This window comes from Lonchura striata, chromosome Z (genome assembly GCF_050655825.1).
Source record: "Lonchura striata isolate lonStrDom1 chromosome Z, ASM5065582v1, whole genome shotgun sequence".
Classification (NCBI taxonomy): domain Eukaryota; kingdom Metazoa; phylum Chordata; class Aves; order Passeriformes; family Estrildidae; genus Lonchura; species Lonchura striata.
In genome coordinates, this window is record NC_140740.1 from 34,148,359 (window position 1) to 34,292,537 (window position 144,179).

Sequence of the window (144,179 nt, forward strand, 5' to 3'; positions counted from 1 at the left end):
ACCAGTGCTTAGGGATGCTTTGTGCCCAGCCAGCTCAGCGCAGGACTGGGAATCAAAATGAGCCTAAATCTTGCACTGCATGGGAGAATTCCCTTCCAGGTCAGCCTGCGCTTAAGCTGTGCTTTGCCCGGGCGCTATCCATTGTCCTGGCGCTGTATGTTGCAGACGGACACTCCCGTTCGTGGCTTCGCGCTTATGCGCAGCTGCCCGAAGCTCTATCCCGTCACAGAGGGGCCCCGCCCCTTCCCATGGTGCTCCCTGATGGCTGACCCGCCCCTCCCGCCCCGTGCAGGGGCGCTCCGTTCCCATGGCACCGCCCAGCAGCAGCTGCACCTGCCTGCAGGCGCAGAGCCAGGATCGGGCCCTCCTGCTCGTCTTGTCCCTCGAGTCCCTTTCCGAGAGCGAACATGGCTTGAAAGGAAGCGTTTTCCAACTGTGTCCCTTTGCTTTACTTTGTGGGGGCCAAAAATCTCCCCTGAAGGTGGCCCTAGTGCGTCCATAAGTGCTGGCGTAGGAAAAGGCCCATTTGTTTTGCCACCAGCTGTCATTACTGGCTCAAAAGCACCGCCCAGCTCTGGAAGAAGAAACAGACTGCAGCACAGTGGTGCCATCCCTGCCCAGCCAGGGCTCTCTGGTAGAGCAGCAGCAGCAGTAGCAGGGCTTGCCTTGGCTTCACCTTGGAAGCCAGAAGCCTCTGTAAATCAGCAGGTTCCCAGACTCAATCAGCTCTTGATGCTGGGTGAATCCTGCTATCTCTGACTGCTTCCAAAAGGTTATAAAGGCACCAGTATAGAAATATATGCAGAGCAACCAGCATCCAATAAATCTGCAAAACTATCGGGGTTTGTGTGTATTAGGGCTGTCATGCTGATAGTGCCACCTCCACAGCTTGTGCGCAATGCCATTCCTGGGCCAGTTTCCTCCCCAAGCAATCACCCCCAGCCTCATTCTCTGTCTGCTGTTGCATCTCAAAGCTCAGTTGCCCAAGCTCCTGTGTTCCAGCTGTCAGGCTGGAGCACCAACCCAAGCTGTTGCACATGAACAAATGGTCTGTCTCGAGTTCACTGTGCTGGCACAAACCACTTTTGCTAAGACATAGGACATAGAAAGTAGAGGAAAAAATTGGTTGGAACCTCTTGGGGTGGGGGCAGGCTGCTAGAGTTTTCGGTTGCTTTCCTTTGAGGAAACAGCAGTGTTTTGTAAATGGTGGGCAGAAAAATGGTATGCATAGCTCTAGGGACTCTTTTGTAAGCAATGCATGTTTGAAACTGCTCCCTGATCTCTAGCCCTGAGGAAATTAGGGTCACCCACCAACTTTTTAAAGCTTTGAGATTAAGACACTAGTCCCACTAAGCACAAATGTGGTGTCTGTAGATCCAAATTAGCACCCTAGGATGCAAAACCTCAATATTTAAAAGGAAAAATATGCAGATCAATGTTAAAAATTTTAGTGGATAGCTTATTGATCATTGTAAACAACTTTGTGGACTGTTCTTCTCCTCCAAAAATTGTTCCAGAAGGAAGAAATAATTCTTCAAGGAAAGTCATTATCTGCATTTCAATTGCAATCTAAAATGTGATAATTTTCATCTGACTGTCCCAAAACATTAAGGGAATAAAACCTGTTGAGAACAGAACTGAAGATTATTAGATATTTTTGAGTTTAAAAAACCTCCATTTTACTAGCTAGGAACAGGAAGGACAGTGTGTGAGACATCATCTAGCAGATATTCTCTGCTTAGAAGTGTTTGGATTGGGACACACTGACAGATTCTACCAACTAGGATTCTGGTTAGGGAACCCACAGCATTTCAGTAAGTCAATCAGCAACAGCACTCAGGGGAATTTTGTACATTTGTGCTACTGAGAATGTAGGAAAAGGCTTTTTTTTCCCCCTGCCATAAAGTTATTTCTTCAGAGAAACAGACCCACTAAAATTTGTATTGTATTTATTATAACATTCATCAACATCCAAGTTTAAACTGCTGTATTTATATTTCATTAACTTCTCATGAACATTCTTATTGAATACCCTCATTCCAGCTGACTTAACTCTCTTGAAGTGAAATCTTCTTTGAGGATACATAAATCACATCAACACTTCCAACAACTGGGAGAACCTGGACTGCTGAAGACCAAACTTTATAGAGGATACATCCTTCTACAAATCAAAAGGAAACTCCAGTGGAAATGGGGTATTTCTAAATACATCTGTCTTCTAGTTTAGTGACATTTACAAGGCAAATTTTCTGGAAAATTCTGATGAAAGTCAATAAATTTTATGCTTGTTTTCCCAAAGGACACAAATCAAAAAATGTGTAGAAAGAATCTCTTTTAGGTAAGAGAGCCTTCAAATCAAATGCACTTACATGCTGAAGTTCATTTAATTGCTCTTGCAGTCTGTGGGCTTTTTCAGCATCTTTTTGCATCTCATTGAAAGCCCATCTGCATTCTGCAAGCTGCAGATGCAGTGAGCAGGACTCTACCTCTGCTGCATGAAGCCTTCATGAAAATTCAAGTATTTCTTGGTGTAAGATTGCTATGTGCAGCTTTCTCTGTCAACAAACAAAAACAACTTGATGGGCTATAAAATCTGCTATTTTGTCACTAAAATAAATAATATTTAAGACCCAAGAAAATTAAGACAAAACAATCATTTTTTTCTCCACTGCTAAAAGGTATACACAAAAGTTTGAACTTGTCACCTACCAAGGGTTACTGCAAATTCTGTTTACAAAGAAGTACTATTTTCACCTAAAGTGTACTATAAAAGATTATGAGAGTGCTTATCCTTTCATTTTGGTTAAAGGGAAGAATGTTATCTTTACTGAAAGAAAGGATGGTGTAAGAGACGATCCAAAGTTCCCCTCATTTTTGCCTCACAATCATCGCAATGGCAGAGGCTAAGATACTGAAGACTGATTGGAGTTCTGGCTTGGTTGAGGTGGATGCTCGCCAAGTGATTGCAGGTGTGTTTGCTCTGTCACCACACTACACTGCTTCTAGCAGGGCCTGGCAAGGAGCAGCTTTCTCTATACACCTACACCTGTTTCACGATACCTGCTTATCACAATAACCCATGAATTTTCCCACCTCTTGGCCAAATGAACTTTTTGGGATAACATTGGTAATTTCCCATAGAAGATCTCTCAACTTCCTCACAATCATGACAGATGGAGATTGAAGCTCTCTCTCAAGGACTGAGACTGAGTGTTGCAACATTTCTGAAAGAGAGGGTATAATTTATGTCTGGAATGAGATTTGAGCTACTCAAGCCTAGGCCTCCGATACGGGCCTTGCATGGCCTTCTATGCCTTTGATGCAGTTAGAAATTAAGAGCTTGTGGCACAGTTAGAAATTGTATTAAGGTGTGATGTGAAGCACTGAGCTTTCTGGGTGTGAAGTAGTATAGGTTTATAGTGTGAAGTTTAGTCCACCTTAAGACAAAGACAAATAACGTTAGTTTGCCAATAAGAGTGCCTTTGTGAACTGGAAACTATATTGAAGTGTATATAAACTGCCACCTTCTAACTAATAAAGGGAGAAGGTTTGATTGACCATATTGGCCTGATTTGCGTTTGTCTAGTCCAGCTTTCCTGTCTAGTGAGGTCCCTGGCTTTGAGTGGCATCCAAACCAGGGACCCAGAACACTCCAAAAAGCTCCCAAAATTACCTATACAGGAACGGGGATCTGGTTTTTAGCTGCAACGAAAATCAGGTCCGCATCACCTTTATGGTGACGGAGACCAGGATCCTGAATTTGCTCTATTGCGAACAAGGATCAAATTAACGGAGCAGTCAAGACTCCAGATTCCAAATTGTGCCATTCATGACAGGAGTGTTATGTGTAGTAGATGTAATTCACACCATTTCTAATATGATATATGTGAGATTGAATATTTGTTAGAGTATACATGTTAGGATTCCCCCCACTCTTGCAGGCGAGAACAGGTGTATATTGGAAACTAATTTACAAGTAAGAAGGTACACCTCGCCAGGAGATGGGCCATGTCTGGAGAGAACCCCAGGTGCTGATCATTCACATGAAAGACCCAAGATAGATATCATGGAAATCCTCAGACAAATATATTTGAATGCAGTGTTCCCGAATTCCCATTTCATCAGGGGATTCAACAAACTCCGGACACCAAATTGTTCTCCCCCATCACCAAAAAAGAAAATCTTATTAACATATGGACTCTGAATAGAAGAAAAGATTGATTGCTGAAATCTTGGCCTCAGGCGGAATTTTCTCTATAAAAAAACGGCTTGTGCCAGGATGGAGGTGTGTGGGCATAGAGGAAAACCTCTGCTGAGACTGACCTCTTTGTTGCACACCCAGGGCCAACCCCGGGCTCGGCTCTGTTCTTTCCTTGTGGTTGGCTAGATAGAATTTGATTGCAAAATAAATATTTTATTTTTTCATATTAATTTGGATGGACAAGTTTTCATTTATAACAGGAGGAAGAAGGATTTCCACGTCGCTGTTTGGCGGCGGGAACCCACTGGAGCACGGAGAAAAAAGCAGACTCCGGTGCTCACAAGCGGCCTGAATGGCGGGTGTGGACGTGACTGGAGCTGGGAACTGGAAGCGGATGTGCTGCTGCGCTGAATAAAAGGTACCGGAACGCCCCACGGAGGTGGTTGAGGTAAGCTGCAAATAAAGAGGGTGAACAGTCACAATGGACAGGCTCCATTGTGGCTCCTTTTGCATATTCTCTCAGAGAGCTGAAAAAGTGAAAGAGGCTGATTTAGAGCAGCTGGTTTTGTGGGCAAGGAACAAAGGCAAGTTACAAAAACCTTCGCTGATTTTTAGTGAAACCGAATGGCAAGAACTAGAGCAGTTGCTTTGGGACACCGTGGTGGAGACCAGAAAGGATAAGGAAATGGTACTGGAGTTCGGAGGTGTTATGTGTAGTAAATATAATTTGCACCATTCCTTGTATGAAATATGTAATATTGGATACTTGTTAGATTATGCCCGTTGTATTAGTTCCCCCCCCCACCTTGCAGTCGAGACTGGGTGTATATTGGAAACTGAATTACAAGTAAAAGGATGTGGCTCGGCCAGGAGATGGGCTATGTCTGGACTCCCATCGGGACTCCAGGTGTTGATCATCGGGTGCTGATCATCGCGTAAACAGCCCAAGATGGATATCGTGGAAATCCTCAGACAGATACATGTGAATGCAACCTTCCCGTAAAATCTCATCGGAATTCACCTACTCCGGACACTGAATTATTTCTCCTCATCACCAAAAAAGAAAATCTTATTAACCTATGGACTCTGAATAGAAGAAAAGACTGATTGCTGAAATCTTGGCCTCAGGTGGAATTTTCTCTATAAAAAAACGGCTTGTGCCAGGATGGAGGTGTGTGGGCATAGGGGAAGACCTCTGCTGAGGCTGACTCCTTGTTGCACACCCAGGGCCGACCCCGGGCTCGGCTCTGTTCTTTCCTTGTGGTTGGCTTGATAGAATTTGATTGAAAAATAAATATTTTATATTTTCGTATTAATTTGGATGGACAAGTTTTCATTTATAACAGAGGCATTTGGAAAAAAGTTTTACATATCTTGCAGAGCATGGCTGCGGAGAAGAAAGCCACTGAAGCCGCCATTCAGGCATTTGAATGGTCCACACCAGAACAGATAGAGGTGCAGAAGCCATCTCGGGTTGAAAATTGCTTTAGTGTATATAATATGAGGCCACTGCGAGGGCAGAAGGCTCCAGTCTGTCCCTCTGTTAAGGAATTTGTCGCTCCTATAGACGCGGGCGCAGAGCCAGGCAGCGCGGAGCCGCCCGCACCGGGACGCGTGGGTGCAAACAGCAGTGCGTCTGCAGCAGAAGCTCGTCCGCAGACACTGATGTTAAGAGATCGCCAGTCCTGTAGAATGAGGCGAATTAGAAAGTAGCCAAGCCGCCTCTTTCAGGAGGTAGGGTGACACCTGAGGAGGCAGGCGGAGTTGGTGACGAAACGGGGTTGAATCAGGAGGCAGAACACAGGGGTGGAGACAAAGGCGGAGACCAGGACGGAGACGGGAGAGAAGCGGCACCGGCCCCTCACCGCCCCACAACAGACGCGGACAGGCTGGCAGCGGCGGCGCGCATGCGCAGAGGTGCAGCTTGGTGGTACCCAGCAGCGGCGAACACCCCGGCGCAGGGTGGGGAGGCTGAAAGCAGCCGTGCTTCCAAGATGGCAGAAGTACCTACCCAGACAACAGCAGTGCAGACCCCCACCGCAGTCAGCCACCACTCCACGACGGTGGCCCTGCGCTGCCCACTCCCACCAGGCTCCGATTCCGATGACTCAAGGTCAGACTGCCCTGATGTCAATTGTCACAGGAAGAAGCGATCACAAAATAAAATACAAAGACCAAATATATTGCAGCAAAAATAGCCCAACTTGCCACCCTTTTAAATCATCAGGTTCAATCAGTGGAACCTTCCACTGAGCAGCAATTAGCATTGCCAGCTGTTTTAAAAAATCCATTGCAGTCACAATGGGCTTCAGTAGTAAAAGACGCTATTTTAGATGGAGGTTTGGGAAGCTGTCAGCTCTCTGGCCTGTCCTGTCATAGTATCTAATGGGAATGCCATGTGGGAGCCCCATGAGTGGAAAATCCTCTAATCAGCTAAGCAGACAGTCATCACTTATGGGATCAGGTCAGAAGCAGCAAGGAACATAATTCAATATGTATTTACAGCAGATGTGCTTTGTCCCACTGATTCATCTAATCTTGCCTCCCTGCTCCTGACAACCTCGCAGTTCCTCATGTTTGAAAGGGAATGGAGACGTTTGGCAATTGAGGCCAACAGACATACAGTGGTGGGAGATCCTTTTTATGGAATTCAGCCAGATATGCTGACTGGGCATGGATCATATGCAACCAATAGAGTGCAACTTACCTACCCCGTTGAAATGCATCAGTTGTCACAGCAGCTGGCCCATTAAGCTTTGCTTTTAGTACCAGATAAGAAGAAATCAGCATCTTATGCAACCATAAAGCAAGGAGCCACCAAACCATAAATTTATTGATAGGCTGTCAGCTGCCTTGAAAGATGTTCCTGATGTATTACCAGATGTTCAAGATCATTTATTCCGCTCACTTGCTTTTGAAAATGCTAACTCACATAAAAGAACCATCTTTGCAACCCTTCCTCAAGGCTGTCCAGTCAATGAGATGCTTGTTAGAGCCACATGCTTAGAACAAAGCAACTAAGCTGCGGCATTTACAGCAGCTATCCAGGATGCTATGCAACAACAGGGACACATGATTGCAGCTGCCTTGTCAAGCAGCAACCCTCTCCAACGCAGCAAAGTCAACCTAACGTCAGATCGTCTAAAACTAACTGCTTTTGATGCAGTGGAACAGGTCATCTCCGGCAAGATGCTGGAGAGAAGATTGTGTGGTGCCACAGGTGCAACACTGACAGCCATGCTACAGAAGCTTGTTGCAAGGCAGGAAATGGCCAGCACAGCAAGTCAAGGCACTGCGTGAAGAAATAAATCCATGCCCCGACCCCACAGACTCCAAGAACAGCTTCCTGTTGAACAATTCACCTGCCACCTGGGGAAGTCTTGGAGTCGATGTGGCCACAGCAACAGAAGTCACTCTGAATGATACAAAGGTAACCTTAATTCCTACCAATGTATATGGTCCAATGTAAAGCACAACTTCTCTAGTTGGAGGTTTGTTGCTCGCAAGATCTTCCACAAGTAAACAAGTTGTGATTGTGATTCCAGGCATCATTGATGCAGACTTTACCAGTCAAGTGAAAATAATGGTTCATGCCTTGCAACCACCTGTGACAATTCCAAAAGGAAACAAGATTGCCCAAATTGTAGCAATTGAAAATTTCCTGCCACATCGCCAGCGCCCAAAAGAACCAACTGAATCTGAAAGCGAAGACAATGGCTTTGGATCAGGTGGCCACGATATCTTCTTTACAATTGCAATAAAAGATCATCCATACAAGAAAGTACAACTACAACGTGGTTCCTACTGAGTTCGATTGGAACCAATGCCTGATACAGGAGCAGATGTCTCAATTATCAATCAGATGTACTGGCCATCCAACCGGCCTTTCCGAGCTCCAAGTTCCCACATAGTAGGAGTGGGTAGAACAAAGATTCCTTCAGTAAGCAGAGACCCCATTGTTGGAACTCAAAATGTCCCTCAGACATTTTTGGAGGTTCCAGGCCCTGGTCAGAAGCATTTGATACCCTGGCAGGCAGCTGGAAACACCTGTGATTTTGAGTTTGAGCCATGGAATGATTTACCAACTTTGCAGGTAGAACAAGAAGTCACAAAAGTTTAGATATTATAGTAGAAGTAGTTACAAAGTAGAGGGAAGAATTTTTTAATATTGTACAAGGGGATTTTAACACCTTTACAGGGGGGTTTTTACTTTGTACATGGGGGTCAGAAGTTTTAAGTGGAGGAATGTACGCCAGTCCTGTTTCTCCTCTTTCTTCTTCCTTACCTCCATGTTCTTGATGATGTTGGTGCTTATGGATTCCTTTAGAGTAGAATAGGTAGTAGGTATTGGGGAGAAACTGTAAACATGTATCACGTAATGTATCATATAAAAGATAGCAGCAGCCCTCGGCGGGGAGAGAGAAGAAGAAGACAGCTGACAGAGAGGGTGTCAGGGTGTGTGTGTGCCTCTGCCTGAGCCGCTGACCAAACCGCAGTAGCCAGAGAAGACAATCTTTTAGATAGCTTACAATAAACTGCCTTGAGACCAAACAACAAGAGACTGCTGAGCCTTTCTTTGGAAGCATGGGTTGGAGGAGAGACTTTACCACCACACGGAACCCCTGAACCAGGCTGGGGTTCCGACACCCCATCAGCATCATTTTTGAAGACAATCAAGTTATCGTGACTCAACTATATGTACCCAAACTCCTTCCAGGACTGATAGGCAGAGATGTGCTTTCCCAGCTTGGAATGGTTTTGACCACAGATCAGGATTTTCCATGATGGCCACTGCAGAGCAGCCACCCATCCTCAAAATTACCGGGTTGACTGAAACACCCATGTGGATTGGCAGTGGCCAATGTCAGAAGAATGGCTGCAAATTGCTGACCAATTAGTACAGGAGCAACTTGAAGCTGGACACATTCAGCCCTCTGTCAGTCCATGCAACACCCCGATTTTCATCATCCCCAAGAAATCAGGAAAATGGAGACCGGTGCATGATTTACGAAAGGTGAATGAACAGAGGCAAGCAATGGGTGCTTTGCAACCTGGGTTGCCAGCACCAACCATGATTCCACAAGGGTGGAGCATTGTTGTCATCGATCTAAAGGACTGTTTCTTTACCATTCTACTTCATCCACAAGATACCCAGCAATTCACCTTCACCGTGCCATCTCTCAACAGAACAGCACCAGCAAAATGGTATGAGTGGGCTTCTCTCCCTCAAGGAATGCGCAATTCTCCAGCCGTGTGTCAGCTGTTTGTTGACTGGGCCCTGCAACCAATTCAACATTTTTTTAGTGATGATTTATCACTACATGGATGACATTCTCATTACCACCAAACAGCCATTAGCAGATGCAGACTTGAATTGGCTCTTTTCACAGCTGAAGTAACATGGATTAACAGTGTCCCCAGAAAAAATACAGCAATCATCCCCCTGGAAATACTTAGGCTGGCTGATCACAGATGCACAAATTCGACCCCAGAAACTTACCTTACACGTTAACATTTCTATTTTACATGATGCCCTGATACTCTTTGGAGACCTGCAGTGGGTTTGTACCATTGTAGGAATCACCAACAATGATCTGCAACCATTTTTGCCATGGCTCCATGGCAGTGATGCCAACAGCCCTCGAGTCTGCACCCCTGAACAACAAAAAGCTTTGATTCAGGTTTCAGAAAAATTACGTCACCGGAGTGCTCGTTGAATTGAACATTTGCTGTTCTCACTGTTCCTCTCCAGCGCCAATGCTTCCCCGTTTGCCGTTGTTTTTCAATGGCAAAAGAAAAAGAGGAAGTCCCAACATGGATCAACAGCAATCCTGCTTGAGTGGACGTTTTTACCCATTCAACCGAAAAGTCGTGTGATGGGCAGGACAGATGCTCTTGCTGCATTGACACAAAAAGGCCGTGAAATACGAGATCTCCCAGAGATCACTTGAGCTAACAAAATGAATGTATCAAAAATGAATGTATCAAAAATGAATGTATCAAAATGAATGTATCATGTTTGTAGAATCATGTGTTGAATTTTAAGAAACCTCTGCCATGGTGCAAAAGACATAGGAAAAAAAATTCTTTAAAGCTTCTTGCAAAAAGACAAATACCAGAGAAGACCAGGAATGCAAAGAACTCAGATAAGGAGGCCCCTCTGTCAAGGATGATGGACTTATCCAGATAACAGAGCAGAAGGCCAAAAGCGCATGCGCAGAAGAGAAGAGTTCAAAAGTTCAATGCAGAGGAAGGCTATGGTTTCAGCCTCAGAAGACCACCAGAAATCCCCATAAAGACCACCAGAGAAAACCACGCATGCCCAGAAGGGCGTGGACCTATTTAGCATGAGAGGCGAAGACAGGCGGGGCCAGGGGTTGAATATGCATAGAAAAGTTGTGTAATGTATTGCATATAGAACACCTTTGTGAATAAAATTGTGGGACAAACTCCAGCTCGGGGCACAAGATTTTGGAGAGCTATCTCACTTGTGCCGGGCGCTGTCATACATACCGACTTCATAACTACATCGAGTTGTGGAGTCTATTTATTTATTCCACGTATCACTTCATTTGATGACCACGAAGGGACTTCTCTGCTCATCTGTGGGTCCAGTTGAGGGCAGACACCCTCAGGTGCCACGGGGCACTTTCCCGGAGGGACTCTGTGCCTCGGCTGTATACTACGGAGAGCAGACTACGGCCCGTCGATAAGCAGACCAAAAGCAGTATGTATTCTTTTCTTTTGTTAAGGAAAGACACTGATAAGTCGCATTAAGACGTTTTTGCGTGCAGGTTTGCCAAAGGGGCTTGCAAGCAGATCGGCGGAGGAGAGGTTCCCCCCGGACGCTGATTGTGCAGCTCGGGGAGGGAGAGAGGTTGCACCCCCACCAAAAAACTGATTGCGCAGCTGGAGGTGGGGGACAGGTTTCCCCGTGGTCGATAGAGCAGCTTGGGGAAAGGGAGAAATCCCAGTTTCAGTGTGGTGTGTTTGTTACGTCCGGACGTGCGTGCTTGCATACATGTGGGTGTCTGTGTGAGTTTAAGAGTGTGAGACGTGGCGGTGCTAAGATACCTGAATGCGGCGCAGCGTTGTGATATTGAAAGCATGGGGGTGAGGCGTGGCAGTGCTAGGATACCTGAACACGGCACGGCGTTGCGATATTGCTAAAAAGTGTGGGGGTGAGGCAGCTCTCAGTCAGCACTATCTGATAGAACAGATGGGCACATCTGCTTGAGGAGCAGCGTGCATACAAGGCAAGAGCTGTCTCTAGTGAGTGAGAGCGCAGCTCACAGCTAACGAGAGTGCTCTAAGCCCGGTTTGGCCAGTAGCGCAGTGGGCGTGCACAAGCCACGGTTTGTAAGATTGCTTTAAACACGGCTAGCTACTAGCGCAGCTAGTACAAGTTAGGACTTACAATCACCACTTACAAGCATCACTGGTTCCTAAGAGTTTGTTATGCGGTGATACTGCTGTTCAAGATCGAGAGCATCTGCTGCTGAGTTCTAACTAACAAAAAAAAAAAAAAAAAGAAAAAAATTTTTTTCTTTTTTTCCCAGTAGTCTGGATTAAACTCGTAGGAATTTGTAATTTGTGCGGGAAGGGGCAAACAACAAGTTACATACGTGATTAAAATAAGTTAAGGAGACATAATGGGAGAAAAACAAAGTACAGAAGTATCCAAGGCCAGTCCATTAGGATGCATCTTAGCTCACTGGAAAGAAATAGCAGGCAAAGGGGGTGTGGAAAATAAAAAGAGTTTAATCAAATATTGCTCCCATTGGTGGCCACTCTATCACCTAGAGGAGGGGGCCAGATGGCCTCCTACAGGTACATTAGAATATAATACCTTGTTACAGCTAATGCTATTTTTACAAAGGGAAGGGAAATGGGAGGGAGTTTCTTATTGTGATATGTTTTTCTCCCTCTGAAATAGCCCTGATTGGCAAAGGGACTGTGGCATCAAAGCCCCCTCTGATCCCCTCGTTCTAGCTCTTGAAAAAGAAAACAGAGGCAAAATGAGGAAACTTAAACGGTGCTGCTCAGCCTGTAGTATAGGACAGAGGTGCACCAGGATAGATAAAGTTTATCACACAGCACTAGAAGAACAAGAACAAGATCCAAGCGATCTATTTAGTCCTCACTTAGGAAGGCAAGAAGGAAGGGGTGAGAACTTAGGAGAGGCATCAGCACCACCTGCACCACCTGCAACACCTACACTACACACACCACCTGCATCACCTGCATCACCTGCACCACCTATACCACCTACACCACTTGTTCCACCTACCCCTTCTCTTCCTTCAGAAAGAACACACGCTCCGACCCCCATAAGCAGCCCAGTTGCATCTCGAACCAGAGGACAAATATTGCAAGCTCCTTTACGAGAAACAGTAACATCAGAGGGAGAAAAAGTACTAGTTAAGGTACTATTCTCCACCCTTGATTTGGAAGCATGGGAAAGGGTCGCGGGAGATTCCCGAAATGACCCAGTCAACACTGCCAAACGTTTACGATACATTATGAAGCAACACAACCCAGACTGGGTGACATTCAGTTGTTATTAGATGCATTCACTGAAACAGAAATGCAGTTAATTCTAAAAACAGCAGGAGATCTGGTAGCAGATCACTTTAGGTAACAACAAGTAGATCTAAGAGAACATTTTCCACTTCAAGACCCGGGCTGGAACCCAAACCAACCAGAAGAGAGACAAAAGCTAAAGAAATATCAAGACTGGGTGGTATTGGGAGTGGAAAGAGCAATGCCTAAAACCATAAATTGGTCAGCTCTATATGCTATTAAACAGGGACCCTCGGAATCCCCCACAGAGTTCCTAGACTGTTTGAGAAATGCAATGTGGTACTATACACCACTAGACCCTGCATCTGAGGTGGGGATACAACAACTAGTTAATCTATTTTTGGGGCAGTCCACAGGGGATATTAGGCGGAAACTCCAAAAGATTCGAGAAGAAAACGCCCGGAATTTAGAAACTCTACTGGGAGAAGCTTAGAGTGTCTTTAGCAACAGGGAAGAAGGATATAAGCGAGAGATGAAAAATTTAGTAGCAATAGTACAGGAGGAGCAGAGAGGAAAACATGGAAGCAGGCAGGGGCCATCCAGGCAAGGCCCCCCCCCCCCGTTTGGGCAGAAATCAATGTGCAAAGGATCGGAAACAGGGCCATTGGAAGAGGGACTGTCCAGAATGGAAACAAAATGGACAAGGGAATCAAAGTAGTGGCCTATGTGCAGGAAAAATAGGGGGGACCGGAGGAGACTACCCCAGCAGGCCCTCTGGTTATAAATCTGAAGCTGGGGGAAATGGAGAAGGAAGTAAAATTCCTAATTGACACTGGGGCAACATACTCAGTTCTAAATACAGCTCTGATGCCCATAGGAGATAATTATGCTATAGTTACAGGTGCAACTGGCCAAACTGAAAAGGCATTTTTCTTCAAGCCACTCAAATACAAACTGGGAAAGCAGTGGGGAATCCACAAATTCCTATATATGCCCAACTCCCCTGAGTCACTTTTGGGCAGAGATTTGCTAGCACAATTACAAGCGACCATTACATTTAAAAATGGGGAGATGACCCTGGAGGTGAACGATCAAAAATATGTAGAAATATTAAGTTTAATATTAACCACTAATGAAGTCACGAGAGAAACTGAAATTGATAAAGAGGTAATGGATCAGGTATTCCCTGGGGTGTGGGCCTCTGATGTACCAGGGAGAGCAAAAAATGCTTCCCCTATACAGATCCGGCTAAAAGAAGGAAAGCAACCGGTCAGAGTTAAACAGTATCCCTTGAAGAGGGAGGATAGGGAAGGGATTAGCCCAGTAATTGAGAACTTTTTGCGTCTAGGATTATTAAAAGAATGTCAGTCTGATTTTAATACCCCTATCCTACCAGTTCGCAAACCTGATGGGTCATACCGGTTAGTACAAGATCTGCGAACTGTGAACAAGGTAACTGAAGATCTGTATCCTGTGGTGGCCAATCCCTACACGTTATTAACTTGCTTAACACCCGAATTAACTTGGTTTACCGTTTTAGATTTAAAAGATGCCTTCTTTTGCCTTCCTATCCATGAAGCCAGTCAGAAAATTCTTGTATTTGAATGGGAAAGCCCCAAAAGTGGGCAAAGGACCCAACTTACGTGGATGAGACTCCCACAAGGATACAAAAACTCACCCACTCTGTTTGGAGAGCAACTTGCAAAGGAATTAGAGATCTGGAAAGCCCCTCCCGAGGAACGGAAGCTGCTACAGTACATAGATGACATCCTGATAGCCACACAAATGAAGGAAGCATGCGTGGCCTGGACGGTAAGCCTCTTGAACTTTCTGGGGCTCCAAGGGTACCAGGTATCAAAGAAAAAGGCCCAAGTAGTCAAACAGAAAGTAATTTATCTGGGTTACGAAGTCAGTGCTGGACAACGTAGCCTGGGCCAAAGCCGGAAGGAAGCAATATGTCAAACCCCAAAACCTCAAACTGTAAAGGAATTACGAACTTTCCTGGGGATGATGGGGTGGTGCAGATTATGGATCTATAATTATGGACTGTTTGTGAAGCCCTTATATGAATTAATTGCAACCGAAAGCAGGGACATCCAATGGACAAAGGAAGCTACGCAGGCTTTCAACCAACTGAAAAAAGCCCTCATGTCAGCTCCAGCTCTGGGATTGCCAGACGTGAGTAAGCCTTTCCTTTTGTTCTCCCATGAGAAGCAAGGAATTGCCTTGGGAATATTAGCACAGGACCTCGGCCCATACCGGAGAGCAGTTGCTTATTTCTCTAAGCAATTAGACACAGCCGCTAAAGGGTGGCCTAAGTGCCTCAGGGCTGTGGCAGCAGTCATAATGAACATCCAAGAAGCACATAAATTCACCCTGGGCCAGAAAATGACTGTGCTAGTGTCCCACACGGTGTCTGTAGTACTGGAGGTGAAAGGCGGGCACTGGCTTTCCCCACAACGATTCCTGAAATACCAAACTATTATGGTAGAACAAGATGATGTAGAGATAGTGGTGACTAACATTGTCAATCCAGCCTCCTTCCTCAGTGGAAACCAAGGAGAACCAGTGGAACACGACTGCCTAGAGACTATCGAGGCCACCTATTCCAGCCGCCCTGACCTGAAGAACACCCCTCTTGAGAATGCAGAAATCTGGTTTACTGATGGAAGCAGTTACGTCGTCAGTGGAAAACGGCACGCCGGGTACGCAGTAACTACCTGCAAAGAGGTTATAAAATCTGGACCCCTGCCAACGAATACCTCTGCACAAAAGGCCAAGATAGTGGCTCTAACTCGGGCCTTAGAGTTGGCAAAAGGGAAAGAGATAAATATATATACAGACTCAAAGTATGCATTTGGAGTAGTGCACGCTCATGGAGCCATCTGGAAAGAGAGAGGACTGCTGAACTCTCAAGGGAAAAACATTAAACATGCATCTGAAATACTGCAACTTCTAGAAGCAGTTCAGTTGCCAGAGAAAGTAGCGATTATGCACATTAAAGCACATCAGAGGATAAACTCAGAATTAGAAGAAGGAAATGAGCTGGCGGATAGGAAAGCAAAAGAAGCAGCAAAAATTGAAATAATAAATGAGGCAGCCCTGATTCCAGATGGGCAAATTTCCCTTGAAGGTAAGCGAAAATACAATAAATTTGACACAAAATTGATTCAAGAGCAAAAAGGGAATTACAACCCAGAGGGATGGGCCACCATAGAAGGAAAGTTAGTCATACCCTCCTATTTATTATGGTCCCTAGTAAGGGAGGAGCACCAGAAAACACATTGGGGAATTGATGCTCTGTATAAATATCTGAATGAAAGAATCATAGCCAGACATTTACGAGCCACTATCACTCAAGTGACTCGACAATGTGACCTTTGCCTCCAGACAAACCCCAAGAATATTCCCAAACCAAAACTTGGCCAGATTGGGAAGGGCAGGGGCCGGGGCAACAGTGGCAGATTGATTTCACGGAATTGCCAAGAAAAGGGGGGTATAAGTTTCTACTGGTCTTAACAGATACCTTTTCAGGATGGCCAGAAGCATTCCCCACCAGGACTTCTAAAGCTTGGGAGGTAACTAAGGTATTGGTACAAGAAATCATACCACGATTCAGGGTCCCGGCCACAATCTCCTCAGATAGAGGATCACATTTTATTGCAAAATTAGTACAACAGGTGAGCCAATACTTGGGCATAGACTGGGAACTTCACACCCCATATAACCAACAATCAACTGGTCAAGTAGAGAAAATGAATAATTTGATCAAACAACAAATTGTACGATTATGACAGGAGGCTAATTTGCCGTGGCCTCAATCCCTCCCATTAGCACTACTGTGGATTCGAACCAAACCCAGGACCAAAGAAAAACTGAGTCCCTTTGAATTGCTTTGTGGGAGACCATATGGGGTGCAGAAGGGAACGTCTGCCCAGGACGTATCACTAACCTCCTATATGATCACTCTAAATAAACAACTTAGAGCAATTGAGAAATATGTGGCCGGAACTCGGGGTGTTGCTTCTCTTTCGACCGCCGCTTTGCTCTCGGGGGTTTCTCGCCGCTGTCCCCCGCCCCTCCCCGGCCCCCCGGGACCCTCCGGCTAGCTGTCCCCTCTGGGGCCGGGGTTTGCCGCGGTCCTGCTGCCCTGGGCTTACCAGGCAGCGTCTGGGTTAGCACGGTCCGAGCTGCGGCGCTGCCTCAGTCGCCGCTAGGGTTCGAGATAAAGAGACCAAGAGAGACCAATGGTATGCTTGTCCAGAGAGATTGTATTGCCTGAAGCATTGCAGTGACCAAAGGCCCTGGGCTATTGCCCAGATACAGTTTTATACAGCAAAATTAAGAGATAAGGTCTTAAACAATAGAGACAGTGTTCAGCTAAGGCACATCAGAACCACCCCAGGGGCCAGGTCCAATGGGAACTGCTCAGGGGTGGGGAGAAGGGGGTCTACAGAGGAATGCTGAAGTGGGACTTTCCCGAAACAGTGGAGCATACATAAATGTATCTTTTACCTCGGTTTACCATTCCCAAGGCCTTTCTAATACAATGAGGCATACATGAATGTATCCTTTTCCTCAGTTTACCATTCCCAAGGCCTTTCTAAAACCTTCCTCCACGCTACCATGCCAGCATGACTGCAACATCGGGGTGCGGGGCTGGACGCACCAGTACATGACGTACAACCTGGAGACTATGTATATGTTAAGTCTCTTACAGAGAAAGCCCTGGAACCACAGTGGGAGGGACCATACCAAGTACTCCTTACTACTTTTACTGCAATCAAGATTAAAGAACAAAACACCTGGATTCACCACAGCCGGGTTAAGAAAGCTCCGGAAGACACTTGGAAGATAATACCGGGTGATGGTGAACTGAAACTAAAATTTACTCGGACAAAATGAATGTATCATGGTGGGTGGGACTCTTGCTGAAATGTTGTTTACAGTCATAGCTGTATTCCAACAATTAGAAGGTAAACCTAGTCAGAACAACGCTAAACGGCTTTGGTCCCAAGCCTTTACTCAATACACAGGATCCATGGGGAAGTCTTCCGATTTAAAAGGTTTAAATCTAACAACTCTTGTCATGCACAGTAACCAAATATATACACAATAAGAGTGGCAAAAACAGAAGTTGTGGTCACTTCAAGGGACCATAGGAGAGGTAATTGAAATAGGGTGTCGGATGATTAATGGGACTACCCACAATAAAGTAACCCAAATCAGTGTGAATAAGCGCCAGAAGATCTGCAATCATCCAAGTGAATTAGACTGTTGGTACAAATTCAAATTAAGACAAACTGTTGATGTGGTTTGCCTCTGGGCCCGTGACACTATTGGGCTGTCTTTCAAATTTACAATAAGTTCTATAGCCAAACCTACTACAACCCGCTCCAGCACTCAAGCGCAAACCTAAAATATACCATTCAATCTTGAACCCAGAGTTTATGAAATCGGGCCATATGTTATAAGGAATACGGGTCAACAGAATGGTCCCTTAAACATGTTGAACTGTTAATGCAAGCTAATATCTTGACAGTTCAGCCAGCCTGCTCCCCTTTCCTAAGGTCATCCTTCGAAGGATGGACAAAGTGGCTACAAAAACAAGTACACCTCTGAGATAGAATGCGAAGGGATTTAACTGGGATATTAGGGACCGGGTTGGGAGTTTTGAATGGGATTGACTCCGAAATATTAATGAATAAATTAGCTATAGCAACTAGCGATGTAACAAAATTAAAACAGCCTTTACAGTCATATCTATTAGCACTAGGAAATAGTCAGTGGGAAGTCTCAAAAGTGCTGCCAAAATGGAGAGACTTTGAAGATCAAGACCATAGCTTACTGGTAGATGCATTAGAAGGAGCACAAGAGAACATATCTTTAGCCCTTAGCTGTATGCAAGTGCAATTATGGATACAGTCAACAGCTGCTTTAATCATAAGGGAAGGGAGTGAAGGGGTGTTTCCAGCTGAAATACGAAAAGTTGTCTGGGACAGTGCTACCGACTTTAAGAGAGACCTCCAGTCTTGGTGGACCATGATAAATTTTACATATGATCCCACCACTAACACTGCTACTGCCTTTGTGCTCGCTATTCGTAATGCCACGGTTCATACTATTCACCCCATTGTTGCTCTAGGGTTGAGTCATGAAAAGTCAGTACTATACCCCTCAGAACACAGGGCATGGGCCTGGAAAAACCAAGGGAAATGGCAAACCATTAACCTAGAGCCTTGCATTGCTCGAGAACAGCAGGGATTCATCTGTGAGAGTAATCTGATTAGTGCTCAAGATGTATGCCTTGACACTGATCAAGGCATTTGCCACTTTGAAATTCACCCAGGCACCAACCAACAAACTATACTAGTATATATAGGCAATGGCTGTGTGTGTTTGAGAACTGTGTGTAACGTTATAGAAACTGATAAAAACAAAGTCCCCTTATCTAGTAAAAATCATTCCAATTTCTGTATTTGCAACTTCATCAAGATTACTGGGTGTGACTTTATATACTCAGCACCAGTCGTATCCCACCAGTTAATAAAATCAAACTACACAACCTACAATGAATTACCACCCACACATATTGGAATGAATTTAACCCTGGTAAAACAATTAATGAAACATCAAGATCTAATGAAAATTATAGAAGAGATTCACAAGAATGGGCAGAGAACTCTAGTTACAGTCCATCATGATGTAACTGAAATAAACAGAGTCCTGCAAAGAATAAAACAAGACGGAAGTCATAACTGGTGGGATGCACTATTTGGATGGTCACCGACTGCAACAGGGATCATGAACACTCTGTGTCACCCCATTATTGTTTTATTAATATTAGTTACTATAAGTCTAATAATGTCTATTTTAACACTCTTGTGGAATTGGAATATGTCGCAACATGTGGCCATTCTAACTTCACTCTCTAGAACTCATGGAATCCTGCTAAAAGAAAACTGTCATAACAGTAAAATCTAGTAAAAGAATTTACTATGTTTTAAGAAAAGGGGGTACTGAAATAAGAGATCTTCCAGAGATCACTTGAGCTAACAAAATGAATGTATCAAAAATGAATGTATCAAAATGAATATATCATGTTTGTAGAATCATGTGTTGAATTTTAAGAAACCTCTGCCATGGCGCAAAAGACATAGGAAAAAAAATTCTTTAAAGCTTCTTGCAAAAAGACAAATACCAGAGAAGACCAGGAATGCAAAGAACTCAGATAAGGAGGCCCCTCTGTCAAGGATGATGAACTTATCCAGATAACAGAGCAGAAGGCCAAAAGCGCATGCGCAGAAGAGAAGAGTTCAAAAGTTCAATGCAGAGGAAGGCTATGGTTTCAGCCTCAGAAGACCACCAGAAATCCCCATAAAGACCACCAGAGAAAACCACGCATGCCCAGAAGGGCGTGGACCTATTTAGCATGAGAGGCGAAGACAGGCGGGGCCAGGGGTTGAATATGCATAGAAAAGTTGTGTAATGTATTGCATATGGAACACCTTTGTGAATAAAATTGTGGGACAAACTCCAGCTCGGGGCACAAGATTTTGGAGAGCTATCTCACTTGTGCCGGGCGCTGTCACACATACCCACTTCATAACTACATTGAGTTTTGGAGTCTGTTTATTTATTCCATGTATCGCTTCAGCAGAGACAGAATTTTAGAAATGGATGGAAAGGAACCAGGAGACATCAGTGTTCCTGTGAAGAATGAAGATTTAGAATGGCTGCTCACACACTCTGCTGCACTGCAGGAAGCATTGTTAGGTTTCACAGGAGTGGTGCACAACAAACAACCAAAAGGTCCGATGTGGTATTTCATCAGTTGTTATCAGCGGTTGGAAAGACCCTTGTGTTCATTGAAACCAGTTGAAGGAAAAACAGTTTTTACTGATGCTGGACATAAAACAAAAAGAGCTGTGTGCGTTTGGCAACAACAAGGGAAATGGTTGAAACATCTAATCAGAGGTGATGTGAAAGATAGCCTACAAACCCTTCAATTGAAGGCTGTGTGTTGGGCTCTCCACACCTGGGACAAAGAACCACTCAACGATGTTTCAGACTCATTATATGTGGTTGGAGTTATGTAAGGAATTGAGGATGCACTCCACAGAAGAACCCAGAAGCAATGTCTTGGAGAACTGTTTCTGCAGCTGCAGAGTGTGTTGAAACAACACCAGCATGTCTTTTGTATCATGCACATTCGAAGTCAGCAATGTAACAGCGGTTTAGGAGAAGGCAACACATTGGTGGATGCTGCGGTCAGTTATGCTGTACGTGTTCCCCCACAGAACAGCTTTGAGAGAGCTTTCAACAGTCATGAGAGAGTCCACCAAAATGCAAGAGCCGTGCACCAACAATTTCAGATCCCCATGAATGATGTGCAAGGGATTGTCTGAGCCTGCCCTCAATGTAGTCATTATGGGCCTGGCCTTGGACTTGGTACAAATCCAAGCAGTCTGAAAGCTTTAGAGTTGTGGCAGATAGGTGTAACTCATGTTCCAGAGTTTGGTAGGCTGAAATATGACCATGTCATTGTAGATACTTATTAGAGATTTATTTGGGTCACAGCAGAAACAGGGGAAAAGGCACTGCACATGAAAAGGCACTTATTTGCCTGCTTTGCAGTAATGGGTGTACCTGTAGAAATCAAAACTGATAATGCTCCATCTTATGTTAGTCAACAAATTGCTACATTTATGCAGAGGTGGGGGGTGAAATATACTACAGGTATCACTCACTCATCTACAGGTCAAGCCATTGTAGAGAGAGTCAACCACACCCTGAAAGAATACCTAGCAAAACAAAAGCAAAGTGATGAAACCGATGTGTTTAATAGGTTGTCAAAAGTATTGTTTACTCTAAACTATTTGTGTTTAGCAGAAGGCAGAGAAGAACCTGCAGTTAGAATACACCACCAAGCAGTGAAAGAAGGAAGACTGCAAGCAATTCCAGGACTTTACATTTATCACAAGGACATGCAGATGGGCGAATGGCAAGGGCCAAGTCCTGTGTTGTTTAATGGTAGAGGTTATATGTGTGTTTCAACAGGTACTTGTCCAGTTTGGGTGCCAGGCAGATTCACCCATGCGTGTCCACAGGCAAAGATACCAACTCGCAGTGATAATAATGTTGATGATGACATTTTGCCTGGACCATCCCGTGATAAATCCAGTTCTGATGAAAATTAACTTTGTAGAGTACAGAGAAATAAGTTAGATTATCATAAGTGTGAAGTAAGATTTATCAGAAGTTAGTTTATTATACGTTATAGTTTATGTTTAGAATTAAATTTGTTCCTTTTATGTTAAACAAGGCATTCAAGAACATGAGAAGTATGTGGTGGGTCACAATCTTTCTATTAAGTAATGTTTTAGTAATTGAAGTGTTTGGAATCTTTGACATTGACAAGAGAGAAAACATGTGGCTCACTTGGACCAAACAAACTAGGCAAGATTCATTCTGCTGTCGTTAGCTACACCATCTAATACTTTTCGTACTTGTTTAATTTGAGTTCTATTGGGTTCCCTGGCAGAGTTTAAAACTTGGACCTGAGCTCAAATAAATCCAAAAAGCACACTGGGAGTGCAAGCTGTTGCATTTGTGCAAAATCTTAAATTTATTGATGTCAGTCTTCAAGAATTTGATCTTTTGGGTTCTTTCTCAGGAAATTACTTTTTGATATTTGGACCTTAAGCTATAAAACCAACTCAAGAAAAAAGACAGTTAACAGATGACAACATTGGTTGACATTGGTTGTCTCCCAGAGCACTATTGAATTATAATTACTCAGAATATTGTAACAATTGGACTCAATCTGTGGTACCATCAAGAGGTGGTGCGGGAAAACTACCCCCAGGAACCTTCCTCATTTGTGGGAACTGAGCCTGATCTGCAGTACCTCAAAATGCTAGGTGAGGCCCATGTTACATTGGTAAATAAATGCTTTTTGCTCCCACCATTCATCAGGTTCTTGGATTGCCTCAGAAGACTAATGAGCCAAATGCAATGTTCTCCAACTAGACCCCAATTGTAAAGATCAAGTGTCATTATGGGGGCACAGTTCTGTAGTACTAGCCTCATTTTTCACTCCAGGAGTTGCTTCAGCACAAGCTCTCACACAATTGAGAACCCTAGCCTGCTGGACAGGAAAGCAAATTAATATCACATCTAAACTGTTAAGTGAGCTTGCTGCAGATGTAGATAGTACCCATCATGCAGTTCTACAAAACAGAGCTTCCATTGATTTCCTTCTAGCACAAAGACATGGGTGTGAAGAATTTGAAGGCATGTGTTGCATGAGTTTGTCTGACCATTCTCAATTGATTTACAAACAGTTAACACAATTGAGGGACAACATGAAGAAACTTGTCATAATAGACATTCCGTTTGATAACTGGCTCAATTCTCTATGTTTTGCTGGTTGAATCAAAGATTAAATTTGTTTTGGAATTGTGTTTTTTCTTATCTTTATAATTATTTTAGTTTTTATACCATGTTTTTTACAGTGTATGCAGAAGATAGTGCACCGTGCCTTCATGTCAGCCTTGGCTGTTTTCCACATTAGTAGGGAAAGCATAAAAGAGGCTGGTGATCTTCGAGGTCAATAATTTGTGGTGGTTTGCCTGTTCCTGGAGAATGTCTCTTTGTTAAGACACAGCACACAGTCTGCCATAGAGAGGACACAGGGCCCCTGACAGCAGTGCACAGGCTGCCAGCAGGGATGGGCGTGCCTTGTGATCATTTGATAATGTACTTTTCATGAAATTGTTTTCGTAGGCCAGTTTCTCACAGACTTGTTCAAGGCCATACAGTTTTTGCGTGTTTTTCTGCGCTATTTCTTCACATTCCTGCAACATAAATAAACCAAATAAAAAATGGAAGAAATATTAACTAGTTGGTTTTACCTACACAAGAGCAGAAAGAAAATTCTTAGTTTTGCCATTCAAATGATGCATTAAAGGAGTCAAAAATTCTTAGCAATGATGGTGATGAAAGTATCTTTTCTAGTAAACTATTACAGAATCAGATATATGAAACCAAAGCAATGATAGGAGGGAAATTTACAGGATCATCAACTGCAAATTGGACTCCTCATTTCTAACAATAATCCACCAATATCATGATAGCTCACAGAAGGTCCAACACCACTTGTCTGCTTACAATACAGTTTTGTGAGTCGACATAACAATTGTAGTAACATCCTCCAGTTTCAGAGAGAGCACTGCTCTCCCAAGCAGAAAGCCAGTGTGAGAGGAAAAAGGTAAGGAAGGCTGGAACAGGAAACTAGACAGATTAAATTTTTCAGCATGCAAAGACTTCCAGTCCTGAAAGCTGCATCAAATACAGCATTATTCTGTGAAGTAAGTTGCAGTAACTCACAAATAACAAGGGACATCTATTTCCTTTATTCACAATGCTTTTAATTGAAACAGATGTGAAGGAATGTGATGGTAAAGACAGTAAATGGTAGCTGTGGAATAATGGGTAACATTTTGGATTGCAAATAAATCATCTAACAAACAGTGGCAGTTTCACACTTATTCTTTCCCCCAGCTCCACAAACTGATTTTTACCCATTCTTGAAATATCTATTTCTTTCTCTAATTGCTGTTCAAGTTTTGTATACAGATCAAGTGAGACAGGCACAGGTTTAGGTGGTGGTGCTGGCTTAGCCTTTTTGTTTATCAATTGCTCTTTTACCAAATCTGGTGCTTTATTCCCAATATTGTATGTGAAACAAATCTGTCTCTCCCCTTTTGGGCATTCACTTCCCATACTGTTACCACTTATTCCTAAATTCTCTGCTGTCCAGTACTTTTATCCATTGTGCATGCAATTGCCTAATTTGGATGGATTACAACAGTGACTGTTGACATGAGTGTGAGAAATAAAAAAGGAGCCTCAGTGTCTTTCCATATACAGCTTTCAGTGACACCTGTAGCATGGCTTTGTTGATATCTCAAAAGGGAAAAGACAAAAAAATGAGTGACGGGAACAGGAATGACAGAGGTCCAGTATGGCTTATACTCCCACCTGCCATGCCTATGGGGTTGCAACCCACAGCAGGTGTATTTGATCTTCTTGGTGGCAGATACGAAGGCCAACCTGGTCTTGGCCTCTATCCCTTTGTTATTTTTGCTTAGCTAATTTCCAGGCAAATAGTTTTTCGACACTCCTTAACTGTGGTTTCCCACCGTTCCTCAGGTATCTCCCATTCAACAGGCACTAATAATTCCCATCCACAAAACAAAGTTATTGTTTCAGTTGCTTCAAGTTCTACCTGGATCAGAGATCTATCTGGCATTCAACACTTCCTGCAACAAGGGCATCAATTGTGTGAACTACAATGCCAATTTTTTCCACAATTTAAACATTTATATTTAACGCAACTAGCATGTCCAGTATTTGGGTGAATCAAACAGGGTATATTATGTGGCACTGACTGAGGTTGTAACTCACCCTCCTCTTGTATAAATCACAGGCTAAGGCCAAAATATCAGAGTTTTATGTCCAAAACAGTCCTGATCCTCCTGTTTCTAGTGGCTGTATTCCTTCCCAAGGAAGGTATCAGAGGCATCTCAAAATTTGTCCAGGCTCTATTTGAAACCACTGATATAAGCTTGGTCTTACTTCCCAGTTAGGTGTGATCCTGTGTATGTTTCTTGGATCATTTGGGTCCTCCCACTTCATTACCACCCATTCCCTGTTTAAGAGTTAGTTTTGTATCACCCAGCTCAGATGTTGTCGTCCACTCCTTAGGTTCTTCCCCAGGTCCTTTGATTCTGCTGGCGTTGATCCACCTTTGTTCCCTGGCCCAGATCGCAGCCTCAGTTGTCAGCTGTTCTGGTTTGAAAGCAAAACCAGTGAGAGACTCCAAGTCAGAAATACAATTTTTTGGGAAAAGGGAAAGAAACAATTTACATGCAACAATACAAAAGGAAAACCACAGACAAAGTCAGAATACAACCTGACACCCTTTTGGCTACCTTTGTTGGTAGCAGTCCAAATTGGAGTGGCTGCCATACTCCTGGAGTGGCAGATGTGGCGCCGTTGGGCAGTGGTCCTGTAGAAAAGGTGCAGTCGGTCCAGTGGAAAAACCCCAGGTGTGTCCTCTTGGGAACCTGTGGAAAGGCTGCTTCTCTGTCTAAAAATCCCAGAATATATCTAGGTGGGAACACTTAGCTCCTTCCCCCTGGGCAGAGAATCTCACAATGGTCATTCTGATGTCATTCTGAGTCATGTGGTGGGACCTTGATCACCTGTTAAACAGAAAATGGCTCCTGGAGGGAGTTATCTCTGAGTCATGTGGCTCAGTTGGCATGGGCCCATTAACAGGAGATAAGGAAAACTACTCAGAGGACAACTGCTACACAGATGGCAATAGAAAACGTCCTGCTTCTCAATCTCAGACATCAGCAATACCTGAAAACGACCTTCCCATTGTGGAGTTAAAGATTGTTCTTTCCAGGTGTTTACCAACACCCATTCCCCTGGGTGAATATTATTATGGACTTCAAAGTCTAAAGGTGTGGTTTTCTTTTAACTGCAAATTTTCAAGAGTTTTTGCAACAGTGTTAGTATATCCTTTAACACTCCTTTCCCCTACCTCATATGTAGCATTTTCATGTTAAGTGGTCAAAAAAGGTAACCCAAACATCATTTCATAAGGTGACACTCCCAAGTCTGACCTGGGTTGTGTTTGGATTCTCAATAAGGCACTGAACCCAGGACATTCGGGTTTCAATTATTAATTTAGTCAAAGTTCTCTTTAAAGTCTGGTTCTTCCTCTCTACACAACCAGAACTCTGTGGATGCCATTGGGTGTGTAACTCCCGTCTTATCCCCAAAGCTTGAACTATTTGTTGTATCACTCTTGATGTAAAATTATTCCTGTGTCTGAATCTATGCTATTAACCATTCCATATCTGGGAATAATCTGTTCCAAAAGGGTTTTACTTATGATGTTGGTTGTGGCCTTAGCAGTGGGAACTGCTTCCACCCAATGAGTTAGATGGTCTATTATTACTAATAAATACTTCCATTTTTGAACTTGAGGAAGTTCAGTAAAATCTACTTGTATACTTTGAAATGGTCAAAGAACTAGCTCACAACCTCCCAATGTGGTTTTCCTCAATACCTTTTTATTTATCCTTTGGCAAGTTATACATCTTTCAGTTACTTGCTTTACTACTCAAAAAATCCCAATACACCCATAATTCCTTAAAAAATGATCACACAAAGCCTGAGTACCCCAGTGGGTGTTCTGAAGTATGTCTTCTAATATTGTCCTAGTAAGCAGTTTATTAAGTAATTGTCTTCCATCAGGAAGTTTCCATTTCCTTGTTTCGTCTTGTTCACCTCCTATCTGGTTTATTTCTCTCTTCTCTGCTTCACTAAACTTTGGAATCTCCAAATTTTCCTCATCTGGAGTTAATATTAACATAACTCTTTCAGCTCCATTTTCTGCTGCATCCTTAGCTTCCTGATCTGCCAAATTATTTCCTCTTATTTTTGGAGTCACTCCCTTTTGCTGAGCCTTAATATGTACTATAGTTATCTCTTCAGGCAATTTTAGTGCCTCTAAAACCTCTAAAATGAGCCTCTCATGTATTAATCCTTTTTCTCTGTAAATAAATAATCCTTTTTCTTCCCAATTTTTTCCAAATGTATGTACCACTCCAAAGACATACCTTGAGTCCGTATATATAGTTCCTTTCTTGTGTGCTAAATATTCCAGTGCCCCTTTTAAAGCATATAATTCACAGGTTTGAGCTGACCAGTTTGAAGGTAATTTTCCATTTTCAATAGTTTGCATGTTTTTTCTGTCAACTACTGCATACCCTGACATTCTTTTTCCTTGTAGACATCTGGAGGAACAATCCACAAAGATTATTTCCCCTTCTGAGAGGGCTTGTTCTTCAAGACCTTCTTGAATTTTTGTTTGGTATTGAATAATTTCTAGACAATCATGCTGGTTCTCCATATAAGAATTGATCTGGATTTAAATATCTATTTACTTCCAATGTCAGGTCATCACTATCTATCAAGATTGCTTCATATTTTAACATTCTAGAGTCTGTCAACCATTTTTCAGCTTTTTGATTTAACACATTTCCTATTGCATGAGATGTGCACACAATTAGTTTACCTCCAAAAGTCAGTTCATGGCTTTCTTTTACCAGGATTGCAGTAGCTGCTATATCTTGAATACACAATGGCCAGCCTTGAATTACTGGATCCAACATCTTTGATAAATAAGCCACTGGTCTCTTTACTCCTACCCACTCCTGAACCAGAACTCCATGAGCTTTTCTACATTTACATACAGATGAAAAGGTTTTGCTAGTGAAGGTAAGCTGAAAGCCAGTATTGAGGCCAGTTTTAACTTCAGTTTTCCTAGTTTATCATCATCTTCTTTGGTCCATTTTGTATCATCTCCCTCTGTCAATTTTTCATACAAAAATTTTACTGTCTGTGTGTATCCCTCAATCCATAATCTACAATATCCCAATAATCTGAGTAGTTTTCTAATTTTCCTCTTTGAAGAGGGAGGGGGATGGGATAAAATTCCTGTGATTTGGTCTGGGTTGAGTTTCCGACTACCCTTACTAATCAAGTGTCCAAGATATTTTACCTCTGATTCTACAAATTGCAGCTTTCCTTTTGATACCATTAATCCTTTTTCCCCAAGAAAACTCAAAAGTTTTATAGTAGCCTCTCTAACTTCAGTTTCCCCAGATAGTAAAAGATCATCCACATATTGTATAATTTGTATTCCAGGAGGAGTGGGGAAAGTTTGTAGTATTGTTTCTAAATCTTGTCCAAATAAGTTTGGAGATTCAGTAAACCCCTGTGGTAATTTTGTCCATATTAATTGCTGTTTTCTCCCAGTTTGTGGATCCTCCCATTCAAAGGCAAAGATATTTCAGCTCTCCTGGGCTAATGGGCAAGCCCAAAAGGCATCTTTAAGGTCCACTATACTAAACCATTGATGCTGGGGAGGGACTTTACTTAAAAGAGTATAAGGATTTGGTACCACTGGGTAGCGAGTCCAAGTTCTCTTGTTAACTTCCCTTAAATCTTGTACAAGTCCATAACGCCCATCAGACTTCTTTACTGGGAGTATAGGGGTATTATGGGGAGATGTACAAGGTTCCAATGTCCCATCTTTTATTAGCCCTTCTATTATTGGCTTTAAACCTTCCCATCCTTCTAAGGATATAGGATACTGACATACATGTATGGGATGATTTTCTCTCTCAATTGTAACCCTTATGAGGTCAATATTTAATCCTCCCCTATTTCCTTCCCCAGCCCAAACTTCCTTCTTAATTTTTTCTTCATCCTCTCAGCCTAATTTTAAAACTCTAACTGTCATCTTCCCATATTTTGGGATAACCCCTATTCCTAATTTCACTCGTAAATCTCATCCCAATAAGTTGCTACCTGCCCCTGGGACCAATAAAACATCCCCCATCCAAAATCTAGTTTCTTCCTCTATTACCACATTTTTAATGACAGGAACTGTGAAACTCTCTCCTTTTGCTCCTGTTACTTTTACAGTATCTTTGCTCACACTATAACCTTTTGGAATATTTAACAGACAGGTTCTTTCTGCCCCTGTATCTACCACAAATTGGGTCCCACAGGCTCCAGATGGTATTTGTTGCCTAAAAAATAGAGTCTCTAACATCCTTATTCTTCCTCTGTGCTCATCTCTTTAAAAATTTTCAGATCTTTTACCCTCTTAGGACAAACTTTCTTATAATATCCTTTGCCCTTACAGTAGAAGCAGACATTCCTGGAATGCTCCTGAGACTTAGTTTGCATTGGGGTTTTATTCTTTCCTGTTCCTGTCTCTACAACCGTCATATTTAGGAGTACTGCCTGTGTGCTTTTGAATTTTCTTGTAATTGTTTTCTCGCATGGTGACTGCCACAACTTTTGCTATTAGTTTAGCTTTTTCTTCATCTCTCTGGACATAAACTTTCTGAGCTTCCTTTAATAAATCATCTAATGATTTATCATGCCAATTTCAATTTCTTCTAATTTTTTCCTAATATCTGGTCAGGCATTAGTAACAAACGTAATCTTTAACAAAGCTTTTCCTACATCAGCTTATGGCAATATTCCAGATCTATTCTGGAATATTGTTTTATATTTCTCCTAAGACTATCTAACCATTCAGTTGGAGTTTCTTCTTTCCCCTGCTGTGCCTCAAAAGCCTTTTTAGCATTTTGCCCTCGAGGTGCTGCCCCTTTTACTCTCTTGATTATTCAATTATGATACTCATTAATATGTTTTCTACCCTCCTCATCATTTTGACCCCTCTCAGGAGGTGCAGTTGACATTTTGTTCTCTCTGGGGGGGCCCTGTGGATTTTCTTTATTTCAGGCTTTTATGCCTGCAATTCTGATCATTTCCCTTTCTTCCTGAGGAAACAGTATATTTATTATAGCCTGCATTTCTTTCCAAGTATAAATGTTTGGACCTAAAAATTGGTCTAAGTTTTCAGCAGTGCCTATGGAATCCTCCAAAATCCTTTTGATTTCCTTTTTAAAATTCCTGGCCTCAGTAAAAGTCAAAGGCGCATTCACTAACCCAGTTCCACCCCCTCCCATCGGGACCTCTCTTAGTGGAAATAGACCAATTTCTTTATCGCGGTCTTTTTTTATAGCCTTTTTCCCGTGTTGTGAGAGAGTCCAGAGAATGTTGCCGTCTGAGCTTCTTGTGTTCCTGTTGTTATAAATTGAGGCGAATAATTTGATTCAGCATGTTAAGATCAATTAATAATTTTATTAATTACAGCAAGCAATAGCAAGCAAAACAGCGCTGGGTTCAGCTGGGAGCCTGGCTCCGCCAAAAGCTGACAACCTTTCCTTCTCTTCAGTCCCTTTTTATCTTGCATGAGTGGGGGTGATGAGTCTCGTTCCACCGTGGTTATCAGTCCCAAAAACAATGGATTTCACAAGTGGGGTGGTGTGTCTTCTTCCACTGAGGTTTATCAGTTTTCAGCAACAATGGGTTTCCACTGCGGTTATCAGTTCCAGCCAGTCCTGCAAAATCTTTCACAATCTTTGTTTGTGGTTACCAGTCTAGCCTGCAAATTCCATGTCCCGACTTCCCCCCCTTTTATCCTAATTTCATACTTTTGATGAACAAACAAGTCAATGCAGTTTCTCACACTGTAAGGGGCGTTCTCTAGAGAGAGAGAGAGTTTCTTTGAAGTGGGGCTGAGGTTACCAGGGGAACAGAGCTCCGGGCAGGAAGGGGGGTGAGGGGAGGGCACACCGACGAGACTCGGTCCTCTAAAGACGGAGCATGGGCAGGGTGTGCTGCCAGAACAGCCAAACGAGGGGGCATTTCCGGGGGGTACCAGCCGGGAGCGATGTGAACATGGACCTAGTTAATGGCGGTTGGGTCAGTGGTTTACGGCAGAGGCAAAAGCGGTAGCTGCAGTGCCAGTGCAGCTGGAACAGGCAAAGTCGCTGGGGATGGGGCAGAGACAACAGACGCGGGAGAAGTGGTCAAGGATGGAACAGACGGGACCAGACGGGAGCCCGCCAGGCCCGACCGGCGGAGCGGCCACGGACCAGCCGGGCGAGATGGGGGCGGGGGCCAGTTGGGTAGCCGCGAGCAGCGAGACAGGGACTGGTACAGAAGCTGCAGGCGGCGAAACAGGGACCGGGAGGGCTGCAGCGGGCGGCGGGGCGGGGACCGGCAGAGCGGCCGCTGCAGGCAGCGAGCTCACATCCGGGATGGGAACCAGGGCAGGAGCAGCCGCTGTGGGCAGAGAGCCCGCACCTGGGACGGGAACCGCGGCAGAAGCGGGTGGCGAGTCGGGACCTGGGACAATGGGACAGGCGGAGCTGAAGCGGGCGGCGCCCCAGGACAAGCGGCTCAGCCGCGAGTGGTGCGAACTGGAACGGAGGGGACAAAACCTGTAAAGGATCCCACTCCTTTTCTTTTTCTCTTTTCCCCTCTTGTTTCCCCCCACTTTCCTTTCCCTTTTTTTATTTCTTGGGGTTTGGTTTTTTGGGGGTTTTTTTGTTTGTTTTTTTTTTTTTTCCTGAGGTTTCTGATACTTTTAAGATTTGTAATTTCCTAAAATCTCCTGTCCAACATGTGGCATATTCTCTTTCTTCTAAATTAAACGGTTCCTTTTAATTTACAAATACACTTAGAGCCTGACAAATCCAACTTTCAAAAGAGCCATATCTAGGCCAATAAGCATGATCAGATCTTATTTCCTTTGTTAGCCATTCGAGCATACAAAATTGCATCATCTTTACCTTGTCCTTTTTTCTGGTACAAGGGCTTTTTTCCCAGTTGGGTAACTAGAGGACTGTCATGGGATATTTCCGTTGGTAATTTTTTACTCCTTTTTTTCTTTCCTGTATTCTCCTTACTGGATCCTTTTTTTTTTTTCTTTTCAGGATCTTACCTAATCATCCTCTGTCCCCGTTTCCCACTTTCTCTAACAACTTGAATACTCCTTTCAACTACACAAAAAGTCCTTTCCCTCACATACTATTCAACACAATACACCTCCCTCCAAGGAAATAAAGCTCAAAATAAACAATCTACATTACATATACCTCTGTTCATCTACATTCACTTACCTTTATTTCTCACTCTCACACACATTCACACCCTCAAGCCTGTTCATTCATACTTCTTGACTTCACAATACTGTTACATATACTTTCATTTGCCCACACTCACTTTTATTTTTCACTCCCACATACAACAACAACATACCTTTTACTTTCAAACAATCTACATTACATATCTATATATCTACATTTACCCTGGGTAGTCTTGGATGTTATCTGTCAACCCAGTAGGTTTAATCCTGCATGCTCTCAGGCACTTTTGTCCCTCAATCCAGCAGAATTTTAACACACCTATTATAGTTTTAGGTGCTACTGACCAGTCCTTGTGTTCTTGGATATCCCTCAATCCAACTGTTTTTCAACCCTAGATCCCCTTTGACATTTTTATTCCTCAGTCCAGCTGTGTTGTCCAACCCCAGATTATCTTGGGCATATCCTCAATCCGGAAACCCTGAGTGCTCTTAAGAATATTAATCCCTCAAACCAGCAGATTTAATCCTGAATGCTCTTGGGCACTCTTATCCCTCAATCCATCAATCCAGCAGAATTTTTAGGCGCCCCTACCACACATTTAACCTTTTTTTTTTTTTATTCCACCAATGGATTATGCCAGGAAAACCCTCTTTTTATATTTTATTTTTTTCCCTGTGAATTAACCCTCTTTTTACCTTTTATTTTTTTCCCAATGAATTATGCCAAGAAAACCCTCTTTTTACCTTTTTTTTTTTTTTCCAGTTTCCCCAGGGGGATTCTCTCACTCTTTTTATTACTCACTTCATCTCTTTACTGGCTGCTTTTCTCACAAAATGACGGAAATGCAGCATGGGACACTACTGCCCTCGCTTAGCTGGTCTGGGGTAACCAGCCTGCCTCTCATTCACACACCTTTATTCCCCCCCCACCCTTATCTGCCCCGTCCAAACAATTCCTTTCCCTTTTGTTTGTTTTGTCCTTGGATCATAACCTGCATCTGTTGGTAACACCAGGGGAACAGAGGGAAGCTGCCTAAATTGGGCAGGACACATCTTCCTCACCCTGACTCTCCTAAGGCACTGGCAGAGAGATGTTAGAAACCATCCTCTGCTGCCATAATTGTGAAAAATGCTAGTCACTTGGTTTTTAAAACTTTAAAAGTTTAATAATAATAAAATGGTCATAAAAATAGTAATACAATTAGAGTAATAAAAATTTTGTGTTAGGACAATTACAAGACAATAAAAAGCAAAGACTTACGGATGTCTGGATGCTCTTGGGCACTTAAAACATGACAAGCATGGCTTGTGAACAAAGGAATAACCTTTAAAACAATACACTGTTGCATATATATATACTTCATGGTTATGCATACATTCTATTTTAAAACAAGAAATTCTCTCTGTTACATGTTAACTGTTTCCTTTAATCCCCACGTCATCTCCGAGTCTGAGCAAGGCCTGAAGAAATTAGCTTCTTCTGATAAAAAATCCATAAATTCCTCTTCTCCAGAAGATTTAGGTGTTCTGTGGTGGTTACCTCGAAGCGAGTATCTCATTCCTTAAAAAAAAAAAAAACACTAAAGCTTCATTTTAACTACAAAACTATATTTACCATACTATTAAAATGTTAATACAGCACAACTAATCAATATAACATAATACATATAGTAACTATCTGTGTAAAGCCATATAATAGACATTTTTCACAATCCATTAAACGTTACAATAAAAAAAATTAGACATACCCAGCACCATACCAGTGCTCTTACATGAACTTCTGCAAGGATATTTGAGTACTGCTGTTCAAGATACTTCTTTTCTTTCTGCCAGCAATGTTCCTGTGCTTTTAACTGTTCAGACATTTTCTCAAAAACGTCCTGCTTCTGCTGAAGGTCCTTCATAGTGTCAGTCTTGTGCTTGCAAATATATTCTAGGTGAGATATCTCTGTGACAAGCATTTAAAAATAAATTATTATTTACCTTTAACTTTGAATCAAGCACAGACTATTCCAGCATAAAATCTAAACTCTAATTTCTTCAAAATTTCATTTAAACTAAGTAAAACCCTTTCATAGCAGATTAATTACTTGGTTCTTAAAACAAAACTGAAATATATTTTGAAACAAAGTATTTTATTTGGTTTTGGTTCTGCCATCCTTTTACCACCTTGCAGATATTTGACACCTTCTTTGTAGGAAACCTGAGACACTTCAGACACTTCAAATCTTTTTTTGAACAATTGTATTAAATTTTAGCATATTAGTAAATTAGTAATCCAAATATATCCTTTGGAAATTTGTGACAATTGCAAACAATCATTAAAAAGCAGCATTTAATTTTTTGTTTTGTTTGGATTTTGGGTTTTGTTAAGGGAGGTTTTGGTGGTTTTTTTGGTTGGTTGATTGTGGGGTTTTTTGTTTGTTTGGATTTTTATTTGGTTTTTTGTTTTGTTTTGGTTTTTTTGGTGGTGATTTTTTTGCTTTTTTTTTTTTTTTTTTTTTTTTTGAAAAGCCAAGACATCCCAGATTATTATTAAGTTTTAAAACAATTTCAGGGAATTCTAGCATAGACAATGTTTTCCTCACAAATAGCTCATAAGTTTATGATGTGTTTTCAACAAGCATTAATGGATTCACTCTTGTGGTTTAACATTGCACCTTCCATGCAAACGTAATGGAGGAAATGAACCAAGGCAACAATGATCTCCAAATTCACACATCTGCACTTTGTTACTAGAAAATACCAGCAAGACATTTCCAGATAGATCACACTGAACTGTAGGAAAATAAGTTTTGTATAACACAGTCTAAAATCCCAGAAAAGCTGCTAAGAACATGAGAAGAGCCCTAGAGACCTCACAACCAGTCTCAGTAACAAGACTTAATTAACAGCAAACACAATAAGACAAGCCCCACAAACACTGCCAACAATTTCCATCTCCTTCCCTTCTTGTATCTTTCCTTCTCCCTTTCCTCTTATACTTCAAAAGAGAAACAAACCAGAAAACAAAGTTAAACCCTGAAGAGTGGCTTAACCACTCTTAGCTTAGTCTCTGGAGCCAGCTGACCTATTTCAAAAGGGTTTTTTTTTAGCTGGCCAAAATAGGCCTATAGCTCCATCAGTCAAATCACAAGCCATGCCTCATTTATTTACAGTGATTTTAATCAATGGTATAATAAATTGATTCACATTAAAAATAAATTTTAGCAACAACTGCATGCAGTAGAAATTCAATTCTTCATACTTTCAGTATATACAAATGACTTAGAATCTTTGATGAAGCTAATAGAAAGCTGTTTCTCAAATGCCATGAGGACAAAGTATGTAAACCACGCTAACAGTACAGTCAGAGATCAAGATAAGATTCTCAGACTAGAGTGGAAAGAATATATTCAGGGAGCATAAAAGTGGTGTAAAATATGAAAAAAATGCTGTATAGGTCAGAAAAACAGGAAGGGAAAATGAAGGGAAGAGAACACACTGATATTTTCCCACAATTTTGGCATGGGTATAGCAAAGACCAACAGCAATATATTAGATGTTATCTATACTTAGTTTTTACTACAGTCTTCCACTTTTTCATTTTGGGAAGCAAAATCAAAGTTGTCTCAGTGGAGTAAACAGGATCACATACAGGCAATCCTGCTTCCCAAACACCTTTGGGAAAAATATAAAGCCATCTGAAGCAATAAATACCTGATTTCATAAGGGAACCATTAAAAATGTGGGAGATGGATGGTGGGCGCTGCTGCCTATGATCTGTTCCCAACAAGCCTCTCCTGTAGAAGAGCAGGTTGAGTTAACCTTTAGATAACACAGTCAGACCCCTGCCCAACACTCGCCACAGCTGGCTCAGCAAAAGAGGCAAGAAAGGCTCTTTTGCAAGGTTTTATTCCAGTGAGGTATATCACATGCCTGTAGGGGAACGCAGCAAGAAAGTGAGGCAACATCTTGCAGGCAGCTTAAGAAGGTGAAGGGGTGGGTGGCAGGGCTAAGGGCAGGGCAGGGGGGATTGGACTCCAGGGGAGAGAGCGCAGCCACCAGGGGTATCCAACCAGTGAAGGAACAGGGAAAGGAGAAACCAGGGGTCAGTGAGCCAGAAGGCCATGGAGGAGTCTGTCTTTTTTCCCCCAGGAGGACTACTCTATGGTAGTTAGCCAGGGCAGTGGACTTGGGAATCGATTGAGAGAGTTCAAGGGGTACTTGTTGCCTTCAGGGGAAGGCAAGGCGACCTGGTTTCAAGGAACAGCACGGCAGCCCAGTCTCCCCTGGGCCACTCGGGCTAACAACACGCGCTGGACACCAATGTGGTGGACGGTCAAAAGCCTTTATTATCTTATCTCATGGGTTTAAATAGTCCTGGGGGACTCTGCTACGTCAGGAGGGGTTGGTAGGGTCTCTAGGGTTAGTCAGGAGTGGAAAACTACTGGATTAGGTGTGGTTACATTCTTTGGGGTAATGGATAACATGTTGCAGGGTGAGAGGGGGATGGGGGTCTTTCTTTCCGTCACATCCCGAAATCTTCCGTTCGCCTGTCCCTATCTACTACATCTCCCCCCTCCTTTTCATAAGTAAAATGAGGTAGTCGTAGATATAGGCACTGGAGTGAGGTACAAACTTGTAACTTGGTAAGGAAAAAAGGGTTTTTGGTAAATCTGAGTAAATCTCGCAAGGTGAGTTTTGAAGGCTTTTGCAACTGACTGTGTTCGCAGTTTTTGGTTTACAGCATTTGTTGCTGGCCTACAAACAGAATGTTTGCCCGTTCTAGACGGGCTTGAATAAATGAGACTAGCTTGTTCAGCAGGCATGGTCCTATGGTAACAGCTAAAAGCAGTATTGCCAGTGGACCTACCAGGGGAGAAATTAAAGTGGTGAGCCAAGGTGATTGATTGAACCAGGATTCGAACCAGCTCTGCTGGGTTTCCTTGTCTCTCTTTCTCTGAGCCAGTCTATCTCGGAGTTCTGCCATGGAGTCTTTAACGACTCCCGTATGATCTGCATAAAAGCAGCATTCCTCTTTCAAAGCTGCACACAGTCCTCCTTGTTGCATGAACAAGAGGTCCAGTCCTCGCCTATTCTGTAAAACTACTTCTGAAAGCGAAGAGACTGATCTTTCTAGATAGGAGATGGATTTCTCGATCCTCTGCAGGTCATCATCGATGGTCATTTGCAGCTGAGAGAGTCCGTACTGTTGGGTTGTGATGGCTGAGACACCTGTGGCTGTACCAGCTGCTCCCAGGCCGAGCAGCATTGCGATAGTTATACCTGTGATTATTTCTCTTTTGTGGAGTCTGTCAGGTTCTTCGAAAAGGTGGTACACTTCTTCATCTGAGTGGTACAGGACCCTAGGAACAATCAGAACTTGGACACAGAAGTCAATAGAGTCATTAAATTTGGCAAGGAACACACAAGGACTCACTCCGGATCGCTGGCAAACCCACATCCCAGATGCGGATGGGACCACCCACTTATTGGTCTTTCTGTTGGGCTTGACAACTTTAGTGCAGAAGTTGCCTTTCTGCTTTGCTAAAGTTGCATTGCCAAAACATTTGCCTTGTCCTGTGATTTGACTCAGGGTGATTCCTCTGCGGGGAGTGTCCCATCTGCACTGGTGGGGGGCACTGGCTGTGGAGTAACTGAAGGGGGTGTCTAAAGCAATGCCTTCGTAGAAAGGGGGTTTAACATCATAACAAAGCCAACAGGAGTTAGTCAGGTTCGGTTTCGTTTCGTTTAGGGTTAGAAAGGTAGCTTCTAGTATATAAACACAGGGGTGTTCCACGGGCTGGTGGAGGGTTCTATGTGACCCTTTTGCAGCTCGCGGTTGACTAGTTCTAGCAAGGCTGCCATTCGAGGCTTTGACAGGGGCCACTGCTCGACCCATATGGGGTCTGGTGATTTCCAAGTCAGTTTGATTGGCAGCAGTGGGTGTACGGCAGTGGCCCTTATTATAAATTTGTAATCCTGACTCCTAACATAGCAAGGACGTCCCTTCCTATCAGGGGTGGAGAGTTTTGCAAAATGTAGGGGTGGATCGCTACTGTTTGTTCTGGTCCCTTTTTTGTATGAAGCGTTATGGCTACTAATTGGGTGCTTTTCCAAGCTCGGGACGGCCCTCCCACTCCGTTCACTGGGGGGACTTCTTTGCATTGCCAGTGTCGGGGCCACAGCGCTTGGGGAAAAATCGAGCAGTCTGCTCCTGTGTCGCCCAAAACTGAAGCCCTATGACATGGGGGTCCTGACTGCCATAAAGGCAGCGCGTCCCCCATAGCACCAGGGGCTCCTTCCCTATTTTCATGGCCAGGGCCACCCAGGGGTCCCATTCTGGGGCGTCCCCTGCTGACCCTGCGGCACGGGCGCTGCTTGCGGCGGTAGTGGGTACGAAGGTACCGCAGTCTGTGTTGCGAAATTCGCTGGTGAGGGTACGAAGCTGGCTGTCTCCTGTGGGGGTATGGGGTATAAGGGCGCCCCGCCCCACTGGGGGTTGGCATAGATGGGCTGCCTTGCATTCGCGGTGGGAGGAGGCTGAGTGCAGCCCGCACGCCCCCTCCCTCTCCCGTTTCCCTGGGGCCGGGACCTGCATTCCTTAGCAAGGTGCCCCTTCCTCCCGCAGCTCCAACAGGCTCCTCTCGGGTGTGTTTGGGGTGGAGGCGCTGCGGCGGGCTGCCGTGCCGGCTGGGGACAGCTCACCGCGATGTGACCTGCCTCACCACACTTGAAACGCCATGGCACTGGTCAGGGTGTGGACGGCTGCCTGAATGGGTATCAGGTGTTCTTCCCTCACTACATGTCTGATCATGTCAGCCAGGCTGGCTCCGGATGGCAGGGAACGTAAGATATCTTTGGTGACAGAGTTGCACTGCTGGCGCAAGCAGTCAGTTACCACGGGGCCCTTTGCCTCTGCCAGCAGGGTAGAGGAGTCTATCGCTGCCTGCAGGCGATCTACGAACTGCGTGAAGCTTTCGCTCTCTGCCTGCCTCACGGTGGACTACGGCGACGGCTTGGCTACGACCCGGGAGGCTGCACGAATAGCCTCTCTAGCAGCCCGAGTGGTCGCCCTGACCTCCTCAGCCCGCATCTGCATGGCTTGTTGCTGAGGCGTGATCATATAATCGTGCTTTCCCATAAGCCTGGATAAAGTCGATCTGTGTAGTGGCTGCCTTGCGCCAGATGCTTGGGCTAATACCTTTGTACAATTATCCTCCCATTCTTGTCTAAACACAATCATTCCGGCACCATCAAGTATCATGCGACCTATTCGCTCGATATCAAAGGGAAGAAGGTCGTCATTACTAAAAAGACCATCGATTAATGTGGAGACCATGGCCGAATTGATTCCTTTTTCTGCAATGGCTTTGACAATTGACTGTACATCTTTTGGGTTTACCGGGGCATATACCCTCTGCTGGTTCCCTTCTGGGCCGGTGATCCTCACTGGGAAGGCTTGTACGGTAGCTGCTGGGGACCATTCGGCACAGGCTATTTTTATTTCTCCCCAGTCGGTAAACTGGGCTGGTTTGTATTGTGGCTGCTTTTCGGTGCGGCTTAAAGCTTTACTTGGTTTTGTTTTAAATTGCATTGGCTCTATTCTCTTTGTCTCAGAGTCCCAGCCGGCTCCCGACAGCTCTTCCGAGCTGCCGGAGCTGCTGCTGGACTCAGAGTCGGAAGTCGAATGCCAGAGCACTTCCGGGGCTCGGTGCCGTTTTGTGCGGCTCCGAGCCCGCTCCTCCCCCCGGGGGTGGCGCCGCTGCCGCCCCCCGGGCTCGCCCTGCCTCCTGCAGGGGGAGGTTTCTCCCTTACATGGTAGTGGCATCAGGCGCGGCTGCCGATTGGCTCCGAGCCCTCTGCCGCTCTCCTCCTCTTTCTCCCGCACACGCGTATTAGCAAAACTCCGCGCCTCTGGGCTCTTCGCGCCGAGACTGCCCGCGCCCCGCCCCTCCCCTTGGCTGCCAGCGCCATTTTCAAAGGGATAGGGTGGCGGCATGGGTAGCATCTCCTCCCGAGCCGCGGCTCCCGCGCCTCTGGCTTCCCCCGCCAGTCCCCGCCGATAGAACTCTGCGCGCCGCTGCACCTCCGGTACCGGGTCATTGACCGGCCGTGGTGGGGCGGATGGGGAAGCCGCGGATCTTTGGGAAGGCTCCGCGGGGGGTCCCGGGCCCCGCCTGGGGAGGGGGGCGACGCGCCGGGCCCCCCCCGGATCCCCGCTCCCGGGCGGATTGTCCTCAGGGGTAGTTTGCGTTGCCGCTCCTACCCCTAGCTTGGGTGTAACCAATAAACACGTACGCGCTGCGCTCCATGTCTCCTGCTCTTCTATTGCTCTGCGCAGGGCTTTCTCGACTTTGCCCCATGCCTTAAGGCTTCTGCCACTGCCTGAGGATTTCGTGTCCTCGGCCAGCATGGCTGTGCATTTTTCCCATATCTCTGGATGCAAAACATCCACAGGGCGTTCAATTGCCCCAAGCTCAAGCAGCCTTGCTATAGCAAGATAAAAGTCTTTGAGCTTACACTCAATTCCCCATTGCTTATGAACCTCACTTACGACCCTGGCGATGGCGTCCATGACGATCGCGGGTTCCTGGGACGTCTCCCTCACCGAGAACACAGTCTCACCGGTCTGGCCGCTGCCCTTGTCCAGGCGACACCCACTACCCGAGCTAATCTTTCCCGGGCTTCAGCACCAGTTATGTTGCCTTCAGGGGAAGGCAAGGCGACCTGGTTTCAAGGAACAGCACGGCAGCCCAGTCTCCCCTGGGCCACTCGGGCTAACAACACGCGCTGGACACCAATGTGGTGGACGGTCAAAAGCCTTTATTATCTTATCTCATGGGTTTAAATAGTCTTGGGGGACTCTGCTACGTCAGGGGGGGTTGGTAGGGTCTCTAGGGTTAGTCAGGAGTGGAAAACTACTGGGTTAGGTGTGGTTACATTCTTTGGGGTAATGGATAACATGTTGCAGGGTGAGAGGGGGATGGGGGTCTTTCTTTCCTTCACATCCCGAAATCTTCCGTTCGCCTGTCCCTATCTACTACAGGTACTACAGCTTTGTCCCAGACAAATGCCTCAGGCATTTGCAGGCTGCAGCAGTTTCTGGCGGGCCCTTTTTATAATTTTCTGATCTCACTGCTATCCTGCAAACCCTAGAGACATCTGTGGAGGCATGGTCATTCATGACTTCTAGTCATTACTGAACCTTGACACAGCTGGGACCTCTCTAGTGACATATTGTTTTCTCAGTTTCAGCTCGGAATGGGAGGAATTCACATGAAAAGAAAATTTATCCTGAACTTATACTATTGAAAAATACTGTGTTTCTTTGACCCCTGTTTTCAATGTGTTGTATCACCTGACTCTTTTATATAGCTTCGGCATTATCAGTCAACTAAGTGCTGTGAAGGGGATTCTATCTCCCCCTCAGGAGAGGGGGAAAATAAAAGGCTTCTCACTGGGTTTGCAGCATTAAAAATAAACAACCTCAATTAGAGCAGAGGGAATAGGAAAGGGTATGCTAGAATTAAACTCCTACCTGTTATCACTAAATTCTTCTCTACTTTTCCAGAGTAAACTTAAAAAAATCAAACTTCCATATCATTTTCAGATAGGGCCTCATATCCTCTCCAGCAGGTCTGAGCCCTGCTAATTGCTCTGTGGCTTTTTCATCCTTCCCAAGAGGGTCATAAATTGGGCTACTGTAGCTCTCAGTATATTTTGGGATCTGGTAGCAAGGCAAATCTCCCTGTTCACCTTCCACAGCTTCAAGCATTCTGGTTTTAGACATAGTTTTATAGGATTTGTGCCTCCCAGTATGTTTCAGCACTCTTGAACAAGCTCTGATTCAGGATTACTTTTTTCCATTGCTGCAGGCTTGCAACATCAAGTGTGAGTTATTTTACCCTTTTTTCAGAGTTCTAGGATTGTTCTAGGTTGGACCAGCAAAACACTGGTGTTTAAAAGTCCAAAGTCTGTATAGCACTTCTTTTCACCATGGTCTGTGACAAGCAACACTGGTGAATTCGTGACATTTAAGTATATATCTTGCATGAAAGATGTTCAAATAAGCCAGAAATACATACTCCTTTAGTCTCCTTGTGACACCAAGTTTGACACACATTAGATTGTTTTCATTTCAGGGAGAGAAAGATTCGGGGGAGGAGCCAAGCATTCCTACCTGGATATAATCTGAGATATAGAACAGCACAGCCAGCCTTTTCTGCCTGGATTACCAGAGGAGTAACTTTCTTTTCCACTGAATTCCCAGAGGAAGACCAGGCCCATCTACACCACCACTGAACCTTCAGAGGAAAACTACATCTTTCTACAGGATCACTACTTCAACGGAACCACATTTCTGACTCAAGAAGGACTGCAGCCAACATTAATCAGACTGCTACCAACACCCTGACCAACAGGGTGTCAGGTCGTATTCTGACTATGTCAGTGGTTTTTGGGGTTTTTTTTGTACTATTGTATTCGTATTTTAATTTTCCTACTAAAGGACTGTTATTCCTATTCCCACATCTTCACTTGAAAGCCACTTAATTTCAAAATTATAATAATACAGAGGGAGGAGGGGCACATTTTCCATCTCAAGGGAGGCTCCTACCTTTCTTAGCAGACACATCTTTTCAAAACAAGATACTTGTGCATTACTGGATAGTGGAGAGTGGTGTCAAAGAGGGGAAGACTGTGAAACTCCAAAGCCTGGCACCCCAACAATACTGAACTGCCCAGTGTTCTCTTCTGCTGGCCCACCTCAGAAATTATATCTGTGAGGGCAAAGCCTCTTGTACTCTGCCCAGCCCCCAGCACACATAGGAATTCTGTGAACTTCTCATTCCTCAGCTTCTCAACTTCAAGAGAATAAGAGCTTCTCTAAACATCCAGACCAATAACACATAAAGAGTTACTCCTATTACTTGGTAAAAAAGTACAGTTTTGAAAATACGGTCAATGAGTTTTTATAATCCTTACTCATTTTTTGGATACAAAGGCATCACACAGCATCTTATGTATTGGACACCCCCTAGTCTGAGACTAAGACAGATAATCAACAAACACACAAAAAAGAACTCTCATTCATCAGCAAACAAGACACATAGCTGCAAAAATTAGGATGCAAATTATTTTCCTCCCTCTGAATCTCATGCAGCCATTGTGTGCCCTGGTCTGTATTAAATTAAGGATGCTCAGCAAGACAAGCAATGTGATTCTCCCCAGCTACATCAGCAAACAGTACATTTCTCCCTAAGGCACTGAGCAGAAATGGTGCAAGGCATTTCCACGGCTTTCCATTGCTTGCTTGAGGAATGCTTGGTCAGTCTTTCCCTTTTGACTCCTCTCTAAGCATCCACCCCAGTGTTTTCTCTCAAGATCTTCCATCATTGTGGCTGCAGCTGTGGGAAGACCACGCTCCAGCACGGTGCGGGTGGAGGGAGGCATAGATCTCTGAAGGTTGCTCTTGGGGAAAAAGGTTTATTGGGGGTGCAGGAAGGTCCGAGCCTCGTGCTCTTAGGCGTAGCACGTGGCCGGGCTTAAGAGGGTGGGGGAGGGGAGAGACAAAAGGAGGGTTTAGGAGAGGGGAAGCTTCAGGAGGGGAGGAGGTTCCAAGGGAGGGGGAGAGGTCTAAGAGGGGGAAAAAGTTCCAAGAGACCGCATGGCCTCTCGGAGCCTCCTTATCAGGGGCTCCTAGGTGGGCTGGGATAAGGTATGGGCCAATGGGGTTACAGACACTGATGTTTTAGGGGAAGGTACAGAGGTGTGGGATGAGCCATACCTCTTTTGGGGGGTGGGATGGAACAGTCAATTTCACTCCAGGACTCATCCAGGGGCAGGAGTGACATCCGGCTAGCTGGGAGAACTGTTCTCATCCTAGCTGTATTATTTATGAACAATCATATCTATCTATCATCTGCAACATGCAGCAGCATTTCCTGGGGGAGGCAGCTCTGCCAACGTGGCCCTAAGGCTCCAGAAGCCTTTGGCTGACACTGGTGTGTAAGGTTAAAGGAAAACTGCTTCAGGAGAAGAGGAAGGAAAATGCAACCTGAGACTGCATGCATTAAGGAAATAGCTTTTTTTTTTTTTTTTTTTCTTGAGTAAAGGCTTGCTGCGGCCTTTCTAGAGCTGATCATGGTGCTGCCTCTTGCTGGAATGGGAGGCATCTGCGGACCTAGGGGTCCTCCTCTTTCGGCGGATATCACAGGTGAGGGCTCAGTGCCCTGGCCAGGAGCAGAGGAACCTGCAGCCACTCTTGTCTCCCCCAGCACTTCCTGGGGCTGCTTCTGCTCTGCAGGGATGGACACAAATGAGGAGCAGCTGGGACGTCCATGAAGGGCACTCTCCAATGTGCTGGCTTCCTCCTCCGTGTTGAAATTTGCAATGCCACTGGATGGGGCCTGGCTGAGGGTGGGAGCACCCTCCTGAGAGTCAGGGGGATCAGAGCTGGCAGCAGGGATCTCATCTGCTGCGTCTCCCCCTCAAATCCACGGGGATAGTGTAGTAGATAGCGACAGGCGAACGGAAGATTTAGGGATGTGACGGAAAGGAAGACCCCCATCCCCCTCTCACCCTGCAACATGTTATCCATTACCCCAAAGAATGTAACCACACCTAACCCAGTAGTCTTCCACTCCTGACTAACCCTAGAGACCCTGCCAACCCCCCCTGACATAGCAGAGTCCCCCAAGACTATTTAAACCCATGAGATAAGATAATAAACGCTTTTCGACCGTCCACCACACTGGTGCCTGCGTGTGTCGTTAGCCCAAGTGGCCCAGGGGAGACTGGGCTGCCGTGCTGTTCCTTGCAACCAGGTCGCCATTGTCTTCCATGAAGGCAACAGATAGAACCCCTGTGGAGCCCGGCCAGCTGGGCAGTGGGGCGAAGCGGGCAGAGGGAAGGAATTTCTCCTTGGATCCCAGGGGGTTTGGAGAAGCTCCCACATGAGTCCAAAGACGAACTGGTTCCACAAGCAAAGGAAAGAGGCGCTCTCCCTCAGGATTAGTTCCAAAGTTTAATGAGGGCCTGGAGAGATCCCAGGCCACATCTGGCTTCAAAGGACCTCCAGAGCAAGAGCGAGGGTCTCCCAGCCCAGAGCTGCCAGATATAGGGGGGGGGCGGGGAAACCCAAGCAGGCAATGGGGGAAGGACATGGGAGTGGCTCTTGGGGGGCAAGGCCTCAGAGTGACCACTGAGGAGGGGGTGGGGGAGGAGTCCCAGCCAGGGTCCAGTTACCTGGTGACCCTGGGGGAAGGATCTGGACAAAGGGGAAGGGTCACCAGGTGATGGACACATCACCTGGGAGGAGACAGGGGGATGGGTTGGGGTTTGATGGACATACAGGTACTGATGGGAAAGCTGGGATGAACCAAACAGGTACAAAGAGGGGATATGGAGGGACAAACCATTATAAGGGGATATGCAGTGCAAACACAACTCTACACTCATCCTCCTCCCTGGCAGTCTGAGAGTGCAGCAGCCTCCAAACCTCCTCACTGCACTGGGTCTCGATATTGAGGATGCCATGGACAGTGATGCAGTGTATTGCTGGAGATGGGGCTGCAATCTCTGGACCAAGACTTCTCTGTCTGGACCATAGACACAGAGTGTGAGCACAATGCCGCTCTCTGCATTCTTCACCTCATACTACTTGCCCCCATATATAATCCCCAGCCCCTGGTGCAGCCATGGCCTCACAGGGTCCAGGAGGTTCCATTGTCTTCAGCAAAGTTCTGCCCAAAGCTCTGGCAGGATGCCACCCATGGCTTCTGGTCCTGCAGCCTGCTGCTGAGCAGGGGCTGTTATTCCTTGTGGACAGGCAACAAGGGAATCTGCAGGGCCAGGGGATCTGTTTTCAGCCAGGCCTCTAGGAGCTTCTGCTGCCTGGTGCTGGTGTCTGGCAACTCTCTGGGAGGTGTGATAACATAGTGTAGGTTGTCATCTCCACCATGATCAGAAAAATTCACTATCAAGATGGATCTTCTGCAGAGTGAGCAGGCAGGATTTCTTTCTGCCCAACGCAAGACGCAGCCAAGGCAGAATTGGTGGCCGCAGGGCATTGCGTAAGCAATGTCATCTGGTGCATTGCAGCAGATGGGGCAGCTCCACTCCTTCCCTGTGGCCATGTGTACTTGTTCCCACAGGTTGGCCCAGGCTCTGACAGCACCTGATTTTACAGAGCAATGGATGTGAGGTCACAGTCATAATCTACCACCAGGATTATGTGTGGGTCCTCTGCTTGTTTTTTCTACCTCTGTCGAGGTTGGGATTGAAGGCACTTGAGACGGTGTTTCATGTCGGACTCACGTGTTTATTATTTCTTATCAGTGAAACAACCTCACAGCTGTGAGTTCTGCAGTCTTTCATTAGCAAAGCATAAAATGGCTAACTATCTCTTGTTACAAGGTCTTTTAAAACTAAACTATCCAATTAGGAAATGACACCTGGACTATTTTCCCTTCTAACCCAATAACTGATACCTCAAATCCTGCAATGCAGACTTTTCTGTCTAATTACAAAACATCACCCAAACCCATGAAGAAGAAGGAAGAAGAAGGCGAAGAACAACCCTTCTCCTCCCTACAACCTGTATCTTGCTTTATATTTATTTCTGTATTCTAAAACCCCAAACTCTAAGTTTTCCATCCTGTGATATTACACACTTCTAACCAACTAAGAATTCCAGTGCTATTAATCAATTTTGGAAGTCTTCTCCACAGCTTCAAGTCAAATGCAGTGCTCTCTTGCAAGTCTCTGCCTTTCAGCACAGAAAGTTGAAAATTCTCAGCATCAAGGATTCCAACAATTATGATTATTCCTAGGAGTATTATTGGAATTACTATCACCTCCACAACCCAATAATGTTACAATATGATGTCTACCCCTGTGGTTCTTGGAAATATACTGCTAGTTGGAGGCTGCCCTCTGCCCTCTTGTGCACCCCAGAAAGGAGGGCATCACCAAACAATGAGATCTGAGTTAATGGATACATGGCTGTGGAGAAACAGCAAGGTTAAAGTTTGGTCCATCACAGATCATCACAAATTCAGCACAGGGGGTTCAGGAAATCAGGGAAAAATTTCAGATGACACTATGAGGAATGGCTGGATTTCACAATCCATGAAGGAGTGTTTCCCGAGAGATGGCCAAAATGCACAGATAACCTGCACAGGAGAACTAGACATGTTGGGAAGGGGAGCCTTTTAGGAGAAAAGTGTCAGTGCAGCTGTATCTGCAACATCATCTAAGTTTGACATTGCCTAAATAACGCTGTCCCAAATCCCAAGTCTGGGACCAGATCAATTCATGTTGGAAGCAATGGGGAAAAGGGTCATTGGGGTGGAGTTTTTTATGTCAGTAGAGGCAGGACTGGAGAAAGTGAAGTGCAAGGGCATCTGAGGAGGGGAAGAAAAGACAGAGCCTTTGATGACTGGCATGAAATACCTATGGTGAGCTGAAGACATGGGTGAGAAGAAGAGAAGTAGAAAGCGGAGTTGCAATAGCCCAAGACATATGCAGAGGGGCAATGGAATATTGGGACAGACATCCCTTGTCCATCACTGAACTGTGGAGGCTGGCATCAGAGTGGCGGACCGTGACAATTCAAAGCCTGGCTCTCCAACAATGCTGAACTGTCCAGTGTTCCCTTCTGCTGGCCCACCTCAGAAATGATATCTGTGAGAGCAAAGCCTCTTGTACTCCGCCCAGCCTCCAGCACAGATAGGAATTCTGTGAACTTCTCATTCCTCAGCTTCTCAACTTCAAGAGAATAAGAGCTTCTCTAAACGTCCAGACCAAATAACACATAAAGTTAGTCCTATTACTGAGTTGAGCAACTGATTAATAACTTACATAGCTTCACTTTCCAAAAAACCTTTCAGTTCTTGTAATTATCTTTCTGAATGTCGTAAAAATTTTTATACTCACTCTGCACTTTATTAGTGTATTCTATACCATTCTTTGTAGACCTTATTACTTGCACAAAAATCACATTGCACTATTTCTTCTTTTTACTAACCTATTTGGCTACAAGATAATATACCAAAATTGTGTTGTGGGTAAAGAGAACTATTGTGAGAAAAACAACAGAGAACCAGAAACAGTAAATTTTAGGTTCTGTTCATAGCTTGGTCTCAGACCAAGAACACAAAGGTATTTTATAATTACTTTTCCAGATATGTTATCTAAATCTGCCTTTTTCCACTTTCAGACTGAATTTTAGAATCACTAATAATTCACCATACCAGTTAAAGTTACAGAAGAACTACAATCAGTGAAGTCCGTAGTTGTTTGGTATCCTTAAACCGACATACCTTTGAAGTAAAGATTCTGAAAAGTGAAAGGCATAAAAGAAATGGAGTCTTTAAAAAATAAAAAAAAATCTGCTTTACCCTCTGTACTGCTCTCTTTAGAAATTTTCATTCCTATTCTTACGTTTTACTCTTAGAGTGATGATGTAAAATAATGTATTAACAATAATACTCAGCAAACTGAGTATTAGAATAACATGCACTATTTATGAGTCTCTAATTTGTGAAACTGTCACAATCAGATGCACAACAGCACCCTTTTGGTATTTTTTGTATATATGGCTCTTGGAACTCAGATTTGGTCAGATTTCAAACTGTTTATATGCTGGATGTGCTGATTACTATAATTTAAGGCAAAGTATTGATGGATTCAGACTATGCAGATAATACAGTTATTTCTTGTGTAGTTTAGGGAAAGGACCTTCGTCATGTCAGCTCACAAAGAACCCCTTTGTCACTAAAAAACAGGAAACAAACTCTCTAACCAGTTTTTTGTTAGAAAGCTGATATTTTTCAATATGTTTGGTACATGGGGATAGCTTCACCTAACACATATATCCACTTCCAAAACTTTTCACTATTTATGCACTGTAACAAATAAAGAAATGAATGTTCATTGACTGTAAGTTCCATAATTCTCTTCATTAGTAAGTATTCTATCTCCTATTTGTTTTCTCACGTCTCATGCTAATTAGCCCAGCTCTCCAGTGTTTTTATCTTTTTCCCAAACAGCACATCCAGTACAATTGCTGAACTGAAAGTGATACAAGTCTGTCATGCATTGACTTGGTTAGTTTTTTCTTTATCTTGAGTTTCTGCAAAATGTCCTCGTTGTTCATGAATTTTCCATTACCTGCATCTAGTTTCAACAATAGATGTCTCTGCAAGGCTTTGTTAACATCCTTCCTGGTCTGAGATTATTGAAACATATCAAAGTGTTGATTCACTTGTTTCAGTGAAACTTAAAGTTTCAGTAATTTCCCCAAACCATGTTCCCACAATACCAGCTTATGACAACATTGCTAAATGCCAGCTACAGTGGCATATGACAGAGCGTAAAATTACATTGCTTCAAAATAATTAAAATGATTAATTACAAGAGATAATTAAAATAATCTATTAGAAAAATTATGAGTAAAGTTATATAATTTCCCACACTAGTTGTGGCACGAGGCTTATTAGTCACAGATGTAGAGACTTAAACCCACATTTATCCTTAGTGTTTGTAGTAAGCACTGTATGATACAAAACAAAGCATTAATCGTAGATAGGATTAATGCACAAACACCTGTCCTAAGGTTAAAAGAATTTTTCTCCCACTGCTGCATAAACTCCTTTTAAAAGAATTTATGTTACTTGCTGGGTAACATTTTTAACTACAAGTCCTGTGACTGTCCACACAATTATGTTTTACATACTTTCCTCACATATGTCAAATACAAATATTAGATACTACACTGTAATATCTAAAATTTCTAGCTTAAACATGAAATGCTGCTTCCTTAATAGTATAACTGGATTTTATATATAGTGGTTATTGGGGGAGAGCAGGAGACTACTGAAGGAACTTTACTGAGCAGAATCACAGAATATTCTAACTTGGCAGAGACCCACCACAATCATAAAGTCCAGCTCCTGGGCCTGCACTGTACATCCCAAGAATCACATCACGTGCCTGACAGCTTTGTCCAAACACTTACTGAATCCATCAGACTTGGTGATTAGACCACTTCCCTTGGGAGTTTGTTCCAGTGCCCAATTCCCCTGTCGGTCAAAAACTTTCCTGATATCCAACCTAAACCTCCACTGACTTAACGCTTAACGTCATGCTATTTTCTCGAGTCCTGTCACTGTCACCACAAAGAGATCAGTGTCTGCCCTTCCTCTTCCCTCACAAGGAAGTTGTAAGCTGCAATGAGGTCTCCCTTCAGTCTCCTCTTCTCCAGGCTGAACATTCCAAGTGACCTCAGCTACTCCTCATATAGCTTCCTCTCTAGACCCTTCATCATCCTTGATACTCTATAGTAGCTTAACGTCTGATTTACATTGCGGTGCCCAAAACTGTCCCCAGCACTCGACGTGAGGCTGCACAAGTGCAATGTAAATTTGCAAGTATACATTAATAAAACCGAAAAGGAAACACAAGCATGCAAAAGTTTACAACATACTGTTTTGCCACGGCCCTTCATTAAAAATTAAAAGTTTGTAAAAGGAAACGGAAACATCCCTCTTCCACGAGGAAGTGTTCTACGCCCGCCCCGCCGCGCCCCACACGCTACGACGGATCCCGGCGTGCCGCGCGCGGGTTCGGCCATGTTGTGGGGCCATGTTCCACAGCAGCACGCAGCGCCGGCACTGGCTCTTTCATAGCGAGGAGGAACTGGCGCGGCGCCGCGCTGAGGGGAACCGCCGGGCCCGAGCCAGGGCGGTGGCCAGCGGAAAGGTGCGCAGGGGCTCGGAGGTTGCGGGCGCGGGGCGGAGCGGAGCGGGGAGGCAGGGGCGGCGAACTCAGGCGCGGCTTTGCTTCTCCCAAGGTGCCGGAGGGTGACCCAGTGCTGCTGGAGCCACACGAGGAGCTGGCGCTATGCAAGTACTACGAAAAGAGGCTGCTGGACTTCTGTGCCGCATTCAAGCCCTCGATGCCGCGGTCCGTTGTGGTAAGCGAGGCGAGGAGGAGCCGTAGCCTCGGCCTTCCTTATTCCTTCGCTTGCTGCCTTCTTGGCTTGTTCTTGAGAGCGCGGATATCTTTAAATCTCTTCATCTCTCTTCTCTCCTTCTAGCATTACAGTCTGTGGCAGCTTGTTGTCTTGTTTTCTGACACGTAGAGCCATTTCAAAACCTGATACTTTTCAACGTGATCTTTTGCTTGTGGCTCTTAAACTTGCTTGGGTGACTGAATTGTTTTGCTTCCCCTTAGCAAAGAGTAGAAACAAAATAGTTGTAGATGATTGGTGCTAATGTTTGATGATACAATGAAACAATCTCCCAGTCGCTGAAGGAGACGGTCCCAAATTTGGGCTGTCATTCAGATGTTTCTCTAGCATTAGTGCTTCTCTGACCACAAAATAAGCTGGATCGTGTACTGGGAAAACATTACCCTACAAAGGAAAAACATTACCTTGAACTTAGATGTCTTGAATGCAGAAGACCGTATTTCAGAAGGGAGAAGTGGGGACATAGAGCTGAACAGAGTGAAATTGTGCCTCACTCATTAAGACATTAAGATGTATGATTTACATTGTCCTACATTAGTCCTCACTTTTCCAAGCATGTGTGTTGAGTACTGTGCTTGAGGGTGTCTTTGAAAGGTAACAGTCACTGTCATGGCATGTGAAGCCAGATTGATGTTTGAGAACTAGCTCCTGCAGAGTCTAATTTTGGAAAGCATCGACTTTCATGCTGATAAACATGCTGCAAAATTTACTGATGTAAAAAATCAAATTGTTTCAATTGCTTGCAACTTTGAGGATGATTTTTTTCAGCCTTTGATTTTTAAATTTCATTTTAATACCAGGTTATTTTCATAAAGGGACTCTTGGCTTTTTAGGCATTGTCTTCTAAAACATGTCTAAAAACAAGGAAAATTGTTTTGTATTACAGTTGTAGTATAAGGTTCTTGCAGGCAAAAAAGACTTTGAAGTACTTCATTCCTGTGTGTGTGAAATACTTAATTTCTGGCTGTATGTGTCTTAGTGCCTCAGTGTATCCTGTGTGCCTGTAGCATATATCCAAACTTGCCCGTTTTGGGAGGGGAGTTTCTTTTTATTTTATTTTTTTTTTCTTCATCCATTTTTTTTTACCTCCCTATTTTTTTCTATTTAGGGTACAGCTTGCATGTATTTTAAACGTTTTTACCTCAATAACTCAGTGATGGAGCATCATCCTCGGATAATAATGTGAGTTATCAATACTTCTTTATATTTGTAAAGACGTAAAAAAAAAAAAACTAAGAAAGAAAATCTGAGAACTTAAATAGGAGTAAAGACAAAATATGGTCAGTTTCACTATCTTTTTGCTGTATTCAGAACATATTTAAAAATACACATTTTCTGATCAGAACTTTCAGTAGGAGAATGGATGCTGCATATGTCAATTATTTGCTTTTTTGGGTTTTTTTTTCCCTCCTCAAGGCTAACATGCACATTTTTGGCCTGTAAAGTAGATGAATTTAATGTATCTAGTGCACAGTTTGTTGGTAACCTTCGAGAAAGTCCTCCTGGACAGGAAAAGGCTCTTGAACAAATACTAGAATATGAACTGCTACTTATTCAGCAACTGAACTTCCATCTGATCATCCACAACCCATACAGACCATTTGAGGGATTTCTAATTGATATTAAGGTAATACTCTCCGATATGCTATATGCTTTGTATAGTAAAGTGATACAAGTCTGTCATGCATTGACTTAAAAAACTTAATTTCCTTTTGTGCCTGTGATTTAAAAAATCTAATTTTCATAGTGATAGACAAATACCTGAAAGACAGTTGTCTTACTTGTGGTCTTTAAGTTATTTGGGATATTTTTGGAATAAAAACTTCTACTTTTTAGCTAAAAACTTGCTACTTTTTAGCTATATAAAATACTGTTGAATTGTGTATTCTGAACTCATGAAGAAGAATGACAAACAGCTGCCTTTTTTTCTAAATCATTACTTTTTAGACTCGCTATCCAGTGCTGGAAAATCCTGAAGTTTTAAGGAAAACAGCTGATGACTTCCTTAATCGAGTGGCTCTGACAGATGCGTATCTGCTCTTTACTCCCTCACAGATTGCTCTCACTGCCATATTATCTAGTGGCTCAAGAGCAGGAATTAATATGGAAAGGTAGTATTATTTTCTTATATGTGTGGTTTAAACAATCTGTTTGCTTCTTGTATAAAACTGTTTTGCTTAGACATTCTTAATTACTAGAATTTTGTATTTGTTGATTGCTAGCACTCATCTGTTCTTTATGGTTTAGAATGGAAGTGTTACTGTTCATTTTCACAAATAGGTGATGAAAGCAGTTAGTTGCTGTCTGGTTTTTATATTCCTTTAAAAGAAGTTAAAACCCTGACAGCTTTCCCTTAATTAGAACAGCTTAGGGTTTTCAGACTCAGTTTGAGGGTTAGACAGGGAAGAAAGTGGAAATATGGTAGAAATTGAGAGTCAACTGAAATTACACTGAACTGACAGCTAATGGGCATGCTGTAACATGCTGTGTTTGATTGCTGCAACTGTTCAGTTGCCATGGGTATGCACAAGGGCTAAGGTGTTGCTTTAAATCACTCTTTTCTTTCCCTTCTGTGAAACCCATAAGTACATCTTGCATGTCCTTGCCACTGGTGTTTGCAGAGGTACTGTCAAACACTTTGATATCTTTGTTGAAATGTGTAGTTGGTTTAATTCTCTTTTGGACAAAATGTATGCTTTTGTTCAGATGAACAGCTGAGGTGGTTGCTGCAAGAAACTGTACCTGGCATGTTTTAATAACATGCCTGTGAGCATTTTGCATCTGGAGTCTAACACCTGCTCTAAACCCAAAAAGTTCTTCTGATCTTCCATCTGTTCTAAATGTATGTCAAATCTCTGTAGTTCTAAGATAAGGAGCGTTGGGAGTATTCTTTACAGGATTCACTGTCTTCTAAGAATTGTATAAAAACATTCAGGTGCTTACTTCTACTTGAAATTTGATCTCATTTTTAGATCTGTATTCTGTACTGCTTGTGCCAAAATTCAGAAAACCATGCTTGCAAAAAGAATGAAAATAATTTATAGCTAATGTGGAATTCAAGGTGTCTGAACTTTGTTGTCATGTTCAGGAAGAATTCAAGTCTTTGCTACCTGTCTGCACCATACAATTGTATGTACCTTGCCATTTACTGTTTGTGAGTTTTTGCTGCAGACATGAGAGAAGCTGATGATGCAGCTGACGGTCTGTGTATCTGTGATCAGGTGGAGCTGCAAAGGTGGTACAGAACACGTGAAAATTGGAAAACCCATTGCTCTCATGGGGGAAGGGATGGAACTCTTTGGTTGTTGTGGGTGTGAGTGAGGAGGATTGTTCGTGTCTGTTTTATCCAGGCAATGTGCATTTGTGTTCTTAGTAAAGAGAAGTTTCATCTGGTTGGGAAGAGGAAGGAACCCGTAGGCTCAGGCAAGACAGTGTTTAGTAATAGCTTTCAGCTGCCAAAAGAAGCAGGCCTGTCTTGCAAGCTCTGCTGTTGGTTAGTCTGAAAACCACTGTAGTGCTTGCTTGTCTTGTAGGCATACTGTACAATAGTATGATGTGTCATAAAGTCATAAATGTAATTTGACTTAGCTCCATGAGGATTAGAAATACCTAATTTGGCAGTGGCATTTCTACATGACTGGAGGAATATTTTTGTCACCTTCTTACAGTGACAGATTAGCTTTTTTATTACTTTATAGCACTTAAGTAAACAAAGTGTTCTTACTTATCTAATTATAAAGCTCTAGGAGATGTTCATTATAAATAATACACTCTTACTAATCACAGATGATTACCATAAATTATTATGACACTTTAAAAATTTATTTTTCAATGTCTCTTTTTAGCTATTTATCAGAAAGTCTTAAGCTGAAAAAAGACAGATCAACCTTATCCCGATTACTGGATGACATGAAATGTAAGTAAACACTGGAAAAGTATATTAAAGAATATATCAAAACAAGGAAGAACCATCTTTTTCCATATTACAAAAGCTTTAGATAGTTTTGCTTCAGATAGCTCTCTTCACCTTAAGACAGGCATAAGTAAACTGCAGACAGAATGAACTACCCAGCATGTAGATGGAGGAGGAAAAAAGACTGAAACAAAACGAACAAATAAATTAAACAAATGAACATGAACAAAAATAAATAAATGACCAGGCAGAGGAGCTGCGTGATGCTTTCAGAATGTAAGTGCTAGCTAGAGTCAAGGTGCTAGCAGCTGATTCAAAAGTGAGAAAACTATTATATAACAGTATCAGTAGGACAGAACTAAATTGCTTATTATGTCACCATATCTTAAACATTACAGCTTCAGGCAAAGTCTGCATGTAATTACTACCACCAGAAGGTACGTTTTGTAAGCTAAATGACTAATGTGATATGCCAGTTTTACACTGCACATTTGTTTTGCGTCTATGTTTCAGAAGATGCTTAGCTTCACTAGTGTGAGAAATATCTGTGTATATATTTTTCAAATATTAAGAATACTACCATGGTTTAGCTAAGCTAAAAGGGAGTATAGTACACTGATTATTACCTGCTTGTATTTAAATGAAAAGGTTGTGATATGAAATTCCCAGTAAGTAATCAGGTACTGAATGCATTAAGTTAATGCATGCACTTAAAATGGGAGTGATGGCAGTAAAACTAGGCTGGCTGACATGAGCAGTGAATGCACCATACAAGTATCCATGGTCTACCAATTCAATTTACCTTTAATTTATAATATTTAAGATGTCCTTTACTTTCTGGTCTCCTAACAAATCAAGTCTTCAGACTTCCATTGCTGAGGTAGAAGGGAATGCTGGGATCACTTACTCTTCACTTCAGTTGTTGTGGATGCTAGCTTTAGCCCAGAGGCAACTCTTCCATAAACATAAGACGGTTGGAAGGAAATTTTTCAAACAATTTGTAAATTACTTCTACAGAGTACTGGTGATAGAGAAAAAGACTCATAAATTTAATTTGCACTATTAGAAAGACTGGAACTGGATTTTTTTTAGGACAGCAAGTACAAGGTTGATTGCAAAAAATACCTGTGTATTTTGAAGCTTGTTAGCAGAGTAATGTAAACCCTGCCTTAAGGAAATCCAAAGTCAGTGATCCTGGAGACTTGTTTCAGTGTAGTTATAATAAGGAAAGGAAGGATGAACTGTTGGTTGAAGCCTGATTATGACATAAGCAATAATCAGCCACACGGGAGACTGGATAAGCTTATGTGAGTATCAAGTGTGGTGGTTGACCCCAGCTTGATGCCAAGTGACCACCAAAGTTGCCAAGTGACCACCAAAGTCACCCTGTCACTGATCTCTTGTCATGGTTTGACACTGGTATGTTAGTGCTTTTATGAAAATGCAACCCCCCAAATGATTGCTGTGAGATACGATTAGGAACATAGTAGAGTAGGCTCAAGCTTAATAACAAAGGAAAAACTTCATTAAATTACTACTACTGTAAAAGGAAAAAAAAAGAAGAAAAAAAACCACACATTAAATTTAAAATGAAAACTTTCTAAAACATTCTTCTTCCTCCCCCCACAATTCTAACAAACTACAGTGAGACACAACTTGGACTTCTAATCAGGTCTTTCCTTTTCAGATAATCAGTATTCAGTTTATCGAGGGAGAGAGAAGTCTTTCTTGTGTCACAGACTCTCTAAGATACACAGCTGTTACTCCTTGTGTTTCTGTGTTAAATATGGCACTGCCCGGAGAAAATTTGTTATGGTGACACTCTCCTTTCCATGCACAATGTTCTCACTATAGTGCATGGACAGGGTGCTTTTAGGATTTTTTTTCAAGGATGCTTTCCTAAGAGGAAAAAAAGAAAACAACAGTTCAGTTTTTCATTTTTGGGACCGCAGTCCCCCCCACTTCCCCCTGGGACCGAGGGTCTAAGAACAGAGATCTTCTTCTTTTTCTTATTTTTTGAAGATGGGAGTATTACCACAAGTCTCTTTTAACTTTTTTCTGTTCACTCTACTCTTGTCTTATCTGTTAAGGCAGATCTCATGGCTCACTGTGTATCTTCTTAAAATACAGTTTTTCTTTTAGAGGAGAAACTGTTTCAGTCTATGTTTAACAAGAAATAGTTCAGCTGAAAGCTACGTTATAATTTTTTCTCCTAACTTTCTTTTCTCAACATTTCAGGTTTTAGGCTGTCTTTTTTTTTCCTCTTTCAAACTGAGGAGGAGTTATATTTCATAAAGCTTTCATTTTTCAAGAGACTTAAAAGTCTCAAATTCTCTAGACACCAGACTCTACCTAAACCTCCAACTCCCACACTAAAGACCTTACCCCCCTTTCCTCCTCTATGAGAGTACTACCAGCACTGTCACTATCTTTTTCTCTCTCTCTCCAGAGAGACTCTAAAGAGAAAACACAAACATCCCAAATTTTCTCCACCCTTGCATCTGCAGGGAGCCGGAGCTAGTCCTAGTCTACTTACTCTTCAGCCTACTTTAACTTCCCCTCCCCCACCCAGCCACGGGCTGGGCAGGGGAGAATCTATACTCTCTAATAAATAAAACTAAAAAGAACTAGTTCTCGTGAAAGAGAACTTCTATGTTCTCAGAAATGTATGTAGCCTTTAATTAACCAGCCTAAGTGCCAATGTCTAACTACTGATTAGTTTAACGCTCTTCCTTCTGAAAAAAAAAAATTCTGTGTCAAACCACAACACCTCCCTAGCTGGGCAAGGGAGAGAAAAGAAAATCACAAGTTCATGGGCTAAGGTGAGAGCAGGGAGACGTCACTCACCAGTCACTGTCATGGGCAAAACAGACAAAACTGGGGGCAATTAAATGATCACCAAGCAAATCAGAGTAGGGTAATGAGAAGTGAAAACCAAATCTTAAAAAGTCCTTTGCCCCATCCCTCCCTTCTTCCTGGATTCAGTTTCACTCTTGAATTCTCTCCCTCCAGTGCAGGGGGTCTGTAGTCAGCTTACCGTATGTTTCTGTTGCTCCTTCCTCCTCACATTCTTCCCTTGCTGCAGTGTACAGTCCCTCCCACAGAGACAATCTACAAATTTTTACAACATGAGTCCTCATGCTACAGTTCTTCATTAACTGCTCTAATGTGGGTCCATTACATGGGATGCAGCCCTTCAGGAATAGGCTGCTTCAGTGCCGGTCTCTGATGGGGTCACAAATCTTGTTAGCGTAGGTTTCTCTTCTGTACATGATATGGTACATAGCATGGTATTCCCAAGGGGTCACAGCCTCCTTTGGGCACACCTATCTGCTCCAAAGTCACCTCCTGTACAGGCTGCAGGTGCATCTGCATACTTCATACTCCTGTTGTCTTCCATGTAGGGGCACAGCTGCTTCCCCATGGTGTGCACCAGGAGCTGCAGGGGAATCTGTTCAAGTGCCTGGAGCACTTCCTTCTTAATGTTTCTCCCTGACCCTGGTAGATTCAGGGTGTAGATGTCCTCATATATTCTCATCCTTCTTTCCAGCAGCCATTAGTGTTGCACCGGCATTGGGATTTTGTCCTTTAAATTTGTTATCACAGATGTACATCGACTGTCACTTAATACATTTGGCCTTGTGACGTTCCCCCCCTCACACAGCCCCCTGATTTATCAGGCTAGCCCAGAGATCCAAGGCTTTGAGGGGAGGAATACCAGGAGATGGCAAAGATTCCCAAAAGAGGCTCTTACCCTGAGATATGTTGGTGCAGCTCTCTTTATTCTGTGATGTCCCAGGGGAGAGCGGGGCAAAAGAGAACGAACAGGAAATGTCAGGGGTCTATATAGACTTTGGACAGGGTGGGCTTCTCTGGCTCTCCACCAACCCCGTTGGGGCAGGAAGGAGGGGTCCAGGGTTATCTTGATCAGAGTCACAGGGTCCTGGGGAACGGGGTACAGAGTGCCCATGAGCTCACTGTAACAGCCTTGGCCAGTGGAGGATACATCTTGAAGCCATCTGGCATTGCCTCTGTTGTGCATGGGGGAAGCCCCCAGCAGCATCTCACAGAAGCCACCCCTATAGGCCCCCCAGTACCCCCACTACCAACATCTTGCCATGCAGACCCAACACAAGGACAGAGCAGAAATTATCTGTGTGCTTACAGCTGTGTTGTTCCTATTTTAGGCATGAAAAATCTCATAAAAAAATATGAACTGCCAAGGCCTGAAGAGGTTGCTGCTCTAAAACAGAAGTTAGAGAAGTGTCACAGCTTGGACCTGTCATTTAATACAAACCTGTAGGTATATCTTGCATGTGGTAAACTTTGGCCTTTTTATTGGCATAGGAACATTAATATTTTTTTACCTGTGTGAGTGATGGAAAATGAAAAGCCTTAAATGTTCACACAGTGTTTGCCTGCTTGCTATATGTACAGGAAGCTGAGATCAAAGACTCAAAGTAGTGCTCTCACTAATATATAAACAGGTTCTTTTGTGCTGATCTGCAAGGCAAGTTGATTAGTTTGTAAAACTGGAATAGGTGGATTCTAAGGTGTGACCACTTGATGTTGTATGTGATGAGAACTTGAAAATCAGGTGATTAAAACAAGAATGTTGTAAAGGCTTAATGTTTTCTTAAGAACTATGTGGATGGCATAGGGAACTTCCAGCAAGCTGCATGCTGAGGCTTTGATAGTTTTTTTATGGAATAGGTATGTCCATAATGTAATCTTGGGGTCAAATAAAGAGAGTCTTAAGTTATAAAAATACCTAAGCATTTCATTTTTCTTCTGGATTAGGAAGAAGAGGAAAGGCTATGAAGATGATGAATATGTCACAAAGAAATGTAAAATGGATGAGGTTAGTAAACCCATTGTACAAATTTTTCCTGTTTTTTTTCACTCTTAATGCCAAGACAAAAGTGACACAGCTACCAAGATAAATTTATGCATCTGTAATATAAGTTTACTTGTTGCTCACAAGTAAAACTGACTGAACCTTTTTCAACTTTTTTTTTTTTCACTTTAAATGAGCCAGATTTTATACCTGACTGCACTTGGAAATGCGGTCAAGGGTGTTCTTGAACACTCCTGTATTTGTGGAAAGGGGAATGAACACGCAGACCATGCTCCTGTTGTTTCTTGTGCTTTGAAAGTTTTTATTTACTTTATTTGGTTTCTTGCTCAAAGTGGTGTAGAGTGTTGAACTAAATTTATGTCAGACAATTTGATAACAAGGCTGCGTGAATTACAGATGGGTTGCTAATACTTTGCGTTTTAAGACCAAGTATAAATAAGGTGGAGATAATACTGTTTGTATTTGTTGAGTCACCCTCATCAGTTTAAGGCTGTCCTTCACATCTGAGATGAACACCTTCCAGAGCTTTTGTCTGGACAATAGAAAGGAAATTGGAGATCCAGAGTCCATGCTGGCAGAGGTGTAGAACCTTTTAACTGGACTAATTTTGATACTAAATAGTCTAAGACACACTAAGTGTGGCATTTAGAAGAATATGCTAACATCTAAAGAGGGTCACCTATCAAAATCTGAAGATAAAAGACAAGATTTGTGTCTTGTTGTTAGAGATTATCATAGCAGGTTGATGCTATATTAGATTATAAAACATTATTTCAACAAGATTATAAAATAGGTATTGGAAGTATAGTTAACAAAATGGGACCTTGAACTTTTTATAATTTTATTGCTGAAAAAACTTTTAATAAAGTTTTCATTCCAAATGCGTCTTCAAAAGTATACTAAAACTGGCAACTCCATAAAACAGGCACTTGGAAAACTTTTCACTTTATGACAGAATGTCTTAGAACTAACACGTCCACGTGAGCTTTGGAGGTTTCACTTGTTCCCTGTCCCAGTTTAATTTGTACTAGTTATTCTGCAATGGTCTGAGGCAGCTTTGATTTTGGAGCTTCTTTTTAATTAATATCTGTAATTATTTTCCAAAGTAGTAACCTGATAGGATATTCACATAGCCTTCAGCACTTCATGACTGACTTTTGTGCAGTTCCAAAGGTCATGAAACTCATGATTTTTCATTGCTAATATATCTGAATTGGGTTTCTACTTGTGTAATTTCACTTCTGAGTAATATCCACATGATAGAGCAGATCTTAGCCAGGACATTCAGGAGAAAGTGTGCTTAAGTTTTGAAAGCTTACAGAGTGTGCAAACTGCTCATACCCTATTAATGGTTTTATTAATCCTGTAGTTAGCTGTAGTCTACAAAGCCATGAAAAGCATAAGACATTAGTAGAAGGTGTAGTATGAGCTATTTTGGAAATCTCTACATAGTTATCCAACATAAAGCTCATACTTCTTTATCTCAGGTGCTGAAAGGGGCTACTAACATGACTCTGTGTCCATGACTGTAAGCATAGGTATGGATAACTAGCTTTATAGTTAAAGGCCTGACTTGCCCCAATTTAAAATATTTTTTTAGTCTTCTATTCATGGAATTTCTCTGTAAGTTCTTAAAGCCAGACCATAAGGAGCACATCACCACACAATGTCGCTGTGTTTTTTCCTTCTGTTAGGAAGAGTGGACTGATGATGATCTTGTGGATTCAACATTACATTGAAGGAAGATGAACTCCTACCACTGCAGGAACAACTCTCTGATGTCAGGTGTGACTGTCTGTCACAGGTTCCTTATTCTGTGTCTTAAGGTCTTTGTGCTTTTAGTTCTTACCTTGGCAGTAAAGCTTTCTACTTTCCTAAAATAATAAGTTGTGGTTTCATTAAACCCTCATCCATTAGAAGTCCAACACTAGCAAGATTTGTTTCAAGAAATCTGGCCCTTGTTTTTGGTTCAGAAACAGTTTGATGTGGCTGCAGTGTAGTGCTATGAGCACCAGCTGATTTATTCCCTTTTCATACATGCAGTTAGAGCTTTACAAGTACACACACACCTACATGCACCTTTGGGTATTGCCTAGTTTCAGTATCTTTGCTGAATTTTGTGTGCAACAGCTAAATTAGGTAGGCAGCTCTGTCTTCCAGTTTGTATTTTTACCATGTATTGCCTGTACCAAAACAACCAAATCCACAAAATAATTCCTTTTACATGCTCTTAAGGATCTAAGTAGGAGACACTGAAAGGTTAATTACTTAATCTCTGAGATGCAGTTTAATATAGACTTGACATGGTTATGGGACAATCTAAGAAAAGACTTCTCTTGTAACAAGGTGTTGCAAACACATATATTGTCACTATGAAGGAGCATGACGTGTCTGCCCAGTGCCATACATGTGAGCTTTCACCTTCAAAAAGCTGTTCCAGCTGGAGACCAGGGCAACACAGCAAGAGCCACTTAATATTACAGCAAAGGTGCAAAAGCAAAGTCTCTGATTTTATGTGACACTGATTTGGCAGTTCTGATAGACAGGAAAAACTCTCTAGGTGTTGTAAAGGTTTACAACAGTGTTTGTATGATAAAATTATTTAAGTGGTTATCTCATTAATCCTGTCAGTGTATCCTTTTATTCCCTATTATATCACTGCCTAGAACATAACACACAGTGATGATTAAATACCCTTCAAATCAACAGCACATTTTACTTCTCATTTTTTTTAACAGTTTATGGCAGTGCAGTGGGCATGAACACTGTCTACTAGACAGGGTTGGTCCAGGCCTCATCCAATGTCACCTTCAAAACTTCCTGGGATTGGGGCATCTCTGGTTCTCTGCCAGTGCCCCACCCCACTCATAGGGAAGAATTTCTTTTTATTAAATCTCAACCTGTGTAAGGAACTTTAACATCTGTTTTCTCACACAGAGATGTACAAATTAAGGTATAGGGACAAGGTAATGCTGTCTGGGGACTCATGCTCAAGAAGACACATTGTAAACACTGCAAAGTATGCCACCAGTTCAGACACTAAAAAATTTCCAGAGCAGCCACTCAGCCAGTTTCCACAGAGTTATAAATATGCAGCTTGATTTATTTTAAAAACTTTTCATTTATAAAAATATTTATGCTATACTTCCAGTACAAAAAAGACCAAACAATACCTATTTTATAAAATGGTTTAATGAATGCATGCATGTCTGATATAATGATCAATAAATTTACTGATTTTAAATTATTTACTGTTGTAAACATTTTACAAAAGCATTGTGATTTATCTGGATATACAGTTCTTGATGGAAGAACTATTCAGACTGAATCAGTGGCACATCAAAAAAATAAAGCTGACAAGACCCATTCTCCATATTCTCTTTCAACATTATTCCAGCATGGTATAAAACGTGTACAGTAAAGGTTGTTCCTACTATAACATCAAATTCTGGAAACTGTAAATATAAAAGTGGTTGAAACAGTCAAAAGTCATAATTATTGTAACTAGTCAGAAATTACAGTAAGAAATGTTATCCAGTTAGTTAGAGGTGGCTGTCAGAACAACACTTTTCATCTCATGACAGTTGATAATTCTTTTGCAATCAGACAGCAAAAACTTTGGCAATCAGAGATGCTGAAAATTTCCAAGTCCTAGACACAGTCACAGCATTTTCTCTTCCGAAGGTGAACTGTACACCAAGGCTCAGAGGTTGTGAAATTTCATTGTTTCCAAGTGGAAAAAAAAAAGTGCAAATGTCCTGCACAGATAGCTTAACAAAAGCTGCTGGTGCAATCATTCACCAACAGGATCTTTGTTTTCTTTTTGCATAGTTCACACATCACTGGGAATGTGACAGGGTGTGCTATTTTTGGCAAGAGCAAGAAAGAAGTGATACTGGTGAGAGTTGCCATGTTGGGCATGCTGGATTCATGCAGAATTCAGGTAGAGAGCTGCTACCTGATGTTGTTAGATACCGAATACTGATTTTGTTTTTGTTGTAGCAGTTCAGTAATGGCCAAAAGCTTCTTAAGAACGTGCTGTAAAAGAGAGTGAATCAGTAAAAATACATATTAGCTACTGGAGACAGAAAAGGCTTTCTTGAGCAGCATTTTCAGCATCAGCCTATCAGACCTGCAACTTGAAGTTTAAATATATTACTAAAAAGAGAAAATTTCTGATTTCCTAGCCAATAAGGGTAATCTTAAAACGATGGTATGGACTTTGCCTATCCTCCCATGGATCTTCTTGGTTCTTTGTGATAACAGGAAGGCAGAGGAAGTGTTCACCTAACACACTGTTAAAATTTGCTAGCAGAGTTTTCCAAGCATACAAGTGTACTGGCAAACCAGTAAGCAGAAACGAGATACTAATAAAAAGCTAAAGAAAGTGAATTTTGTTCTCAACTGAATAAAAATCCAGACCTGAAAACTAAGGCTCAGAGAGTCTGTCAGGAGACAGTAATTTACTGGGTTTAAGGCTTCCTCTAGAAACTTAAAAAGCACCCAAATCTAGTTGGTTTTGTTGCATGGGGGAACAAAACTATGGATTAAGTATTTCCTTCACAGCTAATAACCCCCTAGTGAAATACAGTGTCAGTCATACTGCTACAGAAATACCACAAAAGAATCCCAGTATTGAGGAGTAATTCAGGACACAGCACCCTCTACCTGTGATTTCTGTTAACTCACCTGCATCACTCCTCGCTCGTTGCTGAGTGTCCGGAGCTCATCCGAGTGTGCCACACAGATCTCATGCAAAGCTGCCAGGTCACGGGAGAGGTCAGTTCGAGAGTGCTCTGCCGTCTCTGGAAGCTCAGGAACATTCTCCAATAAAGAAGAAGACAGCAGATTTAGGGTGCCAAGACCAACTTCAATCTTACTAAACTTCCAGTCCACCTTTCTATTATTAATGATCTAATTTTCTCCTCTTCACAGGCAAGTGTTTTGTGAGTATACTGCAATTTGTAGTGCTAGAAGGATTCTTACTACAAGATCTAGTACCTTTCAGCTGACCAGAAACCTATAGCATTTCAAGACTCAAACCCTCTAAATGAAGGGGAAATCCATCCATTAGGAGTTTTTCTTATCTAAATGAAAGAAAATCAACAAATTCAGCAAAATCTGCTGTTACCTATCAAGTAACTCATTAAACTGATGATAAACCAGTAATGCTGCAATTAAAACAGCAGAATAATCCAACAGGTGTTTTCAAACCAACAGTTACCAGAGACCTCATGTAAAATCTATAATTTAAAGAAAACTGATGTAACATAATACGCAGAAGTTGCAATTTAATCAGAAAAGGATGACATCTGGAACCTACTCCAATGCCACACTTTCCAAGTATTCTGAGATGGTTTTTAGGACACTTCTAAAGGATTAATCCAGGATGCCTAGCATGTTTTTTTTGTCTCACTTTTTAAAATGAATTATAGCATTTTAAATGGATATATATAAAACATGATGACCTAACTCCTGGTACAGCAGTCACACATACACAAAATAGTCAAGCTTTATAAGGCCACAGTGACAGCATTTCACTTTCAAACTACAGTATGTAGAATGCACACAGTGAAGCTTTTGCCAGTGCTAACTGAAATTCAACCTAGTATCGCTGAAAGAAAAATTACTTTAAATCTCTGGTCAAAACCATGTGACAAGTTATACATAAAAACTTCTGATTTAAAAACATATTTGTGAAAGGTTTGTATTTTTGCCTTATATTTGTAATCTTATAGCTATAGAACCTATTTCAGCTTCTCACATTTACAGAGGTACTAATTTAATAAAGTCTTAAGAAGATACTTGATGGTTTTAATTCCATATGAGAGACCAGCAATTTTTAAATAAGTATTAAAAAAAAGTACTCAGATAAAAGCATTCAAAATTATGTGGCAGCTGATGCCCTGCTGAGCTACTTAATAAGAAGTGTAAAACATTTTAATTTACAATTTTGCTATGTAACTTCAGCAAATACTTTTTTAACCACTTACCCCAAGCTCATCCAAGAACATGATCATGCGATGTTTGTTGCTCTTGATGAATGGATTTACCCCTTCCATATATGGCTCCTAGTAATTTTTAAAAGTATTCATTAACAAATCAGTGCCAAGATAATTGTCATATCTGAGGTGAACACAGTGCAGTCAGGCAAATGACACTGCAAAATGAATATGTAAATGGGAGTAATATTATCTTTTTTACAAGTGTATTTCTAATGTCTGGTCTGCAGCCAGTCAAAAGACTAAGGAATCTGGTTTTCCTGTATTCAGGAGACAGACAGCCTGTGATTCAGAATTTTTCTTACACATGCATACAAATGCATCAAGGTGAGTGTTTCTAAATATCTGCTTGCAGAGAACAGATACTCTCTGTTCAGAGGTATCATCAGGAACAAATTCCTTCTTTCCTGTTTTGTCATTAACTCTTACATTCCAAGTTCTGTGCTTCAGAGAAACAATCTTCTTACACCAGCCTGAAGTCATGTTAATTATGCTTAAGTCAACAGATGTATTTTTAGCCTGGAAATTGAGACCAGTCACTGCTGGCATTCTCGTAGTGTTTTAATAGAAACTTTTATTGAAAGCTTGGGCTTATTAGTGCAATAAGTACACTTGACTTACCGCTTTCATTATGTCTAGCATTATGATAATATAAACAGGAGAGCTTTGAATGCTCTACCACAGAAAACATCAATCTAACAAGTGATAAATGCAGGGTAAAAGAAAGTCATAGGTTCTGCATGAGAAAATAGCAACAAATTTTTTGCATGCATTGAACAGGACCATATGAAAGGTGTACTGGAAGCACAATTCTCTGTAGGTTGTTCTCTATGTAAAATTATATTCACCTTAGCTCCAAATTCAACCAGATTTGCTAAATTCTGCACAGATTTAGCGACCAGTGTCAGTGTTCTTGCAGCAGTGGGGGAAGGAGAATCTGGCAGGAATGCAAAGTAGAGAGTCAGTGGCCATTACATTTAAATTAACAGCAGTCACATTAAAATAAAGTTTTTTCCCATTAATACTTTATTAATTTTTTAAATATAAAACAACTGCATGTGAAAGAAGTCACTTGGTAAAGTTAAATATATTGCTTTTCTTAATCTGATCATCTTATTTTCTGTAAAAGTAGCACACAGAACAATAAGGCAAAATAAATGTTACTAAGAGTTAGTGAAATGATAACAATTTGCTCAAAACTTGAGGAGTTTTCTTGATAAGAAGATTACTTGTTAAAACCTTTGAAATTAAAAAAAAGAAATGTACATTTTCCTTATCTGCTTATACTCACATAAGTGGGCACTGACAAGTTATTTAAGTTACTGGCAGCAGGAAAACAAAGTGAATGTTACATGCAGTCATAGCCTGCATTTCCATGAAACTTCAGTCTGTAATGACTGTGACTATAAACACATCACATTAACCACTGAAGTCAGTTAGAACTTCCTTTTCCAACAAGTGATGTTGGAAAAGGAAAATTACTTTTCTCTCCAGTTAAGGTAAATGGCCTGGTTGTAAACATTCCACTGACAGGGTTTGAGGGTTATATGGTCTGTAAGTTGCCCTTAGCAGTAGTCAAGAATGGTACCCTACTAGAGGGAGGTAACTCAGCAGGATTGTAATGGTTAAGCTCAAAAGGTATTACTCAAATTTTTAAGTAGTTCTTCACAGCTGAGGTCACTGAGTCACAGTGCAACCCAAGTTAGGAGGTACCTAACTTGCAAACTGCCCAAAGATAATAAAATGCCAAAGAAATAATCACTTGTTCCAGGCCATGTTTCTCAAATGCTTTCTCCAAAGCATGTACAGAAATGATTACTGTGTGAGAGAAAGGAACTTCGTTTGACACAGTTCTTCTCATTTAGTAGTTTAAAGACTGATGATAGAAAAACAAGCCACATTGTCTTAAAAACTGTCTTTGAATAAAGAAAAAAGCTCTTTTGAACCAGATTTTTTTTATTTTTTCCAGTATTTCCTATTTTTCAGCCTTTCTGAAGACCATCCCTCTCTCATCTTTAAGATAGTATATCTAAGATCAACTGCATTTAATGAGTCACAACACCATTCTAATGGCTGGAAGCCATCTAAGCAGGACATTCAAACAAATTGTTCAAAAAAAAATTTCTAGGTGCACAAATGCATTCCAAGCTCTGTAGACACATACCAACTTTATATATCTTGTACATTTCAGAGATACCACTGAATTCAGCTATTAACTCTGGCATTGCACTGTATTGAAAGTGACATCTGAAATTCCTGTAATTACATTTCTCACAGTGCTGAAATATATTAAACAATGCTAGACTTGACTAAAAATTTTATTACTAAATATCACAATGGATGTTTTTTGGACTTTAAAATTATATTGGGGATATCCACAATCAAGCCTTTGAGGGTGAAAAGCATATGACCTAAGAAGAAGTTAGCCGAATGACATAGATAAGTTGACTTGAAATATAGCACTCAAAAAAAACTTCCTATTTTGCTACATTAGATACTACAGTGATTTCATGTCTCCTGCTGCATAAAGTATAGATTTGATCTGAAGCAGATAGTCACCTGAGATGATATTAAACATCCTTGGGTTCAGGATAGCAGGACAAATCAGTCGAAGAAAAACAAAGCCACTGAAATGAAATAAAATTGTATTTTGTTCAAAACCATTAGAAAGTGAAAGTTAAATTGTGTAGTCTTTCAGGAATAAAGTTAGTGTGGGATCTTGTTGGGACAAACACCAAGAAACTAGCCTGTGCTGTGTAAAAATATAAATCAAGATCATCATGCTATGATTCTATCAACTGCAATGAAATCTGAAAGAAGAGGCACATTGATTTCCCAATAAAGGTGAATGGACTGTTGAAAACACATAGGAAGAAATAAATTGCCAAGTAATAACGAAGCCAATCCCAGACCATGCTTGCCTCAAAAAGGAGCCACCCTTGGTCTCTGACCTCCCAAAAATTCTCCACTGTCTGCTACTGCAAGATACCCATCTCACAGCCAGCCGCTTCCCCAAGCCACTATAAGCCGGAGCAAAGATCTGTCTTAGCAGAACACACCCTTAGGTCAGCTTCAGCTGATCCATTATCCTGATGATAGTACACTTCAGTAGAAAAATGAGGGACCATGAAAGAATTGCTGCCATTTTAAAAGCTGGGGAAAGAGAGTGCTCTGTTCTAACTGCATAACTAGGAATTCATTCAACAGGAACCCAGAATAGGCTTCAGCGGCATGAGAAAAATCTATTTTCCTGTTAATAAAGTCATCACTCACATTAACCTCAGCTCCAGCTAACTGCTGTATAATGAACTGACATACCAACTAATTAAATCAATCTAAAACATCTGTAATTTTGTCTTTGGACACCACCAGCAGGCTGGATTTCACCACAGCAATACCAAAGCCTAACTCGTAATGAAAGGAGGAAGGTAATGTTGCCTGTTGTAAAGGACACAGTTAGGGAAATGTCCGTATTTCTTTAAAGTGAAAAATAGTAGTGAGGTTGATGCAACTTCTGTTAAGTCTAAGACATCTAATATGTTCTGTTATAGATGTATCTTATCTCTAAATTCTCACTGGTGAAACTTGTGTTTCACAAGTTATGGGCTGGTAAGAAAACAGTTCTTGGCCAGAGGTTAAGCTAAAATATGTGGTGAGAATTCAAAGCTACAAGTCAGTAATTAATTTTGAAGTCTTGGCACATACATCAGTCACTCTTTTAAAAGTGCCCAAATTTGAAGGCCAACAAGGTACACATCTTGCAGAGACCCTGCTGATAAGGAAGAGCTGATATTCCTTACCTTTGTCAAACTGCCTAAATTAGGAATGAGCAAATATCTATATGGGAGTTTTAAACCAGAGAGAAATGGTAGCACATTATGACTGATACTATATAGAACATACCCAGATACCAAAAACTGTCCATCTGGCTCTGAATATTGAATTATTCTAAAACCAAAAATATTGCAATGGAAGGTAATAAACATCACTGAAGGCTGTGAAACTGCACTCCAAAGAGAAATCTCTAGTATCCACTTGTGAAAATGGAACGCCACAAAAGCAAGTGATAAAATATTTTTAGCATCCCAGTGGAGACCATTGGGAAAATTCTGAAGGTGAACTGTGTATTCACTAAGGAAAGCCACATGGTCCTTTTTGGAGCTGAGGATGAACAGGATTCACAGGATTCATACAGGATTCACTACTGACCTTTACAGCCTTCCAGCAGCTTAGCCCCTCAGAGTAAAAGGAGCTCTCAAGTAGGAGCAGTCTCCATTTGAAGGCAATGCCGCTTCACAGTATGAAACACATAAGGCTTCTGGTGCCAAAATGATAAATACAAGCCAAAGACACAAATACTCTGAAAGATCCCTCCATGGGAGATTAACCTCTGCTAACAATACAACTGCATGGCACCACAAAAAGGAAAGCTGAGGCTCTGATACCCTTAAAATCCCTGCCACGTTTAGAAGAAGTGTCAAGACCACAGCTTTGTCAAAGGATTTTGTTTGACCTGCCCTGGCAATGAACAGAGTTAGAGTTAGTTTTGTATTGTGCTAGTTTAGTAATGCAGATTGGAGTTTTGATAGCTGGTGTGAGTTCAGGAGAACCAAGTTCTGTAACCTCCAGCAGCATTTTCAGAGGAGCTGTAGAATATTTCAACATGATTGGCCTGTAGTTCTGTAAATTCAAAGCTAAAACAAAGTATACTGACCTCTATACTACATCATTTTATTCTGCCAAGGCTCTAAGAACAAGACTAAGAATCCAGAAAGCTCAGTCTTTAACTGGGACATTTTGCTTCATCATCATAAATATCTTAAACACTGCAGTAACCTGTGCAAGTTCATACAGTTTTGTCACTGAAGAAACATAGATAAGGACACTGAAGTATGTTTCCAACAATAGTTGAAAGAAATATTTCCAGAATAAGGTTGACAAGTAACTTACCTAACAACCCTGGTTCTCATGGTAGTATTAGCTGGCCATTTGTTTTGAACAGACTTCTGTAGGCACCCATAAATATACCTCAATGTCCTGCAGAAACAGTAGCCAATTACTCATTCCATTAAATTTACAGAATCAAAAAAGCTGGTCAGACCAACCTCCTACTTGATGCAGAACTATTATCAACTTTATATTAATAGCTGAGACAAATATTTAAATTATAAATTAACTAGATAATATATAATTAAATTGTTAAAGTTAACAAATTTATAAGAATTCTATTTTAAAAGTTGTTTTAAAAAGTGTGCAATTCTTTGATCATTTGGATATGCATTCAATGTTTTATAACTGTTTAAGTAGTATTCCCTTTTTGAAAAAAAAGACCACTTTGATGGTTGATTTTTCTTTTCATTTCTCTCTTAACTAAACAAAAGCTCTTCTTTCCATACATGACACACGTGAAAAAAAGATTAGAAATTAAGCACCACAGCAATAGTTCTCTCCCATTAAAAGAACCTTTGTGGTGTATTTCACAAAATGTTGGTCACTGCATCATAAACTTAAAAGGACAGCAATTTTCAATGCTGACCTTGCCAGCACTAACACAAAAGAAAATTCCATGCTACTGCCATGACTCAAAATTGAGGGTTTCATATACTTTAAAAGACAATGACACTATGAAAGGAAACTCTGTACTATCCACTTTTTATTAGATTTTTCAAATCTGAGGTAAGAAAACAAGTTACTTTATGAATTAAAAGAAGCGGGGAAAAAAATAGCCTCTGCACTTCCCTAGCAGACCAAAACAGGCATAGAATGGTATCACTATTACCACCTACCTGTATTTTTAATATGCTGTTAATAGTTCCATCTTTCTCAGAGAAGAAAGATTGACAAATACATGTCATTGTCTGCTAACTACCACTGTCTTCTACCTTTTTGTAAGAGATTAATTATTTTATTATTATTTTGTCCCTGGTCTCTTGAGTCTAGTAGCTTCTTTTTTAAAAGAAAACCAAATGTGTCAGCCAGAAGCTTTTGTAAAACACTATTAATTGCCAGAAGTGTTATTTTCCCCCATCTATTTTTTCTGTGTCTATACAGTAATACTAAGATAAATCAGTAAGAACATAATTTTAATGTATAATGTTATTCATGGAAACACAAATTTTCAAATATAAATTTGAACAGAAAAGTGCAAACTTACGGGGGCAGTATCTCTGCAGCCATGAATATCTTCTCCACCAGTTCTGAAAGTATACTAAGTAGATGTGCCAAATTAGTGTTTACGTCTTCATTTTTTTCTAACTTCGAGGGATTTAACTAAATAAAACAGAAAAAGAATATGTTTATTCTTGTATCTAGAACTACATATGTATATTGTTTCTGAATATTACATACTGAGTACTGTTTCAAAGCAAATGAAATACTCTGCTGCTATACAAGTCTCTTGCAGAACTCAGTCATGTTTCAGTAACTTGTCAGGGAATGCAAAGCAACAGTTTTAAGTTCTAATATAGATATCTGGCTTTTATCAGCTTGGATATTCACCATTTTTTCATCTGAGTGACTTTTTGTCTCTCTCAATCCAAATTTCTGATGACTCCCATCTTTTCCACAATGAAGTTAAAGTGAAACACAGGAGTTAGGAGGATCATTTAAGAAAGTTTCAGGATCAGTAACAACCATTTAATACGGAATTTTATAATTAAAATGTAAGTTCAAATTCTGACTTCTACAGTATCTTGAGTTCAACAAGAGTTACCTATATTAGGACATTCAGTAAATGCTGCAGAATGCCTGCTAAATAATTAAAAGAAATTTTGATTATAAAACTTAGTGAATGCTACTATGAATAATGTTTGAAGCCAAAATCCAGGAAAAAAAATATATCTTTTAATGAATTAAATTCCTGTATTTCTGATGTAAAAATGTCTAGTTCTAAAAAATTATTAAGTGCCTCTACAACTAATATTTAATGTAAACATAATAGTTAATAACTAATGGATTACTGTGTCAACAAACCAAAAATGTTTAAAAACACAGTTTAAGGTATCACCTCACAGGACTGCTTGCTCTCCATGATCTTTAATATGGAATCTTTCAGCGCATGATGTACAAAACTTGTTGCTGTGGCTTTCATATACTGCTCCATAAGTGTGCTTGCTAAAGTGGTGGCACGGAACAAGGTAGTAGCTTCATCTGAAAAAAGAAATTGGAAAGAGAAAAACTGAAAAAAGGAGACCTCAAAAATAGAGAAAGAATATGGTTACTCTTTGACATAAGCTGCAAATAAAGGAGGAGAAAAAAACAAGACAGCACCGGAACCCTTTCCTTCCTAGCTGTCCAGAATTCCAGTAAACTTTTGTGGGATTTAGTGCAGTACCTTCCATGCTTATCTCCCTGTCATTTAGCGTTCGTAACAACAAGGACTCGAGCTTTTCATGAAGAAAAATCTTCAGTAAAATGCCAGCCAACAGTGTTCTATCCTGTCCACAAACATTTGATAAGGCATAGACTACATGAAGTTCTTTCTGGAGTATAAGCTGAAAGAAAAACATATAACAGCTTTGGAAAAATATTATATTACATATCTATTTATATATATACAGCTGTCACTTAAAAATATTATTTGATTACATCAACCAGTATTACTGAGATCCCTCTCAACCAATGAAAAGTATTAGTTTTGACAGCTAAACCATGGATGGTAAACATCAATTCATACCTCTTTAAACTCATTGTACTCTTCTTCTGGCATGATCTTCTCCATGGAATATCGCGCTCGAACACGCAAAGATCCTGGCTCAATACCCTTTAATGGTACATAGGAACTGAGTTGAAACCACTCATCTGTTGCATGTCCTTTTTGTAATCGGCTTAATTGGCAACGCATGAACACTTAAAGGAGAAAAAGCATTGTTCAGGTACGTTATCTCCACCATAACATTGATACTATTAAATAAAAAAATAGGGTTTTTTTCAGCACTTCATCTTATTTTGGGAAAAAAATACCAGCAAGACTAAACAAAAAGTTTTTTTATCAATATATGAACAGATTCATTTTCTCTTCGATGGCTTAACAGTGTCCTGTAAACTGAAGAAGAAATATATGGCAATCTGTAAATAATGTCTATATATAAATTCAAAAATGCCACACGAATATGGACATGGCTTTCCTTGTAACGTGCAAATCCAGACAGCAATCAGAAACTAAAATACAGGTTAAATCTTTAGAGTTCACTACTCCTTTTCCAGCCTTGCATTGACACCACCATCAGGGTCTGCTCCTATTTATTATTAAGAGTGCTCCTCCAGTATTCCCAAACACTGACATATGTATTACTTTTATAATAACTCCAGTCTAAGTAACAGTTTATGCATATTAGGTTCAATAGTGTTCCCAAGCACTTGCTGACTAGATAATGAAAGTCAGCACAAGAATAGCCAAATCATTAACCAGGATGTTGGTACACTGAAATTGCCAAGCAATGACCTGCACTGCAGCTGACGGCTGGTGCAGCAGCTGGTTAGCCAGCTAGGGAAGCTGGGAGGGAACACAGGCTCATCCTGAGCAGGAACGTGCTCCTAAGTGGAGGGGTTTTTTCCACAAAGAAAGGCCCAGGCACTTTCAGAGGCAACATTGTGCCTGTGAAACACCCACCATGCTCCAAAAGGAGTCTGCAATTAGTTTTACATTTAGTCTGTACATCTCAGTCAAACACCCTCTCTTTCCATGACAAAGATACTTGCTTTTACTTTCCTCACATGAAAAAACAAAAAAACACCAAACAAACAAACAAAAAAACCCCACCATAAAACCAAGAGCTTTTTTTTTTTTTTTTTTTTACATTTCTGCAAAGCCAACACACCAATCTGCCTTGCAGAAATTGTCAACACCTCCAGCAGATTTCTCATTGCCCCAGTGTTGCAATACATAGCAGGATATTTAATACTGGAACAGAAGAAGATCATATTTACAATGCCTCATTCAGGACAATCCTGCTGCCTCCTTCATATTCTTTGGAGCTGATGAACTAATAAAAGTTAATGCATTTATATCAGTCAAATAGCATGAAAAACAATATATCAGCACCTGCTACTTATCACCAGTGTGGAATGTCATTAAACTACGTAATAAATTTGCTTTCTTAGAATACTTCTCCCTGGCATCCAAGCTCAGTATCCACAACTAAACAATGTGCTTTTCTTCTTATTTGCTTGCACATATAAAGCAGATGTACCACAGTGAGAGGAATGGTGAATGAACTACAGGATCTAGAATAAATTGATGATTCAGTTTTTCCCTGTGGTTATTGTAGCACTTCATAGCTATAATATAAATAATATGACTTGACCTTGATTTAAAAAAAATCATACCAAATAACTGTACAAGGACTGCAGAAGAGTTATCATAATTTATATTAAATTACTTTAGGAGGACTTTTTTCCTGTTTATAATGTTACATTGAATTGGTAGGCTCCTTTCAGTAACAGACTGCTACTCAACATTAATTAATTTGAAATTACCACAATAGCGCAAAATCAAACCAGAATCTCCACTCCAGTTCAACTCTTTATGGTGTTGTCCATTAAGACCTATTAATTCAACTGTCAATAGTAGCAGATGGAAGTCTACTAATAAATTCTAGGACTTTGGATTTTTCAAGCCATATTATATATTTATTTATATAAGCAATTTATAGTTAGAGAAACAAATAAAAGTGAATATAATTGATGCAATTTATGTTGAACTTTATGTATCATTTCTGTCTATCTGGAATGCTTAAAATCTAAAGTAACTATGGATTATTCACAATAGACAAACTTAAAAGTAAAGACCTGAAAATTCAGGAAATATTTCAAAATACTGAAAAGGTAGCCTTCATTCATGTATTACTTTGGTATTTTGGTTTTGTGTGTTACAATGAAAGAACAAAGCAGTGACTCCAATAATTAAATATTGGACCTTTAATCTGCAACACGTGGAAGGAAAAGCAAGCAGAAAAGGTGAGTTAACCCAATTAATAACTGGCAAGATTAATAGCATCAGCTGTACAAAACTGACACAGGTAACATGTGTGGCTGAAAAGGAAAGATGATTGGTTAAGGAAAGGAACTGGTTATCTTGCTTTTGAAGAGTTAAAAGTCTATTCTGGTGGTGCAACAGAACATATGTCAGAGAAAATGTGATTTAACTCATTTTACCCCGGTGAACTTCACGTATGTCGTAGGGCTTGGGATGTAAGTAGAGGCATATGTTCATTCAAGTTGACTTAGTGTAATCTTTATCTCAAAAGAGTTATGCTGGATTATGCTTATGCTTTAAGAGTGTAGATAACTGCAGTAAAGAAATTCAGCCAATCCTGCCACTGACCTAGAAAAGGAAGTCTTCCATCACCTGAATGCACAAAACTAACAGCATCTCCTTAATCTGGGCAGAGAGGAGGAAACTACAAAAATACCTTCAAAGAAACTACTGAAGTATCTCTCTCAAGAATTACCCTTTTAAGATTCTTTTCCTAACCAAGGCTTTGGTGTAGACAGCTAGTCAGCTTTCCAGCTCAAATGAATTCAAAACCAAGCTCACAACTACAATTATAACCCCTTAGTCTGTCAGAGAGAATGTATCTTTATTCCTCCTGCTATGCAGAAACTTTTCTAGTGAGAGAAGGAGAAAGAGATCTGAAATTGAATCAGTTTCTGTAAGACCATGCAAAATGAGTTGTAAATACCTACTTTGGCCAAGGTTTCCCTACAGAGCTTAAGAAACCCCAGAAAACCAAAAAACAATAACTTAGCACTGGCCTAAGTTACAGACCAGTAACACAATATATGCAAAGTGAAAACAATTGCGCTAGATTATATACACTTTGACTGTCTTGGAACAGAGAGCTCAGAACAACATGGAAAAAAAAATCTTGAAACAAATTTGAAGAGGTGAAGAGGTCAGGGAGAGCCATCCTGCCCAGCAAGGAGCAAAGAGGGTGCTCCAGAAAAGTATATTGGGAAACAAGATATACTGAATAACAGGGGAAAAAAAAAAAAAAAAAATCAACTGAAAGTATGGTGTGGGAAGAGACCTGACCTTAAAAATTTCTACCTAACAGCATTAAATTCACATTCTTCAAACTCTTTCTTTTCTATGAAACGGATAAGATTCTACCACCTTGCTGTTGATTTGCTGGAATAGAAAACCACATTAAAGATGCACCTGGCTAACCCACGGAGAAGAAAATACAGATCCTTTCCCATTCAAAGTGATATTGAGATAACTTCAGATTTAAGTGGTAATAAGGGAAGAAGACAGATGAGGTAAAATGGAAAGAAAAAAGGGGAGGGTTTCTTCAGAGACTGACAGATTATTTTTTAATAAAGAATTGCACCTTTCCCTGTCTCACTGGAAGTAGCCAAAAACCTGAAAAGAAATTCCATGTAGTCAGACTCCATGGAACTTAACATTTTATGGAGCAGACTAATATAGAAAATTTCTCTTTGTTCTTGCTTTTTCATAAGCACAATCATTATCAAGCAGTAGTAACCGTAGAGCAGAGCTATATCAGACATAGAGGACTAGAGTATAGTGCATTTTATGACTAAAATCAGTGAAAGTTCTCATTATAAAAACATTAATGAAAAGCCAGTACCAGACATCAAAAACATACACAGGCAGTTTGGTGAACCTAAAAAACTACTTAATTCTCTTACGACAACCCTTGACAAAAGCAATGATAACCACTCAAAGTATCCATTGCTGTAATGTATAAGCATCTTTTACAGAAAAATACTTACATATATCTGGATCTTTACTTTTCTTTGTTTTGTTACTAAGACTTATCTCAAATCTATTAATATCAGATGAAAGATCGCTAGGAGAAAAGACAGAGAGCCTCAATTAATACTATACATGGCTGGCATTTAAGCTTTTCCTAATTTCATTTCAATCCCAAATTATCATTATCAGCCACTTGTATTAACAAAGACAGGTGACTACAGAAAATTCTGCCCATGCAGAATTTGTTTGAAAGGTTGCTGCTGTATAAGGACATATACAGTATTTTTTTAAATACTGTAAAACTATAAACAAGTGTTAAGAATCTTAAATCCAATACAAATTAAAAGTGAAATTCACTAATTCGAGATAATTAAAACTTACTCAAAGACGAATTCTTCAGACCACACAGGGTTCTGTCCTTCCCTGATGTGTGTTTTTGCTACCTGGACACTGTTCAGGTAGATGTTACAATACGGATTTGTAAAATGCTTTACTGGGAGTGTATGAGCTTCTTCTACATGCAAAATGAGACTGCTGACCTGAAAAGAAGATAAACTATTTATTTTTTGTTGCTAAAAATACAAAGCACACGAATGAATTATTTTAATCTTCTATGCAGAGGATTAATGTTAATATGTGAATACTGAATACCAAACTCCTTATTAGAAGACTAAAGATAAAAGGTGTTGGAACATTCAAGAAGCATAAGGAAGCAAGAGTAACTCAAATAACTACTGAAAACAAATTTCCAGACCCATGTTTTTAAGGCATCTTGGATTTTAATTTTAAAATAATTTTTGAGGCATTAGGATTTGCAAATAACAACTTTTTCAGACATGGAAAATTTTACTGAAATGGAAGACTGGCACTTTGACTAAGAGCCATGGACAATTCCAAACACAGTGATTTATTATTTGGTGCTTTCCTAACAGATTATGTAAAAATTCTATTGTGCAACACATTACACTGTATTCTTTTATGCAGATAAATACTGTCTTTGATTTTTGAAAAAAATAATTCCCTTTTTGTTTGGCTTTTGCACATTGAAGCACCCAACTGCACCTGTCACTTTATCTGTAAATTCACCTAATTTAGTTCACTTATTCAGAAGTATCCAAACTTCTTCGATGTTCACAACCAAACAGTTGGGGTTTATTACTTTTTATTCACCATTTTATCCTGTAACAAATTACTATATTCAATATTCATAAGATTAAATCATATCAGGATTTCTTAAAGTATTTCCCTGTTATTCTCCAATCATTACAGACATAGCTATTTAAGACTGATTGCCCTCTCTCTGAAGAAATTCTGGCATATATGGCACTTTCAAGAGGCCAACAGAAATTAAAACAAGCTTGGCTCAGCATGTACTTGTTACATAATATTAATATAATTAGTTAAACAATTACATTTTATGTAAATAAAATGTGTCACAATTTTTTATAATTTTTTTGTTTACATGTCATACGAATTTTTTAAATTTCCCATATAAGGCATATTCGAAAAGCTGCTGACTCTTTAGACTTTTATTCAGGATTTTCTACTGTTGAAAGGAAAAATTCTGAGACTTAATAATATCATTTTGCACAGAGGAGGCAAAATACTTCTCCACATACACCTCCAACACCACAGTATCAGCTTCACCTGACGCAGACGTTTATTTGATGTTCCTGGACTGGTTTTTCTTAAACTGCAGAACACCTGCAGAGCTTTCATCCAGTCCTAAGAGAGAAGAATGCAGAAGAATGTAATGAAACCAAGTCAGATACAGTTTCTTGCAGTGGAACAGACTGCAAAAAGTATCTGAATTTTCATTTTAGCTTGGCAAATACCTAAGTTTTCTGTAATTCCATAGTACAAAAGTCTGAATATTAAAGCAAATTTGTTATCATTACTAAGCAAAACCTCATAAAGAATTTGCAAATCTGAACCTTTTTTTTTAGAATTATCAAGCATTACCAATGGATATACAGTGTGACCTTTGCCAACTTTCCAGTGTAGTGATACTACATGAAATTGCAATGGTATATAAATTAAGAAAAAGTTGTTTGCTTCTGAGAAAATTGCATTTAAAAAGCCAAACTGGTCTGATTATTCTCTCCAGTACTCCCATATGGCAGTCACAACCCTGTATACTTCAAACAAATTAACAGAGAAACATAAAGCATATATCCAACATTCTCCAGTTTGTCTTTGGAAGGTGGAAGATGTATTATAGCCTCATTCACTAGTTACTGTCTCCCAGTCACTAAATCCTGTACAATTCTTCCAAAGCACAAAATTTAAGTTTTGTCCAATAGTCTTCTCTTCAGTCAGTATCTCAAAGATCTGCAATCAACTCTCAAAGTACAATTTAGTAATGTCATTGAAACCTTCACAACACTTCTTCAATCATCTTTCACAGCACTTTCCACATCTTAAAAATACAGGAATATGTACTGCATCTATTCTGAGCTTTGTGAGTTAGGCTTCAGCTTTCAAATCCTTCCGAGGAAAAGCTTTCAGCTACACCCCACCAAGTTTCTATTTTTCTATAAAATGTCAGAAAGTAAAGAAAGCTGAGCTTTCTCAAATGATAAATATTTGTAAACTTTTCTGGGCCAAAGCCATATTATAAAGAAACCTGAAACAACTGTGTTCTGTGTAAATACAGTGAACAGCTTGTTAAGCACTTTGAAAACCAAATTAAACAAAATGTTCAGGAAACAAAACAGGATATTCTATCTTCTGTGTGTTCTTAATTATTTTACATTTTAGAAAATGAAAGATTTTACAGATATAATAAAAATTAAGGAGCATGGAATTTAATTTATTTATTCTCAATTATGATTCAGCATACTGCTTCTCAAAGACAGTACACTGCCAGCTGTATGACAAATTCCACTATATAATTCTTATGTCATATCTGCAAATTTAACAATTGGCATTAATTTAAAAAGAAAATCTGTGCTTTCCTTTATATACAGCACACAGAAATTATTATATTTATATAGACTTCATGCTCTGGTGAATACAGTCTGTTGTGAGTGCTCCAAAAAGCTTTCACAACAATGTCAAATGCAAAGCTTGACTTCTAATGCAACATATACATCAGAGCTCATGAACTTGCACAGCTTGAAACTTAAACAAAAACACTGTATCATTTTAGATACAATCTATGAGTAAAATAATTTCTCAGAAGTAGGCTTCTATCCCACAATTCTTAATCAGTGAACATAACTGTTAAGAGAGGTAGTAACTAAAGATACCATATAAACTCAGAAAACCTTACACTGTGCAGCATCACGGCCAAAAACTATGCATGACTACCAGTTTATATACATGACAAATAACTGGAAAAGGCAGTTCAATTAACTTTGGTCACTGGGCACACATACATGCATTAGCATTTTATTTATTTCACTCTGAAGTAAAACTCTCGCTTACTATGCTGTGTTTTATAGCATGGAAAAGACCTGGAGAGTAATTTTTTTCTTCTGAATCAAACTATGTCAAAAGACATGTATGTTCTCCAGAAACAGGTAACAGAAAATAATGGAAGTTCTGCACATGGGACCTGACTGGAATTTGTCAAAACTGAAACCCTAAAGAACAGATAATACAGGTGGCTGGATTTCCAGCACCAACCTTCCCCCTCAGAGATCTCCTACCAGTTAATTTTAACACCTGCTTTATAACCACTAAATATTTGTGATACATTTGCTTCCTGTTTCAGAAGGGCAACATAACTGAAAGACACAATATTAAAAGTTACATTTTTACACTTAGCAAATAAAAGCTCTCACCTGTGCTTGTTCTGGAGTTTCACCTGCAAAGTAAAAGATGTAATGCTCTTCACTAAAGTGCTGAACTACTATCTGAAAACAGTTTGGCCTTTAAAAAAAAAAAAAAAAAAAAAAAAAAAATTAAGTTTATTTAATCTTCACATATTAACAGACACCTTCACTTGATCTGTGCAAAAAAAAAAAGTTTACACTGAACTAACAGATTTCTCCTGTTTGTAAGGTGCATTGAATAATTACATCAATTTTTGTTCACCTACATGTTACCATCACAAATGGAAAGAGGAAGACTTTCAGCAAGATTTATCAGATCTTAAAAAACTGCATTTTGGTTTTGAATGTATTCTGTCATTTTAAGAGAACTACAGTACATGCAGCCTGCTTCAGAATATTGACACGTTTTTAGAATGGTGCATACTCAACAGGAATGTATGCTGGTTTACAGTTAAGGCAAAAAAACACTTGTCAACAAGGATTATTCCTAGAGAGTTTAAAAGCAGCGTAAGTTCAGCATTATTTCACAATCAGTTAATGATACATTAAGTATTTTTCGTTCAGGGAACAGTATTAACCTAAGGAATCCCCTATATGACTGTGTCCCACAGCTCTCATGACCAGTAAAATGTGTACCAGATCATACAAATATCATACAAAGTATTTGAGTGCATGTGACACAAACCTCTACAATGCTTAACCTCTTAAATACTGCAAAAGTACAGAATTTACTGTACTTCTGAAGAAAGGGAAGAGACAGTTTTTTATCAGCTATTTCAAGTTCAGGAGGAACTTTGTCTCAACTGCAGTTCCTCACTAACAGCTTCCTAAGCTGCTGCAACCACCCATGTCCTCGTACACACCTGTTAAGTACCACCTAGCACCCAACTTTGCTCCAACCCACAACATAGGGTTTCTTAAAAGCTATTTAAGAGAAAGAAACAGAATGTTTATTGATTGATATATATTGACAATATATACCAAAGCTTCCTGCCTAATTGTCAACTATACAGGGAACGTTTCATTACTTTTTAAAAATTATCTATAGCTGTGCTCCTCATTCCAGTAGTTAGATGTTGGAGTTTTTTTCAAAATATTATAAAGATTTTAAAAACCCACAAACAGGCAGAGCAAAGCATCAGTCTTTGTAGATCAAGAAATGCCACTAATGTTAAACATCTGTCTCTAGTTTTTTTCACAAAGTAACTGGAAGTTGATTATATGTAATTTTTCAATAAAGATCTGTAGGATAGCCAGAATTTCTAGCCTCTATCACTTATTATGTAAGTAAATATAGTTATTTATTCTATAAAGTTACAATACAGGTCAGTGGAGTTGTTTTTTAACTACCAATCAAAAAATACATAAATGCTCTTCTTAATTTCTAGTGATATCTAAAATTTAGACTTCTGATTCTCAACTTTCTTGCTGATAATCATGTCCCTTGTGGTCAGCTAGTCAAAATATTACAATAAGATATGATTTGTAAGTAACTCTGAGTATAGCAATTGTGCAAAAACAATCTCTGAGGACATTTACTTATATGAACTAGTATAGTACAAACAAAATAGTTGTTTTTAAATAGAAAAACACCTACAGACTTCTAACCAAGTTAGCCTTCAAATACCTACCAAAATAATGTAGAACTTTTAGAATTGGCAAAAATTCTTTATCTTATTAACTCTTGGTGCAATAGGATTAAAAAAACCCGATGTCCTACCTGCCAAATAAACTGTCATGTACTCCATAGACAGAACACACACTAAGGTCTATTAGTCCTTTGGGTTTTGTGGCTCGTTTTTCACTTTCAAAATAAATAAGCTGGGCATCATTTCCCTCTAATATAAAGTACAAGTTTTTCCATCTCTTTCCTTTACCTGTACAAGAATCAAGCAAATGGTTACACTACTGTCTAAAACAAGTAAATTTTGTAAATTAAGAAAACAGAAGAGGGCAGTAAACTTTCTGTCAAATTCCAAAGAGAAGAACAGTGTACAGATAATCAATCATGCTTGAGTTGTAACACATTCAATTTTGTACACATTCAATACACATTCAATTTTATACATTTGACTAAAACCAGAAACCAGATCCTCTTCACAGATTCAGGCAGAGTTGCAAAAGATTCTTCAAACATCCTTTCAACAGCATTATGCAAGTTTACTGTATGCCTGTATCTATACAGATTGCAAATAGTGACAGTGTGGACCCCAGTCACTAGATTTTTTTTTTTTTAAGAAATAGACTCTCGGCATTAGAAATGGACTCTTGGCATTACTCCTGATTGCATTACAGTACCTTAAAACTTACAGCTGAAGAACAAAAATGGAAATATTTTATATGCAAACTTAAATCAGAATCAACTGCAAACACAAGTGGCTGGTTCCGCTTGCTGCAGAGAAAGGTTCTTTGAATTACAACAGATTAAGAGCATTCTGCAACAAATTAATGCTTAAATCAGAGTACCATTTAGAAAAAACTTTCAGCCTTTATTTTACACTTTAATCATCATAAATCCACTGGGGCCTCAATAAACTAGTAGCAACATTGTTTTCAAAATACAAATGTAACACTCATTTATTATACTATGACTCCTAGATGGAAGAGTGATTTTATTGCATTTAGTCCATATACACTATGTGCATCTGTCTACAAGAGAGTATTCTAATTTGCCTCTTTTAGCCTGATTTTTCCAAGTCATTCCCATTTGATTCCTTAGTCCCATGACATCTCTCTATGTGGGTCTCAGATTCAGTCAAAGAAAGAAACGGAAAGTTTCTAGCCAGGCAAAAAGCCTGGGAAAGAGCTGGAGAAGGATGTAAATAATACTTTATCTCTCTTGGTTTTCACACTGTTTATAGTTAAGTTCTCTCACTGTGCGTCAAGCACCTTGCACCAATGGTGTCAGTTGTTTTCACTTCAGAACCAATGGAGCTCTGTATAAAAGAGCGGTGTATTTTGAATAAATTGGAGTCTTACTCTCACAGCCTTCTCAGTCAAGTCTATTCATTCCCGTCCTGCCTCAACACTGACATCTCTCGGAATAAGCCTTCTCAACAAATGACATGCTTCCCTTATTCTATACAGAAGGTATAGTTTGGGATGGTTTGGGTTTTTTTAATGTCTCTTGTATTAGGCTATATGTAAACTCATACCTTCTTTCTTACATTTGGTCACTATCCAGATTACCACCTGTAACTTCTTGTCATTTGCAGAAATCTCAGTATTGATACCATTTTTATGTGTCCATTAATGCTGATTTTCCAAAAAGTAGAAATATAACACCCAGGAAGAGACCAGTTTCCTCAAAACTTCAAAAGACTGGTTCAATGAAAATTCTTCAGGGTAATACTGAAGGTTACACTGAAATAAGTCAAACTGTCAGCTTTTAATGTGCTTATTATATGTTATGCTGTGTCAGCATTAGAACTCTGAAAAGTCACTACATCCTTTGTATGACAGACTGTGCATTTTAAATTTAAGATTGAAAACATACAATCTGACTTGGATTAACAAAAGTAAACCAGCTGTTCTCTGCAGTGAATGTACAGATGTACACTATTCTAGCTCTCTCAAACCTCTATCAGCTAGAACTTAGTGAGTTCAATATTAAGTACAAGCACTTTAGGAAAATGTATTTCATTTCATGATTTTGAATGCTACCTTTGACAAGCATGCCTACTTTTTGTGCTGTGCTGATTTTTTCAGAACTGCCAACCAAAATTTTCATGCTGCCTGTAATTTCATGTATCACATTTTTCTACATCTCCTACTTAAGGAAAGAGATCTTTCACACTCCTTACACACTTTCTAGAACCTTTTGCCCACTTCAATACTGCTCTTTCTAGTACCACTAAATTCACTAAATTCAGATAGAAAGTGCTGATCTCTGCTCCCTAGTAACCAACAATAGGGCACAAGGAAATGGAACAAAGCTGATGCAGGGAAATTTCAGATTAGACCTTAGGAAAAACTTCTTCACTGAGGAGGTGGCTGGTCCTTGGAACAGGACCAGTATGCAGGAAATGCTCAGAGTTTATGCAGCCTGTCAAGGTTTAAGGAGTATCTAGATAATGCTCTGAGTCATGTGGTTTAGCTTTCAGTGGACCTGCAAGAAGCATGATCTTTATGACTCCGTTCCAATTTAAGATACTGTATGATTCTGTGATCCTTACATGCTTTTCCTCTTCCTTTAAAAAAATAAGAGAGGCAAACATAACTCACTTTTTTTCAGAAGATATCCTTTTTTGACAATATTTTTATAAAAAGCATCCTTTGTTTTCCGACGAATTGTATTGTAGATTTCTTTTCCATCCACTGTATCATTAAGCATTTGTTCTTGGTGCTAGAAAACATGTCAGAAAAACATACTTTAAGCTCAGAAATTGCCATTAAAAAATGTATCCTATAAAGTTGTGATCAGGATCATCTTACTGAATGCTACCAACTCACTACTATTGCTCTCCCATGCATTTTACTAAAGCATTCATTTTCCATACAATACACATGCTATAAATGTACTATAACTCTTTCATACTTCCCAACCTGAAAGAAAACAAGGGTTTTCAATACAGACCAAATTCTTCAAAGTCTTTTTTTCATGTAAAAACAAAAAAACATGACCTTTCACTGTGATTTCACTGTGATTCATGCCAGTCTTTGAAAATTTATCTAGCTTCTAACTGTCTTTTACCAAAGCTCACAGGCCTGAGATACCACGGATAAACTCTGAAGCAACAAAAATGGTGCAGATCATAATTAAAACTGAGTCAAAGTGGCACAGTCTCTCATTAATCTCATTAGAACTCACATATTATAAATGAGCAAAATTCAGGACAACAGAAGAAAGGAAGAAATAAGAAACAGAAAAAAAATTAATTCCCACAAAAATGGTAGTATCTAGAAACATGAGTAATAAATATGACCAAAACCCAAGCCAGGTGTGACCTTACTAAGTAAGATGAACAAAAGCTCTTTAGCTGTAAAAAAGAAGAAAAGTAAGACTATAACGTAGTAAGGACATCACTGTGATTAAAAGACACATATGAATTGGTTCTTACATAATATTCTATTTTTCTTCTTGTGCATATATCTGCAAGAATTATGATTTTGATCAAAACAACAATAGCAAGATGAAAAACATTTTTGTAATACTAACAGGAATTACAGGACCAACAATCCATATGTTATGAAATTATAACATATAATGTCACATATGATAATAATAACCTGATTGGCAAGATAATGTCTGTAACGTAAGTGCACAAGGAGTAGTGCACAAAACAAGACATTCTAGTGACAAATACTTTTAAACAAATATCATATTACACATAGGAATTCCATCAGATTGACTCTAAACTGATGCAAAACTTCTAAATTCTTTTTCCTCCTCAAAAACACAGAGTATGGTACTACATGGAAGGGAGGTAAAGCTGAACATTAAATGCACCACTGAACACTAAATTTTCAAATAAAGTCACAAGAGTATTTGGCTAGGTTAAAAGAATCGGAAGTACTCTCACATGGAAAATGAGTCAATGCAGAGTTTATTAATACAGAAACTGTAAGTTTAGTGTATGTGAAAAGTTAAAATGAAGAATTGCTGCTACTATTAAAGAGGTATAATGAAGAAAGTTACTGATTAAGTTTTCCAAGGAGCAGTCTCAGAATTCCTATTTGCTTTCTAACCCAAGCACATTACTGAGCACAAGTTAACAGCAGGAAACAATGGGGAAGCACCAAGGACAAAACCCAATTAGCAGTATAGGAAAGACTGCAATAACAAGGAATACATCTCTTAATGCAACACAGCAGTTACACCTGTTGATACTTACAGAAAATGAGACATGAACAGCTGAGTCACTCATTGGAGGACTGGGCTGTGATACTGTTGGCTATCCTAACATACTGGTCTCACCAGGATGGTCTTAACTTCTGTCATGGCAGCCCCTAAGGTGCTGCGTTTTGGTTTTGTGACTGAAACGGTATTGGTAACATACCAGTGTTCTGGCTCTTGTTGATTAGTACCTGCACAGCCTCAAGACTTTCTCTATTTCCCACTATGTCCCATTCCACAGTGAGGTGGCTTGCTGGACAATATGCTGGGAGCAGAAATAGCCAGGACAGACAATGACAATTGATCAGAGGGACATTCCCTGCCACATAACATCATCATCAGCAATAAGCGTGTGGGCACAGGGAGGTCTCAGAGAGCAGCTGGGCATTAGTCTACTTGTGAGAGGTGCTGAGTGTTTGCCTTTATATTGCCCCTTCCTTTTCTTATAAAACAGTATTTATCTCAACCCAGGAGTTTTTTTGCTTTTGCCTCATTCCATAGGAATAGGGAATGAGCAAACAAAGGTGCAAATCCTTAGCAGCTCACCAGGATCAACCCACAACAGAAAATTACATGTATATTCGTTAAGTGCTTTCCACAGGGAAAGGGAATTATGCATAACATGGTACTATTCTAAGTTGTTCTGGTACATGTTCAAGAAAGGTGAGCTCACACCAAAACTGGTAGGAGCAAGGCAATTATGAAAACATTACAAAGAGACAGGATCAGCTTCTGTGTTGCTTACACTGGTGAAGAGAGGCAATGCTTTCATCTAATAAAAAAGATCCCACAATGGCGTATGAATTGACTGCAATTCTCTTTAGGGAGGACAGGAAGAGCAAATTTCTGATTTCCACTGAAACGGGAAAGCTTGGGAACAGAAAAAGAAAAGAATAGGCACATAAATTTTATAACTAGCTATAAGCTCATGAAAAGCTAAATGATGTGGTATACTTATTACTGGTAATATCTTAGCATCAACTTCTGCTATGGGGCAAGTGTGCTTCAGAACAAGTGCTGCAGTCCCAGCCCTGCAATCACTCCTGAAGTTTTTCAGTGTGTATAGGTTTCCTGTGACAGAAGAAAAACTCAGACACAGAAGAGAGAAGAGCAGACTGGTTCCCTTTAATATGTGACTAAACCAAAGCATAAGCCCAGGAAAAAAGCTAGAGGCAGAGGGTGAAAGTCGAACACCTCACAGCATAGACAGAACTTACCATACTTTCTGTTGACTACAAGCCAGACTTCATTAAGTGTATGTATAAAAGAAACAGACGAGCTGAAAACATTGGAAATGTTGATGACTGTCTACTGGGTTTAACTACCACTGGTATCTCTGCTGTAATTTAATTCATAAATTGATTTCATAGTGATTCAGTCTGTGACTTCAACATCAAAGGCTCAGAGACTAAATCCTACCTGCATTGGAACTGGATCTTTTAAGTAATATCCTTCAACAATTTGTTCTTTTCTGTAGTGCTCAATGATGTCAGCAATACTATAGAATAAGAAAAAGAATATTGAAAGTTTAAACACACTCATTTTTCCACTGTTTGAGAATCTGCTTTTCCATAGAACCACATAAGATGTTCCCACAAAGTTTTAATAAAATCAAGTGTTAATCATTATAATCTTATTTGAAAGGAATGAGGATTTACTAATATACTGAAGTCAAGAAAGTTCACAAAACTGCATTCAGAATGTATTAATCCTAAACTCTGCAAAGTATTTTAATGACTTTCTTAAAATGTCAAATGAGGACATGGCACTTTCCACATTCAGGTAGTACATGTGCATTACCTGCTTTCCAAGCACACTGAAAAATTGCTATTTCATTGGCAATGATTGTCCAAGTCCTAGAGTAATCAGCTAAGTGGAATGGGGCATACTCTGAGTGAAGTGCAATCTCTTTCTAGGAGCATGGGAATAGAAAACAGAAAATGTTTGTAGCAGGGCTTATACAGATTATGACTGGACATCATAATGATATCATACTGATATTTGTTATCAGCAGCACTCCTTTACAGGGAAGTATTCATTCTACTCATCAGATTCAGACTGGAATTGCACTTGGAAGGCTCAGGAGAGAATTAGCGACACATACAAGCTGAAATTCAAGGCATTTAAATTTCTCTAATTTATTTTCACACTACTGAAATTTAAACTGTAGTAACAGGGACATCAATGGAAATTAATCATTTACATGCAAAATATCCATCTAGAAAAAGAGCTAAGTAATTAAATAGATAAAAATATAGTGTGACTTCTCAGTTCATGCATACTCAGCTGTGTGTGCAAAGATACAAATACGGCATATATGCAACATAGGAACAATAGCTGATACTGAAAAAAAAATCTCAAAAACTTATAAATAAAGCTATGTCTAGGTATCTTGGTTGGCTTTTCTGTTTTATTCTGAAGCTATGATCTGGACAAAAGTTACCTTCCTACGAGTACTTTTATTTTTCAGATATGTAAAATGAGATTAATGTTTCTTTCAGTTTTAGTGAAATCAAGTAATTTCAATTTTTGCTGAGATGCTGTCTGTATATGCTGTTTACTACGTAAGAATTTCAACTGTGTCACACTACAAAAAACAATAACTCATTCATTATATTTCACAGGCTGAATAACTACTACCAACATTTTCTAATCAATCAATCAAACAACATTTTATGAATTTTCTCAGTCATCAAATCACGAATACCTTGACCTTCAATGCACCATCTACTTCCTTGATTAAAAATGCCATCCTCAATGCAAGGAGCAGGTGCCTGCAAAATTTCTGCAGTGTTGTAATACAGGCTGAAGAATAAACTCAGTTGTATTTAAAAACTCCTTCTATAGTTAGAGTAACATATAGACTAGGATTCCAAGCCTTGATAGAGCACCTAAAGGCTGCCTTCTTCATTATATGTTTGAACATTCAGCAAATTTACCACCCGCATACACTCAAGAGATTTGAACTGAATATCATCCTAAAAACCCAAACGTACAACAAAAATAAACATTTTCTTTGACACTAAGGAAGATGTCTGGGAACTACATACCAAAATACTAAAAGAAATTCTTAAAGCACTTTGTCATAATTTATTGTTGCTTAACTTTAAAATCTTGTTTTCTGTTTAGCTGTATAGAATCTCTTTCAGACAAATGTAATCTACACACCAAGTGAATCCAGCACTCTATTACAAAATAATCTTAAGCAATAACAATGTAGTATCTTTCTGAAAGTGTACTGTTTAATGCTACAAACCCATCTGAGACTAGTAAGAGTTCTGCTAAATTGATTAATTTGACATCACCAAGGGTCGGGGGGTCCTGGCCTATCATCCTCCTCACAACTAGAAATCAGCATTTACCTTCATGAAAGGCTGCCCCTGCAGCTAGCCTGGTTTTCCGTCTGGATGGCTAGAGGCCAGACTGATTAATGAAGAAAGTATTCAAGCAGCCTGGGTGTGAAATGGGCATAGGTTCATCAGGATCCAATTATTTAGCCTCACAGCATCATGTGAGTAAAGTCATATGAAAAAGTCCACTGAACTTAGTGAGGAGATCTTGACATTTTCTCAGACACACCAGCTGCTGAATCTCTACCCACTCAGAAATGACAGAAATTCTCTATTTGGGTAAGAATGCCCTGGTTCTAGGTGAGCAGGACTGGAAAAACGCTGGTTTTTTTAAAGGCAGGCAATGACTTCTGTTTAAGGAGGATAAGTGAGTTTTCACTACTGAAGAATCTTCCAGATACAACTACTCTAAAAAAATACTATCAAAGATGAAGGTGTACTGATAGTTTCTCCCATAAAAGGGGAAACACCTCATAATTTCTCTTTCTGTTTTGTACAAATAATTATTTTTTTGCACCAATGGCAAAAGAAATGCATCTTAAGTTTGTTCACTCTAAACGAACTGATCAGTATTTCTGCTCCAAGTATCATGCACATATTTCAATGTAACTTAGTATCTTTTTACAACAACAAAAGCATTTTTACCCTTTCTTGTAAATACCCATTTCTATTATTTGAAAACTCTATTGATTGTCTCAGATAAAATCAGCATTTTTATTTTCCGCTTTTCAAACAGACAAGAACACATGTAGAAGCCTCCAAGATGCTTCAAACAGGGTACTCTCTTAATTACCTATACAAAATTTATAGATCCACATTATCCATTCAAACCACAATTTACAGAGTGAAGCAACTGGTTGGCAGAATAAGCACAAATACTTCAAGAGAAACAAGTTACACTTAGGCTATTTAAGCTGTAAGAATCTGCTCAGTTAAAAGTAACTACTATGGCAATTAGGGAAAATATTTAGTATAAAGGAAACTACAGTCTTAAAACCATAGTAGTAAATAATTATCAAAAGCAATTATGCAAGCAAAAAATATGCATAATTCTTTTTGCTACAAGAACTCACCTATTATAGTACCTGCCGCCCATCATAAACTGATTGTTTGATGTCGGACATATTTTAAAACGCTGAATATTTTCACTGGTCCGGAAATAAAGTGAATAATCACCAGGGGTATTATCTGAAGGCCTCACAAGAAAACTGCACACCTGACCAACTGAAAAGACATCATAACAGCGTTATTTTTCTTAGTGATATATATACACCCTTAGAAATCTATTTCTACATAAAACTAGAAAGAACTGCACACTTGAAGAAATACAAACCCCATAAAGGTAAATTCCAGTAGTGATCTCAAACTAGAAGAATTAGTACTAAACCATCAAAATTAATGAAAAATGGTTCAGCTGTAGCCTGTAACCTAAACACATCTTTGGCATCTCTTTAAAACAGCATGCAAAAGAAGTTTGGTAACATTTTCAAATCTCTGTTCCAGTATTTAAAGAAGGGTATCAAAAAATATGGGTCAGAAGTACTGTTTTCATTTAAAGAAATTTTGCTTTATGAAATAACCGATTCCACATAGAACAATTTAAAAACTAATTAAATCAAAAATTATTAGTTTAACTTTACTTGAGAACATACTCAGTACTGATAGCCATGAAGGTTTTCTTCCAATGTAGTATTCCACTGAGGTAACACCCAGAGAGACTGGGGAATCTAAAACACTCATTTATGATTAGACATAAAAGGAAGTTTTGCTGCAGTTTAAAATTAACAGGATCACTTAGTGCCATTTCACTATCACTGTATTTCACACCAGAAATACACATACCTGTCATCAGCAAATTGTAAGCTTCTTGTTTGGAGATCTTCCCATGGAACCATCTTAACAAAGATTAAGAGAAAAATTAGAAAGCAAGACTACCAGATCTCTTTTTTTGTCTGTGTGACATCCAAGGCTCTGGCACCAGTGAATTAATCTTTATTTAAAAAGACCCAATATATACTGATGAGACAAACAATGTCTATGTTTCTTAATGATTCTCTACTCCCAACAATACAAAAAGACTAACACTAATAAGTACATAAATAAATTACTTTCAACAAAACATTTGGAGCTGATGTTCAAATACAAGCAAGTTTGGAGACTGATATGAATTGTCCAAAAAGTAGATAATTTGATAGGCATTATTTGATGTACTAGCAATGTACTAGAATAATGAAATCCGAAGCTCAAACAAGAAGTTATACACAGAAAACCTCAAACTCAAGTTTCCCAGAGCTATGAAAACAAAACCTAGCTTTGTTAGATTAATGAATATAAACTGCTTTGTTCTCATACCTTGTACTTTCCCAAAGTCTTGTGTCAGAGTAGTTCCCCACAAAGGTTCACACCCTCTACCTAGTTTTGGGATGATACTTACCACTATTCAGAAAAGCCTGACATGCTACAACTTAATATTCTGCATTTAGAGGAAAGCTAAAGATAATGCTGCTTTTATAATTTCAGTCTTTCTTTCTATACTACCTTCAGATACTAATATGAATTCCTCTGAAAGGTAAGCAACAGCTGAAACACAGAATCAAACCTCCACACATCTCCTACAAGCTCCTTTCCGAATATGAAATTTCCACATTTGAAGACATTCATATTGCCAAATTGACTAGCAGAACACCGTAAACCAAGTAGACCACTGAAATGCCTCTTTCTGCCACCAGCCACTTAAAAAGTGGGTAACAGCAAAAAAAGGGCAAGCTCAAATATGACACACAAATGAGAACATCAGGTGAGTTATCAAGGCACTTGACATTTTTCACAACTATCTGCCATTCATCTTCACTTTGAATATAATCTATTAACAGACTGACATATCAACACACTGCTGGTTCTAAGTTGTATTTGATTTTAATTTTTTTTTTTAGTATTTAAGCAAACAGAAGGAAACTTAAAAGAGTCCTGTGACTTTTTCTTCAAACTTTAAGTGCTATAAGAATCACAGAATTTTAAGAACAGAATCCTTTGCATTGGAAAATACCTTTAAGATCATCATGTCCAATCCTCAACACAGCACCGCAAAGGCCATCATGAAACCAATGTCCCCATGTGCCACATGTACACACCTTCTAAATCCCTCCAGAGATGGTAATTCCACCACTGCCCTGGGCAGCCTGTTCCAAGGCTTGACAACTCTTTCAGTGAAGGCATCTTCCCTAATACACAATCTAATCCTCCCTTGGTGCAACTTGAGCAAGCTTCCTCTTGTCCTATAACTTGTTATCTGGGAGAAGAGACCTCTTCTGGCTACAACCTCCTTTCTGGCATCTGTAGAGTACAATGAGATTCTCCCTGAGCCTCCTTTTCTTCAGGCTGAGCCCCACCAGCTCCCTCATCAGACTTGTGCTCCAGACCCTTCCCCAGCTCTGTTTCTCTTCTCTGAACTCATTGCAGCATTTCAGCATCTTTCTTGCCATGACAGCCCAAAATTTAACCTAGAAATCAAGGTGTGGCCTCAACAATCCTGAGTACAGGGGAACAATTACTCTCAACCTGTGGCCCTCTGTGGCCCTCAACCTGGTGGCCACATCACTGCTGAGCAAAGCCAGGATGCCACTGGCTTTCTTGGTCTCCTGGGCCCACACTGGCTATTATTCAGCCACTGTTGACCAGCACCTCTGGTCCTTTCTGCTGAGTAGCTTTCCAGCCACTGCTCCAGCCTGTAGCACTGCAGGGCTTGTTGTGAACCATGGGCAGAAACCATAACTTGGCCTTGTGAAATCTCATACTATTGGTCTTACTGATCCAGCTTCTCCATATTCCTCTGCAGAGCACTCCTACCCTGCAGAAAATCTATGCTCTTGCCCAAGAGGCAAACAGAGACACTGTTCTAATAGTACTTTGGTATAGTATTTAGAGTTGTTATCTCCAAGGCAACTGTGTTCAAGAAATACTCAGTTGTGCATATTTTGGCTGAAAGTGATCATCTAATGTTTCAGTACTGCAATACCCATTAGCAAGAGACACACCTATTACTAGTTGTAACTAGATATAGGACTTTTTCATTATTAATTATCCCTGCATCTGTAGCAACTAGTATATAAAGAAGTCTTGAGATTAAAAAATAAATAGTTTTGGTCACTTTCTCAAGAACTTAGAAATCTCACAGTGCAACTTGACAAACCATTATGAATGCTTTCGAACAAAAAAAAGAAAAATTCTTACATTTTGCCTTCATGGGGATCTTCTTCTCTTCCCTGTGAGAAAATTAACATATTATGTGAGTGACAACAGTACAACTCAATTTAAAAAAATGTCATAAGTTAAGACCTTCTGTAGATAAGAAAATTACATTTAGACATCTGACCTAAAGGTCTTAGTGCAGCTCTATGGAAAGCTTTCCTCTTCATTCATTAGGTGAAAATTCAGCAAAAATGTTATTTCTGATGATTACTTCATTAATGATCCAAATCCATTACAGGTAATAACTTTTTATAAAGTTTCAACCTTCTCAGCCTTCCTAACATTAAACTACCACTGACCTATCAGTCTACAGATCAACAGTCTAGTACTGCCACTTCAGTTTAACTATTCACATCCTGACACAGGTCATCTGTAAGAAATATCTCAAGTACCATTGCTATTAGCAAAACACATGTACTGTGTAAGAAGATATTATAAAAAAATATATTTTTTTTTCTCACCAATAAATTTTTAACCCAAATTTCATCCTAGAATAAAGAGAAAGATCCACCACAATACAAAATTACATTATGTTCAGTTAGTGAACATTTCATGGCAATTGCAAGAAAGAAATGCAATTTAATAATTCTTCACCAGGAGAGTAGATTTTAGGGAAATACCTAGTAAATTTACCATACCATTCATTTGCACTTATCTTTGGACAACACATGAATAAACATTTTTTGATAACAAACTAGGCTTAAAGGTTTGTTTTAGTTTTTTAGAACTACTAGATGAATTTACTAGGTTCAGAAAAGTACATAATTAGAAAACAATTAAATGTCACTAGTCTTTGCTCAATATTACTTTATAAATAAAATCCCATTCATTAAAGAAATTTGAATACAAAAATTACTTACCACTTCTTCTACCAAGTCTTCCACAATAAGACCTTGTTCATCTGTCCGTAGATTTGTAACCCACATCCAGCCATCTTCCAATTCATTATGGACAATAAACATGTCTCCTTTAAGGAAACTGAAGAGGGTTACAGCAAGATTTAAATCAGAGATACACTCATAATATCAAGTTTAATGAACACAAGGAATTCTTGAGTATAATTTCCATAAAATATTTGGGAAAACCTATTAGTAAAAAATGCAGGAACTGATATTACAAGCACAGGTGTATTGTTCCTCACAGTTAAGTGGCTACTATATACAAGTTTTCATACTTTGATTTATTTTTAGTATATAATATATACTTCAGTGCTGTCACCTTCAAAGTATGCTAATGTATAAAACAAAAATAACACAACAATATTAAAATACATTAATATTGTTCTTTCATCTAGAGAGATCAAATATGCAACACAATAACCTTTGTAGTCTATAAGAAAATTATATTCCTTTCATTGAAAAATTACCTTGCATAATGTAAGTTGTGGAATACCTTTTGATTATGTTCTCACATATGAAGACAAGTGATGCAAAGAGAATACAAAGCAGTTGCCAGATATGCCATGCAATTAGCTACAAGCGTAAGAAGCATTAACATTCAGAATCAGAGAATCACAGAATCAACTAGGTTGGAAATTACCTCTGAGATTATTGAGTCCAACCTACTACCAAATACCACATGTCAACCAGACAATAGCACTAAGTGCAATCCAGTCTTTCCGTAAACACCTTCCGAGACAGTGATTCCACCACCTCCATGGACAGCATTTCAATATCTAACCACCCTTTCTGTGAAAAATTTTCCCCCATTGTTCAACCTAAAGCTGTAGACTAAAGGGGAATTTAAGATAATGTCCTCTCATCCTGTTTTCTGGCAGAAGAGAATGAACCCTACGTGGCTACATTCTTCTTTTAGGGAGTTGTAGAGAGCAATGAGATGTCCCTTGAGACTCCTCTTCTCCAGGCTGAGGCCCTGCAGCCACTCCTAATAGGACTTGTACTCCAGACACTTTACCAGTTCCATTATCCTTCTCTGGACACACTCCAGGACCTCAATGTCTCTCCTGAATTGAATGGCCCAGAACCAGACACAATACTCTAGGTGTGGCCTCACCAGTGTTGAGCACAGGGAAAGAATCACTTCCTTAGTCCTACTGGCAATACCACTGCTGATCCAAGTCAGGATGTCACTGACTCTCTTGGCCACCTGGGCACAGCTGGCTCATCTTCAGCCAGCTGCTGACCAGCACCCCCAGGTCCACTTCCATTGGCCAGCTTTCTAGCTCTGCAGAGGGTTTATTGTGGCCAAAATGCAGACCCAGAACCTGGCCTAAGGGAGTTTACATTGCTGGAAGCACAAAATTTTTGATCATGTTTCATGATGCATCAAGGTACAGGAAAAACAATAAAGAGTGAAACTCATTAACTACCATTTCAATTCAAAATTCCACAGCAAATGTCTATGGCACAGCTCTCACTTGAAGTAGGCTAACAGTAAAAACAAACAGCAACAAATCACTATTGAAAACAAAGAATAAATTCAACTGCTATTCAGCTTTAACAGGTGACAAACAAGAGCACTCTCCATCACTGTACAGTTCCTGCATGGAAGACATGCTGAAATTAATTCAGTAATACTTCCAACTTAAGAAATATTTTACTATGATATTAAAATTTTAAGTCAATATTGTCTGAAATACATAATTTCTTTAGAAGCATATTAATTCAATCTAGAACAAACTGAGAACTCTGGTTTTCAGCTATGCCACAAACAGAACAATTTTAGCCATACAGACCTCAAAACCCAAATACCAACTCTGCATTTCAGCTCTATCCTAAAACAGGTAGAAAAGGTCTAATTGCCTAAAATTTTAGTTAAGATAGCAAACAAAAAAATGCTATTTCTTATTAATCTGATAGGTGCAATAAGGCACATAAAGGATTCTATTTTTGTTGTTGTTCTCACACATAGTAGGAAGCCTTAGTTGAAATGTGCCATTAGAAAGCCCCTTCCCAGTCCTATCACCTTAGTAAAACAGGTAATTACAAAAACAAAAACATATAATACTTTAAAGGATCAGACTGGACTATAAATCTTGGAATAAATTTCTATCCAAATGAGGATATAAAGCTCTCATACCTCTCTACATTCTAAGGTAATAATACTAAACCTAAGAAAATTCCCAATTCAACTGGTGTGTTACACTAGTTTATGAAACCTGTCTCATTCGAGACATTAGAAATCACCACAAACCACTTTGAAATCCTCCTATTTTTTCATCTGGAAAACAATGATCTCAAGAAAGCAGTATCAATCCCAAGTAACCAGGAAACGGTCTTCTACTGACCAACTCACTTTTTCCATCCTTAAGTAGTCAAGGTCCACTTTCTCTTCCCAGTGATATGCATTGTTTCCCTCAGCTACACATCTAATAGTTCAGTTCAGAACAAGGCCTAGCTCATTTCTTTCACACACTCAGATAAAGCATTTCCATATAGAATTCTCTGACACATAAATGTATCCTTTTGGTGAAAATCTAGGGCTTCATAAAACATATTTCAAAATTATAACATTACTAATTTTAATTCTATGTACCTTTATGTACCTTCCATTCAATTAATGCAAACAAATATAATAAGAACAAAATGTCTCACTCTTATTTCCAACCAAAGAACAGCAAGATACCATCTGTTAATCTGTGTCAAATTTAAGATGTAACTGAAAAAAAATTGCATATGAACACCTACCTAAATTATTACTACTTATAAATACTCTTGACAATTTCACAACTACTACTGTTACTCAAACATACCTTATTTCATCAGTTTCTGGCACTTTGGTGTAAGGTAGAATTGCTCGAACTCTCCTTCTGTCTTCCACGGGCTACAGTTTAGAAAAAGAGCCATGGTTTTTTCTCTATACTCTGTACTGTATTCTATATTGTAGAATCTTTCTCCCCGGCCTTATGCTATTCTGAGGCAAAGAACACCACTTATATCCGCCTTGCCTTTTTTATATTTCCAAAGCTCAAAACCACTGTCAGCTAGAAATGTGTAATCTGTTGACTAAGAGCACTTGCTTTAAATTTTTTTCACTTCGAGCAAAAGTAATGTCCAGAATTTTAACATTCAGAAACATCATTATTCAGGTTTTGGGTTCTGTTACAAGGGATATTTTGCAGTGTTTTTTTTGTTGTTTTGTTTTGTTTTAATTACTTTTGTTGTTTTAAGGATAGGCATGTGAAAGAAACCTTGGTTATCTTCAGGACGTATATTTGGAACTATTGTTAGATATCCAAAATGTGACAGAACAATGATGGTTCTTTATTACAAGAACTCAATAATGTCTTGTTTTTCACTGTCTACTTAAAATGATGTTATTACATTGTGCAATAACTGCAATACCTCTATCTTCCTCATTATGTATTTTATTAAATACAGATTTTTTTCATCACTATTTTGTATCAGTAAAAATGCATTTTTATACTCCTTAAAGTTCCATGTACGCATATACAAAACAGGAAACTTTCTGAAATTTTTTCAAAAAAAAAATGCAAATAGTGATTAAAGTTACAAACACCTTAGTAAGTTAGACTTCAGGAATTTTTTTTTTACTTGCCTCTGGAGGTGCTACTGGAAATAAGAGCTTTTCCCCTTTCAGCAAGCAGGACACATGACTGTAATACCCAATAAGGTCTGAGAGTGAAGCAAAGCGACGCCCACCAATGTAATAGTCTCCACACACAGCAATAATCCTGTTAATAAAAAAAACCAGAAGCTTGACATTAGAAAAATTTTTGCTACCAATTTTTTTTTGAAGAAAAGGAGATTAGGATCATGTTTAATTCTTAAAACAGTGCCTATATTCAGCAAAATGCAGTATTACAGACTCTCTGTAAACATATAAATAAACCTAATGAATATTTTATCAAAAATATTCATATATGTATTTTATGAGCCACCAGTTTTTTATCTAAAAAAAGTGCTGATTCACAGAAAAAGACAGTACATTTGTCAGAACTAAAAGAAAATTTTTTAAAAATGTAAGCATGAACATGCTGGAAAATGGAAATAATGCACTACTATACAACAGCATTATTACTTGTATCATGCACAACATATACCTTTTATAATAGGCATAAACTGAAAAAGTAGCAAAGTACTTTAACAAAAAATTACTACACTTCAAGACTATACAATGCAGAAAACAAACAACATTGAAAATTAGTCATTTTGTTACAGTTAGTTTAGCATCCAAATTAAAACTTAAGAAATTACTTTGGAACAATCAAAGTTATCTCCTGAAACTCAATTTAAAAATTTAATATCTAATGGGAAAAAGCTCATACAACCATTTCAGCAGTTTAACAAAACGAAGACTTCTTACAAAATTGTTTATTCTTTTAATATTTCTGTATTTTCTTAACTAATAGATTTTTTTAATACATAATTTGAATTAAGCTGCCTCTCCCATGAAGTAATGTAAAATGCATACAAAGATGAATCTTCAGATATTAAATCCAAGCTCATGAGCATATAGCACTGCAACGGGAATCAGAAAACAATGCTCAGGACATACGCTGAAAGCTGTTTCCAGAAATCTTTCCACTACTAAACATATAATCTCTTGGTGTTTCTTGCTTTGGGATATTTTGGTGGCTTTTTTTGTTTGATTTGGGGGTGGGGGGGGGTGTTTGTTTTTGGTGGAGTTTTTCTCCCTCGGAATTAAAGAAGCAACCAGATGAACTAGCACTTTAATTGTGCTAACTACAATGATTACTATGGAACAGACACATAACAATCTCCTTCACTGAATAAATGAAACCTGCATGGTACTTTAAGTTTATTCAAACCACTTTAGGCAAGCTTCTCTATCCAGATATTTTTGGTTTCCTCACACTTCGGTTCTTCAACCTACGAAGTAATTTTAAAGTAGCATGATTTAAAACAATCAAACGCAAGTAAAAAGCTGCACAATGAAACCATTAAGAGTCAAAAATACTGCATTGTAATACAATTATTGTTCAATTTATTGTGTTCTGAAACAAAAAGTAGATAAATCACAGTATTCAAAATAAAATACTTAATTCTCACCTAAAATGATTGACATTTGTTTTACTAAGGAATGAAAGCACAAATGAACCTGGTCTCCGATCACTCTCCCGAATAAGGTAACTTCCAGGTTTTCCTGCTTGTCGAAGACGTTCTTCTGCAATTGTTCTGTCAAGTTTTCCATGATACCACCTGAAAAAAAGAGTAACAATGGGTGTCCTTACAACTAACTTAACTGCTTCTTTTACTTTCACAAAATAGATACACGAAAGGAAGAAAATCTTTCCGTCAAAACCCGTATAACTCCAAAACTTTGTCTATCACATTGTTACAAATTCAACTTCCTATTTTACTTATTTCCAATAAACAATGTTTTTACCACAGCAGAGTTTTTCTGATAACCTACTTTTCCCAAGGAACAACCCTAAGAGGCAGAGGCTCTACACATATCATTAGTTTTTATCTCCTCCCTAATTTGTTTACTTTAAAAAAACAAAAACTGAGGTGGCTGACCTGACTTGGAAGACTATTGTATTTAAGCCTACAAATGTGTCAGTTCAGGCTCGGTACTTCAAAAGCACACACGGAGAAGTGAATTCCATCAGACTGTTCCTCAGCTGACAAGAAATGCTGCTGCAGCAAAGTCAGTAAAGAACTGGACAGCAGTCAGCAGGCCACCATCCAGTCCCAAAATCAACTCTCCTAACCACAATGTGCACTCCCTCAATCAAAAGTGAGTGCTGATGCATGGCAAATCACAAACTGCAAAATATGATAAATAAAGGAAATCTTTAATCTACTGCTGCCATTCAAGCATTCAATCACCTACCTCAGTTTATTTACACAGCCTTTGTCAGAGCACTTGTTCTACTTCAGATGATCAAGGATAACTTTTTTTTTCAAGAAAGGAGTGATGGAGAGCAGTTTTCAAAGACAGCCATTGCTCTCATTACCTTCACCAAGCCACAGTATATTCCAGAGCTATATATTGAAATAATTCATTAGCTCCTCCACCTAATTCTGTTGATTAAACCTTTAATTTTTACTCAGAAATTGTGAGCCTCAAAATAGCCAGTGTTTAAACAATTAAAATCCTTCACCTGATTTGCAAGATTAACACACATGCAATTTAGGAGATATGTAAATGATCTCTTAAACTAATATATGCAAAAATATCAACCTTTTCACAGCCTACAGCTTCCAAAAAAAAAAAAATTCAAAAAAAAAAAAGCTGAGCTGCTGATAAAATCTGAACAAAAGCAATTTTTTTTCTTACAAAATGGAATCAAATGGAAACAAAAGCATAGATACTGTTTAACCTGACAAAACTGGGCGCTTGCTAGTATTGTTCCCCTTTGCTTCTCCTTCCTCACCCTGATCAAAACAAGTTAAACCAGTAGAAGCATTGTTGTGTCTGTACATTTAAAACTTGAAACTGCTGCAGGCCTAGTTATATTAGTAAAAGCCTGTGTCATTCCATTCCAGAGCAAAGCAGCTTCATGAACAGAAACTGTCATTCAAAGACAGTCCACAAAGAAGTGGTCACACGTTCCTGACAAGGAGGGTCTTTTAGGAAAGGAAGCAAAATGAAGACAGTTGATTTTAAAGTAAGTAGGACGAAATATTGTGTGTGTCAGTGTGCACAGCACAGCTGAAACCTGAGTGAGTTTGTTCCCAACACGTTACAACTGGGCATTGCTTTCTTGGATAGACTGACTTTCATGAAGTATGTAACTCCTCAGAGACCCAAGAAACTTCCCTGAAGAAACAAACATCCCATTTAATGAGATCTATTTTAGATTAATAACAGGTTCACGGAGCTTTTATTTGTTCCTATTTATTACACACTTGAGGAAAATAATCCTATTTCTATTGAGAGACATATTGCATTAAAATGCCAAATTTAAAGAAAGGCACAATTTCAAAATGAGGAAGTGGGAGTCTTAATAAGAATGCAAATTACAACAAAAAAAATTCCACAATAAACTTTAATAAGAAAGGCAGGATCATACACAAATAAAATAATTTTTCTGTAAGGGACCACAATTTCTAACAATAGCACAAATTTAAGTGCCCCAATTCTCAGTCCAGAAGCTTCAAATAAAAAAGACACCCTCCTTGCTGGTGATGGCAATATATATATTGATATATCCCACACATAGGAGATTACATTCTCTAACACTAAACAGGCTACATTGTGTCCCATTCAACACTTTTATATCAAGTGTACTGGAAGACATTTTTGACCTGGTAAAGCATTTAAGGAAAGGTTTGTTTTCTGAAATAAAAATATTAAGTTAACTTCTGAGTGGAATTAAATTAGGTGTCACTGAGCCCATATATAAAATGTTAACTTCTGATGACAAAAAAATACTGCATTTTACTGCTCATTCTGAATTACTGTAATGTACCACATTACTCTACAGTACTAGCAGCAGAAATAAATATTAACACTAAATTTAATACAAATGACAGCAAAGCAGTCAATATTGAGCAATGATAAAAGAAAACAGCTCAAGTGATATCCTCAGAAAACCTTTGTAGATTTCACACATCTTTAAAAAATAGGATACACACTTAAGTACAAACTTGCACAATACCTTTAGAATATGCAAAATGGTTGCATGAAATAACTGCATTTTTTCAGAGAGCAGTTTCATCAATACATAAAAACAGTTTATTCACATAATATTCAATCTAGGAGTACTGAAACACATCAATGTCTTGTCAGAATCCATGTCTTGTAACTGATGCTGCTATCACCAGTTTTCAGTATTACAGAAAGATTCGGCAACTTCCCATCATAATTTTCAAGGACTTTGATAGAAAACAGTAAATACTGTTTTACAAAACTGCAGTACTCAAATCGCATTTAAGCATATTGACTAATCTAATGAGCACTAATTAAAGATTTTAAGATCTCTTATGCTGTATTACGAAAGAAGATCCATCCAATAGTCAGTGATAGCCAAAGAAAGCACAAAAGAAATGAGTAAATGACAGAGCTAGCCATACAACTAATTTCATCAGAGAATAGAGTGCAGAACACTTTGAAGGATGTAAACATGCTACCATCGTTTCTGAAATGAAATAAAGTAAGCGGCAGATCCTTTGATTTTAAGCTCCAATCAGGGAGCTGAGTGAAGCCTGAGTATTTCTGCAAAAATACATCACAAGAAACCAACTCTCCCTCTGAGTTTTCTACGTGAAGATTTACAACTTAAATATTTTGCAATCAAAACAGTTTCAAGTTTATTGTTTTCAGTCCAAAGCAATGCCAACTATAGAGATTCTCAATGGATGCAAAAGGAATTGCTATGTATGTTGTACTATAAGTCTCATGAAAGGAATTAAAGTTTGGATGGAAAGGTATCACATTAGAAACCTGCCTAGCTTTTCATAAATAACTTGCCAAATGACTAACTTACAAGTGCTTACTCAAAATTCTAACTCACTACTACTTAGATATATATTCTCCATCATTGCCACAGGGTGTCTATAATTTCCCGTTACCTCTGCTTGTTTGCCTGATCCTACCTAGGAACACTTCTGTATTTCTAACATTACCTTTGCATTTTTTTAAATGCTGACAATCCACTCCTTTCACTGTGTTCTGAGCAAACATAATTCAACGACATTCTGAATCAAAGCTAGTAGTCTAACAATGCAGCTGTTGTTACAACATGCATTGAAAGAGAGTAAGTAGCCTTGCAAGCATATGTTATGAAATGATTTAACTATAAAATGTCCTCTCAATTATAGATCGTAATTCAGGTGGGTTTTTTTCTGTGACTATCTGTTTAACTTGCATGCTTTAAGAAAATTGTGTAATTGTTATTTATTTTGCTTCTATGAGAATACCAGTAAAAAGCTTCCATGTTACAGAAAACTGTCAAAACTGTGCATGAAAATACTCCCATTTGCCAGTTTATTTCAAAAGCAGCATGTTCAAAACTCCAACCCTATCTATCACAATTTAATTACAGCATGCAGACAGAACAAAGACACATCACAATGATCCTCTATATCCACACAAGAAACACAGAGGTGTGCAGAAGAATGATGCTTATACTACCACCACACTGAGTGGCTGACAACCATATGTCAAGTCATTAACTCATTCCAAGAAGTCATGGAATGAGCTGCACTGCAGTCAGAGCTGTGACCTCTGGTCCACATAAACAAGAGATCCCTGTATTTTCCCATGCTCCAAGGAAGATGCTGGGTAGTCACATCAGCCCCATTAGGCACAGCTACCCCTTTCTACTGTGAGGAGGACGGATGCATTTAGCAAGTTCACAGCACAGCTGTACAACTTCTGGCCCCCAACACAGCCCCAACACCACAAAGCTCATGCAAGGAACAAGCCATTCACAAAACAGCAGAAGATGGTGAATTTACTATATGGAAGGAGGCAGCTGCTATTATGTGGGGAAGCATGTCACACTGAACAACCAAATCTTTATTTTCATATTTCCTTTTTACATGTGTGAAAAGCAAGTGTGAAGTTTTGCTGCTCTACTAAAGGATTTTGCTTTTACCGTATGCTGAAATTTTTACTTAGGCACACAGTAAGTAAGGGTGAAGAGAATGCAAGAGAAAGTGCTGAAGGGAAGAAAAGTGAGTTTCAGCAACTTAGTACAAATATAGATGTTGACAACAGCTGTAGAGTTCTCCATTTCCATCAAGCAAATGCTATGGTGAACAGGAAAAGCAGTCTTTAAATGCCCTGTCCACTTTACTCAAGGCTCTCCTCAGCTGTACCACGATGCTTCAAGAAAACCTGTAGTAACAATGTAGAATTTGTAGGAATCATGGTCAGAGCTCCAGTACTATGAGCTCGGACTCTGCCTTAGTGCCTTTGACACATTAGAGATTCTTGTTACCACCTCAGACCATGAGCCCTGTTTCAATTAAAGGCAAAAGAGAGCAACAATTACTTTGAACCGGGAAAATCCTCAGTATCAAAAGACACACTAAAATCTCAAGGTGTTTCATGAAGACAGATAAGAATAACAACAAAAAAAATATCCTGAATTATTTTTTTGTCTTCTTATTCTTTTAACACCAACCATCCTCTTTTCAAGCCTTCCATGTGGAGACTGTCTTGAGGGGTGGATCATGGTGATTTGGGATATCCCACAGTCATTTGTGCCAGAATTGTCACTGTTTCCCCCTGGCTCTCCCACAGCCAAGGGGATACCACAAGAGGTGTAAACTCAGCCTGAGGTCCTGTGGGGTGTGGAGCCAGGATTGCCCCTTCTCTTCAGCAACCAAGGAGAGGGGTCACATGGGTGATAGTGAGTGTGGCTGATCTACAATACTGCTACCCATGGTTTTCAGCACCGCAACCAAAATCTGTCTGCTTGTTTCCATCATTCCTTGCTGCAAGGGAGCCCAGAGCCAACATCTGGGTGCTGCCAGAAGCCAGGGCTATCATCACCTGGGAAGGTCCTATACTCTTGTATCCCAATGCTCCTGCTGGCCACAAGACCACGACTGCACCCTTCCCTGCCTCACTGGAACCCACAAGCACCCTCTGCTGGCTGCAAGGCAGTCATTGCAGCTGTCGTCTCACCAGAGCCACTACTGTCCCCTGGCAGTCATGGTCATCAACACCAAAGGGGGAAAGGGTGACTTAACATAAGAAAACTTTGGGAGTTTTTGTTTGTTCTGAGATACATATATGTATATATTTTTAATTTATTTATTTATTTGCTAGTAAAGAACTGTTTATTCCTTTTCCCCTACTTTTGCCTGGAAGCCTTGTAATTTTTGAAATTGCAATAATTTGGAGGGAGGTGTTGTTTTTCCATTCCAGGAAGGTTTGCATCTTCCTTGGCAGAATATTTGTCTGGCAGATATTCTCCTTAGCAGATTTTAAACCAAGATAAGATTCAATACTCCTGTTCACTGCTGAAGTTTGATTTCAGTCTTGTAGCTTCTCCCAGCCTAAACCGCACTCTGAATATTACTATTTTTATCCAGACTCTGCCTTTTACCACCTTACTCCCCATTTCTGTCATATCAGTAAGGTGTGATACTGCCTTTATGCACCTAATTTGCAGAGATAAGACTAAACTAAGTTTCAGTTAGATTTTACTACATTGACCTCCTTATTCCATCTTGTTAATTATTTTTCAGTAGTTACTGACTTTTGACCAAGTCTCTGAAGTTCTCCACATCACAAAATTTACGACCAGAAAAAGATCTGCCAATATACTAGAATGGATGCACCTTTAAGACAAGCAGTTGAAATTAACTTCTAGCCACGTAAGTGTTCTTTGTCCAATGTGCATGACTGAGTTCTACATACAGTTCTAGGAACATGAGGGAGAGATTTTTATCCCTTTTGCTTTCCTATGCATTTTTCTAAGAGACATTTAAGCATACCCATGTAAGCTTAACAAAGTCTCACTCTGCTTTTCTCATTTCATGCTCCAAAATCCCTCAAAAAGAGAACAGAGAAAATTGAACTGTGCTGTGTTATAAGACTAGGAATCAACCAGCTAACATGGAAAGTCACCACCACAGGCACTCTTAGGCACGCTAGCTGTGTCAGCCTGTTAGCTGTGGGACTTGCTCACACCTCTGCCTTGCACACACCTCCACAAAAAAAGCCATTAAAATGCAGCAGAGTTTATGTCACCTCTGAGCTAGAACTAAATGGATCAACTGAAAACCTCAGTATGTCTTAACAAAGAGACTATGAAAACATGAAATAGCAAGGTAAGTATACAGTAAAGAGAGTAACAAACAATCCTATTTAAATAATTTCAGAAAGGGCAGAAAGCTTCTAGAAGTTTCAACTGCTGTAGCAAACAATGCCATAATTTTAGAAGAGACATTAGAGGAGTGACAATAGCATACCATTCAACACTGAGAAAAAGACTGACTGCCTATTTCATTTTTGCAAGAACCACTAATAAGCAAGTGAAATTCAGCTAAACGTCAAGGAAAATATCTCTTGAAACAACTGGAATTTTTCTTACTGAAGAATCAGAATAGGAAATGAATTCTGGAACTCATTAAAGGCCTTAGCAAAAAATTTTACATGCTAGGTATCTTTGCCCTCAGGTGAAAAATACACCTTTCTTGATTAATTAGTTATAAAAAATGTTAATAGGTCTATATAAATGAGCAGATATTCTTGACAATAATGAAGGAATTTCTAAGATGTTGTTCAATTTCTCTGCCTCATTAAATGTCCCAGAGGCTCTTTCATCTTCCTCATCCTCCTTGCCCCTCACCCTCTTTAATCAAACACAGGTTTTGGTTTTGTGCTCCATTCTCACATCCTCCTGCAAGCTAGACTGTTTTGAGAGAGAGATGTGTCAAATGCACAGATGGATTAACTGCTTCTACAATGAGGAAACCCTGACAGTTATTTTTATGCCAGAAATTAAACCCTCACCTGAATTGTAAACACATGTTCAAATCTTCCAACATGCACTAGGAACAACAGTGGGGGAATATAATCTAGAGTACAACCCATACCAAACAAATCCCACCGTGTAACATAAAAAAATTCTGTGTAAAAATGAGAAAAAGAAAAAACCCATCTGTTTCTACACTGGAATACAGGTTGAGATGATTACTATAGAGGCTTGGTAACATGCTGCTTTTAGAGGAACAAAAACATTTCTCTAGCATCTTTTTTTTATTTTAAGGTATGAAAATGACAAAAAAAAATATCCACAGATGCTTAGAAAGCACAAAAATCCATGCAAGAAAAAAACTATGGGAAAAATTGTGGTTTGAATAAGATATACAAGTAATTCCTTCATTTTCAGTATTAGGCAAGTATCTAACCTTGAATCTTGTAACATCTCTAGTGCTAAGTCTACTAACAGATGGCAATACTGACAACAAAATGACTCACATACGATCATTCCTAAATGTTATGTCATTTATCAATAAAATAACCATATATAGCCTAATAAGCCATAAACACAATTTCTTTTATATGGCTAAACAGATGCATAATTCTATGGAAAGCAAGAGGTAGACTCAAAATAATAACAATAAAAAAGAAGATAAAAATTTCCTACAGAAATCTACATACACATAATTACCATACGATTCCTGAGTTGATTATCAAACGTTAATTATCAAAAAGTTAGTAGTTATCATCTAGCTAAACCTAGATGGTGATCATCTCACTCCACCCAGCTATGCAGCTGCAGCTGAAGTACTGTGCCCAACCCTGATAAAATTTTATACTCATAAAAAACCCACTAACTATTAGCACTTGAGGATGAACAATTATTGCTATTTCAGTTTTAGCAAAAAACTGAACACCAACAAAAAAAATTGGTATGGTGTGAAGTTAGCCTGGAAAGTAGCTGAAAATACTGAAATGTGAACACAAAAATTACTTTTCTGGGTCTGATCTTCTTAAGAACCACTGTAACTTGCCGTAACACACTGTGTACACCAAGTGTCCTGGAAACCTCAATGCTCCATTCCTGAAATATGATTGGAGCTTTGAAATTAATCTAGCAACAATGGGTACATTAATTTGTACGTGTGAATTATAATAAAAACATACCCTATACACAAAAGCTATATATTTCAAGAAAATTATTAAATATTTAAGAGGCCCTGTTAGCTACTTTAGAAAAACCTTCTTAAAGGCAGATTCCTGAGATTTTACCAGAGAAATTAAGATGTGTTTATACATAAAGTAATGAAATATTATTTTTGCCAACTTAAGTATTTCTTGTTCTTTCATTACATATCTCCCCTATTAGCAACTGTCCTGACTTTATCCATCATTACAGAAAGAGTTTTCAGCAAATAGGTCCTGTAACATGTATCTCCACCTCTAACTGTATCTTTATACATATAGATAGAATCACTTGAGTTGAGATGACCACTGGGGATCATCTAGTTCAAGCTTGGACCCTTTGCACCCCCCAGCTCAGGTAGGATGAGTTACATCTGGTTGCTCAGGGCTGTCTTCCATTGGGTCATGAACATCTTCAATGATGGAGACTTCATGACCACTGAGCAATCTTGATCCCCATTTTATCACCCCCACCATAAAAAAGATCCAAACAAACAACAAACAAACAAAAGCATCCTGTTGTATTTAAATGGAAATTCAAGTTTTTCCATTTGTCTCCATTGCCTCTTGCCCTGTCATCGCACACCTCTGAGGTCAGTCTGGTACTCTCATCTTAACCCTTCCCACATGATTTTTATACTCATGTTTAAGACCCACTTAACTTCCTCTTCTCCAGGTGAGAAGTAACTCAAGTAACTCCATGTCTTTCTTGTACTGGTGAGCCCACCACTCAATATCCTACATATGTCTCAGCAGTGCTAAGCAGAGCAGAACAAGCATCCCTCTCAAGCTGCTGACAACACTCTTCCCAAGGACACCCAAGATACTATCAGCCTTCCTTGCCACAGTCATACTGGTGGCTTTGTTCACATCCTCAGGCCCACATGCTCCTCTGCAGAGCTGCCTTCCAGCTGTTTAGCCCCACCACGTGCTTAGGGTTACCAGTCCCTAGTGCCAAAGCTTTGTGTTTCCTTTGTTTAACTACTCAAGATCTCCCACAGCACAATTCTCCAGCCCGTCCACATCACTCTGGATGTCAGCACAACTACCTGGTCTTTCAGCTGCTCCTCTTTCAGTTTTGCATTATCTGTGAACTTGATAAAGGGTGCATGCACTCTGTCCAAGCAGGACACAGTATTGGGCCCGGAAGGCACCCTAGGGGAATACTGCCAGTAATTTGCCTCTATGTGGACTCTGAGCTGCTGATCATCATGCTCTGCTCCTAGTCAACCAACCAGTTTTCTATGCACGTCATGTCTTTTTACCTAACCTATACTCTGTCAGTCTATCCATAAGAAGACTATAGAAGACAGTGTCAAAAGCCTTACTAAAGTTATGTTTAACTCTCTCCCTTTCTCCCTCAAGCCAATCACAGAAGGCTCTTAGGTTGGTTAAGCACAATTTTCCCATTATAAATCCATGCTGATTATTCCTCACCACCTTCAGCACTAAATATGATTTAAAGATAAACTAATTTAATAACAGAAACCTTTTTCTGGTCTATTACTAACAAGACTGATAGAGGATGTATTTTATATAAGAATAAAAACTAGTAAAGACCCACTTCAGTCTTTACATAGTGTATAAAAGCAAATAAAGCAGGTAAAGTGTTTAAACTCTGTTAAGCACTGTTGTATTTTACTAGTACTGACCATACTCTGGAGAGACACTGAGGAATCAACCCTGCAATATTTATGTGCAGCACAAAGACTATATTAAAACAAGATGCTGAAACAGATTTTTTTAAATTTACTTAAGTTAACAAAATAAATTAAGCATTTATACTCTAGCTTGTAGAGTTATGTGTTGAATTTTCACCTTTTACTTAAAAAACCTCTGCCAAGGTACAAAAGGGCATAAGAAAATGCAAATTACTGAAGCTTCTTGCTTAAAGAAAAATACCAAAAAAGGACTGAAAATGCAAAAAACCCAGATAAAGAGGCTCCTCTGTCTCCCAAGACTGTCTTATCAAGACTGACACATGGTACTCAGATAAGCACCAAAAGACCAAAAGCGCACATGCAGAGAGGAAGAGTTCAAAAGTTCAACCATGAAGATCAGGATCTTCAGCCTAAGAGACCACCAGGGACCCCAACAGGACCACCATAGCAAACCATACATGCCTAGAAGGGCGTGAGGCTATTTAGCATGAGAAGCGAGGACAGACAGGGCCAGAGGTTGAATATGCATGGAAAAGTTGTGTAATGTCCTGCATATGGAACACCTTTGTGAATAAAGGTTTGGGTCAGACTGAGGCTCAGGGCACAAGTTTTGGAGAGCTATCTCACCTGTGCCGAGCGCTGACAATACATACCCACTTCATAACTACTCCAAGTTGTGGAGTCTATTTATTTATTCTGCATATCACTACAATGCCTTCCCTTCTACTATGCCTACCAGCAAGACATATTACAAGATGCTTATTGTTTGGGGGAAAAAGTTATGAAAGAAACTGGAAAACTATGGGAATTTTAGAAATTTATGCTTGAACCAAAATATGGAGTCCTATTCTGAAGAGACCTAAGCCCTCACTAGAAAATTTGTGTTCATATTCCCTTCACAATCACGGAACATACAGACAAAAAAAGCAGGAAAAAACACAGCACAGTATTACAATTCTCAATGGGGTAGGCTACTAGGTGAACTTCCAAAGTCCCACACTGGTATTATGGAACTCAATCAACGACATAACATAAAAACTAAATAAGAGTAGATCAAGAGACTCTAGTAACTGTTTAAACAAAATTACATTATCTAATGTTAACTAGAAAACACTGACTAAACTAATGAAAAATCATCCTCAAACTTCTGGCTCCAAATGCTGTCCTATTCCTGGTTTTATTTATCTGAACTTTTCATTTACCTATGAACTAACACATTTACTTACTGCTTCACTTCCTCTAACAAGTTAGGTACAATATTGTTTTGCTGTGTTTAACCACTAATTTAAGACAGTACTTCCAACACCACGTATCCAGCTGGAAGCAGGCTAGAGTACCCACCAACTTTTGAAAAATAAGGTGTTGTCTTCCACGCACAACAGGAATTGATGAAGAAATTAATTATCTAAAAAATACAATATTCTATCCTAACTACATTAACTGCTAAACAAAGAAACCTCATACACTAAAATCTATTGACATGACATTTTGTTTTCTTTATACAGTACCTAACCAAACATGCCTACATTATTTCCTCATAGCTTATAGTGCAACAGATTCATTCATTAGTCTGGAAAAAGGCTGCCTGCAATTATTCAGAAAAAATTTTTTTCATGAGTTACTGAAACAAATGAAGAACTCTCAGCTTGCCACCTTGAACATTCATGTGAAGATATCAGAATTTAACTCTATGATCAGGCAGGAAAAGTCTACTTTAATGCAATCCCTTCTTATTTAGTATTCCTCTACCTTTCTTCACCTTCAGTGCTTTTTCTTACTATGCTGCCTGAACAAGCTCCAAGAGCGACTGTAAAAATATGTATCTGCTCTGGGCAAGATTTGTTTTAATCAGACAGCATTTTTGACAGTCTATTTCATTTTGTGTGGTTGATCACTTTCAGATTTCAACTGATTTCCATTTCAAATTAATAAGCACTGCTCAAAAAATACTGTATGAAAATGCCAGTTTTGCTGCAATACTAGAACAGCTCTTGCCACATTAATGCAATGTTAGGACAGAAAATAATTTTGTCAACTAAGATTTTAAGTCAAATACATAACAATCAGCATTCATTTATTCATTAAATCCAAAGGCATTTTCTTAAGCTATTTGCACCTCTGTCACTGAGCTCTGCAAATGGGGCAGAAAGCAGGGAAAAAATTACCTAAAACAGTTGCCCACTTTATTCCCTAGTATCCTGTGCGTCCCACCTACCATTAATCTGCAATATAAACACACCACTGCTGTGCTACATAAAAATGAAAACTCCCCGCCACACTTGAATAGACAAGCCTCATGTTAGTTTCACTCTAGGTCAGAGATTTAAAAAATCAACCCTACTGGGGGATTCTGAGTTTGCTAATAAAGAGAAGGTCTTATATGTTAATATCCTCCCATGGTTTGAATATTAAAGAATACACACTAAAAGAACACATATTCCCCAAACCTCCCTGAGCAAACTATATTACAACATCCTTATGCGAACTGCAGAACCTGCAGGTGCTTCATTTCCCATCTCTTCATACTAGTCACTGTGAAAGCCAGATGGCCAACTTTACACTATTTAAAAGTATACTCATGTTTAAAAAAGCACTTCTTAACATCTTTACAGCCTAAAAATTAGAAGACGAGGAATTCATACTGTATTTGGTTTGTGTTCGAGCTTTTTTGTTTGCTTTGGGCTTTTTTTTTTAATTTGCAAAACAAGCTCAGAGAAGCTTGTTATAGAAGCTATTACAATTTTATGTCCTACTTAAAAGGACAATGGCTCCTGAAATCCTAAGAGTATGTAACGTAATGCTGAAGTTAACTCTGTCAGTCAAGTTATGACAGAATATAAGGAATGAACCCAAAATTTCACAGATTTTTAGGTTAACTTTCTGACCTATCTATATATATCTCTTTAAATACAAATGTATGTTACTCCCTAAATTATCCACTATACTTGTAAGAACTACAAGAACAACATATTTATAGAAATTATACTAATGAAAAAATGTAAGCCTCTGAACCATTTCATTTTGGGGAGAATATGATAAGGAAATGGAAGAAAAGATTTATTCTCTATTCTAATACACACCTTGGAAATGCTTTGAGTAAACCTGTAAATCTTCTACAGTGAAATCCAAAGGCTGTGTTTAGAGTACTTACTAATTTCATGGATTCTCTATAACATTACCCGATCTTATATTTCACACAACTTCAACAAAGAACTAGTCTGCCTCTAGTGGAAGATTCTATTACTACCACTAAAGGAATCTAAATTAACCTGATGTACGGATAAATACAATAAAACCTAACTATAAGTTTACAGTTTATTCCAAATGTCTCCTCTCTCCAAGCACAACCTATATAAAAACAACTCTAAATTGGTTGAGCAGCAAGGTAGTTAAAACATTTATAAAAATACCAATCGGTTAACACTTTTAAAATTAAGAAATTATTTTAATTCCTTTTAAATCCATGATGCGAGAATTGAACTGCCTGAATTTTTAAAAAGATCGAACATGTGGACATTACTTTGGTTGATTATATATAAATTCGAAAAGGTAAGTTATCTTTTTTTTTTCAGCAGAAAGCAATACAATACAAAATGATGACATGGTAAATAAAGTCTTTTATGCCATGGATTTTTTTTTTCTATTTACTATTTATTTGTTTTTCTTTAGAAATTAAGGTTATGACTCTACTGTGAAGGGGATACCAGTGACTGGAAAAGTCTCCCCAACAGGTAGTTTAAACCACAAGCAGAATACCTCACTCTTCCTGGCAGCCTCTGCAGTACTGCTATGAAAACTTGCAAAAAACTAACTCAGTCGCCCTTTTCCCGTAAGCTGATCCCACTCAGTACAGGAGGACCAGCTCCCCGTGAAGGGGAAGGAGTCCAACCTCCCTGCTGCTGCCGCTCACTCTCCCGACTTTCGGGTGGGCTGCGCTCCGCAGACTACGGGCAGTGTCCCCGCGAAGCAAACTTCCTGCTGGAACGGAACCAGAGGAGGGAGGGAAGGTGACGAGGTGGGACGCAAAGCTCCTGCGAGACTTCCAGCCGAGTTTGACATACACTTTTCTCGGCTAGCGGTGGGGGGTCGACAGCACGGTACCCACTCCCCACAATGACTGAGGCGGGGGCGGTGGGTACTCACTGATTGGTGGGGGGCGCGTTGAGCGGAATGGCCACCTCTTCTTCCTCGTACTCCGGTCCGTCCAGTGAGTCTCCCTCGTCCACTGTCCCCAGCCCCCCAGCCAGCGGGGGCGGTGGTGGCGGCGGCGGCAGCGGGGGGAAGCCTAGATCGGCAGCCCCAGCGGTCGCTGGAGGGGCTGGCCCCGCGCCCAGCTCCAGCAGCCCCAGAACCGAGCACAAATCCGGCCCGCCTGGGGGGCCGCCGCCGACAAGGAAGAGGCTTTGCGGCTCCGGCGCCCGGCCACGGCACAAGGCGGGGCAGTGCCCCAGCTCTCCTGCTGCGGCGGCTCCCGCCGTCCCGGCGACAGCGCCCGAGACTCCCTCCTCACCCGTGGCCTCGGCCGCCATCATGTTGAGCCTCGCCAACGGCCTCACGCCGGGGAGGAGGCGACAAAGGGGCTCTGGGCCCCTGCCCCCAGCGCGCCTCCCCCCGACGCGGCAGGCAGCGGACTCGGGAGGCGGCTGAGTCTTCCCGGCGGAGACGGGCCGGGAACAATGCCCGGCTGGGCGGGGGCTGGACCGCTCCACAGGGCCCCGCGCGGCTGCCTCGGTCCGCGACCGCCCCAGGGAAGCGCCGCCCTCCTGGGGAGCTCCGCGCTTGCGCGGCACCTCTGCGCCTGCGCGGGCGGTACAGCGCCGGCCGGGCGCAGATAGCTGCGGATAGCTACGGTTATGCGGTCTAGGGAAATAAAGGGCTCGTTCCGCGGTCGAGTGGGTGGGAACGTGCGGGGGTAGGGTCGGATTCACTAGCTCAGCCCAACATAAGTACTGTAACTCTGGACCCGTATGATCCAGTGCCAGATCCGGAAGCCTTTTGAACACCTCCAGGGATGATGACTTCATTATCTCCCTAGGCAACGTGTTCCAATGCCTGACCACCCTAACAGTGAAGAAAAGCTATTGGGCGTCTTCCAGCTCAGCTTATTCTGTATGATTCTGTATAATCTGAATCTCTTCCGTCTCAGTTTGAAGCCATTTCCCCTGATCCTGCCACTGCAGATACAGTAGAAGAAACCAGTCCCTACCTCTCTATGCCCTTCCTTCAAGTATTGATAGAACAAGTGGAAACGGTTTTGTCAAGGGGACATTAGACTGGATGTTAGGAAAAAATATTTTATTGAAAGGGTGGACAAGCACTGGAACAGGCTCCTGGGGCAGCACCTGTCAGTGTTAGGTTCATGGTTAGATTTGATATGGGTAGTATTTACCAACCTTAATGACTTTGATTCAATTCTAACTATGGATTTTAAAAATACATCCTGGTGGTACCGTTTACCTTGTAAGAACTGTGACTAAGAGTCTGCTTTACTCTGTACTTCTCTGAAACTGTATTTTTGTCATGTTACTCAAGCTTGCAAACTCTCAATCCCACCTTAAGCAAATCTATACCTAAACTTCACTATCAACCATTTTTCTCCCTAAAGTGGGTTTCTTTCATACATCAGCTTCACTTCATACCTCTGGGATCAAGAAGACATCATGTGATGGCCCTTACCCGGCAGTACAGTATGTAGCTATCTTCAGATTTTTTTGTTTTTTTCCTCCCAGTGCTAAAAGAGCTGACAAATAGCAGCACGTTTACACTTGCATGCTTCTCTGCAGTTCTCAAAAAGCATCTAAACATTCAGGTTTTCAAAGCTTTGTGTTACCCAAAAGTATTAAGTTAATTTTTCCTGAGGCAATTAGAACAATCTACTGCTCCCACTTTCACAGCTCTCAAGCTCTTTTTATCTGCTGAAATTGTTTCATATCTTTCCTTCTGAGGGCAAACTCTGCTTCCAATTTACACTACTAAGACTGAAACAGAGATTTTTAGAGTTCTCTTGAGTTAACAAAATTAATTGAGCATTTAAATTTTAGCTTGTGGAATTATGTGTTGAATATTAACCTTTTACTTAAAAAACCTCTGCCATGGTACAAAGGCCATAAGAAAATGCAAATTTCTGAAGCTTCTTACATAAAGAACAATACCAAAGAATGCAAAGAACCCAGATAAAGAAGCTGCTCTTTCTCCAAGCTTATCAAGACTGATAGACGTACTCAGATAAGCACCAAAAGACTGACAGAGCACGTGCAAAGGAGAAAAATTCAATCATGAGGAAGACCACAATCTTCAGCCTCAGGACCACCGAGAGACCCCTGTGTGACCACCACAGCAAACCACACATGCCTAGAAGGGTGTAGATTTATTTAGCATGAAAGGAGAGGACAAGCGGGGCCAGGGGTTAAATATGCATTAAAAAGTTGCATATAGAACACCTTTGTAAATAAAAGTTTGAGTCAGATTAAGGCTCGATGCACAAGTCTTGGAGAACAATCTCACTTGTGCCTGGTGCTGACAATACGTACCCACTTCATAACTTCCCCAAGTTGTGTAGTCTATTTATTTATTCCACATATCATTTCAAGACATGTGGAATTATGCTGGGTTTGTGCCTAGGGTCACAGTGAAAAGAGAAGCTGGCTCTAGCCCTCAGTCTACACCATTGTAATATACCCATATATTGCTGTTTTTCTGCAGTATTACCATTCTGAAATTGTTAATTTCAAGGAATATTGTAGGCTGCTCTCCCTGTTGCTTTCCCTTTTACTGCTTCTTGCTTCCCTCACAGATTTCAAAACAAAATAATTTTATCCTTGTTACTCTAGTAGTAGCAATAAGCCTAAATATAGAAATGCAGTGTAAATATTTAAAATATTCCCTTTATGAGGCAGGTTTTCTAAGTGCCTTTCAGGGCAGCAGTATGTGTGTGGAGGCGTGGGAATTAGAAGGACAGCTGTACTAAGAATTTTATTCAGGAGAGGGTAATGTGTCTACAATGCTCTTTCAAGAGATTTGTTTTGGTGAGAACAGTTTTAAATTTGAAAAGGACTCTGCAGAGAAAGAGCTCCTAGTAATATCAGCTGAGCACCCAACACACCTTTTCTGTTCACTTTGCAGGCAAAGTTGCCATCCTGAGTTATTTGGTGCTAGAGGTTCTACACGTCAACCTGTGTCACTTCTTAAACCTTTGAAGCTGACTGCCTCTTTAGAATCATGAAATATCTCGGATTGGAAGTGATCTATAAGGATCATTGAGTCCAACTCCCTGCCCCACTCAGTACTACTCAAAAGTACAGCTACAAGCCTTTATTGGACTTTTTTATAAATCGATGTATTTGGATGAAGGGGCAAGTTGTTATAAATGCATTTTCCAATTTATTAATTAAAGAAAATTCATTAAATGGTCCAAATTTAAATTTAGAGAAGAACAATGAAAAGCCCCTCTCAAAAAAAAGGGTCAGTGCTGAGCCCAGGTATCAGTACTGGGTGAGACACAGGTTTGACTGCTAACAGCAGAGGGTCCCCTATGCTTCACACTGACTGTCCTGTCTGAGCAATTTTTATACGGTTTTTCTTGCCCGAGGCAGAGTCCCTTTTCTTCCTTTTCAGACTGCACATATTCATGTGGAGTCTATGTGGCAAGTTGAACAAAACATGTCCAGAGAGTGATGAACACCCATGACCATGTTCCCAGAATTCAGTATTGAGATGTATCACCCTGATGGCTCTGGCTATCTCAATCTCAGATATTTATCGCATATTCATCATCCAGGTAGACCACCTTGATGGATGATTCATCTCTGGGCTGGCCACATTCATTTGATTGTAAATGAAGTCCTCCCTCCTTTTTCCAGGTGGTTTTGACAATGTGTTACAATCCCTGTCACTGACTTGTGCATTTTAAAAATTTCTTATAAGAGTATATATTAACAGTACATAATTATAAAATATATGACAATTTTATTTGCACAAATTATCATATACACATATAATAAAGTATAACAATATTTTTCTTGATACTTCTTGAGCTTCTGCAAATATGTCTTATTCTGAAATCTCTGGTATACATGACACTAGGATAGTCAGTCCTTCATCCCTGCTATGTCAGAATGGTATCAGGCTAGATTCCCTGAAAAGTACATTTCCATGTTGCCTAGTTTGAGCTAATATAATAGTACATATTTCAAGAACAGTGGCAGGGCAGGCAGGTATATGCCTGATTAGGAGCTCAGGTATTCAGGCTGGGTTTGTCACTGATTTATATGGCATTTGGCAAGTAATTTGAGCAAAGTTATTCTTTCTCCATCAGTAAAGTAACAAGCTATTTCACAGATATGTCAGAGAATCAATTGGGATTTTTTACAAAATTTGACAGCTGTTAGACACCCTAATTATTAGGGTGAAAAGCCACATAAAGTGTGACACAATATTTCAGTTATTAAAAGGGAAAGTGTTACTTTTATAGTAAATACAAATACCACAAAACATTCCCTTCCAGTCCTTATTTCCTGCCTCCCTCTTCTGCCTGAGCACACTTTATTTCCACCTTTCTAAAGTTTTATCCCATTTCAGAAATCAATATCATCAGAAGAATTTTCAGTCTTTCTGTCATAGGACACAGTGTTAAGAAAGCAGCTTTCCTGTAATGAAGAACCTGGAATGATCCAACTACTCCAGTTCTTCCCCTTCTACTCCCACAAGTGTAAAAAAAACAGTTACAGAGTGTTGCTTCTTTCTGCCTGCATAGCTGTAATGCTACATGTATTTCTTTTCTGCTTTTCATACACTTTCCATGTTAGCAAGGAAGTTGTGGGTGCATGGGGCTGGGAGGAGACACAACCAGGACAGGTGACCCCAACTGACTAAAGGGGTATTCCGGACCATGTGACATCATAATCAATATATAAAATAGAGATAAGAAAGAGGAGAAGTGAGAACATTTGGAGTGATGACATTTTTTTCCCAAGTCACCATTACATGTGATGGGGCCCTCTCTGCTGGAAGTGGCTGAACAACTGTGCTCCCTTGGAAAGCAGTGGATTGATTTCTTGTTTTGCTTGTGGGCATGGGTTTTGCTTTCCCTCTTAAACTGTATCTCAGCCCATGAGTTTTCTGGCTTTTACAATTTAATTTCTCTCCATAGTCCTACTGGTGGGGCAGTAAGCAAGCAGGTCTCTATAGCTTGGTTTCTGCCTGGGCTTTTAAACCATGACACCCTGTCAATCCAACACCTCTTTAACTGTAGTAGTATATAAAAAAGTGCTACATGATTGCTCTGTCAGTCTTTCTTAGTGTCTGTGATCCATTCTGTAAAATCCATATTATTATTGTCTGTGTTTAAATGCAAGAGAAACCTTACTATTTATATTTATGTATATTTATTATTTATGGCTTCATAAAAAGCATGTTTGCATTCTCCCATGAGCCTGTATATACTGACTCCAAATATAGATACACTGAACAATGATGTAATGTTTTAAGCAACACTAAAATTATCCTCAACTTTGGAAGCTGATTTGTTAGTTACTGAGTTTTTTCTGTAAAAAGGAATGAAAAACTGAGTTGCAAAGGACAGCTTAAAAAAAACCAAAAAACAATAAAATATTTGCATGTAATAATTTCCATGCTTAGTTAATTACATCTAACTTCCATAAGGGTTCTCAGTAATGATGGAGCTTAGGTTTCTGCAGTATATCTCTGGCTGTTCATGGACAAAAGTTATATGTTGACAAACATCTTCATATTTTTGCAGCTGCTTAGGTATCCTTTGGACAGTGCTTCTACAGCAGCTGGGGAAACAAAAAAACATTTTAAGAACAAACAAACAGGAAAATATAACATACTTTTAATACTACAGAACTTCCTTTGAGTGATGTAGCCTGCACAGGATAAACCCAGACTGTCTTTTGTTTCAAATTTGGCTAATTTTTTGTGCTGTTTACTCTGAACTTTTAAAAGAAACAGTTAATAACACCATTGAGGAATGCATCTGTAGAGGAATTTCTCATGGAACAAGGACATGATATCCTTGATGGTATTTCTTTGCAGGAACTGGACAACCCTGGCCTGCAGATTACAGAATTACTTTAGTTACTTTAGAAGTATTCAGGACATCCTTGAAAAGACAATAAGCTTTCTACAAATACAATACTCAATGCTGGACACAGAAAACTGTCACAAACTATAACCTGATCAGATGCTTGTAGTATAACAGCCAATCAATAAGTGACTTGTATATGTAACTACATTACGCTAGCCAATGAATGTTAATTAGCTATTGTATTATGTAAGGCAATAAGGTATAAAACATGGATAAATTAGACAATAAAGGAGGATGACATCTAGCCATGTTGGTTTGAGTGTCATTACTCTGGCCAGCTCTCCATGGGCCTTCTTCATGCATCATTCTCACTCATTTCAATAAAATAATTTCTCAATTTGTGGTTATTAGATCCAATGGCTTAATATAAACCGTCTGCCTATATTTTGTATTTAAATAAAGGATATTTCTGTCAGGCACAGCTATATGTATAATGCATAAAAATCAGCATAATTCTTTAATGCATATATTAATCATATTCTGCCTTGATGATAGAAATTGATGTCATGCTTAATAGAACAATTAAAGATCAAAACTCTAACTGTAGCTGCAATATAATGTAGTGTAATATATAAGGTATAGATTGGTCTTTTCAAGGCAAGTTTATATAATGAAGCTTATAAAATAATAATAGTGGAAGTTATTTTGAATTTAAAATTTTCATGTAAGTTTCCAGGGGAAAAAAATTCATGTAAATTACCAGGAAAAAAAAATCTTTTTGACCTACATTTTAAAATTAATGTTTCCATGCATTGTGTCAATGAAAACTGAAAAGTAATGTGGGTTTTAGATTCAGTCAAAGAGAGAAATGGAGAGTTTCTATCCAGGCAAAAGACTGGGAAAGAGTTGAAGAAGAATATAAATAATTCTTTAACTCTCTTGTTGTTCACATTGTTTATAGTTAAGTTCTATCACTGTTCATCAAGCACTCTGCACCAATGGTGTGAGTTGTTTCCACTTCAGGACCAATGGAATTGATCCTCACAAAGCTCTGTATAAAAGAGCAGTGTATTTGAATAAACCGGAGTTTTACTCTCAGCAGCCTTCTGAGTCAGTTTCTCATTCCTGTCCTGCCTCAACAGCAACAAAGTAAGGAGAGAAAATGCTGATTCATGTAACAGATAGTTTTTTATCTAAGTGTAATGAGATATAATTTCCTGGACATCAGATCTATATGAAGCCAATTATGTTTTAAAAAGTCTGCTCATGTGATGCCATCAAATCTTCTGTATGCACTTACTGACTGCACAGAAAATAGTATTTGCATGTAAAACCCATAAAATGTATTTGCAAAATTAGTAACTTTCTATGGTCATACACATCTAAACCATCCATTTCTGTATATGAAGATTCCTATTTCTTTATGTATATACTCACACGGAACAAGTTCCCTCATATGTTATACTGGGATAGTTTAGGTGTCCTATTGTTCTACTTACAGTTTCATTTCTATATGTCTTCCACCATGGGGTGAATTTTTCCATTAAGATATGTTTCTCAATAAGAAAGAAGAAATTGATTGTCAAAATCCGATATGGTAACTCGGATCCTTAGCTATTTTTATTGTAGGATTCTATGACTTAAGAGACTAAATTAATCTAACTGCGAGATTTAATAGGTAAAATGCTCTGATTTATATAATGTAACAGCCCAGACATATAAACTTCTTGACCTTATAATCTGTTAATTTAAACATTTACTTTTCACATAGTGTGTTTATCACTTTTTTTCCATTACTATTGTGTTTATTGCTTGTGATAGAATTTACTTGTATGAAACAATTTGTTTAAGCTAGTTGTATTTGTGTTGTTGACTCTGAAATCAGTTCCAGAGCATGAAACTAGGAGTAGGAACATATGTAGTCTGTAGTTTTAAGGAGTGATGTAACTCATTCTAGAATAACCTAAACATACTCACACAGTGATTATTCAATTTTAATTTACTGTGGATTGAATTCTAAAAGGTATTAAACAATTAAACTAGCTGTCATTTCACTGTTCTATTTAAATCAGAGGTACCTAAAGATTTAATGGTAATAATACTTTGAAAGGTATAGAAATCTTATATATATGCTTCAATATATATTTTTCATAATCATCATGAATTGAATATATATATATATTCAATTCATGATGATTAGGAAAAAGGGGAAGTTCAAACATTGCATCTGATATATGGCACCTCTATACAAGGGCAATACTGTAGCAACAGTTAGCTACCAATAATATTTGTTTCATTTGACATTTAAATGGTAACTCATTAACAGTGAAATTTAATTTAAGATTTTCCAGGATGTGCTGGTATATAGTTGTTCATTTGCTGCTTTTTCAGCACCTGTGAATAGCTTTGCAACCTTCACTGATTTTGCACAATTTGCAGGGATATCCATTTCCTCATAATGAGCAATGTCACATTAATTTTTCTGATTTTTTTTTCTGAAAAACAGTGAAAGATGAGCTGTTTGGAGAAGTACATCAATCACAGAGTATATAATATGAATACAAGAAGCTTTGGTTGTATTTTGGAAATTGTGCTGTGTAAACAGCAGTATATGTGCTTATGAAAGTAGCAGGGTTTTAGCACAGTGAATAGAAAATTAGGGAAGGCTAAATACTAGTATCCTTCTAACTAATGAGAAATTGCAGTATAAATGGTAAAAAGGGAACAAGGAGCTGCCTTGGCATACACAAGGAACAGGCGAGCATAGAGGCACCATGATGGGAATAAAGGGTTCTGGCTTCTGCTTAAATTCATGCCAGATGGTGGTCAGCAATTCCCAGAAAGAACAAAGTCAGACTGGCAGATTTCAGACATGGTTGCAGTCCCTTTCTAATAGATTTAGAGCTGGCAGCGGTCTTCACTGGTCTTCACTATGTAGGTATTTGAGCCTACTGCTCCATCTTTTAAATCTGGTTTTCACTGCAGGGAGAGATCTCTCTGTAGCAGCAGATTAGCTCATAGCACATCTGCACAAGAGGAGACTGTGTCCCTTCTCACCCAGAAAGAATGTTTCTTAGTATTGATACTTCTGAGGTTTTGTGTATTAGCAGGGGAGTGGAGGACTGACAGATCACCTCCTATGGTACTACTCTTAATTGGGCTTGCCTTTGAAAGCCTGGCTATTCCATGCCTCAATTAAAACAGATAATAATTGAAAAAGTAATGGGCTGTATGTGATTTACAGCAGTGCACATGATACCGTTCCAGTCTACAACTGAACTCATGTATCTGTAACTCAGATTTCCTCTGGATAATGTATTCCTGTGGGAATGAAAATTTGCATAGTCATAAATTTCTTTAGTTACATCTGTGCCAATCTAGTAATTCTGCATTGCCTTCCTCCTTTGATTTCTCACCTTTCCACTCTACTGTCCTAACCAACCAATCTACCTATTGGCATCACCTCTGTTTCCCAGGGAATAGAGTACCTGGACAACAGGAATGCCTGACATTACCTCCTTGTGTGAATACCAGTGTTTGGCCATATTCTGCTTTTTTCTATCCCTCAGTTTGGATGCCAGCATAGCAAGAATATACACTATTTTTGTTAGAGCTTTACTATGCCTCAACATCTAACTTAAGATCATGGATATCAGACTCTAGGAAGAAATTAAAGTAAATCCTACCTATTAGGTACAGAAAATATGGCTTATTTGAGAGTAGTTCCATGTCAGTGGAGAAGCAAGGTCTCAGATGAATTGCTCTGCAGTGCTAATTGTGAGAGTACTGTGCCAACAATTCCATAAGCAGCAATATGAAAACTTTATTATCAGTGTCACATCAAGGGTTTTACACATTGCCAGCTGCTTAAGATTTTAAAATGCTGAGACTCATTGAAAAACAGCAATCCTGTTAACACAGACTTTAATTCAGCCACAGGGTACAAAATACCATGTTTCAGATGCAAAAATTGCTGTATTTGCTATATTAAAGCAGTAGGAACTGCCTACCACTGTCTTGCTATGTCAAATACTTTCCAGGGTGACAGCAATTTATATGAAGGGCTAAGACATGACCATACCTGGAAGGAGGGCTACTCGGATGTGTCACGAAATGTTGCAGCATGCCATGCAGGGTGTACTGAATGGCTGCAGCAGGGGCACAACCATCCCCCCTGCTAGCTCTGCAATTCCTAGTAACCGCTGGTCTAGCACGTGGACAGGTAACAATGACACAGAGCCTTGGGGTAAAGACTGGATGAGTTTACTACAAGGACAAAAGTAAAACCAAAGACCAAGCTTGGGTGGGGGGGGGGGGGGGGGGGGGTGTGAACAGAAGTTTTTATATAGTAACTCAGGAGGAGGGGTGTAGAAACATTAACCAATGAGGGTAAGGCTAGGGAGGGGTCAAAGGTGGGAATAACATTTTATAAACCTATCAGGGAGAACAGGGGAGGGGAATACAAAGTAACAAATGGAGTGTTGAGTATTACAAAATAGACACTCTGGGAGAAGGGGTTAGGACAAGGAGAATTGACAAGGAATGTTCTGGAGAAAGGGGTAGGGATAGGGAGGTTGTAGAACTTGGAAGGGAGGAGGTTAGGTAAGGACTTGGGAAGACTGGAAACTGGGGAGGGGAGGGGGTTAGGGAGGAGAACGGGGCAAAACTGAACATTAAAACAAAGCACACCACAATAATGAAACCCATTATCACACTTTCTTCCAATAGAGGGGGAAGAAGGGAGGTGGGAAACATTGTTCTCTAAGTTTTATTTCTGTACCTTTGCTTGTATATTTTGTACCTTCAGTTATATTTTTTGTCATGTCTTCCTCTGCCTTCATGAAGAGTTACATTTTCCTTGGCTGTTTTATTGCCCAGATTAACAAAATACATTTCAATATTAAGAATCATGTATAATTATGAATTAAACAAGCCTCAAAAGGAAAACTCCTCTTAACTCAATACCATGCTGTAATTATTTTTTAATTGAAAGACAGCACTAAGAGACCTATGCCATCTTTCTGTATCCTTATTTTAAATGAAGAACAGCTCATCTATAAGCAAGTGTATCCAATATGGCACATAGGCTGTACTCTGCCAATGGAGGTATCTCTTGAGATGGGTGGCCCCACAGCATGGTTTAAAATACACAGAGAAGTAGAAAGGGGTGTACCTCAAATATTTAAAAACAAACAAAAAACTGAACAACACAAATGGTAATCTGGGAAGACAGAAGTTGTACTAACATTCTCCAGAATCTTTAGTGTTATGGAAATTTAATATTGCAGACTGTTCTCCAAATCCAGAAAGTCACTCATGTTAACTGTAGCTCACTACTTTGTTTTGTTTTTAAAAGCAACAGCATGAAATAAAAGGCTAATAGAAATACTGAAAATTGTTAAGAAAATGGAAAGTTAACTCAGCAGTTCATGGAATCATAGAACCACAAAATGGTTTAGGTTAAAAGGGAATTCAAAGATCATCTAATTCCACCTCTCTGCCATGGGCAAGGACATCTTCCACTATCCTAGGTTGCTCCAAGGCCTGTTCAACCTGGCTTTGAACATTGCCAGGGGTGGGGCAACCACAGCTTCCCTGGGCAACCTGTGCCAGGGCCTAACCACCCTTGCACTGAAGAATATTTTCCTAATATTTAATCTAACGCTGCCTTCTGAACATTTAAAGCCATTCCCCCTTGTCCTGTCACTCTATGCCCCTGCCAATAACTAACTCCTCTCCAGCTCTTGGGAGCCCCTTTAGGTGCTGGAAGGGGTTCTAAGGTTTCCCCAGAGCCTCCTCTTTTCCAGGCTGAACACCCTCAACTCTCAGCCGTTTCCATAGTAGAGAAGCTCTAGCCCTCTGACTCTCGTTGAGGCCTCATTGCAGCCTCCTCTGGACTTGCTCCAGCAAATCCATATCTTTCTTATAATAAAGACCCTAGAGCTGAACAGAGTACTATAGGCAGGTCTCACCAGAACAGAGCAAAGGGGGAAAATATATATATATTTTTTTTTTTTGCCTATTCTAAGTAATCTCATCTTTCAAGAACTGATTCCCTCTGCTCATAGAAATGGAGGATGAAGGGTGAAAGAAACCTAAGAATTCCAGATGGGATGTGTCATTCCTTAAAACCTATTTAGGCAGGATAAGAAGCAAAGCCTGCTAACAGTGTTCCCATTCAATAACAGACACACTCAATTTAGAAGAGTTCAATGGAACATCACAGTAATGCAAAGAAGTCAATGCTGAACTATTTTAAAAGCTTGTAGGAGCATCACATTTTCAAGATCTGGAATAAAGGAGAAATATCAAATCATCCTTGTTTTGATTGCTTAATATTCTCTTGCTTTGGGAAAGATATGTTTGTGTTAGTTTGAAATAGTTCTGAATTTCATGTTACATATTTAGTATTTTCTCAAAATTTTAAAAATTAATTCAGTCCCTTGAATTTTCTTTTTCAGATATTTTGAGAGGGTAACACAGAACAAAGCCAAATGCCAAAGCCTCTATATATTTGTTCTGGTTTGAAAGCAAAACCAGTGAGAGACTCCAAGTCAGAAATATAATTTATTAGGAAAAGGAAAAAAAACAACAAAAAAAAATCCCCAAAAAACATGCAATAACACAGAATAAAAACCACTGACAGAGTCAGAATACAACCTGACACTCTTTTAGTCAGGGTGTTGCTAGCAGCCCAGATTGGAATGGCTGCACTCCTCCTGGAGTGGCAGGTGTCATTCTGTTGGAGCAGTGATCCTGTAGAAGTGAATTATTAAAGAAATATGGATATTGATCTAGTACCAATATCCAACTGTGACAGCCAAAAACTCTCTAACAGTTTAAAGATAGAAAGTGTATGTTTATTCGACATCAGGCAGCATGCAGGATAGCTCCCAAATACACACCACACATTTCAAGTGATTACAGAGTCCTTTTATCCATACAAGTATTGACTACCCAAAATACAAATACATATTCATAATTTTGGTACATCCCATTCCTTGTTTCATATGCTAATAATTTCAAAAGCTATTAAGCATGCATAGTTTGTTCCTTGAAATGGGTTGGTGGTCCCTTTCATGGGTATGGGTCCCAAACTGAGGAAGTAAATGAAGTCTTCCTCATTCTGGCCTTTCTATCTTTTCAATGCAAATATGACAAATGAACTCTTGGTAGGACTCACGTTCCTTGTCTTCAATTGGTTTCAGAACAGAGGAGGCCCACAATTGTCTTATGTTCCTAAAAGCTATTTGTCAGTTTCTATATTCTTCATTATAAACCCAGCTAACTAAACATTGTGTTGACAAGCAATCAATTATTAGTTAACTACTAACTCTTAACTTCATTAAAGCCTACTCATTTATTTGAATTAACTCTAGTAAGGCTTATCTCTAACCAAAATCTTAGCTCTTCTAAAATCTCTAAATTCCTTAAAATTTATGTTTCAGAAAAGTGTAGTCTTCTTCAGACGAGCCAGTGGAACAAACCAGCTGTTTCTCTGGGAATCCAGTGGAAAGGCTCAGTCTGGTGCCCCAAAAACTCAGATTATATCCAGTTAGGAATGCTTGGCTCCTCCCTCTGGGTGGAGTATCTCACAATGAGATGCTGTAACTTTTATCTGTCATGCAATGACATTCAATAGGCTATTAACAACAGATGCCTCCTCAGGGGAACAATTGGTTTGTGGAAGAGATAAAGAAAACTGCCCAATTAACAGAAGATAGTTGCCACACCTCTAACAGATGGTAAATAGAATACATCTTGCCTTGCAGTCTAGGACAATATTTTAAGAAACATTTCAGCCTTTTCAGATTTCTACTCAATATACATAAAAATGTCATTATAGTCTCACCCGGATATAAGCTGTTTTCACAACTTTTCAAACGGGATCTGATTCACTACACGCTCTCTGTAGTGAAAACCACATCCAATTTAACTCACAGAGAGGATGTGTTGCACAATTCCTAATGTACTCTGAATGTGTAATTATGCTTTTTGGTTTTTGGTTGGATTTTTTTTCCATACACTGATGAAGATCAGTGTATCTCTTATTCAGAGTATGCAAACTGCTTGGTAGTATGCCATGAATATGTCTCCCTACATGTCACATCACCTGGCATTTACACAGAAACAAAAGAGGAGATAGTTGGGAGAGCAGATATTGAAATAATACTAAATACTGCCTAGAAGAAAAATTTACAAATGCTCCATCTGAACTACCATATTGCAGTCTTTCCTTTAAATATGGAATTGAGTGCAAGCATCTATTTAAAAAACAAGCAAACAAAACCCCCAACTAATTTATGTGAAAACATTCATATGCTGTGCAGTGAAACATGGCACTAAAGTCTACTGAAATGTTCATCTAAGAGCAGGCTAGATTCCCTAAAACCAATCTGTAAAACTGTTGCACTACAACACGAAATAATTCACGCACAACTCTGAGATCAAAAGAGCAAAAGAAAGGAATTTTTATTTCTGACCTCGCAATATATAGAATTCCAAAAGTGGCAGTGGATTGGAGGATGAAATTGCCACCTCTCCAACCACACTGGTCAAACCAACAGTCCATCAATTCTCTTACTCTTACAAAGAAGAATGCAAAACAATCATTATTTACATGACACTGTGTGAGAAACTCCAGTAGAAATATGTAAATGTCAGAAGGTATAGAAAACTTTTAAAGGAACTTTAAAGGAACCACATTCAGTGTCCACTCATGGACGAATCATCGGAATGATCAATTTCATCATCTGCATCTGAGTCATCACTCAATGATTCATCCACTTGATGACTTTCAGTTTAGTCACAGTGTCCTGGCTTGTAAGATAAGCATGTATTCTGTTTGCCATCTGTTGGAGGTGGGGCAGATATCTCTTGTTAAGTTAGGCAGTTTTATTATCTCTTTCCAAGAACAATGACTCCCTCCTGGGAGGTATCTTCTGTTAATGGGCCATTGAATGACTCACTGCATGATTAGTAAAATTACATCATCCCATTGTGAGATGCTCCACCCAGAGGGTGGACCCTACCTGCATAAAATCAGCATTTTTTGAGACATCAGAGCAGCCTCTTTGCTGGATTCCCAGAGGAGCAGCTTCTTCCTGGCTGGATCCCCAGAGGAAGACCAGGCCCATCTACTCCATCGCCAGACCTTCAGAGAAAACTACAGTCTTCTACAGATCACCACTTCAGCAGCATTTCATCTGCCACTCCAGGAGGAGCAGCCACCATTTAACTGGACTATTACCAACACCCTGACTCCTCAGGGTGTCAGGTTTCTGACTCTATCAGTAGTTTTTAAATTTTTTTTTTTCCTAGTAAAGAACTGTTATTCCCATTCCCATATTTATGCCTGAGAGCCTTTTAATATTGAAATTGGATGTTACATTGCGCCTCGGACATGCCTTTTCCCCATTCCCTGGGACCCCTGTGACTCTGATCAGATAACTCTGGACCCCTCCTTCCTGCCCTGACAGGGTTGGCAGAGAGCTAAGATGCCCTCCCTGTCTAAAGCCTAGATAAACCCCTGACATTTCATGTTCGTCCTCTTTTGCCCCATTCTTTCCCTTGGACATCACAGAATAAAGAGAGCTGCACCATCACATATTGGGGTAAGAGCCTCTTTTGGAAATCTCTGCTATCTCCTGATATTCCTCCCCTCAAAGCCTTGGATCTCTGGGCTAACCTGATAATTTAGGGGCTGAGAGGGGAGAAACATCAATTGTAGTAATTCAGAAGGAGGGGATTTACCTTTTCCATTTCACAGAAGGCTCTTGCCTTCCTTCACAGACTCCTGTCTTTTCAAACCAAGACACACAGTTTCCATTTTGCCAGTTGGCCGGATTCTGTCTCTGCGGTCGCAGGTAAGGTTGAACACACTTTGAAGGGACCCAGCGTACCTCAGTATCTGTGGATACGCATGCATTCCCATGCCCCAAAGCAATAAGGTCATATGGACCTTCCCACTGTTTGGTGACTAAATTCCATTACCAAACCTTCGATGTGTCTTGTCCAAAGCCTGCAACAAAAGGTGATGATTCAAAATGACAGGGTTATTTGAATTCTGCGGCACAGTAAGATGATTGATGCTATACAAAGCTTTTGCCAACTGACTGTGAGGTGGTTTACCCTGCATTCCCCACTTTTGTTTTCGAATAACCCACTTCAGAGTACCATAAGCACATTCTACAATAGCTTGACCAGTCAGAGAATGAGGGATACCAAACTTACGTGACACACCCCTTGACTGCAGGAACTGCCGCACCTTCTGCAATGCATAAGCAGGACTAGTGTCAGTTTTCACAGCAGAAGGTATGCTCAGACCGGCAAAGGCCTGCTCCTAGTGGGCAAGGACATAGCGGGCCTTTCCTCCAGTGTGAGCAGAAGCCCACATCAGAGGAGAACATGTCCACAGTGACATGCACATACTTGAGCCAGCCAAACTCTGCAATCTGGGTGACACTGGTCTGCCAAAGCTCCAAGGCTCTAAGGCTTCTGGGGTTTACCCCTGCCAGCAAAGGCACAGCAAGTGTGTGACAGTCATCACATGACTCAACAATGTCATAAGCCTCAGCTGGCATAAACTGAAACTGTTTCTGCAAGGTATGTGCATTCTGATGGAATAAACCATGCGATGCTTTGCCCTATGCAGTGTGTCAGGCTGAGGTGCTACCCACACTGGGTTAGCCAACTTATCAGCCCTTGTGTTACCTTCTGCTACAAACCCTGGCAAAATGGTGTGACTCCTTACATGCAGAATGTAGTACAGATGAACAGCACACCACAAGGTCTTCAGTAAATGAAACAAGGCAGGATCAATGACCTCCTTCAAAACTGAATAACCCAGCTGCTGTGCGATGTCGGCAACATAGGCAAGAATTCCTGACTGTGGGAATCCAGGGGATCCCTCTGGCTGCCCTGGAAGATCTGGGACCCTGGCAAGGGGGTCAGGAATTCCCCTGTACAGAGCCCTGAGAGACACTGTCTCTGATCTCTGTCCATGGAAGAGTTTTCCATCTTACAGGATTAATTACAAGTTCTGAGTGTTTGATATAAGTAATAATTACTGTGGCATGGGTGCAAAAGTAGAATTTTAGGATTCTAGATTAGGGTTTCAAAGGGGGCAAGATGAAGGAAATTGGACGTGCCTTTTCCTTTTTCTTCTTCTTCATGACCTCCATGTTTCACGGTAGTGTTGGCATTTTTCTATTGGTTTAGACTGGTGACACAGTGTTCAACGTAGGTGAATATTGCCACGTTATTGTAAATATAGCACACATAGTTTCTGGTATATAATGTTTGTAACGTCCCACTGAGGGGCAGAGCTGCACATGCTGTCCTGCAGGACAGACCTGTTGCAGGCAGACAGAACATTTTATAGACAAGCAAGAATAAACAAACTTGAAAACCAGCACAGACAAATTACAACTTCTTTGGAAGTTGGGCTGAAAAACAGAGACTTTCTATAATCTTGGGATCATTTAAATATCACAGATTGTGACACCTGACAAAATGGAAAGGTTCCTGGGAAAATTTATCAAATGCCATGACAGCAGCCCTCAATTCAACCAATTGGGCTGACCCATCCTCATGACCTTCCAGGACCTGACACTCAGATCCATCCCTCCAAGTAACAATGGCCTTCCCTGTTTTCCCTGAATCGTCAGTGAAGACAGTGGGTCCTAGCACTGTCTTCTGACTAATTTTACATCACAAAGAGGTTTGTGTGATTTTTGCTACCTGCAGTAGCTTGTGGCTAGGCAGATGATAAGTGATCTGCCCTGAGAAGATTTCCAGAGCTCTTTGCAGGGACATACTGTGTACTAGGAGTATGATCTTTGCGCAATTCGCACCCATCAATTGCAAACACTGTTGCCAGGATTTAATTATCAAGCAAGCTATTAGCTCAAACAATGTGGTTACCCTTTTCTGCAGCTTATGGGGCAGGAAAACCCATTCCAAGATGTGCAAAGAATTGAACCATTTGTCATTCCATTGGCCAATGATGCCTGTGGGATGCAAATCTAACATGGTAATGAACACTGTGACATCAACAGAAAGATCAATGTGATAAACCTGGCAAGCAGAAACAGCTTGCTGAACCTCCTCCAGCACCTGATGTGCCTCAGGAGTCAATGTGCAAGGCAACTTTAAATCAGAGTCTCCCTTTAACAAATCAAAGAGTGGAGACAGTTGTGTATTGGTCAGTCCCATGTACGTAACCAAGTGATGTCACCTACCAATTTCTTGGCATCATTCAGTGTTTTCACCAAATGCACAAATTGCACCTCCTGGTGTTGGATTGTCCATTGCAGAATTTTGACCCCCAAATACTTCCAAGGAAGTTGTTGAACCTTTTCTGGAGCCACTTGCAGCCCATGAGAATGCAAAGCATTGAGTAACCGAGACTGTATCCTCAGCAGCTCATCCTGGGTGGATGCAACCATCAAAATGTCATCCGTATAAAGATGGGCATCAGGAAACTACTTGCAAACTCCAGACAAGGCACGGGCCACATACCATTGGCATATGGCAGGAAAACTTTGTGCATTCTGAGGCAAAAACTTCCATTGATATCGCTGTGTGGGCTCAGCATTGTTGATTGCTGGCACACAGAAGGCAAATTTTGATCTGTCATCAGGATGCAAAGGAATTGTAAAAAAACAATCCTTCAAATCCACAATGAGGATTAGCCAATCTGCAGGAAGCATGGTAGGCGACGGCATGCCCGCCTGCAATGTTCCCATGCTTTCCATCATGGCATTGACCTTTTGGAGGTCTTGTAACAACCTCAATTTCCCAGATTTTTTCTTGATGCAGAAGATAGGAGTGTTCCAGGGACTGGTAGAAGGCTCCAGATGACCCTGGTCCAACTGCTTCTGCACCAGGTTTTGAAGGGCAAATAATTTGTCTTGAGGGAGGAGCCACTGTTTCTCCCAGATGGGTTTGTCCACCAGCCATCGTAAAGGTGGCGTAGGACACTCTGCCCTTCATCACAGTGGCCACCATAAAAATCCATCCTGATGCACACCCCCCACATGGACAGACCATCCCTCCCCCAGAGGTTAACACTAGTTGAAGTAACATGAGGCTGAATCATGGCCATCTGTCCCTCTCGGTTCGCAATCAGCCTGGGCTGCTGGCTCATGTAGCAATGTGCTGCTCCTCCCAGTCTCACAATAGGTGTCTCCACCAGATCCAAGGGCTACTCTGGGAGCCAGGTGGCAAGGGAGAGAACTGTGACACCCACGCCACTGTTAAGAAGCCTGCGGAGATGGATCTCCATCAGCGTCATGCCAAGTATGGACAGGATACACAGCATCTCAGGATGTTTTTCAGTCAGGACAGCAGACCAGTGAACTTGAGGCAGCCCAGTGGATCCAAAGCTGCTGTCACCTTGTAACCAATCAATTGTCCTGTGAACAAAAGACTTAAAAGGCACAAGTTGAGCAATTCACATCCCTTTTGGGATAGGGATGGGGGGGGGGGCGGGTGTGGAGACCATTGCACAAATCTGTCCCGTGAAATCTGCATCAATGTGCACAATGTGCACATTGCACATGCACCATGTGCACCATGATGCCCTGAAGGGTGGCACTAGGTCTCCCGATAAGGAGAGCACTCATGTCCTCACCCAAGGTGTCATAAACAAAAATAAAATTTAAACTTTTGGGGAATGTAGTTTGCAATGTATATACAAGGTTAAATGTTATTAGTACAAGTAAAAAATGTGATTAGAACTGTAGTTAACAATGTATGTACAAGGTTGGATGTTGTTGATACAAGTTACAGGTTGTGATTGGAAATGTAATTAACAATGTTTGTACAGGGTAGGTGTTGTGGGTACAACGAACAAATGGTGATTAGTTATATTAAAACTCATGTACTGTTATATTAAAACTACATGTACTGTTGTGCATGTATAAAATGGGAGTGGAACCAGGGAGCAGATGCCAATCTTTGTAGAGAGGGCAGAGAAGCTTCCAGAAGTATTGCATCATGGAGCACAGCCACAGCTTGAATCAAGATTGGAAGGGAGACCAACCAATACAAGGCAAAAATCCCAAAACAATTGGCCAAGACTGCACCAACTCTGGGCCAATCAGCAACAGAGACATAGACCCATCACAGCATGGATCCTGAGCACCACAATCAGGAAACAAGAGAGAGACTTTAAAAGGACTGGGGTGTCTGACACATGGGTCTTTCCTCAGCCACTTTCTTTGGAAATACCCTAGGTTCACTTACTAAGTTGTTGAAATAGTCTCCGGACTAGGCAGAGGCTTTTGCTTCCAGTTGTTTGGTTTGTAATAAACAGGCTTACTTGTTTTTAATTAATTGGCCTCCTTTATTGCTACTTTAAAATTTTCTTTGTAAGCCTGTCCACAACAAAGGGAACAAAGGCATCCAGGGGAACCTTGTGTATTTTGCCAGAATCTATGACAACTGTTGCTGCTGTGCAGACATCAACACCTGCTGAGCATGGGTGCTGGCTGGAAGCTGGCTAAGCAGGCCTCCATCAGCACCGGGGCTTGGAGAGAAGTTTGTGTCTGTGTACGTCTCAGCTTCGCACTCTGCTTCCTGTTTCCCAAGCCCAGCAAATCCTGGCCATTAGCCTTCCAAACATTTGTAGTATGGTTTGGCCTTCCACACTGACCACAAAAAACAAGGGAGTTGTGACTTGCTGTGCCTTCTTTCCCCGTTTCTTGCTGGCCTGAGCATTCCCTTGCTGTTGCTGCCCACTCTGCAGCAGTGCCCAGACAGGCTGCAGCAGTAGCCAGAGCAGACTGCACAGCACTAGCCAAGGCAGCCATCTTATGACCTGAGGTGCCTACCTTTGCACAGGTCTCTGCCATCTGAGGGACAGAAGGACCACCAGGAAGAGCCTCTATGATTCTCCTACAATCAGCATTGCAGTTACTTCTCGCAAGGTGTTTAAGCAAAAGCTTCCTTGCCTCAGGATCTCCCACCTGCTTCTCCGCAGAGGCAGACAGCCTGTCTGCAAATCATAGCAAAGACTCCCTGGACAACAGTCACAAATGACTCCTTTGGAGCAGCCACTTCTACGGTCTGAAACAATGCTGCCATGACTGTTGTCTGGCACTGATCCAGCACCAGGGGAGGAAAGCCAGCCTGCCCATGAGGAACAACCTAATTGCCTGTGCTTACCAGTACATCAGTACAAATCACATGTCTGGGATCCTGTTGGCCCAACATAGCTGGGTTGCCAGCGGAGTCCATTTAGACTCAAAAAGGTCATATTCTACAGGCTGAAAAAGAACATAAGCCAAACTTCGAATATCGTAAGGCGTCAGTAAATCAGCAGCAAACACTCAACGCATCTGCATGACTTCAACAGACCACAGACCATATTTTCCAACCTTATCACGGATTTCCATCAAAGCTTTCAATGGTTAATGGATGATGGGCGTTACGAGCAACACCCCTGAGCACAGGGAAAGCCTGGAGACCCCCTGGTAAGGTGGCAGCACCTGTTAAGTCCTGCCCCACGGACTCCACAGGGACAGAAGCAGATGCCTGACTGGGAGTCGGCTCAACACCACCTGATATCATGTCCCCTGCAGCATCAGCAGGGCCAGAGCAGCCATCTCCACACCCCGGGAAGTTACACAGAGAGGCACAATCAAGCACATCCTCGTCCTTAGCTTTGACTTACTGACAAAACCACTCATGTTCCCTCGGACGTACAGTTACCTGACACAGTGAAACTGTCCACATGGCCGAGGAAGAAAACCTACAGACTCGGGGAAGCACAGGTCTCCCTCCGGCTGCACCACCTTTCGCGGCAAAGGTGAACACCGCAGTCGCTGCAGCCCCGGTACTTGCAGGAGGAACAGGCAGCGGACACTGGCCAGCCCCCGCCAGGACCACCCTGCCCTGGCATGGGGGGACAGCAGCATGCAGAGAGAGACGCAGCTCGCAGAGCCGCGCCATCGCTCCGCGCACCGGCCTCGGGACCCGGCTGCGCGGGGACGGGGCCATCAGGCACCGCACCCAAAAGAATCCCGCCCATGACATGGAAACCCGCAGCAGAGCGCGCTTCACGCGGAAGGAGCGGACCAGGCTCCCCGCCCACCAGGGTGGGGTCCGACAAAAAGTCGACCAACGTCGTGCCTCTGGCGACTTCTTCCGCCTGCACATGCCCGGCAGGTTGTGCAGACGTAGAATCAATCAATGACGTCAACCCCGAATGGGAGAGTGGGGGCAGGAGGAGCAGATGACTGAGCTCCCACCGCCCCCAAGGGATACTTTGTGGAAACCCCGCAGTTCGGGCAAAGTGTTGTCACCGAATTAGGCTCCAGCAGAGGCGGAGGCTGAGCCAGGGGCTCCTTGTAGCCCCCGAGCACTGGCAAGGCACAGAGAAAGGGCGTTCTTGCCCCACTCCACTGCCCACCCCCGGGTGCGGGAACGGATGGGGTCGGCACCACCGACTCTGCAGGATCCCCAGAAGCCCATGGGGCTCCGCCTATCTGGTGGCTGGGAGCCAAATCCGTCCCGGAGGAACCAGGGTTGCGATCCGAGCCGGAACATCGCTCAGCACAACGTCCTGGGGGAAAGGGGAAGGTTCCGATCCGCGCAGAGGCTGAACATCACCTCAGCCTCTGAAAAGACTTCAGCGTCAGACTGTTCAGAGGCGGGGGCGCTGGAGTCCTGCCAAAGTTTATCAATTTGTCTCCATTTCAACAGCATTGCCACCACGCCTGCACTACAACCAGCAGAGAGAGAGCCCATGAGATGTTCTCCCAGGAGACCCCATGCCTCCCTGGAGAACACCGCCTCAGGGGCTGAAAAGAACCCATGATCTTTGCCCCAGTAAAACAGTAGTTTAAAGCCATGCCAATTGAACAGAAGCTCTCTTTCACTCCAGAAAAGCTTTCCACACATCCAAGACCAGGAAGTCCTCCATAGGAATCACAGGGGTTGCCCTGACCACAAGCACTGTAGGCAGACAGGAAGGCAGAAAGGCAGGGAGGGGGTCAAGAGCTAAAAGACCTCACCCACCGCTATCCTACATCGGCCACCAGATGTCGCACTACGACATGAAATAATTCACACACCCCCCCTCTAAGATCAAAAGAGCAAAAGGAAGGAACTTTTATTTCTGACCTCGCAATATATAAAATTCCAAAAGTGGCGGTGGATTGGAGGATGAAATTGCCACCTCTCCAACCACACTGGTCAAACCAACAGTCCATCAATTCTCTCTTCTCACAAAGAAGAATGCAAAACAATCATTATTTACATGACAATGTGTGAGAAACTACAGTAGAAATATGTAAATGTCAGAAGGCATAGAAAACTTTTAAAGGAACTTTAAAATTTTTAAAATAACAGGGCGACATAAAATTATGGTTATCATTTGAATAGCTATGAGATGAACATGAAAAGGAAGTAAGTGAGGAGGATGAAGAGACTGGATAAAATGCTTTAAATCTGTGTGCTGCTATTCGAAGATGAACAACAAAATTTTATATTTTGAATTACTAACATCAAGTTAATTTTCTGCTTTTGTTAATTCTAGTTGCATAAGAGAGACAATACTTCATCTTTGATCATTGAAAGGTAGGAATAATTTTTAAATTAAAATGTGTTATTGCAATTACTTCATATAGATGCTAACAGTTACATGGAATTGTGTTTTAAGCATTCTCACTCTGGCAAAATCACATTACACCAAAAAACATTATATTTGTTCTCTTTAGCTCTTGTCTATACATATTTCATGTTTATATCTCTAAACATGTATACACACTTCATATGTATATTTATACTTGGCTATACCTCAATATAACTACTCCATTGAAGTTAAAATGGGGAAGCATGTGAAGTTTTCCTGTGTAGAAGGTGAGCGGACTGAAAAATAGACTGATATAAAAGTGTTTAAGACTTTTTTCTGCTGACCCTCTGGCATTTGTCTGACAAAACCATATCCCATACTATCAGTAAGGAAACAATCACTAAAGTTAATGTATTAGCTCATTCCCTTATTTGGGATAGTCTTAAATTAGCTTTGTAATTCTCAGTAAAAACACAAAGTATTCTTAGTGTTCTACATACCTGTCATTTATCAGCTATTATGCCATTGAATTAAGGTATTATTTTTCACTGAAAACCTTAGTAACTTTTTTTTGGTTATGCGTATCTTCCAGAAAAATGCCAGTGTTTCACTGGGGAGAGAATTAGTGGATTTTGTATTCAGTTTTCTCTCCTATTTAGTTCAAAATGCAATTTTAAAGGTTTAACATTTCCTCATGAAAGACCACAACTTTTATGTGTGTCTTAGTTTGAAAATACAGGAGTCTGTGAAGGAAGGCAAAAGCTTCCTGTGAAATGGAAAAGGTAACCCCCCCCTCCCTCCAAATTACCACAATTTCAAAATTAAAAGACTCTCAGGCAAAGATATGGGAATGGGAATAACAGTTCTTTACTGGGAGAAAAACTAAATAAAAATATTTTTTTAAAATGTAATTAGTACAAACAAAACTAGTGATAGAGTCAGAAATCGGACATCCTGAGGAGTCAAGTAGTAGTTGTAGTAGTAGTTGGTAGTAATCCAGTTAGATGGTGGGTGTTCCTCCTGGAGTGGCAGTTGAAATGCTGCCAAAGTGGTGATCGGTAGAAGGGTATAGTTTTCTCTGAAGGTCTGGTGATGGAGTAGTGCGGCTTTCAGAGGTCACTTGCAGCTGTCCCCTGTCCCTCCCCGGCCGCCCGGGACCCCTCCAGCTAGCTGTCCCCTCCAGGGACCGGGGTTTGCTGCGGTCCCACTGCACTGGGCTTACCAGGCAGCGGCTGGGTTAGCACAGTCCGAGCGGCAGCGTGCCTCAGTTGCCGCAGGGGATCGAGATAAAGAGATGAAGTGAGGTCAGTGGTATGCAGTCCAGAGAAATTGTATTGCCTGAATGGTTTCAGGGACCAAAGGCCCTGGGCTACTGCCCAGATACAGTTTTATACAGCAAAATTAAGAGATAAGGTCTAAACAATACAGACAGTGTCCAGCCTGGGCACATCAGAACCACCCCAGGGGTCAGGTCCAATGGGAACTGCTCAGGGGTGGGGAGAAGGAGGTTTACAGAAAAATGCTGAAGTGAAACTTTCCCAAAACAAGGGGGCATACATAAATGTATCTTTTTCTGAGTTTCCCATTCCCAAGGCCTTTCTAAAACCCTTCCTCCACACTACCATGCCAGCATGATAGCAACATCTCCCTCTTCTTTACTTAATAAGATGAATGTTGCCTTGGGAGAAGGTAAAACTGTGGCTTATAAGCTGTGGTGTCATTCTGCTTGTCGTCTTCCCACCAATCGCCTTCTGTGACGGCAGCAGCGATGAAAACCAGTGCAGAAGCCTTCGGCTTTGAGGTGTTGACCTTGGAGATGATACCCTTAAGAATTCCGAATGCTAACAGAACTAAAAACAGTGCAACTAGAAAGTAAAAGATGTCTTTTAAAAGAGACACTGCCCACCCAGAAAGGTTCCAGTCTTTGAATAGATTTTTAAACCAATCCTCATTTTCCTGCTTCACACTCCCAATGAGGCTTCTCATTTCCTGAATGGACAAGTGGACACAATGACCATTAGATGACAGATCAAAACAACACAACCCATCAAACTCTTTACATCTATGATCATGTGCCAACAGCAGGAAATCAATAGCTGCCCTATTCTGGAGGGTAGCTTTTCTGGTTATTTCCTCGTCTTCTAGGAGGTCACTCAGGGCTGCTGATGTTAAATTTGCCTGCTTTGTCACCCAGCATTCTAGATTGCCTAATGCACTCAATGCTTTGGCTTCCACAACCCATGGTAAAAACACCGAGACGGCAACTCTTTTGGATTTTGCCCAATGGTAAATTTCTGAATCACAATGTTCATCAAATTGACTTGCACTTCACTTAGTAATTTTTGTCTCACCTTTTTCTTGCCCAATTGGCATTTGGGTCATGTTGGGGGAAGCAAGAGTCAGATGCCCAAAAGTGCATGGACCTCCGATAAGACAAGAGGGGATTCCTGGGTATGCTCTGTCCCCACAGATAAGAAACACTCCCTTGTCCAGCTTGTGCGGACGGAAATCAGTGGTGGATGCAAATCTCAGCTTATAGACAGCTGTGCACCATTGACCCGCCCTGAATTCTACCTTGTACTGTTTGATTTGCTCATTTAGTTTTACTTCTTTGATTGGGGAAAAATCAAATTGAATGCAATATTCAGCTTTTGCAGAGCCTAGGAGTTCTAATTCCTGGGGCTCCCCCTCGGCAGTGGGCAAATGTGGGACCCATCTTTGCCACAAAATGAGGGAGTTTTGCACTGGTGCTTTAACTTGTTCTATGACTCCTCGGTGCCTGTAGAACTCTGCCCACTCCTCAGGTGTTTTATTTTCATTCTCCTGATTTTGCAAACGGACTAGACCGATTGGGAACTCATCCCCCTTACTTGTAACTCCTACTAAACATGTGCACATCAAATTTTCTGCTGAGCCAGTAGACAAACACATGTGATCTTGTTGCAAGGCTTGGGTGAGTGTGACCCACACATTTTTCTTGGGCTGTGGAACAATCCACTCATCCACTGTGGACAGGTAGATGGCCATTTTCTGGAACAAAATGATGAGCAGGAATGTGGATATTGACATTCTGCTAGTCTGAAAGAAAGATAAAATCATACAACAAGGTAAACTAACTCTAAAAAGCTACAATTTGCTCTGCCAGTATAAAGGAAAAATATTCCTCCCCCTCCCACTTTCCCCTCTTGTGAAGGAGGAGGTCCTGCAGACCCCGGAGTCCTTGGGGTTGCTACTGCTGAAGAAACCACCCTTTCCTGTGGTTTTAACACCAAGTCTTCTGTCATTAGTGTAGCTTTCCTCATGCACTCTTCAATGAGCTGATCGAGTGTGGGTGGAGGTGATGCTGGTAGGGCCAGGATGACTTGCTGACAGGCTTCATTTGCATTTTTGGTGACAAGTTCTAATGTAAGTTGGTCTTGGAGCTCTGGATTTTGCACCCTTTTCTCCACCGAAGCTCACACTCGATCAACAAAATCCATGAATGGCTCTGTAACAGACTGCTTTAAAGCTGTATAAGAAATGACAGGTTCTTTAGAAGGTATGTTAAAAAATGCACATTCTGCTGCATCCCTGGACAGGCCTAGCATTGCTCTGGGAATACCTGCTGCTTGCTTCTCAGCTTGGCTCAGTTCACCCTCACCCACTAGATGTTCTAAAGTGATTTCCTCATCTCTATATCTGTGGAATGGGTTGGACTCTGAAAAATCTCTGGAAGGAGATCTCCTATAAGCCTTTTCCAAGTTCTTTCCCACGATCTAAACTCAGACTGAGGGAGCAAACAACTAAAAAGATGTCTCAAATCAGCAGGGACCAATGTTTTGGAGCCTAGAGTAGCTTTTAAAATGCTCTTAAAAAGTTCACTCCTTTCTCCAAACTCACACTTTGTTTTGCAGAGTTCCCTGGTACTGTCATATGAAAGGGGCTCCCATCTAGGGGTTTGTCCTCTGGCATTATAAATCACTGGAATCACAGGAACGGAGGGTCGGTGTCTCTGACTGGTTTCTGTTTCCCCATGCTGACAGTCTGGGAACTGCCGTTGCCAAGGGAACCAGGAGTGAGAGAGGGGTCGGCTTGTGTGGCGGGGCCGTTTGGAGCGGGACGGGAGCAGGGGGTGGTGATGCAACTGCGAGGGGAGGAGCTGAGGGCTGGACTGTTGGCTGGACTGTGGACTGGACTGTGGGCTGGACTGTGGGCTGGACCGTGGGCTGGACTGTGGGCTGAACCGCCACAAGGGAGTAGGGGTAGGGATTGGGGCATTGGCAAAGGGAAGAATACGAGGGCTGGGGGTGTGTTCTGGGCTGGCACGGGGAGCAAGGAATTCTGGGAGAGAGAAGGGAATGTTGTGTGGCCACCTCCATCTTGTGGTGGCTGCCTGAGGGGGGTGGGGTGTGCAAAGCATGGATTTTGAGCTGCGGGAGCGAAATCAGGAGATGGAGAAGGGTTAGGAACTGAATCTACATCTGCACGGTTAGTTTTTTCAAAGCACGGGATGCAGGGGGTCACAGGGGACACAACTGAACATTTTTTTGTTCCCCACACATCCTGAGTGTCTGTACTTTCTTTCATAAAGTCATAAACAAACAAAAAGATTCTCATAAAACCTTCTTTCACTGAAGGATCTCCTGCCTTTGTCTCTCACTCAACACTGCATCCACACGCTTCCAAAATTGTCTTTCTTTCACTTCTTGCTCTGTTACCTCCGAAAAACTTACTGTTACCCATTTGACAAACTGTTTCACAAGGCTCTTAGGAAGTTTTGCAGGGGTTCCTGAACTTGTTTAAAAATCTCTTTCTGCTGTGTAGTCAGCATAACACCCATTGCTGGCTGCACAGCAAAATCTCACCCAGTTACTGCAGCAAAAAACCCCAAAGTTCTAAAGCCATGACAGAGACCCCTACCACACCTGCGTGCTGGCGTGTCCCTCCGTGGGAGCACGGGAGCCTACCTCCAGTCTCCTGGCTGGACCCCTCCCTGCCAGTACCGAGACTTACCACTGCTGTTCTTTAGACAACACACTGCAGAAACAGTTCCCGACTCCTGCAGACAGTCTTCCGGGTGTTAGGAAGGTGCCATCCACATCCGCGAAAACCACGCCGAACAGAAATCGGTGTCTCTGTCTCTGGGGCGGCAGTCCTGCCGAGCTGCGTGGAAGGGCGAGTGCCCCACCACCAGCATGATCCGAGAGCTTCTCCCCGCGGAGCTGACAGCCTGTGTGGCGATTTTTCGCACCGCTCACCGCTCTGTCGCTCGCAGCGACACTGACCGCAAAGCGTCCGGAAAAGCTCTTAACCGGCGAACTGACCGCAGTGGCCGGGGCTTGC

At 40.5% G+C, this 144,179-nt stretch overlaps 2 protein-coding genes and 1 pseudogene across 2 annotated transcripts; 2 read left to right on the plus strand and 1 right to left on the minus strand.

The window, feature by feature from the left end:
• Nucleotides 1-21,711: 21,711 nt before the first annotated feature.
• LOC146763767 (uncharacterized) lies at nucleotides 21,712-23,343 on the plus strand (annotated as a pseudogene).
• Nucleotides 23,344-50,940: 27,597 nt separating this feature from the next.
• Nucleotides 50,941-63,479, plus strand: CCNH (cyclin H). Its single transcript, XM_021546210.4, has 9 exons — nucleotides 50,941-51,071; nucleotides 51,163-51,285; nucleotides 52,451-52,524; nucleotides 52,759-52,969; nucleotides 53,290-53,453; nucleotides 55,188-55,258; nucleotides 59,443-59,554; nucleotides 60,056-60,116; nucleotides 61,808-63,479. Exons 1-9 carry the CDS (start codon nucleotides 50,955-50,957, stop codon nucleotides 61,850-61,852), a joined length of 978 nt encoding a protein of 325 aa, XP_021401885.1. The 5' UTR covers nucleotides 50,941-50,954; the 3' UTR covers nucleotides 61,853-63,479.
• Nucleotides 63,288-115,985, minus strand: RASA1 (RAS p21 protein activator 1). Its single transcript, XM_021546209.4, has 25 exons — nucleotides 115,375-115,985; nucleotides 101,044-101,193; nucleotides 99,569-99,704; nucleotides 98,763-98,833; nucleotides 95,911-96,028; nucleotides 95,033-95,064; nucleotides 92,645-92,697; nucleotides 91,876-92,026; nucleotides 88,872-88,950; nucleotides 85,841-85,961; nucleotides 83,337-83,493; nucleotides 81,626-81,713; nucleotides 79,485-79,562; nucleotides 78,219-78,376; nucleotides 77,855-77,931; nucleotides 73,791-73,963; nucleotides 73,449-73,608; nucleotides 73,122-73,264; nucleotides 72,270-72,385; nucleotides 71,066-71,152; nucleotides 68,675-68,742; nucleotides 66,964-67,052; nucleotides 66,107-66,184; nucleotides 64,803-64,937; nucleotides 63,288-64,151 (listed from the first exon to the last, which is right to left on the minus strand). The coding sequence occupies exons 1-25, from the start codon at nucleotides 115,761-115,763 to the stop codon at nucleotides 64,068-64,070; spliced, it is 2,991 nt and encodes a 996-aa protein (XP_021401884.1). The 5' UTR covers nucleotides 115,764-115,985; the 3' UTR covers nucleotides 63,288-64,067.
• Between the last annotated feature and the right edge of the window lie 28,194 nt (nucleotides 115,986-144,179).

Bases quoted from the DNA above. Each gene is read 5' to 3' on its own strand.
- CCNH (XM_021546210.4), top strand. From the start codon at position 50,955: ATGTTCCACAGCAGCACGCAGCGCCGGCACTGGCTCTTTCATAGCGAG. The intron at 51,286-52,450 runs GTAAGCGAGGCG...TTTTCTATTTAG, and splicing joins CGATGCCGCGGTCCGTTGTG to GGTACAGCTTGCATGTATTT. The intron at 53,454-55,187 runs GTAGTATTATTT...GTCTCTTTTTAG, and splicing joins GCAGGAATTAATATGGAAAG to CTATTTATCAGAAAGTCTTA.
- RASA1 (XM_021546209.4), bottom strand. From the start codon at position 115,763: ATGATGGCGGCCGAGGCCACGGGTGAGGAGGGAGTCTCGGGCGCTGTC. The intron at 95,065-95,910 runs GTAAGTAATTTT...ATTTTCTCACAG, and splicing joins AAGACTTGGTAGAAGAAGTG to GGAAGAGAAGAAGATCCCCA. The intron at 78,377-79,484 runs GTGAAGCTGATA...TCTTCTTTTCAG, and splicing joins CAAATAAACGTCTGCGTCAG to GTCAGCAGTCTCATTTTGCA.